The 144,179-nt window shown below is 36.2% G+C and overlaps 5 protein-coding genes across 5 annotated transcripts; 2 read left to right on the forward strand and 3 right to left on the reverse strand.

The window, feature by feature from the left end:
- Positions 1-622: 622 nt before the first annotated feature.
- LOC132559951 (uncharacterized) lies at positions 623-8,757 on the reverse strand. Its single transcript, XM_060224589.1, has 6 exons — positions 8,724-8,757; positions 6,049-6,612; positions 5,696-5,860; positions 1,935-2,210; positions 1,508-1,645; positions 623-795 (listed from the first exon to the last, which is right to left on the reverse strand). The coding sequence occupies exons 1-6, from the start codon at positions 8,755-8,757 to the stop codon at positions 623-625; spliced, it is 1,350 nt and encodes a 449-aa protein (XP_060080572.1).
- A 645-nt stretch (positions 8,758-9,402) lies between these two features.
- Positions 9,403-11,782, forward strand: LOC132559961 (membrane frizzled-related protein-like). Its single transcript, XM_060224602.1, has 5 exons — positions 9,403-9,493; positions 10,469-10,678; positions 10,883-11,035; positions 11,344-11,505; positions 11,619-11,782. Exons 1-5 carry the CDS (start codon positions 9,403-9,405, stop codon positions 11,780-11,782), a joined length of 780 nt encoding a protein of 259 aa, XP_060080585.1.
- A 2,486-nt stretch (positions 11,783-14,268) lies between these two features.
- Positions 14,269-72,753, reverse strand: LOC132559667 (uncharacterized). Its single transcript, XM_060224287.1, has 20 exons — positions 71,473-72,753; positions 67,525-67,698; positions 48,397-48,520; positions 46,796-46,895; positions 46,264-46,368; positions 45,061-45,177; positions 44,501-44,751; positions 44,031-44,169; positions 39,659-39,781; positions 31,046-31,240; positions 21,668-22,728; positions 21,151-21,400; positions 20,647-20,736; positions 20,090-20,233; positions 19,543-19,794; positions 19,143-19,320; positions 18,851-18,970; positions 18,366-18,563; positions 17,864-18,015; positions 14,269-17,655 (listed from the first exon to the last, which is right to left on the reverse strand). Exons 1-20 carry the CDS (start codon positions 72,608-72,610, stop codon positions 17,650-17,652), a joined length of 4,917 nt encoding a protein of 1,638 aa, XP_060080270.1. The 5' UTR covers positions 72,611-72,753; the 3' UTR covers positions 14,269-17,649.
- A 57,503-nt stretch (positions 72,754-130,256) lies between these two features.
- Positions 130,257-132,437, reverse strand: LOC132559761 (zinc finger protein 415-like). Its single transcript, XM_060224389.1, has one exon. It carries the CDS (start codon positions 132,435-132,437, stop codon positions 130,449-130,451), a length of 1,989 nt encoding a protein of 662 aa, XP_060080372.1. The 3' UTR covers positions 130,257-130,448.
- A 338-nt stretch (positions 132,438-132,775) lies between these two features.
- LOC132559677 (sorting nexin-20-like) lies at positions 132,776-138,355 on the forward strand. Its single transcript, XM_060224298.1, has 3 exons — positions 132,776-132,977; positions 133,833-133,948; positions 135,506-138,355. Exons 1-3 carry the CDS (start codon positions 132,818-132,820, stop codon positions 136,175-136,177), a joined length of 948 nt encoding a protein of 315 aa, XP_060080281.1. The 5' UTR covers positions 132,776-132,817; the 3' UTR covers positions 136,178-138,355.
- Positions 138,356-144,179: the final 5,824 nt, after the last annotated feature.

Below are 144,179 nucleotides of genomic sequence, written 5' to 3' on the forward strand. Positions count from 1 at the left end.
CAGATAAGAAAGCGAGTTAATGACGTCAACAAGGACAGACATGTAGGAATGACGTTAAATTAGAGTGCTGTAGGTAATAATGTACAATTTCACGTCAGCAATGATGAAGATCAGGGGAATCAAACATTTCACAACAGAGAACAATGGTAAGCAGCAGAAATTAAATGACCTCAAGAACATAATATTATATGGAACAAATTGAAAGGGTTTATATACAGTATCACCAAACATCCGTACGATGGTCCAATCAGGACTCAGCTTCATACAGAAAATAATTAATGTAATAGATCTACAATTTGTATCAATATGATACACGTGTATTTCCTATTCCTAGTGACCCCAGAAATCCTACAATAAATGTTTAGAATCATCACTGAGCTGCTAATCATAATATGTGACATGTTGAATCTTCTTACGTGTTGGCAAAACATTTGAATTAAATCTCTACGTCAAATATATAACTATTAATCCATATTCAGGACAAACCGGTTTTCACAAATCCAAGACACAGGTAAAAATTCTGTTTCTATGGTTACGTGGGTCATGTGATATAAATATCTAACGATGTTCTCTAAGATGGCCACCATCCCCTGACAGGAAGTGGGTCATGTGATATAAATATCTAACGATGTTCTCTAAGATGGCCACCATCCCCTGACAGGAAGTTAAGCCAACCATTGGAAAGGGCCGTACTGTCCGTATCCGGGTCTGACGTAATAGAGGGCGTGGTTTTCTTGGGAGTTTCATTTTCCACTGGGCTGATGGCATTCTTCTTCTTCCATGGAGAACCCGTGACTGTAAAATAAAAACTAAAATATAATAACATTTTGACCAGCCTCTATGTGACTTCGGTTCTACTGTCGGCTGTGTTACACAATGTGATTATAAATCGGCACTTCATTTGATTAAGTTGTGGTAGAAATATTTCTTAGTTTCATGCTCCTATTAAAGAAAAACTCTTTTTGCAACTTATCATAAATGCGCGTAGCTTAGCGCATTCGTGACAAGTTAGCAAAGAGCTTATAATTAATTCATTAAATACGCTGCAGAAACAAAAATATCACATTAATAAATGAAATTGATAATTCAGCGCAGAATTATTTCATACTTATCACTACGCATGACAGTTTACATGACATGACGTAACGTCATTCGCGCCATTTCAAGTCATTCAAAATTCCAAACGGAATCTATAGTGTATTTAAAATAACAGTCTCTCCTCGTAAATGCGTTATTTATTCATTGTTTGTGTATATTGTAAGATATTGAATTCTTTTTATGTTGTAGTTTTTTTCCATCACCGAATGACAGTAATCAAAACATCAGATGAATGTGTAAACAGCTATTCCATTCATACAAAAAAGTAGTTCCAACAGACCCGCAAGATGGCATATCAACATCGAATCCGACAATCATTATCAAGTTGGCGGAGCTAGATTTTTTTCGATCGATCTATCAAAAGAAAAAATCGTGCAAACAACGAAAAATTAATTATAGATAAACGAACCTCCTCCTCCGCCACCTCCACCTCCTCCGAACACTGTGAATGGGGGAGCGCCACCTCCGGGCGAGCTGTCCCCGGGGGAGCCATTTTCATTCTCCAACAGATGTCCTTTCCAAGCAGCCCCACCTGTGGGACCTCCGCCTATTTGAAATACAAAGATACAATGCAAACTATGGCAATACTACAAAAACACATCCCACAATCATTTACTTCAAAGTTCATGGAAATATGAACATTTTAATGAATAGACAGAGACAAGACGAAAACGCCAGGACTGTATATCGAATTAAGTTGCTTGTCTAAATGTCAAGTAGGTTGATATCAAATAAGTTTATCGTCCAGTTTCATTCAATCCTAAATCTGAACTCAAAGTTATATCTGTTTACATGAAGTATACATAGACATTATTTGTGTTTTTAATCTGACTTACTTCCGCCCCCACAGTAACAAGCACCTGCCCCACCGCCGGGACCCCCAGTTGGCGAACACACCGGACAGCACGTAGCGAAGCACGTCCCACATGAAATACAGCACGGACAGTTCCTTAGTCTCGCGCATCTCCAAGGCAACCATCCAGGTCTACAGCAGCACCAGTAGAGGACACTGAGGCCGACTATGAGACCAACAACGATGTAGAGGGGAGTAAAATCTGGGGGTGGAACAGGGGGCGCTGGGGTCGTCGTTGTTGGCTTTGGCTTTTTGGGTTCTGTAATCACATACAAGTGCGATGTATACATGTTCCCCCACACGTGATATATAACAATTTTTATTACATAACACGCCGTATTTGATCTATATGAACTTTAATCAAATACTTTCTGATATTTCCATGAAAAAAACAGAGCTCACTGTGACATCAAAAAGAACGTCACATGAAAATCCCCAGAAGACGTTGACTTCATCGTTATAATGTCATCTGGCTGCGGTAGGGGCAAGGAAGTTTGTTTTGTGTTACTAAGAGAGAATTAAAACAATTAAAACAAGATGTCTTAGTAACACATACCGGAATGTATTCAGTAAGGACTTCTAAACCATAGTTTGGCTAAACGTTATATGAAGTTCGTAAAAAAAGAAACCCTGCTGCGGCAAGTTTGTTTTAATATTTTTATGACATAAGTATGTAATAAAAGATATATATATTCACCATTATCACTATACCACGAGAGAGAATGATATATCTGTTATCATGTTAACTGGTCATGTGATAAAGAAAATCACATACAAAGCGGTCACATGATGTCACAAAATTAGAAAAAAAAGTTAACGTCATTTAAATAACCAATCATAGTATCAATCTGTCCACAAAGTTTTCCTTAAGCGTTAACAGGATTTAATTTTTTTACGTTTCATGTTGGTATAAAGAAAACCCATCGTGTAAACTGAATAAATACTATGATACTTTTATATCAAAGCTTATAATTAATTTCTTAGATAGGAGTCAAAAACAAAAATAAAACATGGCTGTATAAATTTGATAATTTACTGAGGGATTATTTTACTACAAATCACTACGCATAACAGCTGGCGTGACATGACGTGACGTCATTGACAGCTAAATCGCGCCATTAACAGTCATTTAAAACTCTTTCATAAGTGGTCCCGTCACATTCCAAAATGAAATATGACAAAGTGTAAAATAACATTTTTCCCTGATAAATCTGTTATTTATTCATCATTTGTTGTTTATTAACATTGTAAACTATATGGATACTTTATTATGTTGTGGTCCGTTGGTGACGGCGATCCACACACCCAGAGAATATAAACAGATAGTCTAATCATAAAAATGAAGATCAAATAGGCTCGCCGCAAGGTGGCGTGTTGCCATTGATTCCTCCAATCATTATCATGTAGGTACATACAATAATGGTAGAGATGTCGTTATAATCACGTGTACATGTAAGTATATACAATAATGGTAGAGATGCTATAATTACGTGTACATGTAGATATATACAATAATGGTAGAGATGTTATAATCACGTGTACATGTAGTTAATGAATACATTTACAACATTACCAACATGTTATCGTTTGATAATACCGGAGACAAATAATTGTTATTAACACGCGTTTACAACAGCTGAGTTAAGACTTCAAAGATGACGTTTAAATTACATGACGTCATGCGCATCGTAACGTCAAGATATTCGGATTATTATTTTTATTTTTTTATTTTTTTTTATTTATATTTATACTTGTCTGGTAATGATAATATGACTAACATATGTAACCGCGGTGGATTCACGTGCACATCGCATGTTATGAATACACACACGTATACCAATAAATGACAGCCATAACCATTATAATTACGATAATAAAAAAGGACGGGTTCAGATCTGTGTGAGGGCCAAGAGGAGGGACAGGGGAGGCTGTGGATGTAGTAACAGGCTTTTTGGTTTCTGTAATTATAAAATTGTGTCTTTTACCATGTGTACATATGTATATGTATTGTTACAGACTATATATACTTAAACGATAAAAATCAAAATCAGTCAGGCGCTGGTTGAACGAGATATAAGAGTGAACGGTTTGTTTTGTATTAGTTACATGTAAGGTTTACGGCAGACCACATATACTGATGCTTTCATTTTGGATTATATTCGGAAATATATATGTTATAGAGAGAACATCATTTCTGATGTAAATGGTTGGCTAAGTGATCAAATCGTGCTGCAGGAATAAATTTAGTAAATGTTTTCGGTAAAGAGTATTCTTCATAAAAAAACGTCATCTGCCATTAAATCTAGTTTTAAGAGAGGATTACATGTATAATGACAACAGTTTAAGTTCCATGTCGTAAACAATAGTTTAAGTTCCATGTCGTAAACAATAATTTAAATTCCATGTCGTAAACAATAGTTTAATTTCCATGTCGTAAAAAATAGCTGAACTTCTATGTCGTAAACAATAGTTTAACTTCCATGTCGTAAACACTAGTTTAATTTCTATGTCGTAAACAATAGCTTAACTTCCATGTCGTAAACAATAGCTTAACTTCCATGTCGTAAAACTACTACTACAAGTCCATTTGAGAGTGGACCCATTTGTCTTTTGCAGGCCATAAGAAGAGTAGATGACTTGTCGAGATTAAGACGTCCTCGCGTAACAAACCTTAAGTCTCGTCTTCTCGCGGCGAGAAGAAGAAATAACGATAATTTAGGTTTTCGGTTTTGATTCTCTTCTTTTCGCTGCACAAATCAGGCAGTTTAGTGCCAAGCGACAATGTATCGCAACTAGTCAACTCACCAACACTGTCACACCGACCAGATCGTTTGCGATAGCTGGAGTACATACATTTAATGAATAATAGTTTACCTACGAGACGTCAGTTACGTACTGACAATGAGTGAAACAGCATCGAGGCGAACATTTTTCTGACATATGTGTTTTAGAAGAATGATGACTTTTACGTTTGATCGGTTCAGGATTTGGTGGATCTACTGTGTCAGTATAACGGACATCCACTATCAAAGACATCTAATGTTCTCCATTTCTGAGGGAGCATCGTCTCGCCTGATGTCATCGTCGGAAACCCTCGAGACTCTTCACGACTTCGTGGATTTTCGTCTTTTGTAGGAACTTAATTATCACAAATAAATATCGTTCAGACATGTGAGCCTCGATTTCACTCCGGTCCCAACTGCGAACACGTGTAAGATGAACTAGACAGAAGAATTCGCAATTTTCCTGGCATCCCTACCCAACCATCTTAATACACTCTCCTAGTTATCCAATGATCTCGTGACAGAATGGAATTACCTTATAAATTATATAGAACTTAGGTTTAGAACTGTTTCAACTGTTCAATGTGGACAAACTCAATAGAAGGCTGATTTCAAAATTAGTTTTATTTATCTTACTACACGCGAAGTATTATTTTGTTTCTAATCTGAATAAAAATAAGGCGTTTTCCAAAATATTATATATTGATCATTAAAAAGCAACCTTTTTAATCAACCTGTCTATTCAACTTTGAGTTGCTTGATTATTTCAGTGTATATACAGTGGATGTGACCGAGAATATACATGTGCGCGCGTGTGATCAGATTACGGTCTACAACTAAACAATGATTGGTATATCTCCTGAACAATGATTATACTTCACTGGCGAGTTAGGGAACACTTTCTGTTACTATCTATTAACGCCAATGAGGATTTGTTGATGTAGATAAAATAAGTACTTACTTCCACAATTTCCGGGATACTTCTTGCTAACATCCGATGAATCTTTCGGGAAGAACTCGGTGAGACAGTTCTTGGAGTACCAGTAATCACATCGAAGAGAATCATCTAGACATCGCTTACTATCGTTACACATCATCACCACGCCTTCGACCGTTTCATTACATGCTGAAAAAAGTAGAATCAACATAAACAGTTTGAAATGAATTAAAATATGATATGATCATACATTATTATCATCTCTTCGACGAGGAGTGATTTTGTCGATACAATGATTAAATATTTAGCTTCACACATCACTTTTTTTGTATCATTTTCTCCACAAATATATTTCGAAACATCTAAGTTGCTTTTACCGTAACCAAAGGACGTAACGTCGAGCTTGAAGAAGACCTCAGGATAATCGAAATCGTCCACAGGCGTCGTTGCTTTTGGATCAAGCGTAGCGGAGGTGTCAGGTGGTAGTGTTGTCCCGTTGCCAAGGGCGGGGTTTCGGTAGTCAAGGTAGAAATAGAGAGTGATGTACTCCCCCTCCCACTCATAGGATGGCGCTACAGTGTCCACCCCACAGAGCGTGAAGAACTGGGTAGCGGCTGCCTTGTCTTTACCATTATACATCGTCACGTAGGCCTTCCCACAATCCTTCGCGGTCGTCGATCCGAGCCTCTTTTTCACCTTTGGGTCATGGATTAGAAATTCCCGCCAATAGATACCCATGTAGCGCTTTTCTGGTGGGAACACTCCTGGGGTCGCCGGCATACCGCGCACGATCACGGTACATTCCAACAGCTGTCCTTTGAGCTGTTCCGCGATGTTGACCTTAGGTTTGGACTTCTCATTAAAAACTAGGTCCCTGTCAAACTCAAGATATGCTCCAAAGTCAGGACCAAGCACGTGACCACAAGACTCCGTCACAAAATCTGAAGAAAATTCAAATACCCAATTTTCAACATTTTTTCACACATCTGTCCTCTTGGTTTCAGAAACAAAAAGTTAAAGATGTTTGCTGATTTTCCTACGAATATAAGAATTTTACAATCAAGCTATGCCATAGCCAAGAGTCTTAAGTCACATTGAAGTTAGATATACCACTCTCCTTGATGGTAATCATGTTATGCAAATCATTTAAACTTCAATTATTGAACTCGTTTGATAAAATCTATAGTACTATTGGCGTGACACTCTTACAGAAATTTCTGTTTTTAAAGTTGGGCTTCACTGCCCATTACAACCCTGGTAGTTCCCGTAAGTAATAACACGTATGTCATGACGCCGTACATAACACAAGTTGTTTCCTAAGTTTAACAGGGTAAATAAGCAGAAGACACTGACATTTTCGGCAAAATGATGTTATTGTGTATGTAATGTTGCTTAAATTAGTATTTAAGAAGATTTGAAGTGCGGAGATTTTTTTTTCATTTCAAAACACGCGATGGATTTGATGAGTGAAAATATTCTTTGGAATTTTGGATCAGTCAAAACGCTATCGATTTGAGTTGACTTCAATCTCCAGTGTTGTCTGAACTTCTACAAAATGAAATGAAATGAATGTACTACATTATATTTAGCATCCATAGATCCCTAGACTTTCCCAACATAGTTCAGTAAAATACTCACATCTTTCATTTCTGCCGTCACTTAATGACACCTGGAGTAGAAAGAAAAGAAAATAAGAGAGAAGGAACTCCATGTTGCTTAATAGTCCTGATCCTGTATCTGTAGAACTCTATAGTGACGTCCAGCTCGTTGTTTTTGTGTATAAAACACCTGAGTTTGGTATATATGTAGGGGGTCAAATAGGAGGGGTTTGTCAGTTTTATATAGCTTCAGTTTAAACACGTGCAATTTACCAATACGTGCCAGTACAATTGTACAATTATCCAAAAATTATCATTAACGAGTTTATTTTTCGAAACTTCTTTTCTTGAGCTTCATTCATTTTCGAATTTATTTGATTTTTCTCCTTGTGATCCCCAAATGACAGACCCCATTTCTAGATTCACAACATCACGCCGCCGTAGCGAGGCGATTCGCCTGCCCCTATCAGGAATGTGCAATAAAAGGAAATGGCACGGTATAGGAGAGTTCGACACTAGTGCATATTCTTGGGAGCGTCCACTATGTGTATACAATACTAGAAACTACTAACAGTGGTGTTGTGAATATTGTTATACATCTTTCAATATGTATAGTCTTCTTAAAATACCACAAACGGCGATACAGCTTGTTTGAAGACAACAGTGACACATTTAAATGAAGGATACCGTAAACAATCCTGCTGCTATGTCGCCGCGATCTGTTATAACCGCTGCCTTTACCCAATCCTACATTGTGTGTGGGCGGTTACTCACCTTTCATAGAGTTATTCTGTTCGTGTGACTTGTAATAAAGTATATTTTGTAGAATTTCCACTTGGTTTTAGCTTTTTCTGCGATGAAATTGCCGAATTAGTGTCTTCTTGTCCATTAGTGTGAAGTTTTAATGAAATAACGATGACATATGAATTTTTCGTTGTTTGTAGTTATTTACAATAAACATTTTAGTCACACCTGACATCAAGCTTTTTTTTAATAGTCGGTATTTCCTGTTTTTGTTATCCTTAGCAACAAGTGACGAAGATTTAAAGAGCTGTGATACAGATGGAAACGTAAATATCGATCCGTTCGTACTGGGTATTGTAAACTAAACACATATTTCGCTGATGACTGACTTAAAAGGAAGATTTTCCTCGTGTACTTACTAAGAGAAAACATTTTCTATGTTATGCTCAAAATATGAGCTGTACGGAACCAGATTATTCATGCTCGTGTTAGATACAGAATATCAACAGGCATACATATAATAATTACTTTATACAATCTGTCGCTCAATGTAAAATTTTACATTTATCTAGAGTGTCCAACCATTTAATATGGCCGTATTTGTTATAAAATGGCATAACGTCAGTAGTTGTTTTGTTAACAAGCACGTTACCATTGTTACTCATGTAAACGACAATCAGTAAGGACTGAGGGGACAGTAACTCACTCACGTCCACTACTCTGGGTGATATTTTCCAGTCTCATTTTGATTCCAGGAACAAATCGGAATGTAATGATAAAACACACAGATACATTTATATCTTCTTTAGATATATTTACATGTGTTTGCGAGAATGTTTGCTCTCCTCCAACCCCTTCGTCGCGGTTCAGGACCAGCCTGATGCGAGGTATTTGTCTGTCAACTTCTTTGGATCATGATACATACAAGTGCACAATCACTTTAAAGATAATTTGTCTAACAAGTTAGTAGATTGTTAGTTACCAGTTTATCTGGTATATATTTCTTTTGCTTGTAGTGTTTGGAACATACATTTAGTAAATAATAAATGGTTTATACAGCCAATAACCAACAAAGGACGTTCATTATTACCATCATGTCATTTATGCACACGAATGAAACGTGTACATGAATCAAAATTAAAGCCTGTACAGGGGTGTAGGGCACAATATATGATAGATCTTCGTCCTAGCCATAAAGGCGGTCACATAGTTAGTCCAAATCTCGCGTGACTTTGCATTACCGCGCATCACACCTACTCTCAAAAGACGCAGTTTTTAATAACAAAGTATGTACAGTCACATCGTTCTTGGTTTATACTCAGTCTTATCTGTTGACAAAGATAGTAGTATAGTTTATCAATCCAAAGGTACGCACATCGTAATCAAGATATGACGGTCACTTTTCTCGTCCGACTGGCCTGGATTGTCTGGTCATTCGGATTGGTCGCCGGACACAAACACGCCAAACATTGGAAATCAGGTAGCTATGTTACGAAACAAAGCATGTTTGATATGAATTATATAAAAGGACAAATACGAGATTCTATAGACGACTTGGAAATCACTTCATAAACAGGAAATCTTCATAACAAAGTAAAGTGTTCTGAAATATTTCGTCAATTGTGTTGAAAGGGAATTCAGTCTACAGACATTACCAGTGACAAACATCAAGCTTGTCAATAATAACATAATCATTTTTCGAATCACCGTATAGAGAAAAACCACTGCTAGAGCTTAACTCGTGGCAAATCCTCAGGAAGGTTTGTTTGGTCAGAGTCATATGAAACCGTCTTCACGAATAATGAGGCCACTGGTGGACGTTTTTATAGTGTCCTCACACTGAAATGCCATAACATTTATATAGCAGAATCGTTGTGTGCTTCACAAAATAGAAGCTTCATTTGAAAATGGGATTTTCCACTATTTTTTTTACACTAGTCTGCCGAATATAGTGAAGGTGTGGCGACATACAATTAAACATCTTCATCGTTGTCCATGTTGCCAGTTTCAGTGTCTGTCTTGTGACCTCAAATTCATGCAAATCTTTTTGAAAAAAGGCAAATTAACTGTTAAGATTTGAAGCTGAACTATTGTTATTGGAGCACGACTTTGTCCGCTGGAGCTGGATTATTGATATTATCTATGTCATGTCTCATTGAAAGTTCGGCCTAAATTGTTCCTGTGTCATCGAGAAAAGAAACTTTGTGATACTGACAAAATTAACGTTAATCTTACGTTGTTACAATTTAAATATGCTATTATGCATGGATCACGCAGTCAGAGTCTGTTGACAGTTTACATGCAATCTTTTACGACTAACAGACGAGCTCAAACCATAATACGTCCCGACTTTTGATTGGCATATTTGAAAGAAGCTTGAACGTCAGCCACCCCCTGGTATTTGAGACTTTGTATTATATGTAGCATGTATTATAAACCTCTCTAAATCTTACAGAGTTCCTGGAGGACCACTGCAGTCGTAAGATCAAACTACACTTGTTTCAGAGATTTGAATTGACACGTGATTTGTTCTACAAACATGGATGGCACTGTGACGTCACACTGGAGGCACCAGCCCATCACGTGGTGGCGATTGCGTTTCAGAAGTTTGATATCGGTCGCTCGAAATCGGTAGTCTGTGAAGACGCCTTACGAATATATGACGGTAAGTAGAGTGTAGACAATAAGAAATTCAGTTCTGGTATGATTTTGGTGTGAAGGTTGAATGCTAGTCATGCTTTTAACTCTCCATATAGCGTCAATAATTGGTACCGGAAATTACATTTTTCGTGTCGGAGTACGTCTCCATCTTTATAGTTACACTTAATAACATTTTATGTGTTTCTAAATGTGTACTGTTTGTTTTCAGGTGATAGTATAAGATCGTCAACAAACAAAGGCCTTTGTGGTCAGATGATACCGCAACATGTCATGTCCAGTAGTAACACACTGACCCTCAAATTCAAAAGCCGGTACATCACGACTGGTGCAGGTTTCACTATAGACGTCACAACACTTGGAGGTACAGTTCTGGGATTGAACAACAGGGTTCCGGGAACTGTGGTCAGGAAATCACTGTCCGTTCTTTTCTGATGTTAGAAAATGATACAAAACCGTCAGGGGTTTAATCAGAATGACGAATGATATAATCGACAAATGAGTTGTAATTCTAGTTGTAGTTTTTCTTATAACATGACGTTGACTTTAATTTCTTCAAAATCATTCTTTTCGTTGAGGAAGCTGAATCCGTACCTCGGAAATTAGTGAAACACTGGGCGATGAAGGAATTTTTCAGGCCAAGTTACGATTTTAAGCTGTTATCTGTTCCAGTTGCTGAAAACGATAGTGATTCCAATCCAGATTCCAGTTCATGTCCAGACAACAGTTTCCGGTGCATGGAAACGTTTTGTCTTGACCGAACTTTGGTATGTGACGGTGTACCAAACTGCCGCGACAAATCAGACGAGTCTGCAAACAGCGCAGGCTGTGCAGGTAAGCTATCGCCTAGCAATGCTCTATATCAGTTTTTGTTAATTGTGTTCAACACAACAGATTAACATAAGGAGCTGTTTGATGTGCCGAGGTATTTACTTTTTATTTTTCAGGGTTGGGAGCTAGTTGGATCGACTTGAGCGTCGGAGCGAGAGTAGCCATATTTTTTGTCGTTTCCTTTCTCCTTATCGGAATGTGTGTAATGATTATATACTGTTTGTGTTGTCCAGCGTCAGCCAAACCTGTGGCCGCTTATCTATCCTACAAAAAGATTTAGACGGAGACATATTTCATAAGTGTTTTTGGCTGTAGACAAAATTCTGACTCTGTCCTTGGACATATTATATCATCACAGTATTACCACAAAATTGGTCTGTTCTTTATATCAGAGGACTCATAACTTAAAGCAAAGTAGCCTCGAAGTGTTAATAACCCAGTAGAAATCCCTCGTCAAAATCCAATTTAGACGGTACGAGTGTTTTTTCTTGTTGAGTATTTGTGAGTTTTGAGTCATTTTGTGAGTGTATGATGTAAGATCATAGATGTACAGATTTCATTACCTACTACCTACTAACTGACTGTACATCATTCTTAATTGAACAAGTAAGGTGGGGTGGATGATAATATATTTGGAGTTCAGTTGATATATTGCATCACCGGAGACAGATAAACCTGGTTCTGCTAGAAACAAGAAGTGCTGCGTTTTTCTGACAGATTTTAATGACAAACTATGACCAGCTTCCCTCTGTCGTTGCTGGTTGTGATACTGTCTTCTTGAGAAAGGCGATGGATACAAAAGGAACATTGAATGTACGAGGATTCTAACAAAGTACTTAAATATAACTTTCATCAGCAATGACTATATGCACATTATATAAAGACGAGATAACCTCTGTCATTGTACGGATAAAGATATGACCAGATGTGTGGTAGTGGAGCAAGAAAGCGGCACCAAACAGTCCAGAACAAAGCACCAGACTCGTGTGACGATTTACCTGAATGGACACAACGGAACAGCATACCCTGTACCAAAGGCAAGACCTTTTATCACCATTCGAATTAAATTTTAATGACAAGGCTCTAGCAGAATTTGGATTTTTTTGTAGTCCATGTTTAGAATTACCGCCTCATGTTCCTGCCAAAAGGACCAGAGTCAAGTCATTATTAAGCGTCCTTACAGGTTGACTTATCCACATCCTTAATACTCTTTGTTTACATCTCGTCAAAATATAACTACGTCTTCCTGCTTGTCTTTGTCTTATTTCTTTCAATAAAAAAATGTTGGAATAATTCTGAAGCATTCTTTTGATTAATTCGCCAAAAAAAGCGAAATAGTAAGTTAAGATGCTTGTGATAGGAAATCATCGTCAAGACCTGTGTCCCTTCTTATCAGAGCGTATATCTCGGACGCCCGAGCCTAGCTCTTTTAATACTAGGTATAGGAGTAAAATCAGAGACTTGACATAATTACCTCCCTTTCAATATGTGTTGCCTTTATTTTTGATGGTCCGAAAACCGGAAGCAGTAATCCATGGAAAAATTATTTCAGAGCAAGTGGAGAAACCGCGGCGAAATAGAGTATTGGTTTGATTATCTAAATCTGAAGTTTTAGTTTTCAATTATATTTTGTAATGAGGAAAACAGTTTTTAAAAATAAAGTCAAAATGCATCCTTATCAGAGTGAGAAAAGTATAACTTGCCCGTCCGGACGCCTGTACCCAGATATTTGTATAACCAAACTGATATCAGCATACATCTTACAAAGTTTGCTCTGTTCAAACGTAAATTATTCTTTAAATTAACACTAAACACATTCTTGTATCACTGAAGACACGATATTTCGACGCAGTTAAACAAAATAGAGAAACCGGTCGCATCACCAGCATGATAAATACAATATAAAAAAGCATTCGTCTATACTACATGTATATTGTAATATATAAAATTATCACCGTCTTGAACGCTGGAAGTTTTTATGTTTGCTACTTATCCTAAACACTTGTAGAGAGTAGATTACAAATATATGTTTTTTCTATTCAATTAAGGAAGTGTATCTCTCGGTTCCGTGTTAGGAACCGCTCTGCTATAAACATCCTGATCATCGTTGTCGAGCACTAAAGCTTCATTAAAATCCCCAGAAAAAGTCCAAGTTTATCAAGAACAACATAACAACTGAAGGTGTCACCACATGTTACATCCCATCTTATATTTAGAACGTCAATCAACAGATACACATTGTAGTCTACTAAAGGATTTAACGTAATGAGTATCCTGACCGTGAGTATAGGAACAAGACACGGTAAGACACGAACATCCTACATATGTCAATGAATGAAGCAAGGAAGTTCTAAAAATCACTCAGGAGAGATGTTGATAGAAAAAAGACAAAGTAGTGAAGATCGTTATCACCAGGAATCTTTACAGTGTTTTCTAACTACTTGGTAACAATTTGACATGTTTATAGAGGTTTGGTAAAAACGTCTACACTGTAATTTGTTATGTCACTCAAATTTTCACAGAACGTCTGTGATGGGTTAAGACTGTGTCTTCCTGAAGTGGAACTCCATAGCTAAAGGTGATTGTTTACAAAGGCAGAAACGGCTATGTCATAAAAATGTGTAGGACATTTAAGTTCTTACTCCTGACTTCCATATGGACAATATTCACTACATACTGTATAGAACATATTCTCCATCATAACTGTACAATATGTTGGAGTATATAATGCTAACATCACAGAACAAAATAGACACAACAATCAAGTGGTACTTTTGAATTCTTTATTACAGAAAATTAATTTACATGTTTAATCTTATCAATTTAAGCATCAACAAATAGCTAGCACTAAGAGATTGTGTTTTATGTACAAAATGTTATCAAAATATCACATAATATACACCAGCATTCTGGACAGGACAGAATTAATGGATTCTCCAACATTCTGTCATCGACTATTTTTCTCTGTTCCCTTATTAATGCTGACATTCCTTGGAGACCACAGAAGCACCAGACTAAAATTCTACCAGTTTGGTTTCCTTATAATCAACTCCCTAATGTGATGTTCCTACTGTACAATCCCTGGATCGTCATTGTATTGCTCGGTAGAGAGAAATACAAACACTATGGTCTGGTAAAGATAATTCAACATAAATTGTAGATAAATCATAAATTATAATAGCGGCAAAATACATTGTTACCATGGTGATAGAAATTTCACCATCAAGAGAACAGTATTACTACTAAAGTGTGGAACACAGATATAACATGACAACAAAGACTGTTACCATGGTGATGAAATCATTGTAATTGAGGTGAATTTGATAGTAATACACTTGTGATTTATCATGGTCATGATAATGTTACTATGGTGACTGAAAGTGTTACCATGGTGATGGACACAGAGCTGATGGCCAGGTAGAATTACCAGTATTATTGCACTTTGTTGATAATAATGATGAAGGGAGAAGTGATTCATTTTCTGTACAGTAAGGATATGTTGTCTGTACACCAAACATCATCAGTTATTACCAAATGTTCAGATGAAAACACAAAAATGACAGAATATCTTATTCCTCAGTCCTACTCGCTTGAAACAATCTACCAAATATATTAAGCCTTTTGAACAGAAATAAATAATTGTTTTAAATTTCTAGCCTCTTATTCCTGAGTAAGGAAAACTTGTCTAGAAACTGAGAATTTAGCTTTTTCTGGAATATCAATATGAGTTAAAACTTAAGCCATATCAATCTGTATACCTCTGTAATACCAATATGTACACCGGTTTAACAACAGGTATGGCAAGTACTGTATAGTAGATAAAACTACACCGTAAGGAATTGTCCCCTAGGAAGGGTTCTCATGTCCGAGTTGGAAATTTCACTCCAGACACAAAATTTCATCCTTGTTAAAGCGTTTGTGCACAGAGTCTATACTATAAACTTAGATGAAACAAATACAATATTATTTTAATATCAACAACTTAATCATGATGTTGGCACTTGGATGGAAGCGGGGAATCACTCCTGTTTATTATTGTGACATGGAAGACTGAATATTAACTGTTTAACCTCTTCATTCATCTTACTTTAAAGAATTTGTGACGAAGGGGTTCCAAAACAAAATCTCAAAATACTGATTGAAAAACCTTGAAACAGTAAAACAATTTCACATTGATTAAAGGGCAGCCGAGTAAAATATCAACATCAGGGGAAGACAGTATATATACATACTTCTGTTATAAATAACATATTAATATATAGGTAAATTAAACCAGGGATGCATGGTCACGGAAAAAAAATCTAGACTATTCCAAAACCAAATTCAATACACCCGTTACATGTATTGTAAAATTTTAGTGTTGTATCAGCTATTTTTTTGTAGTACACTACTGACTAGATATTCTGACAGAATGACTACGCTGGACTGAGTCAGATAAAACCGTTATCTTAGTCAACTTCCTTTTATGGCTTTGTGGTATCTTGGTTTGATATGAACAATTTAGCGAAACAAGTCTTTGGTAAAACTGATACTGTGTTAAATGTGTGATGGGGAATGATATGAGTTACTATGTTTCTATACATGTAGTATCCATAACAACACAGAGAATAAATAGTATGTTATTATCATAAACATTGTACACGTTGTGATGTTGTCATACAAATAAATACAACAAAAAGGTAAACATACAAATAAATAAAGAAATAAAAACTGAATTATGACTTTTTGTATTTGTTGTTCAAGCCTCAATGACTCACTGTTAAACTTGGATTATGAAGTGTGATTAGATCTACCCTAGAACTATTCCTTCTACAGAATCCAGAAGGAATATCAAAGTAGATAATACCAATCATTTTACTCCAATGGTTGTGAGTAAATCCCAACCAAATCTACCCTCTTTGTGACTCTTTACTTATCGAAAGTCAAATACTGAACGGTACAAGCTATGTACAACATACATCAACATGCAACTTGGTAAAACACTTGGATTATCTCCCCTCATTACACTTTTCTTTAGTAAACTGTTTAGAGTAATACTTTTAGAGAGATCTTACATCCATTGCATCTTAAACCAGGAAGCAAGTCCTTTTGATGAACTTCATTTCAGATTTTTTAATTATACTAAATTTAAATATAATGTAAATGTAACACTATCAGTGTCAAGTTAAAACTGATCACCCATTTATCTCAACAAACTTACTTGCTGTGTTAAAGTTCACAAATGGAGATAATCTAAACGTTTCTACTGTGACTACATATTGACATAATCGAAAAATAAGTAAACATTCACAGTTCAGATATCTATTACTGCAATAAAGGTAGAATCATTTTTCTATCTCTTTGGTAAAAAAAAAACAAGTGGTCTCACACATGGCTAATTTATCTGTGTGAATCACAAACTGAGAAAGCAAAAAGTATCTTTTGTTGATCAACAACTGAGAAAGCAAAACGTATCTTCATTGATCAACAACAATACAACCTGTCAATAAATTTTTAAAATCAGATCTATTTGTTGTGTTGAATCGTTTGGCATCAGAGTTGTCTCCACTTCCATAACTAAATCTGTTGTCCAATTGATCTGTGACCACCAGGGGTAATGTGTAGTTGTTGATCCTAATGTAAGTTAACGGAAGAATGACCCCTTGACCTCAGATCTTGCTCTGTGTTTCTTTTTCAACAAAATCCTCTGACCTCTGTTGATTCATAATCATATACATTTGATCCCAGATATTGATGAGCTTTGATCAGCTGATCAGTATGACTTCAGTGTTGCAACGTTAAGCCTGTTGTTTCTGAAATGACAAACTGTAATCTCGCAAATCAAGAGTGACTGTTGATGAGCAGTAGCCATTCTGTTTCTGAAAGGACCGACCATGATCTCGCAGATCAGAGTCGAAGCAGATGAGCAATGGCAGTCCTGATGTCTTCTGGAAGGGGTGACTTCGATCAGGAAGATTAGAGTCGAAGCAAACGAGCAATGAATGTCCTGATGTCTTCTGGAAGGGGTGACTTCGATCAGGAAGATTAGAGTACGAAGCGGACAAGCAGTGGCCATACTGATGTCTTCAAAAAGGGCTGACTTTGATCCAGCTCAAGATGAAAGACAATCAGGTAGTATGTAAATATAGCAATGTCCTTACACTTGTGTCATACCTGTAACAAAGAAAGTAAACAACTTATTAAAGTGAAAATAGAGACATAATAACATCACCTTAACTAATTAAAAATTATCCTTATAAGGAAATCCCATTATGATTTTATGTTTGAATTGATTAAAATGTTAAGCTGGCCTATGTTAGTGAAATTATTCTCATTTCAAATGGAAAATCATGTTTAGTGTTCTATCAAATGTGATACATACATCAGTGCTGACAGGTTCGTTGCTATTGGACAGAATAAGTTTAGATTGTGGATGGTGAATGTACTGTCTGCCATTTGACCCCTGTCTGGAGATGTCTAGAGTACCCTGACGATCATTCTCTGAACCAGACATGTCTGTACCTATTCCACTTTCTACAATATAAAACATTATAGAAATTATTAGTTTTTAAAATTCATTTTTACATGGTGACATTTAGGAATATCATCAGTATATAAAAACAGTGACAATAGGAGCTGCACATAGAGTTTGTTCCTGATTGGTTTCAAACACACAAACTGGATATTTAAATTTCCAATAAAATAAAAAAGAGAGAGAAAAAAATCCTTGATTCTAACATTCATGAAATGTAAAGATGTGATGTCTTGTCATTGAGCTTAACTGCCATAAATAAATATAAGATATATATATATTTGAGTAAAACTGAAAAATCTAAGGTTGCTTTACCAATAAATAAAATCTAATATATATACATGACACTCACCATTTGACATACAGGCAATAGACTGACGGCTGCGTGGACTGTCAATCATGTCAAAGTTGGGTCCGAGGATGCTGACCATACCCGAGTGACTACTACTGGATGATGAAGTACTACTGACAGAGATAATGGAATGAGGACGCTTATTTCCCTGGCGAAGGTGTTCAAAAGATGTCACAGCCACAGAGTTTCTAGTACGAGCTACAAAAAATAAAATCATATTTTCTTAGGCTTTTTCCAGGATGTTTTATTGTCAACAGAAAAACAAAGGAAAAACATCCATTGTATTGCATTTGTTGTTCTTCGTTGTTTTTCAAAATTATGAAAAAAATCCTGAAACATCTGTGTATGATATATTGAGCAATTCTTCTTACTATTCTGATAGCAAATGATAGAGTGTCTTACTGACGTAAGTCTAATTCAAGAATAAACATCCAGACAGAGCACAACCTAAATACTCTAAGGATGATACTGGTACAATGACTTACCTCCCCTGTTACCAATGGCGTAGTTCAGCAGCCTATCCTGAATGTTGTTAGCACTTGGTTTAATGTCCAGACAGGGTTTGTTTCCGACACCCATGGACAACATCTCGGTCATGTGGTTCTCTGTAAGACACACAAATACAATGAGTTATAAATTCATAGCTATTTTTTTCAATTGATAAACTGCAGATAAAATATCCCACTATATCATAATTATATCACAAGACCATATACTGTAATATATATTTATCATTCAGGGTCTATAATTACTGTTTTGTGATCCCAGGCTATTTACCTCGGTTTTTAAGTGCCTGGTTCCACAGGACACGGGAGATTTCCTTCGTCCACTGGTGACGTACGTCAGAGCTAGGAGCCTGAAGGATGTAGTTCTCCCCTAGGGAACGTCTTCGGAACCAAATCTCAAACTTGTACCCACTACCCTCGTAAGCCTCTGTCAATCCAACATCTGCCATCTGTAATGCATGGGAATAATCAAAAGTCAATCAAATACATTTCATGTTTATTTTGAAAAAATGGTAATGTGTCTAATGAAAGTGTTTTCTCACTGAAATGATTTGTTATCAATATCAATGACATTTAAGCTGTAGAGAAGTAAAAGACACTTGGTTTCGAGCTCGGAGACACTGCATTCTCTGTATTTATAATAACCCTACTTGACTAAGACTTCCCCGTACCTTGAAGCTGAACTTGTAGTGGTAAGTGTCCGGACTCCCATTACGTCCCCGCTGTGTTTTACTAAACAGTATTAAGTCCTCAAACAGAAAGACATGCCGCATGGATTTCCGTCGTCCCTGCCACACAAGGAATTCATCCTGCCGCAACAGACGACCTTGTTCTTGGAGGTTCACATCACAGTCCCGCAGTGAATCCATAGCTAACAGGTCATTGCCATGACGGAGCTGAAACTTTACCATCTCCTCTGCAGCCTACAAACAGATGTCAGGTAGAAAAGAGATTAAGGATTACTACATGAAATCTATTTGCTCATGTGAAGTTTACCATAAAAAAATGTAGATATAACTGAATGGAATACATTGTCCATACCACACCACTTATAACAAAGCCAATGGTCAGTGCTGTAATGTATTGTCTATATATTATCTATAAAATCCCTCTTTTCTGTTGACAGGTCTGTTGTAAATTCCTTTACCAAGTCTTCACATAGAAAACAGTATTTGACGTTGGTGACCTTGACACCTCACTGTGACCTTTTATACTGACCTTGAGATCCTGGTATTCCTGTTCCGTGTGGGGACAAGCCTTCATTATCTGTTTGATGAGGAGAGCATATTTGCCCATCCTCTGTACTGGCTTGAGAAGGTAGGATGACAGATCCATCTTGTCTCCCAACTGTAACTGTTTTTCCTGTGGGTACAAGGTAAGCCACAAGGTTAAAGTGGTTGAATTATGACAGTTACTGTGAAATCATCAATTTTCACAGGATTTTTATTTTCGTTGATTCCATGGGTACTCTTAATCTACAAATTCATATGTCCATAGAATATTAAAATTAGTATAGATTTATTGAGCCATAACTATCCACAAAATAAAGTGTCCACCAAGCATTAATTTTTGACAAACCATGTAAAAGAAATTATAGTTGGTAGGTTTTTATACAGGATCAAGCCACCAAAATGTTCATTACCAGCTTATAAACAGCTTGTATTGGTTCCTAGGATATTGCTAACACAGAAGTATTGTTACCTCACCGTTAATTTCTGTTTTAGTGGGCAAGATACAGGGTAACATTTAACATAATGATTAAGTTTGAAACTTACTCTGAAGAAATATTTCCCATATTCTGCCATAAGGCTGTCTGACTTTGGTTTGTTCTTGTTATAGATAGCGTACAGGTAGAACTGACTGGCCTGTTAAAACAAAAGACAAATATCATCACAACCTGCATTACAAATTCTTTCAAAACTCGCCATGGTTATACTGTTATCTAATTACAGCTGATGTGTGGATGAAACTTAGAATCATAAGGCAAAGTCAAACTTAATACCCTGTGCTACCATGAGAAATATATATTGTTAATTACTTCGTTTTTAGTGAAAGCTTTAATTCACAAACTTCCCTCTTCAGATGTATCCATTAATACACCATTTATTAATGGTGATCTAAAAATTAATCACACCTTAGGAACTCACACCCGTTGAAAATTTTCCCTGTTTTCGACTTGAAACAATGTGTAAAAACTGAAGCCAACTACCTAAAATTATCTCTTTAATTATGATTAATCACTCTGTATTTCTCCGGCTAGATATCTTTAGAAGACTTACGTGCATGAGGAAGTACTGTGCTATCTGGAATGGGTTATTCTCACAAATTTCAACTTCTCGGAGAAACATCTGACGATGAAAATGGTAGATTTTTTCCAAATTCCCAAATATGACATTCCTCTTGCCTCTAAGGGCCTGTGGCACATCGTCTCGTTCTAGCTCAGGGACATATTGCTCAATGATGAATTGGAGCGAGCAGACATAATCACGCTCGGTTTGTATCATTTCACGCATCACATGGGCCAGCGTCCTGATTGGTAGAAAGAAGTCACATGTTAATTTGATCAAATTAAAAATATAACCTAATCTACTATGTAATATGACTATCTTAGCAATTTAACAGGGTGATATCTGTCAACAAAACCTGGTTCCCTTATTGATCATCCTATGTATTTATTATGCATTGTGAGATGAATAAAGTTGTTGTACTCTGGAATGAGTCTTCTGATTTACTTCTTTGTGCCTCAGTGTTTTTATCTTATTTTCCTTCTTTCTGTCTGAGGGTTTTAAATCTTACCGTTTGATTTTCTCTGTGCCTGAGAGTTTCAGATCTGCCAGTGAGCCTGTAGGAATGCTTCCATTTTGTGAGATAAGATGAGAGTTAACAGGGACTGGGGTGAAACTCTTTGCAGCAGGGACAGAGACTTCACAATTCTCTGTCTCCTCTTCCTCAGGCATACTGGACAGACTATCTGTACTACTGGTAATCATACTGACTGTCCGACCATCGTCCTGTCTGCCTGACCTTCTCTCCGACCTGTGAGTCTGTGGGTCCTCTTCCTCAATGATAGCCCCACCTGTAAATGGTGGTGCCGTTGAGGTTCTCCGAAGCATTTTCTTCAGGGGTCTACTGTGAGAGGTTAGACTACCCGGTCCCTGGTCATGCGAGTCCTGAAGTGTAGGAGCACTGCGAATGCTTCCCTGGGAGGAGTGATCACTAGGACTTGTCAGGTCCTCCCTTGATGACCGCATTGTGGAGTTATTTAATATCTTTGGTATAGAGGCCACCACTCTGTCCGACATGTCTTCTGTGATAAAGGACGAATCACCCTCTCCAAGGAACACCATGTCCTGTGGTGTTAAGTTTGTGGGAGGTAGGATCGGACTTGTCCCACTGCTGCAGAAGGATGGAGTACGTTCCGAGCCTGAAGACGGAGTACTGGCTGAACAAGGTTGCCATACAGCATTATCACCATTTACACTAGGGTGTCTTAACTCTGGAGAACTTATAACACTAAACTGACCACTACAATGCTGGTCAATTTTCGTTGGAGAGGGCTTGGTCTCTAGCACCATTTTGTCTTTGGCCTCTTGCAGTGCTGACTGCCGGGCAGTTAGAAGGCTATGAGTCTCTTCACAACGAGCTCTAGCAACACGACACTGTTCCATCAACTTTTCATTGCGGAGTTTCTTTGCCAGATCCATCATGCTAATAAATGTTTCCTCTTTCATCATAGGATGGTCACGGAGGTAGACCTGGAGGCTTCGCAACAACTTGTCCAGGCCCTCCACGGTACTACAGTGTTCCATCTTCATACTTGCCACGTACTTCATGGCGTCCAGAGCCCATTCATAAGTCTGCAAACACAAAAATGTAACATCAGTATTCACTCAACAAGAACAGAACACATTCATGTGTCTTAAAAAACAAACTGCCATTTCTTTGATTTCAAAATGACCAGACATTCCTCAAAATGGAAAATCCATGGACTTATAGAATGGATATTTCTGTAAGATCCTCTATGGAGAAAAGCAATGTCCAGATCTATCTTATCATCAAACATACATGAAAGGTCATAACTCGGCATTTAGCTGGACTCAAATAGACAATACCTGTATACAACACTTTGTCTTAAAGGTAAATGAGCATGTCAAGTTGACTGGATGTACCAGGTCTGTGAAATATGCAGAAAGTTATGCGGGACAAACATTTCCAGCCAAGTTAAACATCCATAACATATAGCATGCTGTTATAACAAGGTTAGTGAAAGTAAAGATACAGGGTTATAACAAGGTTAGCGAAAGTAAAGATACAGGGTTATAACAAGGTTAGGGTAAGTAGTGAGACAAGGTTATAACAAGGTTAGGGTAAGTAGTGAGACAAGGTTATAACAAGGTTAGGGTAAGTAGTGAGACAAAGTTTTAACAAAGTTAGGGTAAGTAGTGAGACAAGGTTATAACAAGGTTAGGGAAAGTAGTGAGACAAGGTTAGGGTAAATAGAGAGAGAATGTTATAACATGGTTAGGGTTTGTAAATAAAAAAAAAAGGTTATAACAAGGTTAGTATTTGTAGAGAAACAAGGTTAAAGTAAGGTTGACACTCAAGTTATGCTATTAGAGTTGAAAAGTCAATGTTGATAGAAATGAACATCAAGATGTAGACCAATATAGGTAGTTGCCTCAGAAACACTAACATGTAAACTAATATAGGTAGTCGACTCACAAACATCAAGATATAGACTTCTATTGGTAGTTGTCAGGCAAACAAGATGTAGACTAGCTTCTATAAGTAGTAGTGAGACATATGTTGTGATATCACACTATCAGTTTATACAGAGACTGTGTGAAGAATGACACCAATGTGAGGGATACGAGTAGATCTCTTCAGACATCTTACATCTGACCAATATATCCAGACAAATCAATGAAATAGGCAACCAACCTAAAAACCGACTCAAATACCAAACCGCCTTTAATATTTTCTCTGAAGCAAGGGATCGTGTACACCACCCCTAAATCTTTAATTTCAGTCTCCATACTGGTAAACAGTGTGTCATGTTATATCACCATTTTAAAAACCTAGAGGTAATACTGCATCACACTACATCTAACATCATAAACTCTCAGATATCTTGGTAGCTTCAAACATTTTAATATTGATTTCCTTCTCTAAAATGTTTATACAAGATGTATATATTTTTAACAAATTTTTAAAAATGACAAAGAGACATTACAGATGTAATCTCAATATACCAAGCTTCTAATAAACATACTGTTCAACATCTATGTATCATTTCAACATACTTCAAATACACAATGATTTTGCACTGAAGATAACTTTGTGTTCTCAAAACTGAAAAAGAAATCCTTGATAAAACAAAGTTGAATACTTAACAGAAAACTTACGAGCTAGCAGGAGGACAGTGTTTTCCAGTATGAAGGGCGATACCGCTTTAACTAGCATTACATTACATAGACTTTCTGAGTGAGGGACAAGTGCCCACCCTACCACAACAGGAAGTGACCACTACATGTGATTGACAAAAAATATGGTCTATACCAGCCGTTGGTGGTCTCTTACTTGGACAGAAAGAATTGTTTGGTGCAACAAAGGTTCAATGTGGACAATTTGCAAACTACGTAGTTACAGTCAACCTCTCTTCCATATATATATATATATACATATAAGTAAAGATTTAGAGGGATGCTTGCTCCATCATCAACACACGCTACTGACTGTGTTCTTTGTTCTGTCTACTTATAGTGATTCTGCGGTGACACTTTAACCCAGACGTGACATTGTTACGTGTCTCCACCAACAATGTCCACACGAATATAGCCACAACACTTATCGGAAAAACAGTGGCATATTCTACACAAAGAAACCACATGGTTATCTTGAGATACCGTTGAAAAGTAATCCATTTTATTAGTATCCATATAAGGATTTATACTGATAATATAAGTAAATGTCGTACGTATGACACACGTTTCGTTATTTATAACATTTTGACGCACGTAGAAGATGCATTTAATCTAATAATGACAGACGTACATCAAGCATTTTCCAATACTTTTTGTTTGATATGTGACTTCTTGAAACGAAAGATTTTTATCATTTTAGTCAGCCTTTGGTGAGATAAAATAAACAATTCGTCACAAGTTTCATCAAATATCCAATAGAAACAAATCTAACAACATTTTTATCACATGAGCGGTTTTTTTTAACAAAATATGGTAGAGAATGGGCATTACTTCGTTAAGCTTTGAAGACATTTTGGCTGTCAATTCTAAGGTCGCCATTGCTATGTCACAATTAATTCAATCATTGAATGTGTGTCATCATTTCATTTTCTGAAGTGACATCATAATAAACTATATCATACATGTTACATTTATCATCCTCTTTATCCACACACATACATGCTACATTTATCATCCTCTATATTAACACACATACATGTTACATTTATCATCCTCTTTATTGACACACATACATGTTACATTTATCATCCTCTTTATCAACACACATACATGTTACATTTATCATCCTCTATATCAACACACATACATGTTACATTTATCATCCTATTTATCCACACACATACATGTTACATTTATCATCCTCTTTATCCACACACATACATGTTACATTTATCATCCTCTTTATCCACACACATACATGTTACATTTATCATGATATGTAAACATAATATTGTAGCATGATGACACAGGTAACAGTAGTAAATATATCTGATACATGTTCATGTTTTAGCTGTTTATGATACTAAGACAAAATCATATATACTTAAAATGATAAAATACAATCACCATGACAACATGTCATAATGATAAAGACTCTCACAGACATATCCTACTCATCATGTAATGAAAAATACCAATCTGACAACACATAAAACTTATCTCATTTTTCTTTGATGGACGTGTGAAGAATGGGAGCGACATTTTAGTCATCATCAACTTGGTGAGACTTAGGACCACCATGACGGACAGCATCAGTATCAACAGAAAGATAAACAACACCACCACCATGTTTACTTCCTATGATACCAAAGCAGATATTCCAGCATCTATCAGCAACAGCAACACCGATTCCATTTCTGGGTTAAGCAACTCTCCCTTTGGCAAATTAATCCTGCAGTTTTACACAGAATTCTTTCCGATAATCTCAAAATCCTATCCATAGTAATTTGTTTCTATACTTTGTTTTAATGAAGAATCCAAGTTAATTCCAATACTGTCTCTATTTTACAGACTACAACCATAACTGATACATCTTGCAGTTGAACAGTTTTCATCAATTCCATAACCACATCTGTTTTTTTCCTGCAGTTTTCACACAACTATCCACAAACAGAAATTTCACTACATATATAACAATGCAAATGGTTTTCTATAACAAGCTTCTGTTTCCTTATAGAATCAAGAAAAATAATCCATCACACATAACGATCCAGGTTTAATCAGCACATTGTTTCCAACGCTAAGATTAGTTCTTTTAAATAGTCCATGAGCATTGCTCCTCAGCACTCTGACATGAGTGGTGACTGCGACAAGGCAGCTTGGACTGTTCCAAAGACCTGGAGAAACAGCCAACATCTGCACTAGACCAGGCAATCGTCAATCACCACTACAAAACCTATACCAGCGCGATAATTCCTGAAAATGCAGGAAACACACTAATCCTATGCCAGTTGAATCATTAAGCATTCTTACTGAGATACAAGGAAATTCCACAGGATTTTACCATGGCTGTTCAATTTTTCATCAACTTAACACTAACTCAAAGAAAATGCTATCTCAGTAAGGCTTGATTGATATAGAAACAAGAAACCAAATCTACCCATGTAAGGGTAAAATTACTACACTTCAAAAAAAAAAGAATAAAGGAAAATATTGATCATTTTGAAATTTTGTAAGGGAGTTGGTAATACCGATATGAAGCATGTATATATCAAATCAGTAGGCTGATTATACACCAGCCGCAGATTTCAGGTAAATGTCGATCTCAACCTTTATGGAATTGGAGAGTGGAACAAAGGCACTAATTAAGCCGGATTGCCTTGGATGTTGATTTTGCTGTCTGAAGAGGTGTATTGAACCTCGGGAGATATCTGGATTCCCCTCTCCGATGATGTCGATCTGGTTGTCATGCAATGTATTGAACAATCTTTCAGCATTAAAAACCTCACAGCTATCATACCATCTCACCCTTCAAAACACAGGCCCCACAATGGCCGTCTGGGAAACATCCCCCTAACACACAATAGCTTCTCAATTATTACACGTCAAAACAGAGGCACACTTTATAGACAAGAGTCTGTGATAAGTGGGTTCAACATGGTACTCAACCTTTATTTTGTTATATTTAATCATGTAAAATTTTTACATAGTGATAACAAAACCATAGAAAAGATGATCTAGATATGTAGTGGCCACGTTTTAATTAAAGCCTTGAATAAACTCTACACATAAAATACAACAATAGCGAAGATGACCTTGACATGTACTGACTATATATGAGATGACCTTGAGATATACTGACCATAAGATGACCTTGAGATATACTGACCATAAGATGACCTTGACATGTACTGACTATATATAAGATGACCTTGAGATAAACTGACCATAAGATTACCTTGACATATATGGACTATAAGACAATCTTGAGATAAAGTGATTATATCTGAAATAGCTTTCAATATCCTATAGACATGTAATATTGAAATAAAGAAAATAATCTTGAAATATACAGTCTTCAAGATGACTTTGAAATATACAAACCATAAGATGACCTTGAGATATATAAACTATAAGATGACCTTGAGATATATAAACCATCAGATGACCTTGAGATATATAAACCATAAGATGACCTTGAGATATATAAACTATAAGATGACCTTGAGATATATAAACTATAAGATGACCTTGAGATATATAAACCATAAGATGACCTTGAGATATACTGACTATGGTTTAATTAGTCTTCAATAAATCTTTTAATACAACCATGAGAAGGTGACCTTGAAGTAATATACAAATTACATACTCTAGTAGTTTTGTTAAACTCAAACATCATGGATTTTCCAAACAACTTAGAGCCCTTGGCATCATGATGTTGTCACAAAATCAAATACCAAAAATCCATGTCAAATTGTAACACCTGCTTTTAATTAATTGTTAACCATACAAATTTGTGAACTGAGCTTCCTTTCACAATGTTAATGATTCTACAATACTGTTAAATCATTATAAAGTATCATCTGTAAGTGTCATAGCTTTAGGTTTTCAGAGAGCACCTCATCTTTCTTTTTTTAAAAAATATGAAGACTATGACAGTAGATTTGAACTATGATGAAATCTGATTTTATTCAAATTAGATTGATATTATTGATAAGTTAATACTTTACCCTTCAGGTTAAAGATATTAGGAATAAAATTGTTTTATTCCATACTTTTGATACAAAAGTCATTCTAGTTTAGACCTTGGCTTCCAGAAACTATGTTACAATCAGAAATCTCATTCAATACTCTGACAAGATTTCCTGAATCTTCACATAAAAAGGGTGATCATGTTGATCACATCACCACAACTGACAGAAATATGTGTGTCGACAGGCAACTTCCTTGTACAGCCATGTAGAACTCATTTTTACCACCTAAAGCTCTGTCTGATGTTATTTATAAATAACTCATCACTGAAAACAGCACTCCTGGAGAATTGACTTTTTTTCTTTACCTTTTCCTGTCTAATAATTTGTTTTAGAGAATAAACCAGACACATCTATATAAATGTATTTAACTTTTTCGAGCTTTGAGTGGCGAGGGTTAAGGGCAGGTTTTATTATGAAACTGACAGAGTGTTTTTCCTGATTTCTCTGTAAAATGAAGTCTTTCAAGTAGAGAATAAGGCTGTAAAGCATTGGACGTGATGCCATTTTCTGCCTGATAGTGTACGAGTTAAAAGTCACATATATCAAGGATTCATTAGGATGGTCTTCAACCTAACTGAAATCATTGTAAAGAGAATATGAACTTTGCAGTAATTCTATGTTAAAATCTCTCTCATCTAAAATTGCAGAGTTTTTTTGTAAATAGTTCAATAAATGAAAAACAACTTTTATAAATATTTGCTAAAGCTTCGTAAGTTATTTAATAAAAGTATCAATCAACCTGATGAATGCTCCTGGAAACAACTTTATTTGACACAAATTTTTAACAGAGAGCAATAATCCTGTAAACAAGGGGTTTCAGGCCAGGTACACTCTACATCCTCTTTGTATGATCAACGTACAACCAAGTTTCATTATCATAGATATGAACTGGACACATAATTTTAACAAGTGACAATAGCTCTGTAACTGAAGGGTCAAGGACCCTGAATGTGGTACACTACTCATTGCCTCAACATGATCAATGTATACATCATGTTTAATGATTCTTGTGTAACTACGGGCAAAGTTATGCTTCGTATATAAAAGGACAGACAGAAGGTGGATGGGTGGACGGACAAAGTGGACACTATATCCTCCCCTGCAAATAATTGGTTTGGAGAGCAGGATAAAATATAAAGATTTGTAACATTCACATCCTTTGGAATTGGGCAATATTTGAATTAACAAGAACAGGAAAATACAACATAATCATATTATCATCATCACATTCTTAACGGCCCATCAACACATAAAAGGACATTAGAGCCATCAACCGGTGAAAGACACAGCGATCCAAAAGTAAAATAACATCAAACAAACTAAAAGGTAAAAGACAAGTGCTGAAAATCTTAAATGGTTATATTAACATAAAACGTTAAAATGGTGAGTCACCTACACATAACATATATATATCCGAAAAATAGAATCAGGATTTGGTACGTAGGAAGTTGGCAGTGTGATTTACATCCATGTCGGATTGTTAGAAAGACTGAAGTATTGATGTATCTATGAGACATATTGGCGAGCAAATCTAGATGTTCGTATGAAAACAATCAATCCTTAAAATGAATGCTAACTATAACATGTCAGCTCCATCATCAGATACACAGGAACCAATCACCATAACCTGACATTAAAACTCAAACACAATTACTACTGCCCAAGATAAATAGAAATCAACAGGAACAGTTGAAATCTTTACCAACCATTGTATCATCAGTTATCTAATGTCCTAACATAAAACAGAAGTACTTCTATACTCATTAAGATCATCAGATGTACGATCTATCTGAGGTAAAGGAACTATTGGAATATTTGTTATTTTCCAGGTCAATAATTCTATCCAAATTTTATAAAAGTCATCTAAAACATTACATTTCTGAGAATGCCAACATCAACTACTGTAAAATATCACATTTTTGTGGTGTTAAATTTTCATGGTTATACAAATTATGAAGAATTCACCAAACAAAAAAGAAAAGCTCCTCAAAGGATTATCATCTAGATGAATATTTGCAGTCTGAATTGTCCATACCTCCTTATGATAATCAGCAGCTATCAGAATTAAGATTCTACAATGCAGGATTCCCTGTCGAGTACCAATATATTCCATGGCAAAACTGAAGGTTGATGAGGCACCAGCTACACGTGTGTGTAATTACCTGGACCAGAAGGCCCTCTACGACTCATTAGTAAAATGTCAGACATATCCAGCCCCACATCAGGTGCAACTTATATTTCTGTAAAATCTGACTCAGTAAAATGTGACCAGGTAACACAGTCAGTGATGACAGGAGCCAGACAAAGACCAGCTTTCCTCACCTGTCAGAAGCAGGGATAAAACTGGTCTCTACATGACAGGTGTACACTATACCAATATAAAACCTAAATAATGCTTCCATACCTGTTTGATTTCCTACCTTGTGAATATAGGTCATGACCTTGAAATACAGAAATAACCATAATCTAGGTTGAATTCCAGTTAATAAACAGAGTGTGTTTATTGTAACACTGGGAGGTCCAGCTTGTATAAGGTACTGTATTAGTTAAGTTGGAAGATGTCACTGACACACCTGCATCAGATTTACCGAAACAAAGTCCACTGGAGAAGTCTTAAGTCTTGATTAACTGAAATGCCTGGGTCTCTTCCCATGACCCCTAAACCTTCTAACCTATGACCTCTGATCAGAATTGGTTGACTTTAAATCTCTTACCTTGTCAAGAAGACTGTAACATCTAGTGGTGGATTCGATGCGTTCACGTGTCTCCTCCAGTCTGCCTGTGAACAGTTGCAGATGTTTCTTCAGGGTGCGGGCCAGTTCTTTGTAGCCAGTCACCTCGTCAAAGTTGCCAGACTGGGCGAGCATACTCGCCTCGTCCAAGAGGTCATTCCCCTTCTCTATATGGGTCTGTAACATACAAAAATGTAAAATTCATAAACTCATGAACCTAGAATGTCAACTAGAATGCTGCAGTTTCGTCAGTACTATATGTACAGTATATCTGGGTAGTGGTGGGATGGGGTAATAGGGGTGAGTGGGTTCAAAGTTCAAAATATATTGTCACAGCAATAGTGTGACTTTGTGAGGAGAAGGAAAAGTAATGTTAACAAAAATGAGGGTTAGTTTACCAGTTCATGCTGTAAGAGAAATGTATTGAATCTGTAGTTTATAACAGTGATATAAAGCATACATATACAGACTTCCTATAATATCAACTCGCAGTCAGTCATCATATGAAATTGAATCTTCAGAAATCTAGATGTATATAACAAAACGGTAAAATAAATTTTACCACACTGATATACCACAGCCTGGACTGTAACCAGCAATGAGTAACAGACACATTATAAGTACGATATGGAAGGTGTCAAACACCCTATAAAACAAATAGACAAATTACAAGTATGTTGTGTATGGTAGCTACATGCCCTTAAGTCTATCAGCAGTATGTAAGTATGACGTACAGGTAGCATATTTAGTCATAAGGTGATAAGGGGTAAGGTAGGATACACCCTTAACTTTAACACAAATCACATAAATAATACATATAAAGCTGCATACACCCTTAACAAGTTGTAGATATGTGTTTAGTTGGCTAGGTCCTTCATTCTAAAACAAATCTAGATATAACATGAAAATTATAAGGTAGCATGTATCCTTAATCTAAAGTATCTGATCATGTTGACAAAGTCTTGGTTCCGACCTGATGTCTGTAAATCCCCTAAATCTTTGAGGATATCACTGCCTGCCAATGAGATCACGACAAGCAAAATACTCCAACCTATCATTTTATCTCAATAACAGTGATGTGTATATATATATATATAAATGAGTCATAAAATGCCTTATGTTTTATCCTCAACACAGAGTTGTGTGCCAGTTAGATGGTCTCTGTGATATACTCGAGAAATAAAAGTGACATTCTAAAGGGTTCACATACTTCATGTTGGAAACTAGGTAATTTGATTATCCAACCAATCCCCATTGGTAAATAAGAAACGTTTTCTGTACAAAGGTGCAGGTGAAAACCTGGTACATGTAGGTTCAAGCTCAGTAGGCTTTTAATCTTTTATGATCTACAAGTGCCATTCAGCATCTCAGTGTTCATGGTGTACCTTCTCCTTTTATCTTAAATCAATTGACATAAATCTTACAAAGGGACTAGATATATCTGACATTAAAAACTGGTCACATCCAAATGAGCCAAATTCTGCACACGCTTGACAGCTAACATTCAAATCTTACATAGTTACCATAAAAGAAGTGGAAATATCAACGTCATGTAAAAAAAAAAAACAAAAAACCAGATGTTATAGAACCTAAGGAATTGATCAGCTAGGATGTTTCAAATTCTTGACCAAGGGACATAACTGTTGTTCAGTTATAAACTAGAAAATGTCACCTTAAAACAAGCTACTGTAAAATCTAAGTTCACAGAGGATTTGTTTTTTTATTGATTTCCTAGGTATTCTTACTCCATGCATTCATGTGTCCACAAATTGTTAACATCAGTTTATCTAAGTAGATTTGCTGTGCTTTATTTATCCACAGTCAGTGTCCACAATTATAGATATATCACAAGAAACCACGAAAATTTAGCACCATGAAAAAGATATCATTTTACAGGAAGTTGCTTTACTGAGTAAAAATTCTAATGCAGCAGGCCAAGTTCATACCTAGAAGACTGAAAATCAGACACACAGACAGACATATATAGAAAACTGATAATCAGACACACAGACAGACATATCTAGCATACTGACAATAAGACACACAGACAAACATAGAACTGATAATCAGACACACAGACAGACATACCTAGAAGACTGATAATCAGACACACAGACAGACATAGAACTGATAATCAGACACACAGACAGACATACCTAGCATACTGACAATAAGACACACAGACAAACATAGAACTGATAATCAGACACACAGACAGACATACCTAGAAGACTGATAATCAGACACACAGACAGACATAGCTAGAAGACTGATCATCACATAGACAGTTAGACATTCGCAAGATTACAGCTTTTTTTTCAGTTTGTGAAATTTAGAGAAGAGTGGAATTTCTTAATGTTTCTTTACATTTTCAGTTTTTATGCAACCAGTAATAACCCCTATACATTTTAGCTTCTTTTAGATTTCTAAGTTTTTGAAAGTTTTGCTTTCAACTCTTTGTTTAACTTAGACGCCTGCCTTTTTCTTCTTGGTATGATGTAGTTACACAAAATCTTAACACATGGTTTTAGAATCATTTGATAAAAATCAACTTTGATGATATATAGACTATTGTGAAAGTTGTATTCAAATACAAAGTTATATCAATAGAGAAGAGTCATGTTTCTGCGGAAAAGTTAAATTCTCTCTACATGTAGAACTGATATCAATACCTACCCACCTCAACAGTTCTGTTACAACTTTCCTGGAAGTGACTTGACACCTCACCTTCAATATCAGTGGAGTATAGGCAACCTTAAATTGACATCAAATAATCCATTGTCCTTCACATCATCCTGTTTCTATTAGAATGTCAAAGGTTCATAATGGTCACTCACGTAGAATAATACCATTCTTCAACCAGATCTCATCAGTGGTCACTTCACATCAGAACTATTTAGAAACCGTGCTGATTGGTCATTCAATACATGGTCAGTCTCTCTGGCCACATCTCCTTAACACTGGACCCGAGGACATTTACCCCCATATTGATTTTTTAACATAAAACACTAATTGATTTCCATAGCAACCCAGCTAATGTACAGTGTGGAGCAGTGTCTGTCACCATAAAGTGATGAAAATAGACCATTACTTCTAAGGACTTGATTAAGACAAACATTTGGTTCCTGTCACTAATTTGTTACCTATAGGGAGCTTCATTGTGCCAGACTTTCTGTCATCAATGCTTTACAATTAAAATTGTCCAAGACATAATTCTTTACTTAAAGTCAAAATGAGGAGATAAACATTTCAGAAACCTTTCAATGCTGTCCCTATGAAGTTATACACTGAATATACAGAAATAAGTAAATTGCTACCAAAGATTTGAAAGTTATGGTACAACTGTAGACAAAGAAACATCTATATATATCTTTTTGACCACCCATAAAGAGTTTGATGACCTTCAATGTAAGGTTACTTGTTACAGAGCTGTATATACTACATGCTTGTTTTAAGGGTTAGAGTAGATTTCATCTATCCCTGATTACCTCCCCTGGAGTGATGGGTAATATGTATGAACCATACACACACCAGGAAAATATAACAAGGTTATTACTACAGAGACACCAGCTGGCCTGGAGTCTTTGATAGATATTCTGATCCCTGGTGTGTTGGTAGACAAGTAGTGTTCGACCTTAAAAACATTAGGTATCCCATTTATAACTACTGCAGACTAAGGCCAGTCAGATATACTTGATATATGTTGATGTAATAACAGGAAAGTTTCAGTGATTAGTCAATCATTTATGCCAATCACCACCTGACTAAAAAAAAAAGTTTTCCTAATGCAGTAAAAAATGAAAGTGGCATTACAGATAATATTCTTAATCTGGACAGAAATCACAACTACAATATGAGATAACAGTCAACAGGAAGCCTCAGCTATATTATCATGTTTATTGCTCCAAACCAGCTAGATGAATCAAATGGAAACTGCAATACACAGAAAATGCTACAGAGCAGAAAAGCCTCCAACATACAGCTTGTTGATAATATAATGAAATCGATACCATTTTATCAGTTATTTTTCTGTATATCATTCAGTTAGGAAATGATATTCCCCTTTCATACTTCTGATCAATAAATGTACTGATGCATATCCCTTGCTAATGGAAAATGTGAATTTTCTATTTTCCAAGATTTCTTATCTTCTTTTTTAATTTCTAAATTTATATCTGAACATTAAAGTACATCATATAAGGTCAACAGCAGACTATAGTGACCTAAATCCTCTGTTTAAGATTAGGTCAGTCTGCCATGGGTTTTCACAACAACTGAATATTGACAAACAGTCAAATGTTCTTCCTTTACCCAAATATGACATTAGATCTATCGTAAATAATTCAACAGTTACAAAATACTTCTTGTAGTTTCTGTGAGAAGATATTTGTATATGTTTACTGTTTCTAAAATATTCCAGGAGAAATTATTCTGAAAAAGAAGACTTCCAGCAGGTCAACATGAAAAACGGCTGATTACAGAAAGTCAGTGACTTACTCAAAGATCATAGAGAGGTCACTACATTCAAATGCATGCTGCTTTACGGAAATCACAAGTAATCTTATAGCTCTCAAGAAATGGAAGTATAGTCTGTAGATCACATATCAGGGTCATCTTCTGGTCATTCAGTGGTCATTGATCAGATGTATTAAACTGAGTATAATAGTTTCACACATCAAATTTTCACACAGGGTTTTGTTAGAAATTCTGAAGTTTTGAATAACTATTCACTGAAGATAATTTCTGGTTCAAGTTATTCTTAAAAGAACAAAGATTAATCTGTTACCTCATTTGTCATGATACTGTGATAATAAGTCTGGGTACATATGTCCACCATTCCACAAACACACAGTACTTATAACAAGTTTTACAAACTAACACTGACTGTTGACACGACAGGTGTAAAGCATTTGACCACACCTTCCATGTAACATGCCTCCTGAAGAATTTCTGTTACTGATAACAGGAGATCTGGATCATGGAGTCTCATATAAATATAATATCTATTTATATACAACGGTTTACCCCAGACTTCTATCTTAGTAAACATAGTTTGGATATTTCAGTAATGACTTCAAACATAACATGAGACAGTTATATCTGTTGAGTTATAGAACATGGGGGGAGTAAGGAAACACCAAAGTTCTTTATGGCATAATCATATGTTTTTTTAATATCATTAAAGAATCAACAGCTAAATATTCACTGTATTCCTTTTCACATGACTGTGAGTGTAAATTGTGGTAAATATTGAACATGGGTTTTATATCAATAAATAAGTCATAAACATGTTTCAAATTTAATTTATTGGAAAGATAAAGCATTCCAAGTACTTAAAGAGATACCAAATAATTTATTAGACAAGTCAACAGAACCTGAATCTGACACGCTATCTGAATGCTCATTTCCAGTATTTAAAAGCATTGCCAGTTAAATGTTTGGGCTTATAAACTGAAAGCATATCAGCTCAATATTATAGCCATGAACTTTAAAGTGTGATCAGCTTAATGTTTCGGCCACGAGGCTGAAAGTACAATCAACTAATGTTTGGGTCAAGATACTTGCAGCCTGATAGCTGATCAGTGAAATGTTTGGGTGAAGAAGTTTGAATCATGATCAGTGAAATGTTTGGGTGAAGAAGTTTGAATCATGATCAGTGAAATGTTTGGGTGAAGAAGTTTGAATCATGATCAGCTAAATGTTTGGGTGAAGAAGTTTGAATCATGATCAGTGAAATGTTTGGGTGAAGAAGTTTGAATCATGATCAGTAAAATGTTTGGCCAAGAAGTTAAAAGCATGATCAGCTAAATTTTTGGGGCAAGAAGTTTAAAGCATATTGGTCAATTTAATGATTTAGCCAATTAATTCAAAGCCAGCTCAACTTGAATTCAATATAAATTTGAGTCATCTTAATTTCAAAAATCCTTAACAAGAAAAACAAATATCCAAATTAATAGGGTTTCAGAAAATTTGAAAATTAATTATTTCAAGTAAATGAACTGATCATAGCAAATATTAGACAAGCTCAGAAAATTACATTACTATGAACCAGAAGCTTAAGGTAAAATTTCAAATTCTCTTTTTCATCAAAAAAAATTCACAATAAATGCAAGCATTGGCATCTGAGCTATCTTGGAACGAGCGAAAACAGAACTTCTCATAAATTTTAACCTGGTACAGCTGTCTTGAAAAAATGAGAAAACATTCCGCTATGGATCGAAATTTTGAACATGAGAGACCTGGAATTGGAGAGCTACAGGTTTACAGTGCTACACAGCACTGATGTAATTTGTACTTGTTTCATGAATAAGACCTGGATATTTAACAGCTGCAGCTTTAAACTTGTATTGGTATTATATTGATATTGACAGAATGTATTGGACGTTTATGTCTGTAATTATGACTTGCCTTATTGTGCTAGGAAACATAAATGGTGGAGGTTTCTACAAATCAAATATGCATCTGTAATGAATTGGACCTTCTCAGCTAAAACCATCCGTGTTCTATAACGCTGAATAAAATTTGTGTGGTGCTAAATCTAATAATGGTGTAAGTGAGGAGATTGGATCGTGGAGATGAAGTTCTCTCGTGATCACATCAGAACAGAAGGAATTGGACTGATGTTCAATTCACCTGCTGCAAAATGATTTGACAAAGCCTCTACACAATTTCATGTGTCTGAACATTTAGGTTCTCTTTTTAAAACCTTTAACACAATCACATGTGTCTACATCCTTTGGCAACTGTGACAAATCTCATTACAATTAAATGTGTCTACATAGTTTGGTGTCTGTGACAAATCACACCACAATGACAGGTGTATACACACTAACTGGTAACTGTGACAAACCCACAACACAATTACACGTGTCACCAAGTACATTAAGATTCCTGTGACAACCCCTCAACACAATTACATGTGTCACCAAGTACATTAAGATTCCTGTGACAACCCCTCAACACAATTACATGTGTCACCAAGTACATTAAGATTCCTGTGACAAACCCTCAACACAATTACATGTGTCACCAAGTACAAACCCTCAACACAATTACATGTGTCACCAAGTACATTTAGATTCCTGTGACAAACCCTCAACACAATTACATGTGTCACCAAGTACATTAAGATTCCTGTGACAAACCCTCAACACAATTACATGTGTCACCAAGTACATTAAGATTCCTGTGACAAACCATCAACACAATTACATGTGTCACCAAGTACATTAAGATTCCTGTAACAAATCCTGAACACAATTACATGTGTCACCAAGTACATTAAGATTCCTGTGACAAACCCTCAACACAATTACACATGTCATTAAGATTCCTGTGACAACCCCTCAACACAATTCCTGTGACAAACCCTCAACACAATTACATGTTACATTAAGATTCCTGTGACAGTGTCACCAAGTACATTAAGATTCCTGTGACAAACCCTCAACACAATTACACAGATTCCTGTGTCACCAAGTACATTAAGATTCATTACAAGATTCCTGTGACAACCCCTCAACACAATTACATGTGTCACCAAGTACATTTAGATTCCTGTGACAAACCCTCAACACAATTACATGTGTCACCAAGTACATTTAGATTCCTGTAACAAATCCTGAACACAATTACACATGTCACCAAGTACATTAAGATTCCTGTGACAACCCCTCAACACAATTACATGTGTCACCAAGTACATTAAGATTCCTGTAACAAATCCTGAACACAATTACATGTGTCACCAAGTACATTAAGATTCCTGTGACAAACCCTCAACACAATTACATGTGTCACCAAGTACATTAAGATTCCTGTGACAAACCCTCAACACAATTACATGTGTCACCAAGTACATTTAGATTCCTGTAACAAATCCTGAACACAATTACACATGTCACCAAGTACATTAAGATTCCTGTTACAAATCCTGAACACAATTACATGTGTCACCAAGTACATTAAGATTCCTGTAACAAATCCTGAACACAATTACACATGTCATCAAGTACATTAAGATTCCTGTGACAACCCCTCAACACAATTACATGTGTCACCAAGTACATTAAGATTCCTGTGACAACCCCTCAACACAATTACACATGTCACCAAGTACATTAAGATTCCTGTGACAAATCCTCAACACAATTACACATGTCACCAAGTACATTAAGATTCCTGTGACAAATCCTGAACACAATTACATGTGTCACCAAGTACATTAAGATTCCTGTGACAACCCCTCAACACAATTACACATGACAACCCCTCAACACAATGTCACCAAGTACATTCCTGTGACAAACCCTCAACACAATTACATGATCACCAAGTACATTAAGATTCCTGTGACAAATCCTGAACACAATTACATGTGTCACCAAGTACATTAAGATTCCTGTGACAACCCCTCAACACAATTACATGTATCTATATGTGTAATTAGATCCCTAAATGCCATGTAATTACGTGTCCTTATGTTTTCCAAAATAAATACATTTTCAGAATCAAATGATACATCTAAACTCCCGACTCTCTAAGTTATATGGAGAAGGGAGGTTGAAATTACTAAGATTGTAATGTAATACATACCATGGCAGAATAGTAGAACTTCTCAAATTCTTTTTGCTGGGCTCGGATTGCTTTTAAATTATCAGCAAGGTTAACATAGCGCTGGAAGAAATCTTCACCACTGCCTGACACCCAGGAAAGCACCTGTAATAGACAATAAATGGTCACTCTCTGGGCACAGTTTGAGGTCACTCTAACTGCAACAGTCAATGCTTGTGTATAGGTCCTGGTCACTCTGATGGTAATGGTCAATCCCTGTAAATAGGTCCTCATCACTTTTTCAAGGACACATACTGCCCAGGCATATTTCAATGTTAAAGTGTTTGTTACCACACTTTGTAAAACGGTCAACACAATTAAAAGTTTTGGGCACAACCATTCGATGACAGTAGACCACATGCCCATCCAAACTCCTGTCACCATCTCTGCCACAGTATCACCTACATTTTAAAACTTTTGAAAACATCACAATTTTCGTCTATGACAAAGTTCCTTGATGGAAAATGGAAAAATAAATAAATGGTGGGTGGATTCATCTGATAGTTTCAAAAAGATGACAATGTTTCCTCAAAGAAATGGCATCCTGAAATGGCTGATATAATTCACAATGGTTTTCTAGTTCCAGAAAATATCACTGGTGAAAGATAAATTTTTGTAACACTGTCTGTTCGATGCATATTTCACAACGTTTCAGTAAAGTACAATTTACACTTGAAACCAAGTCTTCACAGAGTATGCATATATCTGTCTATAAATCATTATGGCCACCGTACTGCAGACTTAAGTTGCTCCACTTTACAGTAAATTAGCAAACAACCTGAGGTGGTGTATCAACCCTGCTACCTTGTGAGGTAACTCCTGAATTATAAACACTAGGTCTATACGAGATGTAATGTCTGACCTATGAATTTTCTTCTCTACCTTCCTCCTGAGGTGTCAATTATCATCATGAGAGAACAAACCTCTCACTAACATAAGTCCATGTTTACCTATTCACAGATTTAACCCCATCTGTCTTAGGTATCGAGTTACCAAGGATACACCAGACCCCTGTGGAAATCTGATTGGTCTAATGAGATTCGTACTTTTGGCATTACAGAGATTAATGTTCCTATCCCTAAGTATCAAAGGCTATACCACACATCTGTCTAAGTAGGGACCTCTGTTGATTTCAAACATGGATGTACCTTTACTTGAACAATCAACACCATTACTGAGCGCTGTAAGGATCATTTAGTAAAAACACACATGCCCTAATTTAAAACTTTGATGCTAAAATATCATTCAACTCCTGTTAGAAATCTTTGCAATCTTTTTAAATATTTGTTCACAACAAATATCCAAATCAACATGAAAAGAAACCCAGAGCAAAAATTAAAAAATATCTTCAAACCATAATTTTCACACAAAAAAAAATACCTTCAAAACATTATTTTTACACAAAAACAAATCTTCAAAACATTATTTTTACACACACATAAAAAATACATATCTTTAAACCATTATTTTCACACAAAGGCAAAATATATTTTTTTATTATTATGTTAAGCTTTGCCAAAACAACAAATTATACAAGCATTTACAACCACTTGTATATAAATAGAAAATATACCAAGACAAAGATTTACAGGATCTTACTAAGGTTCTGTGACGGTAAGGATATCAGACTACCACTGGGTATAATTGTCTCAGTCTCATCTCCTATTAGGGAAACCCTTCGTCTGATCTTAATACAGATCTGGCAATTGTACCTCATTATAAGCTGTATTAAATTTTATCAAAAGAAATTACTTAATTCAAATCTGTAGTAGTGTTAATGTATACCCCAGACAGTTGATAAGTACTGGCAAAATATACAGTAACCAGACTTTAGAGGTGGGTGGGTTGGGGTGAGGGGGTGGGGCTCTCCTCAAAATAACTTATGGATGTATCTCAAAGAAACCTAATTTGAAACAATTACACTGACTAATTTCCTCTTTTTGTTTAACAATGTTGGTTAATATATTGATTAAGAACAGATTCCAGGAATCAATTAAGGTCTGATGTTAATTAGTTTTCTTCATTTTAGTTACATATAGATGTTGCATTCAATGTGAAATCAAATTTCATTAAAAAAGAAAAATGAAAGATGAATAAAAAACTTGAAATATCAAATTAATTACAAAATGATGAAGAGATCAAATGGGCAAAATTATTATCAAGGGCCTAATTGAGGAACAATATACGCCCATCACCAGTCTTTGATGGAGAAGCAGTATTTGACTGAATGACTAAGTTGTCTTGGAATAATCTGAATATCATTTGGGGAAGTTTTAGCATGTCATACCACCATTTGCTAATATAGTATATATACTAACAAGGAGATTTTACGAAAAAAATCAACTAAGAGGGAATAACTCAGAAACTATGCATGCGAGGTGGGCACTTTTTATACGCATCACTCCGGCATCTCTAGACATACATGTGTACAAATTATGGTGACCAGAGAGCAAGGAGTTACAAAAATATGGCCCGGAAAAGGGAAGTTTACGAAAAATCAACTAAGGGGGAATAACTCAGAAACTATACATGTAAGGCGGGCAATGTTTATACACGACACTCCGTCAACTTGAGATATATATGTGTACAAAGTATGGTGACAATAGACCATGGACTCACAAAGTTATGGCCTGGACAATTATTGTTATTACATTCTTCACGGCCCGTCAACACATAAAAGGTCATTAGGCCTGGACAAAGAAAGTTTATGACAGACGGACGGACGGACGGATGGACGGACAGACAATGCCATACCATTTTACGTCTCGTCATACGGCGGGCGTATAAAAAGATAAAGTGGACAAAATGCTAAAAAAATCAATTGGATGAAATGTGAAAAAAAGAAGACAAAATTGTGTAAAAAGAGAAAAAAGGAGAAGAGATCAAATGTGGTAAATGAGAAAAAGATATAGTTTGTCTGTTTAAGCAAATGAAGTCAATGACATTTCCAAATAAATGAATTATCATCAACCAAGCTGTTAGGAACTTTTCAAGAAAATCCACAAAAATACACCCTTAAGCCTATATAATCCCTCTGGAATAAGTGTAGAAGTATACATGTGTAGAAAGCATTACTTAATTATCTGATGTAGACAGCTGGCAAGGCTCCACATTAACATTACTGTCAATATACGTAAAGATTTCAACAGACAGTTCCAGCTTTTTCTCTTACTAGACGTAGCGTCACCATAAAAGGATGAAGTTTACCCTAAATGGAAAAAGAACTAGAAAGACAGGTTTATTTGTTGTAATGCCCAAGGGACAGACTACCTAAAGTGACCGCCTGAAGACATTGTTCAGGGTGACAGTCTGTGGTGGAGTGTTGAGGAATAGTTGTACAATCATCTACAACCAGACAAGAGGAAATTGCCTAGACAATCCCTATATCAGTGTTATTATTTCTGTAGTTTGATATTAGTGCTACAGTCTGAAATATTGATCACCATACTTTACATACTGGGTGTCATCCTATTCTGATAACAAATGGTGAATGTATACATAGTGTCTTTTACTGAAAGACAACACTCTCGGACTTAATCAGCCCTAACTAACATCACAAAGCAGTTAAAAGTTATATTTCTTAAACATCTGTTTCGACTCAGGTTTCCTATGTCAGAGGCCGTAATCCTGATAAAACAAAATTTATTTCTAGTTACAGGTACCCTCTTTATTTTGTTTGTATACATACTCTCTTCCTAGATTTTCTATACTCTCAATACTTTATAACAGTTACTACAGGGTTATAAAAAATTTAGTATTCATTTTTCTCTTCTCTAAAATGGGAGAATGTTTGTTGTACAGTCTATATTTGTATTCTTAGCTATGGAGATTTTGACCAAATGACAGCCAAAATTCCTAATTATTTCTTGATCATTTATAAATAATGAATCCCTAACTGTACAGATTCTAATGACAACTGCCGCCTCAAAACTGATCCACATCCAACAAAAGCCTCACACTCAGTCAAGTCAGAAATTCACATTTACAATATCATCTTGCATGTTTCATTTTACCTATAGGGACAAATGTGACAGTTCTTTCTATTGTTTTTGGATATCATACATGGAAACAGCATGAACAATTAGAGTAGTTTAGTGATATGTGGGTCTACCATCTTGTACTTGGACACTTGCCATGGACACAATACGAAACGTATTATGAGAGTTTTATGTTATTTCAACTGATACTCTATACCACCTCATACTGCATGTTGTGTATTGTTAATGACATTAAATATATTAACTTTTTAAAAAAATATATCAGTTCATAAACAAGGAAAAGAAAAGAAGAATGTCATACTAAAGAAAGATTTCTTTTCATGTCTGACACTTTTAAGGAAAACAGAGTAGTCTACCTTGGAACACTCTTCTTCAAACTCCCTCAGCTGAAGACACTGTTCAAGCTTGCACAGTCGACTATCAGACAGACGGACAAGTCTGACAATGGTTGTCTGAAGATTGTCGTACAACTTGTTCATGCTCATCATGCTGTCCCTTGAAAAAAAAAAGATAAACCTAAATGTTATAACTAAACTATATGGTAACAACAGCAATGAACACTTTTTTCTCTGATTTGAAAAACAACACATGTTTTTGTCCATGAATTTCAACAATTAACATCTTAAGCTTTACGAATTACCGACCAGCCCTAGAAGGACAAAACACCGGTATGATGCAGTTTAAATTCATTATTTGTCTACATCTTATTTTATATGGAAATGATATATTAACATACTGTTTTCTTTGGTGTATGATATACAATATTTCAACTGAGACTGACTACAAGGTGAGGAATGAGGAATGACACTATAGAAACTGGACCTACCTATAGTCCTGAGAGTGAGATAGATGGACAGCCTCTCTCTGGAGACAGTTAATCACCCCCTCACCATCGGTCTGTACTGAGATGAGGCGATGATCGTCGAACACAGACTTGATGAGTTGTTCGTGATGTTCTATCAAATGATTTGCCTCCTTTGTCGTCCTGGGAACACCTCCAGTTTCTGTTAGGTCCTGCATGATACACACCAAATATTTGGCAGCAGACTGTAACTTTGAAACAAATGGGTCCAGCTTCTGAAAACAGCAAAATCATCAAATGTTTTAAGACATGTCAACCTGAACTCTGTTTCACACAAATCAGTTTCATAAAAAATTAAGGAACATCTTTTAGGTTTCATTGATTTGACAATTTTCTTCTGGAAATTTCATTGATATCTGATGAATTTATGGAACACAAATGATTCTCTTAAATTCAGATGGCACATAATTTGATTTTTCCCTCCAATGTAAGACGTATTTATATGAATATTCATAAATTTCTACAAAGGAACCCTGATTATCCAGACAGATCCATACTATATCAGTATTCTGTCTTATATTTACCATTTGGAAGCGGATCCAGTCCTCGTGGCTATACGTAAAGTGACCATCCAATGCTGCTGGGATGTTTTCTGGTGCTATGTACTGGTGTAAGGTAGCCATGGACACAAAGACTTCTAACTGCAGATCAGAATATTGACATTAGCTCTGATAACAAGATAATGTTTGTGAGATATACACATGCTCCCATGCAAAGTAGTGCAATTGTTAAGAAAGTTATATAAATAGTACCAGTGACCTTCACCTTACATTTGTTCGTCATTCATGATCATCAGTTGTGGTTTAATCAAAATTTATTTATAAAATTACATGTACAACACACCAAAAGTGACTGGTCAGGGAAGAGGCTGTTTCACAAATGTAACCCATCAATCCGATTGATTTGGATAAATCATGAGTGTTCTAATTATCTCAGCAATTAATTTCAAATTAAACAGAAAAGATAGATTAAATGTAAGCTGATTGTTTATGTATTAAGAATGTGATCATTTATACTTGAAGACAAATGAGGTGAGATGTTTGTGTGTTAGCAGCAAGAAAGCAGTGACTGATACTGATACTTCTGAATGGATGAAGTGAGGAAATTATGTGTCATTTTTGGAAATACAAGGAATGTTTTTAAATCTACCTGAATACACCTAAAAGACAAACAAAAGTCTAACAAATCAAATAAACAAACATGCACACACAAAACAAAATCTGTTTTATTTTAATTAGTTCCCTATCGATGAGATGTTAATTGTATTTAAAACATTTAACAATTTCTATTTCAAGAATTTAATAGGCCCATACTATAACAATAATGCAGTATTTGTTCAAAGGAAGGAATCATTCCAAATACAAGTTCAGTAGACTATAATCCTGCTAGAGTTACTCCCCTTGTATCAGTTATATGTGATTGTTATGTTGATAAGAAGTTGAAGTAGATTATTTGTATAACAATAATGTCGCATTTATCAAAGGAATGAATCATTCATAAAATGAGTTCAGCAGACTATAGTGCTGCTAGAGTTACTCCCCTTGTATCTATAACAAGTGATAGTTATGTTGATTACAAGTTGAAATGGATTATTTGTATCACATTGTGTTTAAACTGGAAACTTTATACAATATTGTTGGAAATGTGTAAGTTGTCTAAAAATACAGTTAAATATCACAGTCTGTGAATGGTCACTCAGCTTCCAATGGTCAGTTAATCATACATACCCTGAATGTGGCCAATGGGTCATACACAGGAGATTTCTTCACAAGGGATTCTGACATTTCATTGGCTAACATATAAACTGCTGACAATGCTCCTGGACAGTTACCCTGGAAACAGAGACACACATTAAATACAGCTTAGTGTTTCACTGTCGTTCTGGGTACAGGATGAATATTACATGATCAGGCAGTCTCACTAGGCAGAGTGTTACCAATACCTAACTATTAGTGGAGGTGACAATGAACAGCTTGGAATACCAAAAAGACAGAACACAGCATTCAACTCGGTCTCCAGTGTGACAACCTTTACATGAAATATTAAATGTGTTTTCACAAAGGTGTCCCATCTATAGTCCTTCAGTAATCCAATCTAACACACAGAATATAGGTGCACATAAAACATTAATTTGATGCTATGAATTAAATGAAGTCAACATTACATACAGGTCAAATGACTCTCAGATGAAGGTTGAAACAAGCCAAGATATCAACACCTGATGTTAGACCTGTGATCAGGACCCCTGATGAGTATTACCTGCAGTAGATACATAGTCTCCAGCAGTGTGTTGACCGTGGATATAGATGCTCCCTGAATATCTGCTACAATCTTCAGACCTTTTTTCTGAACATCATCCCTGTAAGCAAAGCATTTTCATTCAAATTATATATTTTCATGTCCTGTCCAGTTAGATATGGTAAAAAATAAACAATAAGTTTTTTTTAGATAGATAACATATTGCTTGAATTATATTTCAACAAATCATCAACTAGATAAAATGTTTCCTCAGGTAAAGGGTTCATAGAACTGGGAAATGCCATGGAGAATTGAGATACCTCGACTAACTTGAGGACTGAGAAATCTACGGTACCTTGGGACTGAGAGGCCTATACTTATCTGTGGACTGAGAGACTTAGACAAAGACAACTTAGAGACAGGTAACACATAATGAGCCAGTTGTAAGGATTACCTGTGGACTGAGAGACTTAGACAAAGATGAACCAGAGACAGGTAACACATTATGAGCCAGTTGTAAGGATTACCTGTGGACTGAGAGACTTAGACAAAGATGAACCAGAGACAGGTAACACATAATGAGCCAGTTGTAAGGATTACCTGTGGACTGAGAGACTTAGACAAAGATGAACCAGAGACAGGTAACACATTATGAGCCAGTTATAAGGATTATCTGTGGACTGAGAGACTTAGACAAAGACAACTTAGTGACAGGTAACACATTATGAGCCAGTTATAAGGATTATCTGTGGACTGAGAGACTTAGACAAAGACAACTTAGAGACAGGTAACACATTATGAGCCAGTTGTAAGGATTACCTGTGGACTGAGAGACTTAGACAAAGACAACTTAGTGACAGGTAACACATTATGAGCCAGTTATAAGGATTATCTGTGGACTGAGAGACTTAGACAAAGACAACTTAGTGACAGGTAACACATTATGAGCCAGTTATAAGGATTATCTGTGGACTGAGAGACTTAGACAAAGACAACTTAGTGACAGGTAACACATTATGAGCCAGTTATAAGGATTATCTGTGGACTGAGAGACTTAGACAAAGACAACTTAGAGACAGGTAACACATTATGAGCCAGTTATAAGGATTATCTGTGGACTGAGAGACTTAGACAAAGACAACTTAGAGACAGGTAACACATTATGAGCCAGTTATAAGGATTATCTGTGGACTGAGAGACTTAACAAAGACACTTAGAGACAGGTAACACATTATGAGCCAGTTATAAGGATTATCTGTGGACTGAGAGACTTAGACAAAGACAACTTAGAGACAGGTAACACATTATGAGCCAGTTATAAGGATTATCTGAGAGTGACAAAGACAACTTAGAGACAGGTAACACATTATGAGCCAGTTATAAGGATTATCTGTGGACTGAGAGACTTAGACGAAGACGACTTAGAGACAGGTAACACATAATAAGCCAGTTGTAAGGATTACCTGGGGACTGAGAGACTTAGACAAAGACGACTTAGAGACAGGTAACACATAATAAGCCAGTTGTAAGGATTACCTGGGGACTGAGAGGCCTTACAGACTTTCCGGTGACTAAGAGGCCATTAACCTTACTGGTGGACTATAGACCTGTTATAGACTTACCTTGGGACTGACCGATAGTACATTAACGTACGGGCCAGTTCCACACTGGACACCTTCTGTAGTTGCCACAGGGAACTCCTGGTGAAGATGAACACAACAGCACAACCTTCAACATCTCGAGATCCTGTTAAAAAGAGAACTGATGTGTAAGAGATGTGTACCATTGGAAAAAGAATAATAAGGTAGTCTGCGTGCGTACATGGACATATTGCGAGTTTTATTGCCATATGGATGGAACATGAAGCATTATGATTATAGTGAGGATGTAAAGCAAGACCTGAGATACAATGCTGCAGTAGCTGTCTTATACAGCAATGAGACAGATTTATGACCAGAAACTTCATGTTACTGTCACACATAACCAAATCAGAGAAAACACCGAGGGGAAAACATCAGCCTTCTAGGCTATATACTTTTGCAAGCACAAGAGACAAAACATCTATACACCTTTCAGTTCATGACTTAACAGACAAACTTGATGCTGAGAGCTCAACAGGCAATAATTTGCTTTCATTATGGTACATCATTTCCATGTGTATGCAATACCCAAGGTGGGTGTTGAACTTGTGATCAGCACTATGAAAGTTTCGCTATAGTCAAGGCCACCTGTAAATCATCGCCTCAGTCTATACAGGCACTCTTAGAGAATGCCATCTAGTTTATAGGGAATGCTGTCTGGTTTTATTGATAGGAAATACAGTCTTATTTATAGGGAATACTGTCTTATTTATAGGGAATCCTGTCTTATTGAATCCTGTCTTATTTATAGGGAATACTGTCTTATTTATAGGGAATACTGTCTTATTTATAGGGAATCCTGTCTTATTTATAGGGAATACTGTCTTATTTATAGGGAATCCTGTCTTATTTATAGGGAATACTGTCTTATTTATAGGGAATCCTGTCTTATTCCCTGTCTTATTGAATCCTGTCCTATTTATAGGGAATACTGTCTTATTTATAGGGAATCCTGTCTTATTTATAGGGAATACTGTCTTATTTATAGTGAATACTGTCTTATTTAGGGAATAATGTCTTATTTAGGGAATACTGTCTTAATTAGGGAATACTGTCTTATAGTGAATACTGTCTTATTTAGGGAATAATGTCTTAGTTAGGGAATACTGTCTTATTTAGGGAATAATGTCTTATTTAGGGAATACTGTCTTATAGTGAATACTGTCTTATAGTGAATACTGTCTTATTTAGGGAATAATGTCTTATTTAGGGAATACTGTCTTATAGTGAATACTGTCTTATAGTGAATACTGTCTTATAGTGAATACTGTCTTATTTAGGGAATACTGTCTTATAGTGAATACTGTCTTATAGTGAATAATGTCTTATTTAGGGAATAATGTCTTATATAGGGAATACTGTCTTATTTATAGGGAATAGGATTTAGTTTGTATGGAATCTTTTTGAAGGATAAACAGTCAATTACCCTAAAATGTCAGTTTAAACCAATTGAAGCAGGAAGTCATTAGGGAGATCAGGTAAATTACTAACAGAAGGAAGAGACAGTTAAACCTTCACCAGACTAATCTCATGTCATTAGCTTACAATCAGAAATAACCAATTAGGTACTGCTGCCTCATTATCTGTTTTAATTGCACTCTCAGAGGTGTATATCAGAGACACACACAAGTACGATATATTTGTATACACCTTAGCAGATATTTTCTCTGAAAGAATTTAAGATGGAGTCAATGGATTCTTTCTTTAAGGATCCATTACCTCTGCATTGTTTATACATAATCATTTAATTGTGATCCGCACCCATGTGAAGATGTGTCAAAATGAAATATCAATACCTTTTGAGACAACCCTTCATTCAGTGACTAGGTTTTGACACCACCCCTCAGAGAAAGACAGATTGATGATACTGTTGGTGATGATGATTATGATGGTCGGTAATGGCAGTACAGATAGCCAGGTGTTAATTGTGGTACACACTCCTGATACATCATGTTTTAGACCCCAGACTTACAAACATTCATTAGATTCAGATCATACAAACATGTTCAGGACTCAGAACAAACAAACATGTGCAAGACTCAGATCAAAGAAAATCACAGTTAATTTTTCAAAAACGTCTAAAAGTCGGCTACTAGAGTTATGGTCATACCAAAAGCACATATTATATATCAACTTGTTAGCTCCCATCTTTGCCCTGTGGATCCATAGAAGAGAAGCAGATCAAAGCTATCCCGGTCTTAAAATGTCAGGACAACTTACATCAGAAATATCTATAAACAAATCTGCTCAGCTTCCCCATCTGAGTGACAACTTTATAAGGTTTAATACCCTGAACACCAACATAACACCTGGATATAAAGAAATAGGGTCCCCTCAATTACTGACCCACTGACCAGGAAATCAACATGAACAGTATTTATTATGTGGTCACACATTGTACCTGTCCATCAACTGTACTAAGTATACATGTATACCAGGCCAGGGTCTGTGTTTACTGTCAGTTTATTATCTGATCATTATCACCACAGATATTGCTTTGATCTGTAGCCTCCACCCAAACATTCAGGTCAGACAAACAGTTTATCACCAACAATACATATATATATTAGTTTTCACCTTTCATAAAAGGAAAGTCATATTTTTATTATCATTAAAAGATCCTCATGGTTTTTTCTTTCCTTTACAAACATAATGTTACTTTTTGTTGAATGTTTGATTTGGTTTCTATACATTATATCTTATCAACAGTCATTTAAGCATTGCCTCTGATGTATGCGAGATAGTTACAATTGTTGCGTGGGTGTTTTTGGGAGGCTGCAATATGTTTATTTAAGCCTTTGTAAGATGGTACAGAACTGAAGCCAAATTTCTAGTGCTACTTCCCTGAAGTATACTACTGAACGCTCAACCACACACCAAAAAGTGATGGCAGAGAGACATTAGCAAGGAGAACGACCTTTAGAATTAAGTTAACATCATGCTTTTTATAAATGACTTTGTCAAACTTTAGCTTTATATAAATCCTATTTAGATTAATGACAAAGATCGTAACATTTTTCAAAAGAAAATTTACCAGGTGATATTTTATCGTTTAATGAAATTGTCTAATATTTATTAAATGACAATCATTGTCAAACTTAGGCTGAGTGAGATATAATCATACTTAAGTTGATTGAGAAATAATATCACACATTCAGAAAACAACAGATATTCACAAACATTCTTCTAAATGAAACAGTGTCATAGCTTTGTTTTTCACATGAATGAAAAAGTCAAAATTGGACAAGGAATTTTATTCTGTTGTAACCCATTTGATTAGCATGGCCAGCTGTCCACAGGTCAAAGATGCTGCTGGGGAAAGAGATGAGAATTGATTATGTGTTAATTTGAGGTTTGTCCCTAGAGAGCACTGAATTAAAGTGGACCAGTGGCCATCCACTGTGCCAGCTGGTCAATCAATCTGACCATTAGTGAATGACTGGGAGAGACAAGATGACCATTTAGTGTTTAATTCTCTTTTATTGATTAGTAAGCCACTGTGATTTGTGTCAGTAACACAAAGACATGGCTGCTGGTCACTTCTGTGTATTGGACATGTTTAAGGACAAATTGGTTGATGGGCAACAGAACTAGACATGATACACACACTTAATTGGTCTCTTGACCTCAAAGATGTCCTCTAGTTTTCAGTTAATATAAGAAAAGGTCTGAGTTGTTGAAAATCTTCGATAAATCCACTAGATTTTTAAAAGTATTTATCTTCATTCTTTTATATCACATACTTCATGAGCTGCTAGTCTATTTCAAAATATTTCCTTCTTTGACCATCATTTAGTACATCAATCTCATTTGCCACATTCTTCTTTAGAGAAAAACTGTGTATTTTATTCCTTAGAGAAAATAAAAAATACTCATCTGGAAAAAAATCTTAAAATCTAAATCCGAAACACAGCTATCAGGATCATCAATCTATATATAACAACCTTTCTTTGTCCGTTCTAACAAGACTGAGACCACAGCTGGATAGGGTTACTGGTCAATCAATGGTCAAGCGGTTTTTGGACCATGCACACAATGATAAAAGATGTCTCAGCTGTGTTCATTCCAGCATGATGACACTGCAGGCCGTAACTACTGCAGTACAATGACAATGGTTTCTACTCAACAGATTCACACAGCCTACAGCAAAATACTGTCGAATGCTGGCATCCTAGTCATTCTTTATAGACACGCTATTCACATCGTTTGCATATCTGAGTGTGTGAAAATCAGTGTATAAAGGGGAAAGGGATTAATTATCGATTGGTCCTTCTATATTGTCTACTAGTTACAGTGGAAGGCTGATACAAGTCATCCCCTGTGATTAGTTCAAACAAAAGCTGAATATTGGAAGGAAGGAAGGGGTTGCTGCTGAAGGGGACAGTAAAAGGGAAGCTAGGGAGATTAGACAAAGGAAAGGGGCTAAAGGATTGAAGGTGTCCTATCGGACCTCTGATCCAATAGATTTTTTATGTCCGCTTAAATAGTATCCTTAGTATCAGACATAACAAGTAGGAACTCTTTATCTCTTTTAAGACCTCACAGCTTTCTTACAATATAGACTATGATAATTTTGAAACTTTACAGTTATCTAAAATCAGTCCAATTTAAATAAAATCTAAGATACTTTAAAACTATCATGCAGATTTTCTCACCAAGGTTGAAATAAATAAAGCTGTACTTTATCATTTACTTTCAGTCAAGGCTGAAATAATTTAGTACTTAAGGTGTTGTGAAAAATAATCCATAACTTTTTTGTCAATTTGTATGGCATGGCCTCTCTCCTCATATCATAGATTAAATGCCCCTCCCTGACACGTCAGCTGACCAGAAGTGACTCAGAAGGTAAACTAACTTTAAACTAACTTTAGACTTCAGAGTGGTGTGAACTGTTTACAAGCAATGTCAATAAAGAATGACCAGCTCTGAACTATTGATTATCTGAGGTGATAGCCGAATTCCGACCTCAAAGGTACTGAGATAAAACAAACACATTAAAATCAATAAGAATTTGTGCACATAAGAACCCAGGTGTTAGCTGAAATAAACATAAAATGCCTTCATTCACTGAAAGTCCTAAAACTGTGTTAGCTCGAGTTATATAGCTTTTACCTCCTCACTAACACAGAGATACCTCAGAAGAATTTGTTCTGTGATCTAACATACTGTAGTACAGGACCATCAGAAGTTCACACTGTATTCCAGACAGATGATAAAACAATATCACTTTGTCAAATGTCTGTTCAAGAATTTTTTAGGAAATGCTATTGACAAAGATAGAATGATTTTAATGTTCAGAAATAATGCATCCTGTATTACTTAAGGCAAAAAATACTGGAATCCATGGCGATAGGATTCAATGATGTCTACGGTATAATGCATGTATATATTGATCATCATTGACCTGCGGCAGACAGACCAGTCTGCCTCATAAAATGTGCATGTGACAGTGCCTCACAAGCATGTCAGCATCACTACAGTACTGTTCTATCGTCACAGACCCAGCACACACGGTCATTTGGATCTAGTGTTGTGTAAAATCAAGAAAAACACTTAATTTCACATTTCTTTATCCATCAAGTTATTTCTTCCCCACTGACAACGATCACACTCCAGATCAGGGCTGTAGAAATCAATAGCCCTATTGTGTAAGTAGCAATGTGCTGAACCACACATCGTTTGTTCACCAAACAGCTGATATTCAGTATGTGTAGTAAAGACGATAAAAAAATACAAAAAAACAAAGAACAGAGAATTCAGTCTTTCTCTGTTAACTCTGTGATTTTCATGACAAAAGGTGCCAATTTCTCATTTATTTTCGACACTGGTTTTATATTTCTGTGCATGATTTCAATAAAATATTGATTAAGTTATTATCACATTACAATAGATTTGAATTTTTCAGTTAACTGTTTTTTAACCCTTTACTCTCTGAGAACCTAGATTTACACACAACAGTCTCAATTATATCAACACAGCAGACTGGGGATGCTAAAAAATATCAAGTTTTCCAATAATAAAAAATCATTCTGTAATTAGCCTCGCTACCAGTGAAAGGGCTTGTGTAGCCTTATATAGTCTGTTTCCCAATTTTTAATGAATCAATCCGATTCAACGAATGATTTTAAATGATGTTATATGAAAGCCTCCACTAAGGATAATATGAACAGCCGGTATTACTAGAGGACGGTGCTACTTGTACGATATTAATACTGAAATCCTTCTAAACAACATGTCCTCCTATATTTTTAACACGCCTTTGCCTTGACTTTAATTGGAATAACTGTGTTAGCACTTCAGCACCCAAGTTAATTGCTCCTATGAATTATTTACCAGGATAACATTAATTGGCATTACGTGTTTCAGAACCAGAAAATAACTACAAAAAAGGTATGAAATTTTAGTCCTCCAGGCTGTCCGATGTTTTAACAGCTATAACCAGAGTGTACTCTAAGTCTCGAAGAATAACTCCTGATACTTGTACTGATTGAATTGTAAAAACTAAATTAATTTTTATGTTGGAGAAACTTCTCTGTATGGTTTGTCAGAACTCTTCATTTGAGTTTTTTTCTTTATGACGGAGACAATTCCAGTTAAAAGACATAAAAATCAAATAACTAACAATCACTTCATTCTATAACATGTTATAAAAGGACATAAAATAATCAATTCTATTTCCTTGGGTATATTTACAAATAAGATATCTTATTTTCTTATTTATTATCTTAAAATAAAAATCTCTTTGAAAAACCACATTTTAATGAAAGCATTTCCATCAATTTATCAATTTTTGGTACATAACATCCTAGGTATAATAAAGGTGATACTGTTGCACCATCACAACATTATTACAGAACTAAGCCTGAACAAGATCTGGATTTCCCTTGTATCCCTGCCCCACCTAACAAATCTCAAATCTATTTACTAATATGATATAGGATCTACCAACCTCTTGTATAATATATTTATTTTTAAATGCTGATGATTTGTGAACAGATATCCCCTCAAGTTGACCTCTGGCCATTCTCTATTTACCAGTTCATGGTCTGTTCCACATAAACATAACTGTTATTAACACTACCCTTTCAGAGGAGAACTATGTATACATTGTTTTTATTTAACACTGATTTAATCAAAACAATAGCATACTTGTCCTAACAAGTTCAGGGGTCAATAATCTCTGACCAGGGACAAACATACACCTTTACCAGGCCTATTGTCTAGGTGTAAACACACCCAATAACCCCGAAGAGAGGCTTCATGAGTATTACATAAATATTATGGTTGACTTTGAAATATACTACAGGCTAATCCACTGACCAAACCTTAGATGATTTTAGTCAAAGTCAGCACTGATTCTAATGCATATGTCATTCATTAAACATCCCTAGCTTACTTTCCCATTTTCTATTTATTTCTGACTGACTTTTGACTTTGCAAGGTATTTTGGAATTAAATGTGAAATAGAATCCTGCTTGTTTATATATACATGTAGATATTGTCTAGTGATGTTGTACTTAAAATGTCATAAGGTTTAATTTTTGTGCAAACCGTATTTTACCAAAATTCTAATGATGAGTGTGAACACATGTACTCCTATTTCTGGTATCAGTCTACCTGTAGGTAGGTACAAAAGCACTTCTCATCAAAAGTTAAGATTTTGGGGACCAAAAGAATTGTTACCTTGAGAAGGTCACAGTAACCCATCATCAACCCAAGATACAAAATAGTCTAAAGTACATCGGGTACAAATAGTTTTCTAATTTATCAACAATATTATTTCAAATTACATGCATCTAGATATTTCTGTAACTCCCAAATGTTAAAATAACACATTGACAGGCACTCTATAACGACAACCCCCCACCCACCCCCCACACACAGAAAACAATCATATAACTTTACTGCAGTGAAACTTATCATATCAAAGGTCAACATAGCACGGAGATTACTGTACCACAAACAGCCGCTGCAGTGCCAGGGATAACATTCCTTCAATGATTTTTATTTTTGTAAATTGTATTTTGAAGAAAATTAACATTCCATCCTGTTATTCAGGCAGTTTGATAGACCAAGTAAATATTACAACCATGATTTCAAATCAAAATATTTGTAGATTTTCCTTTGCATTGAGTTATTGATGCTGCAGTTACTAACTGTAGGTAAAACTATACTAACTTAAAAAAAAAAAAAAACATGTGCAAGTCTAGGTGAAGTGTGTCAAAATGAAGACAATGGTAGAAAATGTGTGAAGATGACTCACATCTCACATGGTGTATGTAAGTGCTTGGAGATTCCAGAATGACAAAGCAGAGAAAGGCCCACATACAGTGAGTAATGTTCTCCCAAACATGCCACCACAAATCTCAGTATCACTTTCTGCCTTACCCCAAATAAAGCCTGCAACATGCCTTCAAGTTTCCAACATCAATCTCATTCTCAATCACTGAATAGATGACACTATATATAAACTTCAATGGAATTCTGAATATCAATCAGCTTCAAACAGCACTATCTACAATAATCTAACAAAGTGATCAAAAGCAATGGTATGCATCACTATGACACTGTTGTATAACAGTGTAAGAATTATTTCTATAGCATATGATAGAAGCAAATCTGAATAGTTCACAGGTTAGAACAGAACCAGTCCTAGGACCAATTCAGTTGGTTCATAGGCAATGATAGAAACAGTTCTGCAGAGTTCACATGCAAATTGCCAATGATAGAACCAACCTGGATAGTACACAGGCAATGATAGCACCAATCTGGATAGTTCACAGGCAATGATAGCACCAATCTGTATACCCTAGTTCACAGGCAATGATAGCACCAATCTGTATAGTTCACAGGCAATGATAGCACCAACCTGGATAGTTCACAGGCAATGATAGCACCAATCTGTATAGTTCACAGGCAATGATAGCACCAATCTGGATAGTTCACAGGCAATGATAGAACCAATCTGGATAGTTCACAGGCAATGATAGCACCAATCTGGATAGTTCACAGGCAATGATAGAACCAATCTGGATAGTTCACAGGCAATGATAGCACCAATCTGGATAGTTCACAGGCAATGATAGCACCAATCTGGATAGTTCACAGGCAATGATAGCACCAATCTGGATAGTTCACAGGCCATGATAGAACCAATCTGGATAGTTCACAGGCAATGATAGAACCAATCTGGATAGTTCACAGGCAATGATAGCACCAATCTGGATACAGGCAATGATAGCACCAATCTGGATAGTTCACAGGCAATGACAGAACCAATCTGGATAGTTCACAGACAATGATAGAACCAATCTGGATAGTTCACAGGCAATGATAGAACCAATCTGGATAGTTCACAGGCCATGATAGCACCAATCTGGATAGTTCACAGGCAATGATAGCACCAATCTGTATAGTTCACAGGCCATGATAGCACCAATCTGGATAGTTCACAGGCAATGATAGCACCAATCTGGATAGTTCACAGGCAATGATAGAACCAATCTGGATAGTTCACAGGCAATGATAGAACCAATCTGGATAGTTCACAGGCAATGATAGAACCAATCTGGATAGTTCACAGGCAATGATAGAACCAATCTGGATAGTTCACAGGCAATGATAGAACCAATCTGGATAGTTCACAGGCAATGATAGAACCAATCTGGATAGTTCACAGGCAATGATAGAACCAATCTGGATAGTTCACAGGCAATGATAGCACCAATCTGGATAGTTCACAGGCAATGATAGCACCAATCTGGATAGTTCACAGGCAATGATAGAACCAATCTGGATAGTTCACAGGCAATGATAGCACCAATCTGGATAGTTCACAGGCAATGATAGCACCAATCTGGATAGTTCACAGGCAATGATAGAACCAATCTGAATAGTTCACAGGCAAAGATAGAACCAATCTGGATAGTTCACAGGCAATGACAGAACGAATCTGGATAGTTCACAGGCAATGATAGCACCAATCTGGATAGTTCACAGGCAATGATAGAACCAATCTGGATAGTTCACAGGCAATGATAGCACCAATCTGGATAGTTCACAGGCAATGATAGAACCAATCTGGATAGTTCACAGGCAATGATAGCACCAATCTGGATAGTTCACAGGCAATGATAGCACCAATCTGGATAGTTCACAGGCAATGATAGAACCACAGGCAATGATCTGGATAGTTCACAGGCAATGATAGCACCAATCTGGATAGTTCACAGGCAATGATAGCACCAATCTGGATAGTTCACAGGCAATGATAGCACCAATCTGGATAGTTCACAGGCAATGATAGAACCAATCTGGATAGTTCACAGGCAATGATAGCACCAATCTGGATAGTTCACAGGCAATGATAGAACCAATCTGGATAGTTCACAGGCAATGATAGAACCAATCTGGATAGTTCACAGGCCATGATAGAACCAATCTGGATAGTTCACAGGCAATGATAGCACCAATCTGGATAGAACCAATCTGGATAGTTCACAGGCAATGATAGCACCAATCTGGATAGTTCACAGGCAATGATAGAACCAATCTGGATAGTTCACAGGCAATGATAGCACCAATCTGGATAGTTCACAGACAATGATAGAACCAATCTGGATAAAAAAATACTTTGTCATGATAAACTTAGAACATGATAGACTGAGTCATAGTTCACAGGGAATGAATCAAATTGAAGTAGATATCAAAATAGAAAGAGATTGGATAAAACCCTTACAACTGATTGATTTTCTTTCTAGAGATAAAAAAAATACTTTGTCATACTTCAAACTTAGAACACGATAGACTGAGTCATATTCATCAGAGGAAAATCAAATTGAAGTAGATATCAAAATAGAAAGAGATTGGATAAAACCCTTACAACTGAGCATAAAGTACATAAATACAAAGAATGTAAATGCTTTACGATATTTGTGAGGTTATTATGTAGAGAATATCCAACAAAACATTACAAACAGGCACCAATTAATGAGTGGATGTTTCATCTATGTTAAAATACAAATTGCATCTTTTTAGGTTTCAGACCTACAACTGTGATTTGCCAGAATACTAAGATATAGAGAGCACTGACTGCACTAGGATATGTGTGGGTGTTAGTTTATATAGATAAACAAACTTGTTGATGTGTTACTGGTATAAACACCAGTGGAAGGAGGGTATATAGTACATTACTTAGGTGATAAAATCACTCAACCTATGGGAGGAAGCTTACCCAGTAACTACATCACCCAACCTGTGACAGCTTACTCAGTAACTACATCACCCAACCAGTGACAGCTTACTCAGTAACTACATCACCCAAACAGTGACAGCTTACCCAGTAACTACATCACCCAACCTGTGACAGCTTACTCAGTAACTACATCACCCAACCTGTGACAGCTTACTCAGTAACTACATCACCCAACCTGTGACAGCTTACTCAGTAACTACATCACCCAACCTGTGACAGCTTACCCAGTAACTACATCACCCAACCTGTGACAGCTTACTCAGTAACTACATCACCCAACCAGTGACAGCTTACCCAGTAACTACATCACCCAACCTGTGACAGCTTACTCAGTAACTACATCACCCAACCTGTGACAGCTTACTCAGTAACTACATCACCCAACCAGTGACAGCTTACTCAGTAACTACATCACCCAACCAGTGACAGCTTACTCAGTAACTACATCACCAAACCTGTGGGAGGAAGCTTACTCAGTAACTACATCACCCAACCAGTGACAGCTTACTCAGTAACTACATCACCAAACCTGTGGGAGGAAGCTTACTCTGTAACTACATCACCCAACCAGTGACAGCTTACTCAGTAACTACATCACCAAACCTGTGGGAGGAAGCTTACTCAGTAACTACATCACCAAACCTGTGGGAGGAAGCTTACTCTGTAACTACATCACCCAACCAGTGACAGCTTACTCAGTAACTACATCACCAAACCTGTGGGAGGAAGCTTACTCAGTAACTACATCACCCAACCAGTGACAGCTTACTCAGTAACTACATCACCCAACCTGTGACAGCTTACTCAGTAACTACATCACCAAACCTGTGGGAGGAAGCTTACTCTGTAACTACATCACCAAACCTGTGGGAGGAAGCTTACTCTGTAACTACATCACCCAACCAGTGACAGCTTACTCTGTAACTACATCACCAAACCTGTGGGAGGAAGCTTACTCTGTAACTACATCACCCAACCAGTGACAGCTTACTCTGTAACTACATCACCAAACCTGTGGGAGGAAGCTTACTCTGTAACTACATCACCCAACCAGTGACAGCTTACTCAGTAACTACATCACCAAACCTGTGACAGCTTACTCAGTAACTACATCACCCAACCTGTGGGAGGAAGCTTACTCTGTAACTACATCACCCAACCAGTGACAGCTTACCCAGTAACTACATCACCCAACCAGTGACAGCTTACTCTGTAACTACATCACCCAACCAGTGACAGCTTACTCAGTAACTACATCACCAAACCTGTGGGAGGAAGCTTACTCTGTAACTACATCACCAAACCTGTGGGAGGAAGCTTACTCTGTAACTACATCACCCAACCAGTGACAGCTTACTCTGTAACTATATCACCCAACCTGTGGGAGGAAGCTTACTCTGTAACTACATCACCCAACCAGTGACAGCTTACTCTGTAACTATATCACCAAACCTGTGGGAGGAAGCTTACTCTGTAACTATATCACCAAACCTGTGGGAGGAAGCTTACTCTGTAACTACATCACCCAACCAGTGACAGCTTACTCTGTAACTACATCACCAAACCTGTGGGAGGAAGCTTACTCTGTAACTACATCACCCAACCAGTGACAGCTTACTCAGTAACTACATCACCCAACCTGTGGGAGGAAGCTTACTCTGTAACTACATCACCCAACCAGTGACAGCTTACTCAGTAACTACATCACCCAACCTGTGACAGCTTACTCAGTAACTACATCACCCAACCAGTGACAGCTTACTCAGTAACTACATCACCAAACCTGTGGGAGGAAGCTTACTCAGTAACTACATCACCAAACCTGTGGGAGGAAGCTTACTCTGTAACTACATCACCAAACCTGTGACAGCTTACTCAGTAACTACATCACCCAACCAGTGACAGCTTACTCAGTAACTACATCACCAAACCTGTGGGAGGAAGCTTACTCTGTAACTACATCACCAAACCTGTGGGAGGAAGCTTACTCTGTAACTACATCACCAAACCTGTGGGAGGAAGCTTACTCTGTAACTACATCACCCAACCAGTGACAGCTTACTCAGTAACTACATCACCAAACCTGTGGGAGGAAGCTTACTCTGTAACTACATCACCAAACCTGTGGGAGGAAGCTTACTCTGTAACTACATCACCCAACCAGTGACAGCTTACTCAGTAACTACATCACCAAACCTGTGGGAGGAAGCTTACTCTGTAACTACATCACCCAACCAGTGACAGCTTACCCAGTAACTACATCACCCAACCAGTGACAGCTTACTCTGTAACTACATCACCCAACCAGTGACAGCTTACTCAGTAACTACATCACCAAACCTGTGGGAGGAAGCTTACTCTGTAACTACATCACCAAACCTGTGGGAGGAAGCTTACTCTGTAACTACATCACCCAACCAGTGACAGCTTACTCTGTAACTATATCACCCAACCTGTGGGAGGAAGCTTACTCTGTAACTACATCACCCAACCAGTGACAGCTTACTCTGTAACTATATCACCCAACCTGTGGGAGGAAGCTTACTCTGTAACTACATCACCCAACCAGTGACAGCTTACTCAGTAACTACATCACCCAACCTGTGGGAGGAAGCTTACTCTGTAACTACATCACCCAACCAGTGACAGCTTACTCTGTAACTATATCACCCAACCTGTGGGAGGAAGCTTACTCTGTAACTACATCACCCAACCAGTGACAGCTTACTCAGTAACTACATCACCCAACCTGTGGGAGGAAGCTTACTCTGTAACTACATCACCCAACCAGTGACAGCTTACTCAGTAACTACATCACCCAACCTGTGACAGCTTACTCAGTAACTACATCACCCAACCAGTGACAGCTTACTCAGTAACTACATCACCAAACCTGTGGGAGGAAGCTTACTCAGTAACTACATCACCAAACCTGTGGGAGGAAGCTTACTCTGTAACTACATCACCAAACCTGTGACAGCTTACTCAGTAACTACATCACCCAACCAGTGACAGCTTACTCAGTAACTACATCACCAAACCTGTGGGAGGAAGCTTACTCTGTAACTACATCACCAAACCTGTGACAGCTTACTCAGTAACTACATCACCAAACCTGTGGGAGGAAGCTTACTCTGTAATTGCATTTAATTTATCTAAATATTGGTGGTCTGTGTACGTCTATAAACAATAAATACTAAAGGGAGGAGTTTTCATCAGTAACTTTCTAGTTAATCCTTACATAACTAGTGTGTGTCTGGCATAAAATGGAATCCTGAAAACATATCTGAGCCTGTTATGAAAAGAAAATATTTCATTCGAGACCAACTTCACTCAACAATCTGTAAATGAGATATGGTCTTATTGTTTCATGAAGCACTAGATGGCCAGAACTGATGACAATGAAAAACAGATGAACAAATGAAACATTTCAGAAAGCTAGAAAACCAGGGATGTTCAAAACAAATGCTACAGAAAGCAAGGAAAGCTGGAGTGCCAAAGTGAAAAGGAAAGACCTTCAAACAAAAACTCTCAAAAATCCAGAAACACTGGGATGTCTAAATGAAATCTTTACAAAGATAGAACATTTGGACATCTGTATGAATTGTTTCAAATAGCTATAAAAATAAAACAAGATAACAAAGCATTACATTAACCCCTGTGCTCTGCTTTTTTAATAGGAAGACACACAATCCTAAATATATACCAATATTACAACAAGTTTAATTTCTATTTGTTATCTTTAATTTTTCAATACAATGTATTGAAACTGAGACCTTCTACTAGAGTACTAGCTTGGTGCCTGTACAAAGTGTTGAGTACTTGGTAATTACCTTGAACAGTTTAAGAGAACTGGTTTGAAAAAAACTGAACTTTGTGATTTAGTCTATCTGTTTCCATGGTAAAAGAAAAAATATTCAAATGGAGAACTTCTCCATAGCAAAAGATTCTACAAGCTTAATAAGTGTAAAAGTTTTGAGCAATTAACTTGAACGGTTTTGGAGCACTGGTCCAGAAAAAGTGAAATTTGTGATTATTTGTTTCCATGGTAACAGAAAAAATTTAACTACGACACTAACCTAATGTATATACAGAAAGTTTTGTGGAGTTGAGTTGAATGATTTCGAAGTTGTAGCCTGGAAAGGAAAGTTAACACTAATTTTGTGCTTTTTAAATATGTTTCCATGGTAACAGAAAAAATATAAAAGATGAATGTTGTCAATAGCAAAAGGTACAACTAGGGCATTAACCTAATATATACAGAAAGTTTTTTGGAGTTGAGTGGAATGGTTTTCATGTTATAGCCCAGAAAAGCCCTCGGATGGACTGATGGACACACAGAGCCCAAATTAGTATCTCCCTGCAGACATATTTCCTTGGGGAGAATTAGGGATGTCCTAATGAAATGCTTCGGAGAGTTCAAGTTCTCAGGTCATTAAAATGCAACTGTCCAGAGAGTAGAAACCAGAGAAATCTCTATAAAACCACACAAGACACCATATCTAATAACATTCTTAGACTTCAAACTTTTGAGAACCGTGGTTACCCTCAAAGACATCAGAGAACTGAGTTACACCTCTAAGAAACCCTCCAGGACACTAGAGATCTGAGGTACACTTTAGAAACCCTTCAGGACACTAGAGACAGAGATACATCTCTTAGAATCCCTTCAGGACACTAGAGAACTGAGGTTCACCCCTTAGAATGCCGAGGAAAAAGGAAGACTGAGGTACACTCCATGAGAAACTCTCTTGACAAAAGAGAACTAAGGTATGCCCTAAAAAACCTCCCAGGACACTAGAGAACTGAGGTACACTTTAGAAACCCTTCAGGACACTAGAGAGCTGAGGTATGCCCTAAGAAACCTCCCTGGACACTAGAGAACTGAGGTATGCCCTTCAAAACCTCCCAGGACACTAGAGAACTGAGGTATGCCATTAAAAACCTTCCAGGACACTAGAGAACTGATGTATGCCCTAAGAAACCTCCCTGGACACTAGAGAACTGAGGTATGCCCTAAGAAACCTCCCTGGACACTTGAGAACTGAGGTATGCCCTAAGAAACCTCCCAGGACACTCAAGATTAGAAATGTGAAAATATGAATAAGCTTTCGCCAATATTACATCACTGATACAGAGATTGATGTGTTTCTGCCATTGTCATAATGACCTGACATGATATACATTAATGCAAGTATAGAGATGGCTGTCACATGGTAAGGGACAATATATTTATATGTCAACAATTCAGCCAAACGCATGGCAAGCCTGGAGGCTTATAAAGACAGATTGCACATGAAATGGTTTATTAACTGACTGCAGTGAACAAATTTGACTTCACTGGAATGTACAAATTATTCCTTGGAGCATTAATACAAATGCTGTAACTGTGATCAAATCTTGCCACTTAAATCAATGACATGAAGTGCATTTATTTAGAGGTAATTAGAAGCCTTTCTCCACTTGATGCAGTATAAATCTTCTGATATGCCAATACTATTGCAATACTTGCCCCGGGAGCCCATTATCAGTGGCAGATTGAGTGTTACTGTACCAAAGAAGGGATCTTACAATAAAAAAAATCCAGTTACCATAAAAACAGTGCTCAGATACAAAATTACAACAAGGTTTTTAACATATTCTCTGTCAAATAATGCATTCTTCAGCTACAGAAATTTACTAGTTACATTTGTATAGTAAAATGTCTGTAAGTCAAGGTGTTCCAACAGGAAGGTTAATTTGCACCCATAGACTCATATATCTCTCATCTTTAAATGTAATTTCTAGTTTTTTTTTCTCTTTTTATAAATAGTATGTTTTTCCTTTTTCAAATTAAAACTTGTAAACGTAATACGACTGAACAGCTCAGCTTCTCCAAGTCAGGTAACCAGAACATCGTTTTTCTTATCTAGAATAGGTTTTTCTAAAACAATGAAATAAGAGATAAATCAATATCACATTATAAGTTTTAAAAGACTGACCTAAGCTAATCAATATGAAAATCAAACATCAGTTTGTATTATAATTCCCGGTTAAAATCAATTAATTTGAAAATTTCGGTTCAGACTTGAAACGCTGACAACGCAAAGAAACGAAATAACTCTCCTTTCAATGATATAATCATGTATTATTGAGGGTTGTACCAGACCCCACACTGATACGAGTTTTATATTTACAAAACATTAAACTGCACAATAAAAATCCCTTCAAACAAATTCCAATGGTGCCATCAAGAGATAGGATTTGAAGTGAAAGTAGCCAACAAAGGACAACTTATTACAGGCTATATAATGAAAGTTCAATTGTTTTTGCTGTTTTCAATTATTAATCCATCAATGATAAAATTGTTAAGTGGACAGAATGAAAGAAGTGTTATACTGTGAGCACCTCACCGTGACAGTAGATCTGACAGACTCGTCACGGTTGATTAACTAATCCACCACAGTGAGACAGTCATAAAAATGCCGTATTTATGGTGGATGTTATCCTCTTTGAAGGAAAGTGCAGTGTACCAATATCATTTATTATTAATATTTGTCAGACATATCATAAATCTTTGTATACATATTAATGCTTTGAAGGAACAGAAAGACACAAGAAAAACCAGTCAAATTTAATCTAATTGTCAGATGCAGGTACAGCACAATTTGACAAAGAAAACTCTTAATTCTACATCTCAAATATAATCTGATTACAACTTGGAACTTAAAACTTACTGGAACTTGTCACTCAAAATTAAGAAATTGATTATGCTATATGATATACCTTATCCAAATTTGAGAGATTAATGGTAGTAAAATTTCAGACACATAATTAATACATTAACACCGACCAACTTCAACAACCAAGACTAGAATCTAATTTCACAATCACAAGCAACATGCTAGATTGCATGACATAAGCCATTTATTGCTATTTCAAGATCAGATGTGGGTCAATGATAGCCCATACTGTAAACTACACTCAGGAAAAACTTCATTTATTTTGTTCTATGTTTAATGAATTTTCTCTATGATGACCCAGATAGACATATCTAGGTGAATCTTCTCTATGGATCAATAGACAAAACACCCATGTTATAAGTCGAAGGTTTTAGGATACATCTGAGGTTATGACAGATAGAAGAAAATCAGTTGTCTTGTTATGTTCTCAGCAGCAAACTGGTTAATACAATGCCAGGGTCAGTCTGAGATATCACAAAGAGATGCACAGAAAACACCTGATTCTAATAACTCTCTCCAGATACATGTCTATACCAGTCAGTGATCTAAAATTTTACAAATTAGAATTTGGCTGATTGTTGAGGATAATAATATTTCATGTATCAACAGCCATGACTAACAATACTGTGTGACATATCAACAGTCATACAGCCAATCAGACTGGAACTTTTATCTTTATACACCAATAGGTCTCGCACTGAGTGACAGTATCAGCCCCCTCATCCCTTACATCCACATCTGTGCTGCTCTGACAACACAGAGTATGTCCTATTGGATATTATATGCCTATAAATCAATTGTCTTGTTTCTTGCAGTACAGATGTTCATATGTTAGTAAAATAAGATTTCAATCTCAATCACCTTACTCACTAGCTCGATACAGATTGCTAGAAGACAATTCTATCATGGCGAGCCCCTTGTCTTCAGTGATAATCTATGAAACTTCAAAACCTTTCATTTCCTAGTTCAATACAGCCCAAAATATTAATCAAGATTGACCTCAAATACTTAACAATTTTTTATTATAAAATCCACAGTGATTCGTTCAATCTTTCAATGAATGGTTTGCATCATTAGAGGATGGACTCTGAAGTTAAATATCACTGAGTCACTTTGGTGAAGCGTCCTACTTACCTGGTAATATAGCGATGCCAGATTTAAGAAGGTCATAGTTGACGTCTAGAATGGTCTGGGGCACATCCAGTGTGCGATGATGACAGAATCCCGGGCTACGTGGACTAGTTGATTCATTACTTGTACCACTGCCCCGCTGCCCAGATCCTGGGGGAACCGCATGTGGTGATCCACCTACAGCAAATAAGTAATTTAGATAGCATAAACGTACAATACAACAAAGCCTTACTTTTTTTAAACTCAAAATGTTTTTTTACGAAAAGAATAAAAGCTATGGGTATAAAACAAGAAAATGTTGAAGAATTTGCATGTCATAAAACCCCAATTCTTAACATAATATAGCATTTCAGTGTCTAATGGATGGAGTTATGATTGTATAGGTCAAACATATTATGTATCATGACCTTTACATCATACACAAAAGGTTTATTGACCTTTAAAGGTCAGGCTTCACATTTCTATGTTTGTTACTTATTTTTGGCCTGAAAATGAAAAGAATATGAAATCTAAGTAGAAAACATTCCAAATTTTGTAATATTTCAAACCATCCAGAGCCTTGACACAATTCAACTCTTCAAACCTTAGGTTTATTCTGTATGGCCATGAATTTGATCTTATACTATCATGCTGGGCTGAGTATGATCATTTAACTCTGGATTAAATCTACATTAAGGGATATTTTCCTGTCAAAAAAAACTTCTACAACAGGTAAAAATATCTCAGGTGTACTTGTATCTTATAAAGGTAAGCTTGTGAAGTGACCCAAAACAAATAACTTTTTGTTACCACGTCTATCTCTTGAGGGATCTGTCACAATGTTCCATGGTTTTACATTAAATAAGTCTAACAAAACATGTCCTACTTTTTTTCTCTCCTTTGTGACTTATCTCTAATCAGACATTGACATCAGGTTCATATCTGTATAATTTCATAGATCACAAAGATGTATACAAAACTCCCAGTACAAAAACTGAGACTGCTTGGTGGCATAGCGTGTAGAATTAAGGTGATTCCTGTTAAAATGAATGTCTTTTGAGAAGGGAGAGGAAGGACTTAACTTGGCTCTCTGTGGGAGCTTGAACTTTTGCAAAGGCAGTATGACATGTTTCAATTTGCTCAAGTTGTGTCACAGATGCAGGAGCTTGCACATGTACAAATTAAGAGGAAATAGGATGCAAACAAGGTCACAGAACAAAAGGAATTAGAAGCACAAGGTCAGAGTCTAATGAAAGTAGGATGTACAAGGTCAGAGAACAAAGACAATTAGATGTACAAGGTCAAATTACAAAGGGAATTAGATGTACAAGGTCAAATTACAAAGGGAATTAGATGTACAAGGTCAAATTACAAAGGGAATTAGATGTACAAGGTCAGAGAACAAAGGCAATTAGCTGTACAAGGTCAAATTACAAAAGGAATTAGATGTACAAGGTCAGAGAACAAAGACAATTCGATGTACAAGGTCAGAGAACAAAGGGAATTAGATGCACAAGGTCAGAGTCTAATGAAAGTAGGATGTACAAGGTCAGAGAACAAAGACAATTAGATGTAAAAGGTCAAATTACAAAAGGAATTAGATGCACAAGGTCAGAGTCTAATGGAAGTAGGATGTACAAGGTCAGAGAACAAAGACAATTAGATGTAAAAGGTCAAATTACAAAGACAATTAGATGTACAAGGTCAGAATTTTAATGGAAGTAGGATGTACAAGGTCAAATTACACAGACAATTAGATGTACAAGGTCAAATTACACAGACAATTAGATGTACAAGGTCAGAGTCTAATGGAAGTAGGATGTACAAGGTCAGAAAACAAAGGGAATAAGATGTACAAGGTCAAATTACGAAGGGAATTAGAGGTAAAAAGTAGATGTATGAGATGAATGAGATGTAAGAGTACAGGATCCACATGTCACAGATGCAAGAAAACAAGATATGGAGTTTATTTCAGTCAATAAAAAACAACCTGTTACCTGTACAAATAGACATGCTGGTCAATTAGTAATAGAAATCACATGTTCTCCAAATGTCACACATCTTACTGTAGATTGTGTTTCTGGATGTACTGACACACATATACAAAATGATTCACACATAAGCAGGAATACCTAAGGAGAAGATCTGTCCCTTGCCTTTGTCTGTCCTTCACTTGTATCTGTCCAAAATATGTGTCTGTCCTTTATACGTGTCCCACATACCTGTGTCTGTCCTCTATCTGTGTCTCCCTTACCTGTATGTATCCCTTAATGTTTCTGTCCCTCACCAGTGTCTCCCATAACATTGTCTATCCCCTACCTTTGTCTCCCAAACCTGTGTCCCCCATAAATGTGTCTGTCCCTCACCAGTGTCTCCCATTAATGTGACTATCCCCTACCTTTGTCTCCCAAACCTCTGTGTCCCCCATAAATGTGTCTGTCCCCTACCTGTTTCTGTTCCTTACCAGTGTCTGTCTTTCACATACCTGTGTCTCTCATACCTGTTCTTTCACACATTGAGAATATATTGGTGTAAGCCAGGTAAAGTTATCAGGGATTTAAGTTCGATGCTAGGAGACATATAATGTTAGGATATATTCATTATGTGTCATTGAGACTGCTATTAAGGGCAGATTTTGATCTTAAAACCTTATTTCACTATTATGTAACTGATATTTAATTGATATTGATACCATAGGGTATACAGATTGAGATGCCATATGTACAATTGGTAAATACCATAAGCCTTGGGCTTCACCCTCTGGCTGGGAATCTCCTACTCAATATCAATCTCCTGTCACCAGTCTAGTGTTCAGGTTTTATTGTTCAAAAATTATTGACAAGTACTACAAAGGACAAATATTTTAATAAAAAAATTGAACTTGCCTCCTAACCCAGATAAAAGATTTATTGTTTTACAATAGCACAAGATATAAACCAACTAGCGATGTCTTTCCAACTTTTGAGTCAAGATGAAAAAAAATACTTTCAATTCATTTATCATGTTGTGACAAATTTTCAGTACTGTTTTGATAAATTTAAAAGAGCCAGAATTGATGGAAATGAAGATCTTAGATTTAATACCATCAATACTTTGGGCATTTACTTTACACATGCCCTATATCTGCATCTTCAATAGGAAAGTAATAAACCTATTCTTAGGGACCATACCAGCCAGCTGATGGTAGAAACATCATAAAAACATCTGTAGGAAGTGACAAGGCATGTTTTTTGATAACATATCAAAACACATCTTGACAGGGTTACTGTAGATAAGATAAGTCATGCACATCTGAAAACTTGTTAAACACATGTTTACATGGTCTATGTATATATGCCTTGTAATAACAGGCACATCAATTCACTCTCTGAATCTCTAAACTGCCTCCCAACTTCTATCCCCTTCTCCACCACCCACACACCTTCTCATCCCCTCCCTGCCACCCACACATCTTCCCACCCCCTCCGTGCCACCCACACATCCTTTAACACCCATTCTTGCCTGAATCATCATGTTTTAGTCTTGACTCCTTCTCAATCCAATCTAGGATGCAAATTTTGTTAATATTTAATAAGCATGCTAGAGATGCAGAATCATATCAGGTCTGCTTCTAACTCCCCCCCCCCCCCCCCCCCACACACACTATCTGTCCTGTTGAAGTGTGACATCTCTCTCCTACTTGTACCTATGAAGATGGGACTTGGACCAAACTTTGACTGTGTATCTACACCTCTAATATCTACAGAAGTACTACAGAGTTGACTAAATCCTACAAATACAATGTACTGTAGTGAAGGAAACAGTTTCTTTTAGGGTATGGTATCACAGTCTCCAAAAGCATAAGTACTATCTCCTTAGTCTCATTTATTTTAAGATGGGATATTTGAAGTCTTGAATATCCAATTCATATAGTTTTTAAGATTCTGGTCAAGCATGACTAAAGATTAGCTGACCACATGCATGAATACTTACAAGCATGCTTACCCAATTTAAGTGATGGTGGACGTATTCTAGCACTACCACACTTATCACTGGCTTGTGCACGAAGAACATCACAACTTTTACACCTTCCTCTATCTAACGATTTTAATTCCAAGGTACTCATTTCACATTCTGCGGATTTTAAATCCAATGTATCGATTCCACGATCCGAGAATTTTATTTCGGATGCCCCGATTTCACTGGCTGAAGTATGTATTGCACTAGTACTAAATGATTTATATTTCCCAGTTACGATTGGAACACAAAACATAGGACATTCCGACAAACTTTCCGTAAATCCCTTTAACCCTTCAGAGAATGAGGTGACACTATTGCCATCTTGGAGATCTGTTGTAATTGGTTCCATGGGGTGTTGGGGTGGTTCCATGTAAATATTGTCCTCCGATTCCAGACTTGTAGTCAGTGAGCTCCCTTGAGAAGAGTTATCTCTCCTTAGCGTGGATACACAATCACAGAAGGAATCATCTGTGCTTTGCTTGCCTTCACTATGACTGTCCAGGTGTGGGCCCCCAGACTCCTTACTGGCTGTATCATCGAGTCCAAGGGAGTCAGCCGATGTGGAAGACACTGACAAATCTGTAGAGGATGGATCTGGAGTATAATACTTGTCTAGTGAGTACAGGTCATCGTATTCATCACAACATGTGTCCAGCTTACTACTGTCATCGTCTTCATCGCAGGAATCTAAGTCTAGAGTGACCAGTCCAACAGAAGGACTGTGCAAAGTGACCACACCAGTTGGGCTGTCAATCAAAAATCTTGATTGATCAATCACAGGTGTGCAATCTTCACTTGCTATTGGGGTCACAGAGTCCTCATCCAGGTAACATTCTTGGTCTGGGGCTAAAGGACTGTGGGCCCCTGCTCTGGACAGCTCCCTATAATTACATACTTTCAATGGAGATTTTAGGCCCAGGGCACTTTCTGTCTCCTGGCTCCTTATATCACCTGTAAGATTAAGAGGGCTGGCCAATTCTGGCCCTTCATGGCATTGAGATGTTGTCCTGTTCATCAGACCAGAAGGACTGTCACCTGAATGCTGTGAACCTGAGTTTGTTCCTCTATCACCATGGAGATTAAGGTCTGAACTACCACTTCCCTCCATCATTGTATACTTTGTTTACCTGACATTGTGATGAGTGAAGTCTAAATAAACACCTATGATTAATGTCCTTGTGACTTCAGGCTGACCATTAGATAGCCATTTACTGGACATCTTTATGTAGTCAATTCACAATACTTCTATCAACAACAGGAAGTCCCTCATTGTTGCATTTCCAAACAAATTCTGTCTGGGTACCCCTACTGGTCGTAACTGTGTCATGCACAGCCAGGTAGCACCCTCACACCCTACATAAATCTAAGACTTGACCTGGCAATTAATCCAAGGAAAAACTCATCAGAGAATTAAGGTTTGTGTTAATCACTGGGTCCTGTATTAGACTCACAGTAATCCAATGTGAGTATATACAAGGCTATATATGGATGTATTACATCAGAGCTTTAGCCAGGCAGGCTGGAGTGTTTGCTCTCTGTTCTCAAGCCTTTCCGTGTGTGTTAGCTCCATGTCAATACCTCATGACTATTTTGACATACACAGCTTATTACCAATGAACATCTTCCTACAGGAAAGCGATGGCTCCATTCCAGGCTAAAACAACATAGCATCAATACCCACAGTCACTTCTAATGCTGAAAAAAAACTGCAAGAGCCAGTATCCCTCACTCGTTCATAAATGTTGATACAACCAAGCACCAATAGGCAGAGTCATTCCTAATGTCCTTAGCAGAGCTATGAAATAATGTACCTATACCATTTAAATGCCACACACTAGCATTGTATCTGTACTGGTGATGGTCCAGCCAACGGTCACACATTCACAGGTCTGGTCACAGATCAACATAAGGTTTCTATTGATTACAGACAACATCTTTATCCCGAATATTAAATCCTCTCCTCGCGTCTCCGCTCCTCAATAGCAATAATAATATGATATTCAAATAAATTCTATTTATAGATCATAGTATTTTCCAGTTGAATTGTATCGAAACTTTCTCATTGATTGGCTGCTGTGAACACAGAGATGATAACAACACCGAATGTATTAGGTACACAGTTACTATAGTGGTATGTCCCAGGTTGTATCTCTGATTAGAAATCTGTAACCTTGATATAAATCCGTCCACCTGGTCCTACATTTACTCCAGCCAGCCTTTGGAACCTCACTAGAACCTGGCCTGGGACAATGACACAATGCTGGGTTTTCCTATACATTCATCCAATCTACATTTCATTGTGCCGTTCAGGAAACTCACAAGGTTGAAACAGATTAACAGAAATTCCGCTTCCTTCATGTAAAATGTTTCCAATGCTCCATAAAATGGCAGCCTTGTTTTTCATGTAGATACTGCTGTGGAATTTCCAATAAGACTAATCAATATGTGTTCTTGGTAGCAATTTCAAGTCTAGATTTTCATGTCAGCAGCACTTCAAAGCGGCATTTGTCAGTGTATATGTTGTAGTACTTCAAGTGTAATTAATGTTTAAACAACATGTAATATCCAGTCTAGTGATATACACTCTAAGACTAGGCCATGAATACCACCATTCAGGACACTGGTCACCCCAGAAATCAAACTCTGTCCACTCCAGTTTTAACGCTATATGGACACTGTCCAATTCCACACAATTAACACAGGACACAGGAAATCTATCTAATATTTAGATATTCTGGACACTGTCCACTCCTGTATGAACAGAACTGATTCTAATTCCTTGTCAGTGTATATCCATTGCCACCAAGTCCTACAGGACAGATCACTAGGATTTGCAGATATTGTCACTGACAGTCCTGACTGTACAGATCACTATAGTCTGTAGAGAAGTCCTCTACTGGACAGTCTCAATATACAAAGCTTGGCTACAGTCCATTAGATGTATCTTCAATGATATACTGCATCAATGTGAAATGTGATCTTTATGTCTCTGAATCTATTGTCTATGTAAATGTCCTGTCATATAGTCCCAACCTCGCTCCAGGAGGATCCTTTAACTCCCTTACCACTCCTAGTAGTTTGCTGTCTGGTGACCAACCTCTAACACTCACTGTCCAGAAGTGACCCCGCTGGCTATGCTCCCTGAGATATCACTGGCCGAGGGATTGGTTACCATGCAGGGTCCCCAGCTGTTTGTGGCTTGCACTGCAGATCTACCATGTGTGAGGGAACAATACCCATCCAACAGGGGATGTGTCAAAACCAAACTCTTTATTACTCTGACATTTGCAGATGCTGACATCCCTCGGTTCTGCTTCATAGTAAATGCTGCATGTACAAGTGAACATAAATTAACTTATAAAACAGCCTTTTCCACCGAATGAGCCACTGCTGCATATCAGGTATTGATCTGGAGTATTCCCCTCACCAGGTGTAGGGACAGGGCAACATCAGAATAAGGTGAGACTTTTCACCTAACTGTGTCCTGGTGCTTTTGTCCCCTGTTAGTAGTGTGGTGACAATGCCTAGTATCCTAGTATTTAAAACCTAACTAAGTTCTAGACAAGCAATAAAGAACTTCTGAGCCTTATCAAATTTGTTCCGTCACCTTGTGTGATACAAAGTAAATCTATTGTTTTGCACTAACATTGCTGCTATAATTTTACCCATCATCTCCAGTAACATCTTCCTTTATGGCTATTGTCATTTTCCCCTCCACATCCTAGTATAATGTGGGAGGCAGACAATTTATTATATATCATACATGTATATATTGTCAAATAAGAGATGAACATTCTGCAACCAAATATACGGTCCCGTGAAGTAAAGGTCTGTAGAGCATTATAGTAACACCCATAAATCTTTAAGTTATTACATCACTAAACATAACAAATTTATCTCATCTTGAGAGATATGAACATTGTGATATCCCTGTGAACCTACTTCTTTATCAACCTTCATACCTTTGTATAAGCTGTGTGTAATATGTCACTTCGCTGGGTTATATACATAACAATTAGTTGAATGAGTAGTTCCCAGGGTTTTCTACCTTGTTTCTAGAAAAGATATTCATTTCTATACGGAGATTGGCCTTGTTTCTGGAGTTGTCTTATGTTTTGGAGTATATAAATAATTCTAATAAGGGATCTACATTTTGTGCCTGAAGCTGATCATTTACTCGTTTTTACAACAGAAAATTTCACCCTAATATTACCAAAACAAAATTTCACACCTAATATTACAAAAACAAAATTTCACACCTTATATTACAAAAACAATCTGATTTTGAAATCCAAATCATTAAATTCAGTCATCCAACAAAAATTAATAAAAAAAACCCCGGAATATTCAATTGGAAATAGACTCCCTGAAGTATAACGCAGACTCAGAACCTACAGTCTGTGATCTACTGTTGCTTCATGTATATCAACTACAGCTTTATAGAAATATTACTTCTATCATGATGTAGCAAACTCTTGCTGATGTGTTTCAATTTTTCCTCTTTTCATTGAAGATGTGGTAGTATGAATATTTCATAGTTTGACACCAAACTAACACCATGTTTTTTACCAGGAATCAGACATATAAACACATACATAAAGGAGAAAAAAACTGCTTTGAAATTTGAAAATATTTACACAGCAGTAGACAACCCAGAGAATATATAAAGAGATAGGCCCTCTCTTCCACCATTTCAGGAAAGTGAAATATATCCGATGGCTAACATCCCATTTCCCATTGTAAATGACATTGTGGACCCAGGACATGGGAAAAGACTAACACTACCAAAATCTACCTGATAAATTTCGGAGGGAGACAGGCACAACCTTTGAAGTAGCTGACATTTCAATGAACTGGAAATATCAGGTCTTTAATTTACCCGAGATATAAATAAATCCCGCTTTAGAGAGCACAAAGCTGGTCATTTATAATACATGTCCATTATGTAGTGGACAATGATAGGCTGACCACTTTTTTATCTACCCATCAACCATATCTGTCCAGACCTGGTAACACTGCTATTGTACGGTATTGTGTCATTTCCTCCAGATGTCAAGTTTTCCTCAAGATAATTTATCTATTCTCAAACATTATTTCTAATTTGAGTACCCAAATCTTCGTTAAAATTGTTTACATTGTCAAATTACATTTTAATGATTGCTATTGACCAGTTATCCCTAAAATAGTCTTCCTATGAGGTTGACTGAGCTTTTTGAGATTGGTGTCACCCGACTCTCTTTAATATACTGTCTCCCTCACGGATGAAATATGGACAGGTAAGGTATTCCCAATGAATATGACTATAGACATTTAAAGCTGGCTTTTGTTACAGGTGAGACAATTAATCCTAGGTAATAATCCAATCAATTAGCAGAGTAATGACCATTGTATATCATAGGATACCTGTAGGACAAGCCCTAACACCTCAACACCATTGGTCATATGAACAATCTTATGGACCTCTAATATAAGCAGTTTGTTAGCCTTCTATTGTACACAGAATTCCTACCCTTTCACCAGAGGGCAGCTACTGACCCAATTATTTAGCCCTCAAATTCAAGTAGAATTCCAGCCCTCCAATCAGGAAGCAGCTTCCAACAAAATTAGTTAGCCCTCTAATTTTGTCTTTTAAAAAGAAGCCCAGACCTCCTACTACAAGTTAGCACCATATCTTTGTTCTTTATTTCAGAAAGAAGCCCAGACTTCCTACTAGAAATTAGCACCATACCTTTGTTTTTTCATTTCAGAAAGAAGCCCAGACTTCCTACTAGAAATTAGCACCATACCTTTGTTTTTTTTTTACTTCAGATGGAAACCATATCTTTGTTCTTTATTTCCGATAGAAACCTAGATTTCCTACTAGAAGATAGCACCATACCTTTGTTCTTTATTTCAGAGAGATATCCAGACTTCCTACAAGAAATTAGCACCATACCCTTGTTCTTTATTTCAGAGAGATATCCAGACTTCCTACTAGAAATAAGCACCATACCTTTGTTCTTTATTTCAGAGAGATATCCAGACTTCCTACTAGAAGATAGCACCATACCCTTGTTCTTTATTTCAGAGAGATATCCAGACTTCCTACTAGAAGATAGCACCATACCCTTGTTCTTTATTTCAGAGAGATATCCAGACTTCCTACTAGAAGATAGCACCATACCCTTGTTCTTTATTTCAGAGAGATATCCAGACTTCCTACTAGAAATTACCACCAAACCTTTGTTCTTTACTTCAGTAAGACTACTAAACCTCCCACCACAGATGGTAGCAATGTACCACAGTTTGCTCTTATCAAATGCAATTCTTTTAAATTTTTCATGAGATAGAACCTGTCTGGAAATCAAATGAATGCATGTCAGTTATCAGCAGTAAACAATATAGGAAGAGATGTACAGGTAACAGAAAATCTTGTAATCAAAATCCTGGTTACTGGACTGTATAAGCAAAGAGATGCAGTAAGTAGTAATGGACTAATTCTAATAAGAAATAATACATGGATGATTAGTTGTCTTATCTTAATATAATGAGTTTAAGTCATCTTTTTCTAGGTCTAGTGATAATGACACCTTAACCTCTTGGCCATCACAGCACCTGTTCAAAGGGATCAGATAGATACATGTGGTTAAGACACAGAGATGGACCACATGGTTTTATACTCTTTATAAAAGGAGTTGAAATGTGTGATTTTACCTACCATCATAACACTGATTTTTTTTTTTTTTTAGTTCAGAACTGTGCTTTATATCAAAATGTCCTTTCTGACATTAACTTCACACAAAAGTACCCTTGTCCCTATGGACGCTTATACATTATATCATTCAATATTCTGCGGTGCTCTCAACACTACAGATAACACTGTTTTTCTGATGGAATTGATCACACTACAAACTTTGGTAGATCATGATTGTAAACCATGTAACTCCTCCCAGATTCCACAAAAAGATTGTAAAATTCACCTACTTTTTATCATTTATCTGTTCTTTCTCCAATTAAACATTATGCAATATAACCATATATCTGGAGACAACAATTTGCTACAGCAGAGTGACTGCATTTTGGGTAGTATCAATGAGGTATCATTAACTCAGTATGATGACAAGGGTTATCTCCCCTATCTGTAGCCAGTGCTGTATATATAGCTGGGTAATTTATGCCTCTAAACCTCTATGATCCACAGATATTAGGTGTTTAAATGATGTTATCGGAGGTTATTATATTTTCTGTAGCTTTCCCATTAATTTAGGATTTCCTCACACTCCTACACGACCAGATACTCCTTAAATAAGGATATATTCTGATTTTATATTAAATGAAATTTCAGTGACAGTGATCCCTGGATCCTTTACATCAATCCTTTTGATTTTTGAACTCATACTATGAACTTATAACTTACTGCTTTCTATTGATAGGATGAAATTACAAATATTTACCTGGTAACATTACAATAGTGCATCTCATCTATATTGTTGGAATTAAGCATGTCACCAACAGTTTTTTTGTTTTTTGGTTTGTAAATTAAATCATTTAACTAAATTCCATTAGCTAGGTTTAAGCTGTAAATTTAAACATTTTTTTCCAATCCTTAGCTTAGTTAGGATATGCAAATTAGATCTTATCTTAATTTCATTTTAACCTTTTGTTGGTTATGATACATAATAGATGAATATGTTTTAGATAGTTATGATATGTGAGAATAAAACATATCAATTAAATGTTGTAGTTAGTTTGACTTGTACACTTTAGAAGTGTTTCTTACAGAAAACATGAACAACCCAGCACACATGATATATAAATAATATAAAAAGCATCAGTATTATAAGAGTGAAATCAATATAATGTGATTTATCAATCTTTAACAATTACACTAGTTGTAAAACCCTCCATAACTTTTTTTCCTGTCTTTTACCTCACAGTTTCCTCCATACATTTCCCCCATATTCAAGCATTTCTTTCTCGTTATCTTTTTAATCTAGAGATCCACTTCTTCTATTCGGTGGCTGGTAACATCTGTATTGAGAAGTTTCAGCATTCTTAGGATATAACTCATACAATTTAGTGTCAGAACATCAGAGTATTTTCAACCCATTTTTCTAGTGCACTTTTTCACCAAAAACTCAAATTCTCTTCTTTTTGATTCCTTAAGAAAATGTTTACCATTGCTTGGAAGATGTGTAAAAATGTTTCACCTTGTTTGTAAACAAATATAAGCTTCATTTCTTCAGAAACTGAAGTCTTTTAGGTTGTCAGTAGGTGAAAAATAAGGTCTGCTAAGGTACACAAAGATATAGTTGCATATATGGGAAGTCATCACAGGAACTGGGAGGCATAATGACCAGGTAAAATACTTTTAAATGAGATATATTTGATGAAAACAATTTTATTATAGTTAGTGTGAGAGTTGAAGACTGGAACATTAACCTTACAATCAGATCAGTAAACATTTAAGTTAATTTTCATATCATTGGATAAGATTTGTATGGGGTAGAGTTAATATCATCAATATTCTGTCTGGACATCACCTGAACATTTCAGTGATCACAGGGTTCATATGACACACCTGTCCAAGTTTCACCTGTATTTCACCTCTAACATACATCAGTCTAGTAACTCGAGGCTGGATTTTATTGACCATAAAACATATGTTTTCTGTAAATCAATTTGATATTCAAGTGATTCTAGAAATATTACCGTATTTATCCTGTAATATACTGTAAAACCATTAATTTTCTTGAGAGTTTTAATTTCGTTGATTTCATGTTTGTTCTTATTCAACACATCCATGAATTGTTAGTAGAAGTAGATATATTGATCTATATAAATCATGTGTCCACAAAAAAGGATGTTTTTCTTTTAAAAAAAACCTTGAGAACTGACCCTCCCACTCCTACAAGTCAGGTGGATGGGTGGGTGGGGGTTATGGTTATTACATAAGAATGAAATAGCAGTACTTTTTCTTGACAGCAATACTTGGTGGACTTTTGAACAGACATTGCCTTACTTATATCAGATAATATTTCTCTACTTGACTTTTCTCCCTCTTGACCATTATATTGATTATATTTGATTTATTTGTTGTTTAGCAAGATACTGCCTCATTACAGTCACTATATAGGTTTAATGACATCATAGGATGATGGGATTAGGTCTATCAGAAACCTTACAATGAATTAATGCTACTGATTCTTACATCATGGTTATATCTAACTGATAAGGATGAGTGACGATATACAAAGCTAGAAAATCTGAAATGTCAAAACAAAAATTTGACAGCAAAAAATATACAACCATACGAAAATGGCATTATAATCAATGAGATTAAAGCAAAGATCTTTAAGAATTTGAATAAATGCTTTATTTTCTGTCATTTTGAATGCTTGTTATACAGGAGATCATAAATGGATATCTTAATGATAAATATTACTGGAAACATCTGAATTGGAAATCCGGGCCTAGAACATCTGTCAGCACACAAGATATTAGTATATACGCAGTGCAAACTAATTTACCAGCTTTTACAATTTTACAAGGCAGTTTAATTGGGCACCTTTGTTTTATAAAGTACTCATATTACTGCCTGATAAATGCCCTAAAATACGTTATGAGTCACTCTTTATTAAGGAAATGACTCAAGTATGTGCTAGCATTTAATCATCAGCACATAACATGAAATCTGATACATGTATTATGTATTAATTACCATTAATTAATGATTTCCCTGCACATACGTACATGTATATATATATATATATATATATATGTGTGTGTGTGTGTATGTTATATCAGCAATATTATGGGACTTGAGTAAGTCTACTTTACACCAGAATCAAAGATTCTGTTCATCAAAAGAAACATCATCCTTAGGATCATAACAGATTTCTACCAGTGTGACATACAGTCAAAATTTGTGTTTAGAATGCAATGTTATCAGAAATTTGCTTTCCAAAGCCAATCTGAAACAAGTTTACCAGATTGATGATGTTTCTTTCTAGTGCATAAACAAATCTTCAAAGGTGCTGACAGAAATACTTTTAGGAACAGAATGGTTGTATAGAGAGTGACAAGATAGCTAATCACAAAGGGGACATAACTCTATATTTTTCTTTTATATGACTCTTATATGCCTAATCAGCTACAGGATACATATATTCCGAGCCATCTGTATATAGAATGAGGTTAGAAACTGACCTTTTGTTAGTACATAGGACTATGAAGGCCATATTTCTGACATGTTTTATCAGTAACATCCAGATTTAATTAAGTTGAGAAGCTGTCCATTGTATCTAAGTTTGTGTGATTATGTGAACATTTTGGCATTTAGGTTTAAATCTAACTAAATACCTTACTCACCTGTCTGTGATGAATGACATTGATGACCTTGACTGCTTTGACTTTGCTGGCGCATAGCCTTCAGCTTGGCATAATGATTGGTCCAGGAGGGAGAGGAAGCCCCTCCCCCAGGGCTGTCTCTCCTGTTCTGTTGACATTTATGACACATATCTGGGGTAACATCCTTCAATACAAGCCTAGACAGGCTCTCCTCAAATCCAACAAGGTATTGTTGCAAAAGCTGGCTTAGATCATCACTTGATTTTACTTTCACTTTTAGCCAGTCCATTGTGAACACTTCCTGTAACTCGTCGTCAAGGACAACTGCTTCCTGTATGCCCACATCTGACTGATACTTGAGGATAAGGTGAATCTTCCCAGAACATGTATGTCCAATGTAAAAATAGAACTCCCCGGCGGATAAATCCTGGAGGTCAAGGTCACAAAGGTGAATTAATACACTTCCTTTATAGCTAAGAGGCCAATTGGAGTGAGATTCACATGGTTCTGGAACACTCTACAATGACAAGTTGTAACATACTCAGAAAACTGTGCAATAAAGACTTGTATACTGTGACATCTTGTCTATAGTAATATATTGTTTAAAACAGCTCCTTAAGAAAGTGGGTAACATCTAAGAGTAATCACCTCTGTTAACAAACAAAGGTAAATCACTGATGTTATTATACTTGTCCCTTACCAGATCCTGTTACTACACAGCTTACTCATTTCTAGGAATGTTGCCCTTTAGTGTTAAGGTAGAAAAAAGTAGACAATTAGTTTGCATCTGATAATGTCAATGTAACAACACCCAATACTGTAATGTTAGTAAACACAGAAAATATAAATATATCAAAAAAATTGAACTACATGAAATATATTCCTGTTACATTCGTAGGTGTAATATACCAAACCTGCCTGAAACTATGTACACCATTTGAATGCCAGTCACGATCCGACTAATGCCACTTATACCACGATATACATCACTAAAGTTCAGAAATGAAAACTCTGATTGGACAATTCACTGATTTCCAATCTCTTGTATAAAAAAAGCAGTTAAATTACAAAAAAATCTACCACATAGATGATTTCACAGATTGAAACATAATTAACAGAATTCTGTTAACCTGTCAACCTTAATTATCACTTATATCATTCCACATCACTTTATTTCCCTCTATATGGTCCTACCTGTGATAATGTAAATTATGATTCCAGAAAAACTGCAGCCTAGTTCAGATCCATCAGAAAGAAATATTGTTAAATCCTTGATAAAGCTTAGACATCAGGTCAGATTAGGAATATCAACACTGCCTTGTTATCAACTTTTAAAAATACTCCGATACCTGGTAAAGTTAGTTGATATACCTAGTACTGGTAGAGTTGATATGTTAATCAATCTATCAAGGTATCTTCTTGTTTATGAGATGTGTACATCCTCGTTAGAGTAATTAGTGATCACGTCACCTCTGTTAAAAACTAAAAGTAAGTAGCATACATCCGTGTAAGTGGAACATAGGTCCGTGTTACTGGAGGGTCTAGCTTTAAATCACCATCAAATGAAGAAATGCTAGTTCACTGATCATTCATTCTTAGACTTCTCATATTCAGCAAAATATACTTGTTGATATAAACACTTTATGGGAAATTCACTTTGGTACACTAAACCAGATGCAATCACACCATAAAAACCTGTTAAAAATTCCACTACGTGTATACAGAATGCTTGTTGTATAGGTTTGGTCTTCATTTGTGTTATAATCCTTCATAAATGTAAAATCTTCATTCAATGTAACATCCCTAATAGAGGCAGAACCCTGGTTTTTCTAAGGGCACACTTTCAATGTAACATCCCTGATAGAGGCAGAACCCTGATTTTTCTAAGGGCACACTTTCAATGTAACATCCCTGATAGAGGCAGAACCCTGGTTTTTCTAAGGGCACACTTTCAATGTAACATCCCTGATAGAGGCAGAACCCTGATTTTTCTAAGGGCACACTTTCAATGTAACATCCCTGATAGAGGCAGAACCCTGGTTTTTCTAAGGGCACACTTTCAATGTAACATCCCTGATAGAGGCAGAACCCTGGTTTTTCTAAGGGCACACTTTCAATGTAACATCCCTGATAGAGGCAGAACCCTGGTTTTTCTAAGGACACACTTTCAATGTAACATCCCTGATAGAGGCAGAACCCTGGTTTTTCTAAGGGCACACTTTCAATGTAACATCCCTAATAGAGGCAGAACCCTGGTTTTCCTTAGAGCACACTTTCAATGTAACATCCCTGATAGAGGCAGAACCCTGGTTTTCCTTAGAGCACACTTTCAATGTAACATCCCTGATAGAGGCAGAACCCTGGTTTTTCTAAGGGCACACTTTCAATGTAACATCCCTAATAGAGGCAGAACCCTGGTTTTCCTTAGGGCACACTTTCAATGTAACATCCCTGATAGAGGCAGAACCCTGGTTTTCCTTAGAGCACACACTCAGTGCAAACTCTTAAGTTATATTTGGATGTTTCCTTATTACATGTAGGATACAGGTGACACTTCTCTGGTCTGTCCGAGGGTAATAAGTGGCAGATCAAAGCATTAGTATGTATAGAAGTCATCCTATATCCATTGACTGGTTATTGTATGTCTTTAGGATCAGATATCCTACCAGCATTGTATATCAGGGCAGTCTGCCAGCCCACCGAGTGCAACTAAATACCTGTTAGTTCTGTACACCAAGCAGTGCACCTCTCCTACAACTAAATAACAACAAACATATATACGCAAGTCTGCAAAATCTTGTATGATTGCATTTTGGCTGTGTAATACACAAACTGTGCACATGAAATCTGCTTATGAATATATTATAGTGTTTGTAAGATAACAAAACTTGTTCCTGTAGTCATGTTTCAGAGTTTTATTTTAAAACGATGCTTAATATATTTTACATTTTGTAATGTTATATAGATACAGCTACACATTCTCATAAGAAAATGATACTTTCTTGAACCTGATGATAAGAAAGGTGAGTTTTGTGTGAGAGGTGGTGGGGGAGGTGTCACATTGGGAAGTAAGACGACACTGGAGGAGTTTGTCAGTGTCTTCACTATCAGTAAAAGGACATGTTCATTGTCATACCAAATTATTATTGTAATCCATCAAGTCCTGTACTTTTACCACTCAAACAGTGATAACACAATAAGGAAAAGATCAATTAGATTTAACACATTTTAAACACTTTTCTCACACTGATCAATATCAAGGTTCCTTATTATAAAATGAAAATCAATCAAAAATAAACTGCTGAAACACAAAATGCCTGTTTTTTCATATCAGATTTTGAAATCTATATCCACTGTGCTCTTGTAACAAACTTACAATATAAACATTCACTGTTTAATCCTCGAGATAAAATCTGTGTACCAGCCTCAAGTACCCTGTACCAAATTTCATGGTTTTTATGACATACCTGTAAAACTTTGCCTTGTTAGATAGAACACTCGCAGGTAAAACCATCAGACCAGGTATGCTATCATCAGGTTAATTGAATCCTTATGTTACGACCAGTTTAAAGTGTACAACATTTTCATTAATGTTCCAATGTACCTGTACAAGTTTACCTCGTTAGAATGAGGTCAGTGACAGACTGTCACATGTGAAATGATTGGTGAAGTTATAGTCCCAATAGAGACATTAACAGGTGTAACACAAGACAAACAATCCATATGTGTGTTTTCTATACAGATAAAAATATTTTTGTAGGTCACTTTATGACCTACCCAAGTGTCTATAAATACCCTTATATATACAATAAAGCTTTATCACAGAACATACTTGTACTTGTGGTGGATTATCGTACTGGGACTGGATCAACATAGAGACTCATTACAATATAAAGTACATTTAATTGTTATTATTTGTCCTACTAGCCATTCTAGATTATTACAGGAACTGAAGTGTGAGGTCCTGTAGTGAGTTTCCAGTAGAACAACGAGTAAACTTGTCCATACAAAACCCTTAATAAACCAGAGTCCTCTTGCACCCATACATAGTTGTCTCCCTTTGCAAAATATTGTTGTAATAGTCAATATAATGTCAGAGACCTACCTGTTTTATCTGATGTACTATCATGAGGTAAAGATATCACCTGTTCATTGTTATATTCCTGTACAGGTAAAATATCACCTGTTCATTGTTATATTCCTGTACAGGTAAAATATCACCTGTTCATTGTTATATTCCTGTACAGGTAGATATATCACCTGTTCATTGTTATATTCCTGTACATGTAGATATATCACCTGTTCATTGTTATATTCCTGTACAGGTAAAATATCACCTGTTCATTGTTATATTCCAGTACAGGTAAAAATATCACCTGTTCATTGTTATATTCCTGTACAGGTAAAATATCACCTGTTCATTGTTATATTCCTGTACAGGTAGATATATCACCTGTTCATTGTTATATTCCTGTACAGGTAGATATATCATCTGTTCATTGTTATATTCCTGTACCGGTAAAATATCACCTGTTCATTGTTATATTCCTGTACAGGTAAAATATCACCTGTTCATTGTTATATTCCTGTACAGGTAAAATATCACCTGTTCATTGTTATATTCCTGTACAGGTAGATATATCACCTGTTCATTGTTATATTCCTGTACAGGTAGATATATCATCTGTTCATTGTTATATTCCTGTACAGGTAAAATATCACCTGTTCATTGTTATATTCCTGTACAGGTAAAATATCACCTGTTCATTGTTATATTCCTGTACAGGTAAAATATCACCTGTTCATTGTTATATTCCTGTACAGGTAGATATATCACCTGTTCATTGTTATATTCCTGTACAGGTAAAATATCACCTGTTCATTGTTATATTCCTGTACAGGTAGATATATCACCTGTTCATTGTTATATTCCTGTACAGGTAGATATATCATCTGTTCATTGTTATATTCCTGTACAGGTAGATATATCACCTGTTCATTGTTATATTCCTGTACAGGTAAAAATATCACCTGTTCATTGTTATATTCATGTACAGGTAGATATATCACCTGTTCATTGTTATATTCCTGTACAGGTAAAGATATCACCTGTTCATTGTTATATTCCTGTACAGGTAAAAATATCACCTGTTCATTGTTATATTCCTGTACCGGTAAAATATCACCTGTTCATTGTTATATTCCAGTACAGGTAAAATATCACCTGTTCATTGTTGTATTCCAGTATCACCATTGTTTTATGACAATTTGACACCTTGATTCTTTAAGTATGTAATACAGTTGAGATTGTATTACTGCTTTTAATAAATCTATACCAAACACTTACTGATAATATCTAAAACAAGAAAAAAATGTAATGTCATATTATAAAATCTACTGACTACATACCAGTATAGTGAGTTGTTCTGACTATTCAATAATTCCACAGTAACATAATAAAGTGTTCTTCTTCACTACTCTGACAGTTTAAGTATACTCATATTTCCACAGTGTCTGTTCTGTGTTGGTGAATTGTCCCCTGTGTCCAGACCCCAGACCAAATTACAGGTATAAATGATGTGTATGGTTAGGGGATCAAAGTATTTACAAACACACCTCAAATATCCAAGTATTTACTCTGATCATTTTGACATGGTCAACATTTGGTCAGTTTTGGCAAAGCTTTAGCCCTAAAATCAATATTAGTTGTCATTATTCTGTGATCTTTGACCAATTGTGAATGTAAAAACCTCAATTGATAAACTTGTGCCCCATTGCTCTTACAAGCCAGTCACATCTTAGAGAGAAAACACCTGATACTCCAGACAATTCTTTAAATCTCTGATCAAAGGATATCATACCTACATTTTACTTACCTTGCTGTCATGACAGAAATCCTCCAGAAAGCTGCAATACTTGTATTGCAGTTGTTTAACACTATATAGCTGTTTACGTTTTAGTTTCCATAGCAACTGCTGATGTGATATTACTGATGTCATACAATGATAACAGTATCTAATGCAGTCCATTCACAAACTCAAACAAATATACCATAGGAATTGATGACACTATTTAAATACAGTGATAATACAATCTAGGTAAGTTTTCGAGCAGGTGTTATTAACACTGTGGTAAGGGATAGTGTGATAAATAACAGTAATTGTCTGTACATAAACCAGTGATATTATGTATATAATGAGATACCACTGAACAATATAGACATATCATCTGTACAGTAAAGTGATCAAACATATATAGTTATACAGATACCACCTGTATATATATAGAGAGATATCAGTGGTACAGTAAAGTGATCAAACATATATAGTTATACAGATACCACCTGTATATATATAGAGAGATATCAGTGGTACAGTAAAGTGATCAAACTTATATAGATATACAGATACCACCTGTATATATAGAGAGATATCAGTGGTACAGTAAAGTGATCAAACTTATATAGATACCACCTGTATATATATAGAGAGATATCAGTGGTACAGTAAAGTGATCAAACTTATATAGATATACAGATACCACCTGTATATATATAGAGAGATATCAGTGGTACAGTAAAGTGATCAAACTTATATAGATATACAGATACCACCTGTATATATATAGAGAGATATCAGTGGTACAGTAAAGTGATCAAACTTATATAGATATACAGCTGCCACCTGTATATATATAGAGAGATATCAGTGGTACAGTAAAGTGATCAAACTTATATAGATATACAGATACCACCTGTATATATATAGAGAGATATCAGTGGTACAGTAAAGTGATCAAACTTATATAGATATACAGATACCACCTGTATATATAGAGAGAGATATCAGTGGTACAGTAAAGTGATCAAACTTATATAGATATACAGCTGCCACCTGTATATATACTGAACAAAATAAGTTAAGGATCATAAACTTGAAACAGTGCAGTTTTACATACAAATAATAATATGATTATATTTTAAATTTTAATGACAGAACATTCATTTTAGTCTTTAATTACACAAAACAAATTCATTTGTGGTAATTGCTACCAAGAGCAGATAACCCTGAGTAACAGCACCCTTGAAATCAAAGTGTAAGAGGAAGTAGAGCAAGTTAATCATGTAGACAAGGAAAACTCATCAAACTGCAATTGGCAGTTTAATAGGCAGTATGACCTCCGTTGACATCAATAACTGCCCTGCAACGTCTGCACATGCTCCTTATATATATGCGCTGCCATTCCTCTTGCAGAGCAATCATAAGCTGTTGGCGGTTCTGTGGCGGATTAGGTCGAGCTGAAACCCGGCGTTGCAAGGTGTCCCAAGCATGCTCGATAGGGTTCAGATCAGGAGAACGACTTGGCCAGTCCATGCGAACGATTGCTTCACGTTGAAGATAGTCGTTGACCACACGAGCACGGTGAGGACGAGCATTATCATCCATCAGAATAAAATCATGGCCAACAACTCCTGCAATGGGCCTTACTATAGGGTGTAGAATCTCGTCCCTGTATCGAACAGCTGTTAAAGATCCATTGTCTATGATGTAGAGGTCTGTATGGAAGTCAACACTGATCCCTGCCCAAACCATCACTGACCCACCACCAAAGCGATCATGCTGGACAACACAGCAGTCTGCATAGCGCTCTCCTTGGGTTCTCCATACCCTCCTCCTACCGTCATGGAAGTCAACACAAAACCTAGACTCATCTGTGAACATAACATTTCTCCAATGACGTAATTGCCAATTCAAATGATGAGTGGCCCACTGATGTCTGGATTGTCGATGACCTCTGGATAAAATTGGTCGGACTGCTGGTCTTCTAGCTCGTAAATTAGAGGCATGGAGTCTCTTTCTGATTGTCTGGGATGAAATCCTTAGATTTGTAGCACGCTGAAACTGAAGATTCAAGACAGGAGCACTCAAAAACCGCTGACGTCGTGCCGTGATGCAAATGAATCTGTCCTGTCGGGCTGTCGTACAGCATGGTCGTCCAGATCTGGGGCGTTGACGGACGTTATTTGTCTGTTGATAGCGATTCCATAGCCTACTAATCACGCTCTGAGAAACATGAAGCTGTGCCGCCACATTTCGTTGAGTGTGACCAGCTTGAAGGAGCCCTATAGCTCGCGCGGCTTCCATATCATTTAAATGTCTTCGCATGATTAGTTTTTCAAGTTTTCGTTACAAATTGATTAAATGTTTCCAAATTCAACTTTTTTTAGCTTAGAAGTAACAGAATCAAAACCTGCAAGATTCCACTGTAGTAATAGACCAGTCAGTTTTTCACACCACCATAGTTAACTAGAGCGGAACGGCAAGACCTTCAGATGCACGTGCTTTCACCTTTGACATGACTTCAGGTACATATTGGAGAAACTACGAGTGCAATTACCGGCAATACATGATTTGAATTTTTAAAGATATTATGGTCACAATTTATGATCCTTAACTTATTTTGTCCAGTATATATAGAGAGATATCAGTGGTACAGTAAAGTGATCAAACTTATATAGATATACAGCTACCACCTGTATATATATAGAGAGATATCAGTGTTACAGTAAAGTGATCAAACTTATATAGATATACAGATACCACCTGTATATATATAGAGAGATATCAGTGGTACAGTAAAGTGATCAAACTTATATAGATATACAGATACCACCTGTATATATATAGAGAGATATCAGTGGTACAGTAAAGTGATCAAACTTATATAGATATACAGATACCACCTGTATATATATAGAGAGATATCAGTGGTACAGTAAAGTGATCAAACTTATATAGATACCACCTGTATATATATAGAGAGATATCAGTGGTACAGTAAAGTGATCAAACTTATATAGATATACAGATACCACCTGCATATATATAGAGAGATATCAGTGGTACAGTAAAGTGATCAAACTTATATAGATATACAGATACCACCTGTATATATATAGAGAGATATCAGTGGTACAGTAAAGTGATCAAACTTATATAGATATACAGATACCACCTGTATATATAGAGAGAGATATCAGTGGTACAGTAATGTGATCAAACTTATATAGATATACAGCTACCACCTGTATATATATAGAGAGATATCAGTGGTACAGTAAAGTGATCAAACTTATATAGATATACAGATACCACCTGTATATATATAGAGAGATATCAGTGGTACAGTAAAGTGATCAAACTTATATAGATATACAGATACCACCTGTATATATATAGAGAGATATCAGTGGTACAGTAAAGTGATCAAACTTATATAGATATACAGATACCACCTGTATATATATAGAGAGATATCAGTGGTACAGTAAAGTGATCAAACTTATATAGATATACAGATACCACCTGTTTATATATAGAGAGATATCAGTGGTACAGTAATGTGATCAAACTTATATAGATATGCAGATACCACCTGTATATATATAGTGAGATATCAGTGGTACAGTAAAGTGATTAAACTTATATAGATATGCAGATACCACCTGTATATATATAGAGAGATATCAGTGGTACAGTAAAGTGATCAAACTTGTAAAGATATACAGATACCACTTGTACTGGATGGTATGAAGATACCAAGAGGTATTAGTTATAAAATTATACAGATTCCTCCTCTATATTTGTTGATAATATTTAGCAGCAGGAATGCGTCGTATGAAATAATAAGACAGGAAACATACCTGATTAGTAAAGCAAAAGGACTTTAATGTCAAATCTACAGATGCTTTATACTCATTTTGCTACCTCTGTAGAAAATTAAAGAATACATAAATTTAAAATCTTATTAACTTTCTTTATATATACCGACACTCTGGTTTTTAGCTTTCAAACAATGTTTTCCCTGAAAGCTTGTCAAACATTGATTTACACCCAGCCACACAATTTCATTATCGGACAGAAATACAAGCCAACTTGCTCCTCTAACCCGTCTATTTATATTACATAGGAAACAAACATCTAGAGTCTCATGTTATCACGACAATTCTAACATAAAATAATAACTTGTTCAGTCTCTATTTTTAACCTTATACAGGCCTTAACTTGTACCTAGGACATACTGCTATAGACTTGCTCCTGTCTCTATAGTAACAAAATTATGAAAAAAAGAAATCAGTTTTTTAATTCTGATTTTTTGTAGATATGTCTAATTGAGATTCAGGTCCAATGTAGAAAGAGTTTGTAAAGTTGCTGAGTGGAACTGAAGATCAGCTGTCTGCTTCACTGAAAGGGAAAATACTCTATCTAGTATAGACAGTAATAACATAGGTCCTGGTTACCGGTCCGATACTGATACTCCGTCAAACGTTCTGTAGATAGAAGGAAATAAAACAAAAGTTGGATTTTCCTCCTCTCAGGGAGAGTGAGGTAGCTATACTACTTGTAACTTGTGTTTAGGATACTTTAATCCTGTATTCTGTTGGGTTTTTTTTATAGTCGTTTATCTACAGGTATTCCCATGAAACATTTTATCACCACAATGTCTCTGGGAAGACCCAATCTGAAGACAATAGACTCAATGCATCAATCTTGTCCCCAGATGAAAAAAGTTGCCTTAACAAAGCTGTCATTACAGTAGGTCTTTGGTTTAAAAAGCCTTTAATACATGTCTTCATGTTTTGCATGAAAAAAAATATAAAAAAAAACAATCTTGCTTATAACATTTGGAGATAAAACTTGGAGACTGGTATCCTCCATTTTAACACCTGATGTTTGGAGACTGGTATCCTCCATTTTAACACTTGATCTAAGCTATGATGTATAACAATAGAGATATTTATGGTCACCATACAACCTCAAACAAGGTACAGACTGTGAGTATTTTATATGTAGGTCCAGACAATAGCAAGTAAAACAGTTACCAACACATAAACATTCTATATAATGTCACAGAGAACATACAGTTTTAGTGAATTTAATATGATGTTAAACTGGCTCCTTCAAGTCTGATAGAAAAGTGTCAAGATATTTAACTCTAAAGTTAAAGGTCACTTAAAAAAATAATCAATCACAGAGAGGGAGAAAAAAGCAAGTCTGTTGTAAATAATATTTTGAGAGTTGATATTTCTGTTAGATCATACATCTTTGACGATTTTGGGGAGAATTATGAATTTATCATAGTAAGATCAACAGAAACAAAATCTAATGTATACCACAACATGCCCTCATGTTACAAAGCAGGGGGACACAAAGAATGAATTCACCAGAAATAGTGTTAAAATTACACCTAATGTAAATACATGTGTAAAGAAGGCACTATCTAACGAGTTAAAGTATAGCAGGGTTTTCTTCAGAGACAAAAATGTGTCCATCATTTCTTCTATAGTTTGTTTGTCTCTAACTTATAAAAATATCTCGGGGGGGGGGGGGGTTCTTCTGAGACAAAAATGTGTCCATCACTCCTTCTATAGTTTGTTTGTGCTTGTCTTTATCAACAGTAGTAATGAAATCCTTGCCCGTTTCCAATATTTGAGACCAATGTTACAGTTTTAAAGTTATTTTAGTTTGAATAGTTCTTGAAATAAAAGAGTTGAAATAGTTTAAACTCATCACTTGACTACCATGTGGTCATTAAGGAAGTTAACACAATTATTTTATTATAGTTGTCAATTCAACAGGTCAAATGATTACAAGATTACAGTGGTCAGTTGAGAAGGTAACATTACAGTGGTCAGTTGTGAAGGTAACATTACAGTGGTCAGTTTAGAAGGTAACATTACAGTGGTCAGTTTAGAAGGTAACATTACAGTGGTCAGTTGTGAAGGTAACATTACAGTGGTCAGTTGTGAAGGTAACATTACAGTGGTCAGTTGAGAAGGTAACATTACAGTGGTCAGTTGAGAAGGTAACATTACAGTGGTCAGTTGAGAAGGTAACATTACAGTGGTCAGTTGTGAAGGTAACATTACAGTGGTCAGTTTAGAAGGTAACATTACAGTGGTCAGTTTAGAAGGTAACATTACAGTGGTCAGTTGTGAAGGTAACATTACAGTGGTCAGTTGTGAAGGTAACATTACAGTGGTCAGTTGTGAAGGTAACATTACAGTGGTCAGTTGTGAAGGTAACATTACAGTGGTCAGTTGTGAAGGTAACATTACAGTGGTCAGTTTAACATTACAGTGGTCAGTTTAGAAGGTAACATTACAGTGGTCAGTTGAGAAGGTAACATTACAGTGGTCAGTTGTGAAGGTAACATTACAGTGGTCAGTTGTGAAGGTAACATTACAGTGGTCAGTTTAGAAGGTAACATTACAGTGGTCAGTTGTGAAGGTAACATTACAGTGGTCAGTTGTGAAGGTAACATTACAGTGGTCAGTTGAGAAGGTAACATTTCAGTGGTCAGTTGAGAAGGTAACATTACAGTGGTCAGTTTAGAAGGTAACATTTCAGTGGTCAGTTGAGAAGGTAACATTACAGTGGTCAGTTGTGAAGGTAACATTACAGTGGTCAGTTGTGAAGGTAACATTACAGTGGTCAGTTGTGAAGGTAACATTACAGTGGTCAGTTGTGAAGGTAACATTACAGTGGTCAGTTGTGAAGGTAACATTACAGTGGTCAGTTGTGAAGGTAACATTACAGTGGTCAGTTTAGAAGGTAACATTACAGTGGTCAGTTTAGAAGGTAACATTACAGTGGTCAGTTTAGAAGGTAACATTACAGTGGTCAGTTTAGAAGGTAACATTACAGTGGTCAGTTTAGAAGGTAACATTACAGTGGTCAGTTTAGAAGGTAACATTACAGTGGTCAGTTGTGAAGGTAACATTACAGTGGTCAGTTGTGAAGGTAACATTACAGTGGTCAGTTTAGAAGGTAACATTACAGTGGTCAGTTTAGAAGGTAACATTACAGTGGTCAGTTTAGAAGGTAACATTACAGTGGTCAGTTGAGAAGGTAACATTACAGTGGTCAGTTGAGAAGGTAACATTACAGTGGTCAGTTTAGAAGGTAACATTACAGTGGTCAGTTGAGAAGGTTATCAGTTTGTCAGTTGGATCAGTTACTTAATGAACATTTTTTTAACTATATCTTAGATTTGATCAGTTTAAAGAGGTAATTGATATTAAGACATAGATTCTGAATTATGTTTGCAACAACACAGAGCAAAACAAAATATCTGCCTAACTTGAATAAGAGAATTGTGTGTTACAGCTTAAATAGGAGAATTGAGTGTTACAGCTTAAATAGGAGAATTGTGTATTACAGCTTAAATAGGAGAATTGTGTGTTACAGCTTAAATAGGAGAAATGTGTGTTACAGCTTAAAAGGTCAACATGATGGATGTGTGTTACAGCTTAAATAGGAGAAATGTGTGTTACAACTCTGTCTTCCTTAATGCATTTATAATATATGAGAAAGGAAAGTGATTTGGCAACTCCGAAAATGGCACTTGATGTTCTTTTAATATAAATAGGATTTTTTACATAAGAAGATAGAGTGTTAGGATCTGAAGTACAGGCAGGGTGTGAATCATTGAACTTCCTGTCAGAATGACCTCCTAAGGGATAAGATAAATAGTTCTCTGTCCTTGCTTACTAGCCATGGAAACCACAATCTGTGTAGTGACCTTAGACCTTGGTAAAGTAAAGCTAGTTCTGTGAGCAGACCTTTTGTTGTCTCTTTCCTTAAGACCTCCCGGTTATCCCCCTCCCCCTCCCATCTCGGTTTGAGTCACCTGTAATTTTATCTGAATAGATCAAGTTCATGATCACAACCTTACAAAGAAAACAGTTTGGTGAACATTAAATGTCCAGGTACTGTTACATATCTGTTTGACATAAAAGGCCTATAAATTGTGTGTCCCAAACATTTTCACTATAAAAGAAAAGAATTTAAGTAATTACCTTTAATACTGTATGATGTTTTACCTTGGCTTGCTCTGCAGAGAGTTAATACTAAACGAGGGACTTATTACTAAGTCAGTCCTGGGTTTAACACAATGTCTTTAATTATAGAATCAATCTCTTAAGTCCCTTTGAACAACAATAAGAAATGCTATTATAGAATTACAGAGTATTTACACATTTATTATGTTACTTGTGTTAAAATGCTGTCAATGCATTATAGTTTTTACAGATGGAATAAGTACATTGGATTTACATTGACCTTGATCACAAACTGCAATGACTTAGGACAAAGTATAAGGACTAACAAGTGACCTCTTTGAACCCATTAGTATGTAGGTATACGGGGAGAACATGAATGATCCTAGATACTTCATCAACCATTGAAACATAAAGCAAAAATATTTGTAGGAGTTTGTTTTAAATCCTCTTAGCATTTAGGAGAAGAAGTCTTTTTAATCAAGATCTCCAATGTACCCTTTTCTGGACTATCACCTTCTGTCCTAGTGTTAACACCTGAACTTCATTTATCTAAATATGATTGCCATACCATAAGGATTTTCAGATCAAAACTGGTCAACTTCCAAAGATGCAATGGATGGGGTATCATTTTAAAGCAAAAACTGATTTTTTATAAATTTTATAAGCCCTGCCCCTCCTGCTGTCATTACAATGTTCAATTCATTTACTTTAGATCAAATTTGATTAAAATCTGCTGTAGTGTTTAGGAAAAGTTGTACATTAGACAAAATGGTGATATACTAATTGGTGATTGCATGTTGACAGATAAAGGATGCTCTCTCAGTGTAGGACCACTGTTTCTTTGAACTAACGTGTCTGTCATTTAAGTTCATCCTAAACATATTACCAGGTACTTTTTATGTGCAAAATGTACTTACCAGTATAAGGATAAAGCCAGTTAGGCTTGGAAAACAAGGTCAGGCATTTAAAAAAATGTAAATAATGTATGATACACAATAGTTTAACATGACTTTGTCATTGGACCAGTGAACAAACAGGTCTTTTTTTACACAGATGTGTTTGATGTCTTATACTGACATATTAGTTGACAGCAAACTTATTCTATTACTCAGCTGTACCCTCTCAGGCGAGTGTCTAATCAAACTCCCTCCCCCCAACCCCCAGCAAACCTTCATTTTTTTCATGTGAAGACATAAAAGAAATATAAAGATAACTGTTTCCATGCCAGAAAATAACTATTCTATTATATACCAAATTATGTTTACCTGATGGCTTCACATGTAACTAGTGTACAGGGGGAACCTGTTCAGTGTTAACTCTATATATCATTTTTTAACATTCTCACAGGTAAAATGTAGATAAAGAGAATTTTCCCAATCTTTGACTTAGTGTTAGTCTTCAGTAATATGTATGAAGGTCTTCACTTTAAATTCTATGGCAGTATACAAACTTTGTCACCTTCAGTAACACAAAAAGGACTAAAGGATTTACTGTACATCAACAGTATACAAACTTAGTCACCTTCAGTAACACAAAAAGGACAAAATGATTTACTGTACATCAACAGTATACAAACTTAATCACCTTCAGTTACACACAAGATAAGACCAAAGGATAACTCAGCTGCTTTCACTGTTTGGTGAAGCAAGTTATAAATATTATCAATTATTCATGTTGGCCTTGATGGAAAAAGACCAGGGGTCTTACTATGGTTGGACATTGGAGTACCCAAGGAAAATGCAAGTTGTTGGGCGAACATGTCCAATTATGGAAAGAAAACCCTTGTTGCCTAGGTAAAAGGCAAGTGTATCACCATTGTCCCTTCTGACCATTGAATCATTCCAAGATGCATATTGAGTTCATGAAATGTCTACACTTGAGTACGTATTTGTCTGGAACTGACCTGATTAATAATATGACATACGTTCCAACTATGGCTGGGAAAACAATGGGACATACCTCTTATCTAAGAAGGACAAAAATTCTGACGTTTGTTATGATAAATTATAGCAACATATTTCTTCAGCACCTTTATTTCAGACACTGTCATTTATAACTTTAGAAATTAATGCAATTTTTCCACAAAATACTTCTCACTGTATCAGTTATGGTGTCTATCTCGACAGCTGTTTCTGTTCTCTAATTAATCAGAATAGTATTTAGGCCTTAAACCTCATTAATTAGCGTGTATACAGTGGAGAGTGAAAATATTTGTTGTAGAATGTAATCTGGTTTTCTTTCTATATGAGTTATTGGTCTGATTCCTTAGTTCAAGAAAAAATCTGGTGTATAAGATTGAGCACATACATAGTTACATAAACGTTTTCTGGTGTCAGCATTGATTCTGCTAATTACCAGGAAATGAAGCATTTAGATATACATTATGAAAGGAAATAAAGTTGTAAAAACAACAAAAATTTTAAAGGTTGATAATCTCATACTCCTCTGTGTGAACTGTTTTAAGCTTTCAACAAGAGGCCTACTGGGCATGCAGTGCTCACCTGGTATATAAATACTAGTCAAATATCATACCTCTAGGCCTTTTAGTTCATCAGAAGAAGTCTTTGAAAGGTTTTAACAAATGTATCCTATGTAACCTTGAATATCAGTCAAGGTCATTTCTTTTTTTACAATTTTTGTCTGGCGTCATCAACATACCAGCCAAATATCGTGCACAGATTAATGCTTATATACACTTTCTGGCACTTCAGCTAAATAGTAAAAATTATTTATCATAATATCGACTCACTAATTAATATGTCTCAAACTTAAAATGCGCCAAAATATTTATGTCTACAACTCAAAAGATTTAAAAAAGACAACAGGGTCTGACATGTTACAGTATTTTATTGTGCTGAATCTGAACATTTTTTCAGTCCATGTAAGAACACAATTCATGACTCATTTTAGAAAAAGTACTTTCGTGTGCCAAATAGAAGTACAGGGCGGAATAAAAGTACAGTACGGAAAATTCTTTTGGAATTCATAAAAGTAAAGGGGATTAAAAGTATAGGATCTTCAAAATGAAATGAAATGTTGGTAACACACTATCAGCACGATTTTGGCTATTTAAAGACATCCCCCTCATGAGATGAAGGATGAATTTGGGAGAGTTATACACCGGAAAAATTCTTGCAGGGTTCGAACCCCAACCATGCGCCACCATTTTGTCCATACAAGTCATGTGACATCTATTTTTACCTCTGATGCTAGGCCTATCGAAAAATCCCAACATCGCAACGGATCTCTGTCGTGAAAATCAAAATTTATTCGTCAGAATCACAATGCATTACGTACAGCAAAACACAGCACCAGGACATTTCCCAGAAATTACAGCGCTCGAAAAACAAACTCAGGCCAAGGACAGATTAGGCGATTCCATTTCCGGTTATGTTCCGAGGGGATGTTCTTTGCAACAAGGTGAAAATACGATTTCGCATTTTGAAGTAAGCAGTGATAGGCAGTTGAGAATATCATCACACATCACGGGAATATCAAACAAATGTGTTTTCCATTCACGAATTTTGAGATTCCGCTTTGGTCAAACTGAAAATGCGATGCAATGTTGAGCCTAGTCGTCTTCGTTTTACCGACGGTGGACGATACCATCAGGTTACCAGTGTTACGGGGGTTCGCAATGGAGTTTTCCTTGGGACAGAACATTGATTTTTTTCAACTGTAGCACGGTAGGCGAAGCTCGCCCGCAAGCTGATTTTTTTACAAGATTTTTCAACAAATGTACAGACCAAAATAAGCATTGTACAGGGCCGATTTTTTCCCTGAAAAAAATAAATGTACATGTACGTTTATTTGGCACACAAGAGTAATTTTCAAAGTGAAATATTTTGCCTTTCACATGTAACATCTATCTATTAGTAATCATGCCTCTTTCTGTTCCAAAGTGACCTTATGAAGAAAACAGTTTTAAAAAAATCAGTTCCAATGTTATGTTTCTGGATCTTGTTAAGACGGAAATGAGAAAATCTATAAGCCAGGTTAATTCCTTGCTTTAATGAGCTCTGAGACAGGTATAAGATTCTGGCACTTCAGCCTAATAGTTAATTCTTAATACTAAGCTGTTCAAGACAAGGCCAGCTGCTGAGTATAGCAGTCAATAGCCAAAGTTCAGTAAAGCTTCTAATACCCATTCCAGCAGAATTGTTCAATTGAAACTTTTGTAGAGGTGAGATGGTTTGAAACCATTTTAGAGTTGAGAGGGTTTGAACCTTTGTAGAGGTGAGAAGGTTTGAATCTGTGTATATGTGCTAGTGGTTTGAATCTGTGTAAATGTGCGAGGGTTTGAATCTGTGTAAAGGTGGGAAAATTTAAATCTGCATAGAGGTGAGTGGGTTTGAATCTGTGTATATGTGAGAGGGTTTGAACCCTCATCAAGATATCAGACAGTTTGAATCCTGATCTAGATAACAGACAGTTTGAATCCTGATCTAGATAACAGACAGTTTAAATACATCTAGATATCACACACTTAAAATACATCTAGATATCACACAGTTTAAATACATCTAGATATCACACACTTACAATACATCTAGATATCACACAGTTTAAATACATCTAGATATCACACACTTTAAATACATCTAGATATCACACACTTTAAATACTTCTAGATATCACACAGTTTAAATACATCTAGATATCACACAGTTTAAATACATCTAGATATCATACACTTTAAATACATCTAGATATCACACAGTTTAAATACATCTAGATATCACACAGTTTAAATACATCTAGATATCACACAGTTTAAATACATCTAGATATCACACAGTTTAAATACATCTAGATATCACACAGTTTATATACATCTAGATATCACACAGTTTAAATACATCTAGATATCACACAGTTTAAATACATCTAGATTTCACACAGTTTAAATACATCTAGATATCACACAGTTTCAATACATCTAGATATCACACACTTTAAATACATCTAGATATCACACAGTTTGAATACATCTAGATATCACACACTTTAAATACATCTAGATATCACACAGTTTAAATACATCTAGATATCACACAGTTTAAATACATCTAGATATCACATAGTTTGAATACATCTAGATATCACACACTTTAAATACATCTAGATATCACACAGTTTAAATACATCTAGATATCACATAGTTTGAATACATCTAGATATCACACACTTTAAATACATCTAGATATCACACAGTTTAAATACATCTAGATATCACACAGTTTAAATACATCTAGATATCACACAGTTTAAATACATCTAGATATCACACAGTTTGAATCCTGATCTAGCAACTACACTTGCAGTGCACACAACTAATACATTTTGTTCTGTAAATAAATGTTGTGTGTATTTAGATCTGGGAGATTTACTAAATGTAAACCTGACAGACATTAGAATTGTTATGGATTTGTAAGAAATCAATCATTTAATTTATCATAGCTGTGTGGGAATGCTACCACTGGAACCAATTAAGCTAGATTTATCTAGGAACAAATTTCTGTGATAAAATCTTCCAGATTTATGTGCCCTGCTGCTGAAGGTTTCCCCTCTCAGTAAATCTATATGATACCATAGACAGGAACACTTTGTCATATCTATTTGAATAAAAAAAATTATCACCTTACCTATGATCCTTTTGAAAACAAGAAATTTTCACCACAGGTCGATGTAAATCCAAACAGGTGTGTCAAAATCTACATAGTATATCCAATACTTATAATCCTAGGTATATAGCCTTCTGTCCAACCACCCATGAACACCAGCGGTCGAAGGATTATGCTTGACCGATCATGAAGTGCCACCCTGAGTGGGTGCCGTGTCCGATTACGATGGTCCACATCGCCACTTGTCACTCAACCAACATTCACAGTGTACAGTGTAGTCACACTCAAGCGCTGCCTGTCAAATTTTTCTCAATGAAGTTAAAACTTTCTTTATGAGCTTGTCTCATCATACAGAAACTTGAGCCGATTCACCACACAAGAGTTAGCAAAGTTTCCATTATCTATGTTCAAAATTCGGTCAGTCAATCATAACGACTCACACATTTATTTAAAACTTAGCATTCTAAACTATGTCTCTCTTCACCTCATAACTTATAATGTTGAACTGAACAAAGGGGTTCTCCGTCTTAATATGTATACACAACTATTTATACAATTAAATTCCCGATGAAATGCATCCCCTACAGATCACAAAAAGATCAGGATAATATAGCTATCTTAAATTTCCAAACATCAGGTATGAAGAATATAGATAAGATTATGTATCACACTGTCCCACGAAGGTCAGTCAGGGACAGCTAGGAAGAATACAGGTAAATATATCATATTGTCCTGTTATCATCATAGAGGAACAGGTATTGTCTGTACCTGATCAGGTGTGCTAATCACTCATCAATATGTGGAAAATAATGCACCATGCTCAGGTGACATTACAGGTGAGATCGCCCATTACAGGTAAGTTATTAAGTCCATTGATGATCAATCAACATTTCAGAAACAACGACATGTTCTCAAGCACAGGTGTAAAATAAACAAGACTGATTAGACATAAGTGTAATACCTGTTTGACACAATGGTAACATTGATAATAACTGAACAGTGTATTCCACACCAGAAATTTAATAGTTACCAGGGTAGATCATACAGGTGTTACCAACACAAAAATATCACTGATTTCCTGTCACATGACCATACCTGTACAAATTATACCTGTTGACCTTGTTATCCCTAACAACTATGTGATGTAATTTACAAGCTATAAGAACAGATATACTGTAACAAGCTCTATTAGATATGTCAAAGATACCTGATATTGTGTAACACTGAGTACCCACAACAGGTATCTGTGCCTATCATTCAAATTCAAGCTTTTTTTATATAACTTTTTTTATTTATCACAACATTCATAAAATTTCTTTCATCAATTTGTGTTACCCAGAGGGGTAAGGAATAGTTTTGGGCTGCGACAGACAGTAGAATTGTATGCATTGATGTATTTAACCTGCAACATTACGCCAATAGGTCCACGAATCTTACTTTGTGTAAAAGTTAGAAGATGGAGCTATCACAGGAAATTCTACAGTATCTGTTAACTTTTACAATAATTCAATGCGTGGGTATGTGCTTACAGTCGTGTAAATGTTTAACATCTTACTTCCAAGAATTTGTTTTCTTCATTAGATTGTGTGGGGGTGTACCTAGTATGATAAGCATGGTAAAATGGCTCTACATGTAGCAAACTGTGGTAAAGAGCAGACCCAAAGACATTAGTCAACACAATTATTTTTTTATTTATCTCCATAAAATTCAAACTTTTGTGGATCCAGCTGCTGTTTTGGTATTGGATGGTTTCCTTCTTAGTGAAGTATGTATTTATATCTACAACTAGGATTCACAGAATTTACTTGTTATATGTCGATTGCTTGCCTTCAATGAGTTATGCCCCCTGGCAATTACACACCTTGCTAAGTATAAATTGAGTTCAATGGAAGTAACTGGTTTCATCAAGATAAAATAACAGTGTATTGTTATGCATGTCCATGATTGTACACAGATCAAATTACGTTCAGCAGCTACAAGACCTCATTTAATGAATCTAATGGAAACAAAATCGTTGTAAGAGAAATAGTGTTTGTCACATCAACTCTCATTTCTAAAGATTTTCTCTTGGCTGTTTTGAAGTTTTATTTCCTAACTTACTATTAATAATTTGTACAGCTATGGATGAATCAATGGAATCAATTGAAATCATAAATACTGTAAAATTTGGCCTTATTTCCTGTACATCAATTCCCATCCTCAATACTCGAGAGGTTACAGTCACTTTCGCTCTCTGCATCCCTGGGACATGAAAATTGAAGGCACAAGCGAAGTAATCTGATTGGTTCCAGAAGAAAAAAACTGACCAATCATGCGCGGATCTGCTCCTTTTGAAGATTACTAAGAAGCAATGCTCTACTTCAAAGCCATTACAACATACCGCTTTGAGACCTTGAGATTTGTTTGATGTACATCAATGAATAAAACTAGTCTTTTCAAATTGTTCACAAAGTGTCACACATGGCACCTTCAAACTTGCCATGATATGTTCCAGGGATGCAGACAGCAAAAATGATCATAACACCTAGAGCATCGAGGACGATCAATTTCAAGAGTCATTCCTATCTGTTATATCAGTTAGCCTCACTACATAATAATGGCAGTTTCAATTTCTCACAAATTAAGTATTGTCCAAGGAGTGAAGTAATTAATAGTCTTACTTTGTATTCAAAGTAATGTAATCACTGTTTGTAGTTATGGAGTTGTTTTCTGTACTTTTAAGTACCATGAGGTAGTTATTTTCAACAATTAAGACTATGAATCACCAAACTGGCCAAAACATATCAACTACATCAACCATTCACCCAAATAACAGCATCAGAAGTACACTGTTATAATGAAGCCCTTTATTCTACCTCGAGATAACTTTATTGATATAAAAACTTATAAATAATCTCATCAAAATTGTAGATCGTAGTGAAAATACCTGTAGAATATTATACACATTTGCACTCTTCGGCCCATTCATAACCCAACTAAATCAAGCCTATGATTGACCTAGATCTGCAGAGGTCTGTGTCAATATTTTTCATCATAAAATTTATATAATAAAGCTAGATTTGTCTGGTCATATTAACACAAAAAGTATTTTCACATGAAAGTCCCTTTAAAGATAGAATATAAACACAAAACAAAACAGACTTGTAAATACATAATACCATATTGGTTTTACTGACAGTGAGCACCTGTAACCTAATGCTGTGTCATTGAGATCAAAGGTTTCAACAAATCTGCCGCCAGTTTTTACTACACATCCTTGCAATAGATCACCTGCCGGACATATTTACCAGTGCTAATACCAAATATATCAACCTGTACACTCACACAAATCGGTGAACTCAAGCCTGAAGCTAAAACATTTATTTTTACTGGAAATCCAGTCACAATGATTGAAAAGTAATACACTTATTCAATTTTGCATTCCATCTCACATACGTTAAGTCCTTTATAAGTAACATAACAACCCTAAACTCCAAATCCTCTCCCTTATATAAACACATCTAAAACATCAACAGAAATATACATATAACTGTATTGCGATACTAATTTGTACTTTAAAAAAAGGCAAAGAAATTGTTTAACTGCTTATGGTTGAGGTGACAAGACAGAATCTGGAAGCCTTCCTCAAAGGGGCAGAGATCTAGCCATTCACCATTGACTAGCCACCTTGAGGACATTCCAGGTTATGAGTTGAAATGCCTCAGAAGAGATAGACCTGGCTGAAGTTGTATATTGATCACAAATTATTTAGTAAACAGCCAACCATTTTATGACCAAGAGGGCTGAGAGAATATGGCCAAGTGCATGGAGACACAGAAACCTTATGTCTAACAGAAAAAGGAGAAGCTTAGGTTTAACAAGCACTCTGATTTTTTCTTCAGACTTTACATCCTCACAACAACCAAGATGATGTGAAGAAATACCTAGAAATAGTGTCTTCAGAATAAAAGTTGAAAAGAACCATTAGTAAGAATTTCCAGACACTACAATGATTTGCTTCTCTTGGTTGCAAGGTCAACCATAATGTCGGAGACAGTCTTATAATAAGTGCAATAACCCTTTCAAAAGTCATTGAATCTAGCTGCTATGCTTAAAGAAAACAATTTCAAGTCTCATAGAGATAAACAGAAAACTGAGACTTGGGAAGACTGACACCATAACAGTTAAAAAAAGATGGCCACAATCAATGACAGCTATTGACAGTAGACTTTCAGACAATTAGTGCTAGTTGACAAAAAACAGGAAATGATCCCCGTTCGCTAAGAAATTGGAACTAACACTGGACTCAAAAATTTGAATCCTCTCTGGACTAAAGTATAAAGTCACATAGTTAGAGAACCAGAGTTAAGAAAGATTTAAGGAATTTTCTACAAGAATTAGCTCTACTTTACAGAAAGTACTGTATATATTCATTATCCCTTTAGTTTCTAGTCTGATATTGGACCCTGATGTCCAACTCTGTGGACACCACTAAAGAAGAACAAACCTCAGAACCAGACCTGAAAACCACCTCTTCTTCACAGAAACTATTGAATATATTCAATATCCTTGTAATTGCCAGTGGATACAGTAAAACCTTGTTATCTCAAAGTCGACAGGACCATGGGAGAACTTTGAGTTATCCAAGTATTCAGTTTACCTGGTGAATAAGTTTGAATATTCAGTGTGCAGTTTGGCCAGCACCAATCATACAGGGATCTTCAAGTTATACAAGTTTAAGTTAACGTGGTTCAATCGTATTGCTAAGGGAGAATAAACGTTGAGAACCAGCTCTGAAAACTAGGAAATTGAAATTAGATCCAGAGTTTTGATGAATATTAATTAATCCAACAATAAGTATTAAATCTAAGTCATTATAAAATGGCTCACAAGTCACAGACAACTTGCTACTTCAGGTGATATATCTCCCTGTATTGGTTTATACTTCCTGAGAGAAAAATTAATCACTAAGTTTTACACTGAAAGTCGTATAGGTATGTAGACATTTGGGTTGACATCAGACATGAGTGACTACGTATGTTATTGGCTGAATGAACACCATTGTGATTACCTTAATCCTGGCTTAATGTACCTCAGGTAAACATGGGGATGGGTAACATATAAAGTCATACCTGGCAAGTTTGTCACAAACATGGGGCCACGCCAGCATTAACTGTTATACATACCAATAGGGATCATTTCAATTTCACAAACAATAACACATCCATATACATGGATAAGGATAGGCTGGCACCAAGACTAATTGCTTTTTCTTCCTCATTATGTATTTGTAACTGTCAAAGTTAGTCCATGGATAGGGTGGTATGCTGGTAAGAGACCTGGGGGGTTGGAGTGAGAGTAGGGGGTGGCTGGGTTTGTACATGTGGAAATGTGGAGGAACATCAATGGTAAAAAAGACCATAGGTGAAAGGATAAGGTTGACATCAAGACATGCACTGCACTAGTGTTACTCTTTATGGTACAACTAAAGGTTATATAGACATGGAAAATCATCCAAACTTATAACAGAGCCATGACTCTTGTACTTTAGTTTTAGTCACACCAATAACAAGAAACGCTTGTTAGACATCACCTATGCTCTAGGAAACCTAACCCATCGTCAGACATCCAGTTTCATTACAAAGAAATGTTTAAGAATCACCGGCTATCCATCTCTTCAAATTACTGGATATGCTTGACCCTGGTCATATACGACAAACACCAATTCTCACAACAACAGATCAGTACCACAGTTACTCTGGAACGCAGTCTTCATCACATTATCTTCCCACCACACAGCAGGGCAACCATACAAACATGTTGATATTTACACAAGATATCACATATACTACATGTAACATATGAAAACATATCTGAAATTTCATGACCTGTTAGCAACTTCTTTTAACAATACATTAATCCTAATAATTTACAATTTTCTGAATATTTGATATGTGATAAAGTATAAAATATGATTAAACGAAAACTACTGAAATGTTGAATAAAACTTCAGCTGAGTCTTGACTATGTTTTATCAACTCAGTAGTTATGCACCATCATAAGTGACTTTCTTTTCAACTCTGAAATAGCAATAAACGTCATGAACCATATAAAATCAAGGTCAAACTGAACAGAATTATTTTCTCTAGAAGTTAGTGGTCCCACAGAGACTTCTTAAATGGATGATAATTCTACCCTAATAGTTCTTATAACAATCAAAGTTGATATCTAAGTAAACTATCTGCATTTGTATCAATTGAGCAAAATTAAAGAGCATCACTAGAGCATGGTATACTGGATAATTGATGGTGAGCTTACCGTGTACTGTGTACCACCGGTGGAAATATGAGGACAGATTTTTAACATAAGTACCTGACACTTAACCCCACACAGGTAAACTACCTGGTAATCAGTTCTCTAATCAATTCTCCTTCAGGTAACACCCATTCTTATCAACAACCCTCCACCTGGAGTATGTACATGTACTTATCTCGTCACCAGTAAAACATTATTTTGACAAAAAATTGCATTAGTACTTCATTAACAAATAAAGAAATGCGAGTGCTTATTTCACACCTACCTGTTTCTGCTGCCATGTGACACTTATGCAGGTAAAATAAATTGCATATGATAAGGATGTGAGAATATAGCTTGGTCACTAGTATCCCCGGTCCAAATCTAACCCCTGTATTGTGCTATGTGTCCAGGTCTTCATGACTCACCTGGCTCATATGTTGGTAAACAGGTGTATATACAACAACTATGTAGTAACCTGTACCTCAGGTGAAAAAAAAATTGAAAGAAACTTGTTTGCACCGACTTGCAGCGATTAACAAATCTCAGCTTCAGTGACATCTATCTCTGGTGTAACACACACAGGTAATATAGTGTACCTGTACTTACATGCAAAACTGTAACGCATACTCAACAGGTAGCAGCTATAAAACTACAGGAACAGATCAGTTACATTCAAATTAAAGTTTGATTATTCATCTGAGAAGTTTTTGACTGAAGAACTGTAGAATTCTGTGGAGTGAAGAATGGTGTCTGATTAAGCCACCAGAATACTAATGTAACCAGTCTAAAGCTGTGTATTACCTATATAAGAAACATGCCCACTGCAAGCAAGATAATAGACAGTTCAGGTACAAAACCACAAAATCTCAGGCACTATCACAACTTCCTTACTCATGATACATTCTAGCAGTAAAAGTTTCAACCAAGACTAAATTGTAACTTTTCATGAACATCTACATTTACATGAAAGATGTTGATAACTTCACACGTGTAGCATTAGTCTGACCATCACTTTGGGCTCAAGTATCACAGAGTTATCTCCCCTACAATGCTATAAGGACATATTTCAGAGTTTCATCTTTAAATTTTACTCAAGTCAATCATGTATGCTTCCTTCACTTAATAAAATGTCATCAGCATTTAAATGGAAACAGTAACATTTCTTCATTTAATAATATCTTGTATGAATTGTTCATAATTCAGGTATGTATTTTCTTAACTTATAACTGCTGCATAACGTTAATTTCAAAGGTTTCTAACAGTAAAAATAACAGTGTTTCTCTCTTTTTTTAACATACCTATTACATTAAATAAGTTAATTAACATAAAGATAGCAAATTCCTCAACACTTGGAAGGAAGAAATGTAGTGTAATTCTTCTCCTTCATTGAACTGCTGTCACTTCAAGTGGGATTAATTCGTTTTGGCCAAGATTTTTTTTATTACTCTCTATTTCAGTCTAAAATGATGCAATAATGTATGTTTTCCAAAGTATCCCTCTCTGTCTCCTCCCTCCCTCCCTTCCCCCCTCTCTCTCCCTCTCTCCACAGATGACTGCGAAAGCTTATCCCTCCCACTCCCACTTTATCTTAGTCTGGTGAACATGCACATTTTGAGGGCGAACAAGGTCATATGACATCAAAGTATTACTTCAGTGATAGCAATGTTCTGTTTACCTTATAAGATCTGCCTATGTACATCATACCTATATTCATTTGTATATGTTTAAGAAGTGAAACCTACCTATATATAAAGTGTGTTGTTCACATAATGATAAACATATATAGAATACCTATAGTTAATTGTTATTTTTAAATAGATTTTTTTCAATGTCTGAAATAGGTGTGAGCAAAAATCATAACAAGAGGTCCCAAAGGGATCTTGGTGCCCACCGTTGTCTGATCTTTACTTGCTCTTTGAAATTTGGATCATTTCCATTCTTTTCTCTTCTATGTTTTTGCTCTTAATGATAAGAAATTTGAACATTCCTTTGCAAAAATTACAATGATAATATTCAATTACCAAATCCAAGATGATTGACTGGAAGTGATTTTGTTTTTCTGGTCAGACCCAAAATCAAATAAGAACAACTGGAGACCATATGAAATTTATGAGAGAACCATTCAGTGCTTCTGAAGAAATAGGGAGAACAACTTTTACTAAGCAAAATCCAAGATCATCGTTGCCTGTCAGCCATTTTGTCTTTCTCATCTGACCCAAAATCAAATGGGCACCGCTAAGGGAACCTACATATGAAATTTGAGAGTGATCCATTCCAAAATTTTCAATAAATAGGGATAACAAACTTTTTGAAAGTCAGAATCCAAGATGGCCACCTGTCAGTCATTTTCAAATTGAAAAATCCAAGATGGCCACCTATCAGCTATTTGGTTTTTTTTCTGAACAGTTCCAAAAATAAACCAGCACAACTAGAGACCTAAGGAAACAAACATATGAAATTTGAGAGAGATCCATTTAGAACTTCTTAAGAAAATAGGGATAACAATCTTTACTATGCAAAATCCAAGATTGCTGCCTGTCGCCCATTTTGTTTTTTGGATCAGTCCCTTAATCAAACAGGCACAATTGGCCATCAAGAGAACCTATACATGAAATTTGTGAAAGATCATTGCAGTATTTCTCAAGAAATAGCAATAATGAACTTTCAAAGTCAAAATCCAAGACCAAATAGCAATAGCAAGAACTGTTTACTGATAGACAAAGGACCACAGACATAGGGCGATTTGAATAGCCCACCATCTGAGTAGCTAAATGATGTCCAGTAATAATAATTCAGGCGATGAATTGTAAACTGGCTTGACCAAGACTAGCAAAAATTATAGGCATACAGTATTTTTATGACTGCAAATTTAACTTATTTCAACTTCTATTTGTTCACTGTATATCTTTTTATTACATATAAGTGACAATGTGTAGCTGAAGACATTATCATTCTATATTAATGTGTTCATTTCACTGTACATCTTTATTTACATATAAGTGACAATGTGTAGCTGAAGACATTATCATTCTGTATTAATGTGTTCATTTCACTGTACATCTTTGTTTACATATAAGTGACAATGTGTAGTTGAAGACATTATCATTCTGTATTAATGTGTTCATTTCACTGTACATCTTTATTTACATATAAGTGACAATGTGTAGTTGAAGACATTATCATTCTATATTAATGTGTTCATTTCACTGTCCATCTTTATTTACATATAAGTGACAATGTGTAGTTGAAGACATTATCATTCTATATCAATGTGCTCATTTCACTGTACATCTTCGTTTACATATAAGTGACAATGTGTAGTTGAAGACAATATCATTCTAAATTAATTTGTTAATTCGTGATTTTCATCTTGTACTCACTTCAATGATGCGAACAGTCTTTTTCACCTTTTTCAGATTTTGTTATAAATAGAAAAATATTTTTAATTTAAACATTACGTATTTATTAAATGCAATATTCATTACATTATTCATCATTGTTAAGTCTCAAATACCCTGGGCTACCAAACTGCACACCTAACCGCATAGAAACTGTCAGTCAGAGGGGGCTAATGGTCATGAAAAGACACTCATTAGTTAATTGAATGGTGAATGCAGCAGGACGGCCAGTTTACCTGTTTTACGTTAGAAATGAACTCTCCGTTTACATTTTGATAAGTCATATAAAAATAAAATTAAAAATGTTTTTCTTTGAAAAAAAATTACTGAACTTGCTATTTTATCGTCAGTTTTATTCTTATCCCAAAATACAATATTTTGTGTTATTTTGCAACATATTTCACTATTCTTATGCTTACCAGCAAATATTATGATACATAAATAAAGTGCTATTTCAGCTTGTGGTTTGCTTTCATCATGCATTCCATAATATATTTAACTACTTTTGTGCTTGTCAGTAAACACATAGTGTATACCTGTTTTCGTTTGCTTCGTTTTTTTTTTCCATGCCTGGAAATTTTGTTTGTGTTGTTTAGAGCTTGCTATATACGTTTGCTCGTGCGCTTCAGCTCTACAAAGCAAATGTTCTTTATCTTTACATAAATGATTGTGAAAAGATAAATCTTATATCTTGTACCTCCGTGCAGGAAATACAAAACAAAAAGTCACAATCTAAAAACAAAGACTTCATCTTCAAGGGAAGTGCTAAAATTTCACAGTAATTAACACATGCTATACAAAATCATCAACTTCTACACGTGAGACAATAAATATGCAAATAAATATGAATCATATCATAAATATTTTGTGTTTTCCAATTGTTATCTTAGAACAAGGAGACTTAAATCAATAGCTACCGTATAGTCTAATATTAACGACAAAAACGTATTTGTTGCACATGTTTTCAAAGATACCTTAGGATACTCCATACATGCAGCAGGGATCGATGTATATGTATTATCCTTCCCTGCAATAAGTATTTATAATATACTATAATAAAGAACTATTTGGTCAGTTTTTAGATTAAATAATCAATGTTATCTGTTTCAGATATACACAATGGTTATGATTAAGGTTTACACTGATGGTACATCATCCACTCTCTAACTGTGCTTAGCCTTAGTATAAAAATACACAGGTAAATAACTTGTCATGTGACCAGGTGGTGACCATGGACACACACCTGTGTCCAGGTGTGTCAAGGTGTTCACCCAGGTAAATTTCTGACATGACAGCTTCAGCTGAAAATGATATGTATCTTCCAATTAACATGTTTGACAGATTTTGAAGAGTTCACCAGCTTAATTTTGTTACTTGTTAATCATCTCAGCTGTGTTAGGTTTTACGTTTTTCCATATCATTTTGTATTAAGGAATTGAAGTTTGCATAAACATTTAGGATTTTTCATTAGTTGTATAAAACCTCTTCACAACACTGTGTACAATCACTGCTGTAGTAAGACTGATTATAAAACTACTATATTATATGAGACTGCCAGTGTCACTACCATCAGGCGGAATTGGCGTCCAGGATTTTGGGTGACAAACATTTCCGAAAGCTACTAGAGAAAGTCGAACAGTGGGCAGGTATCAAACATACCTGTAGCCGAACACTCATTTTCATGCTAGTTAGGATTCAATAATTTTGCCAATGATAATATTAACCTCATTCTAAATTCTAAACGGAGTTAAAATAATCCCTTCCCTGAGGTATACATATATAATAATACAATCTATTGATAAAGCTTAGCTTGCTGTGTCTTGAAAGCTAAATATACACATTTAAATATCTTATAAAAAGTACATACCAAAGTTTGAACAATTTTATGAGACAAAACTTTGTTGCTGAAGGGACTAGAATAATTTTTGTTCAAATAAGGACGATGGCAGCTAACTCAATTAAACAGCTATTTTACACATGGCCACTTTTGATATTGTTAACAATATGGGTTGATTCTGAATGAAACCCTGCAGTATTCAGTTTCCCTCCTGATGTACCACCCAAATGTTCAGGTAATGTCTAGACAGGACAGGTGGCCATGTTACCTGATACCAGCAAATCTGTGGTCTACTAAACATCACAAAAACTTATAAAACATTTCTTGTGTATTTTACCCTGGAACTGTTGATGATGGAGACAGGTTCCTGTGTGTATTTTACCCTGGAACTGTTGATGATGGAGACAGGTTCCAGTGTGTATTTTACCCTGGAACTGTTGATGATGGAGACAGGTTCCTGTGTGTATTTTACCCTGGAACTGTTGATGATGGAGACAGGTTCCAGTGTGTATTTTACCCTGGAACTGTTGATGATGGAGACAGGTTCCAGTGTGTATTTTACCCTGGAACTGTTGATGATGGAGACAGGTTCCAGTGTGTATTTTACCCTGGAACTGTTGATGATGGAGACAGGTTCCAGTGTGTATTTTACCCTGGAACTGTTGATGATGGAGACAGGTTCCAGTGTGTATTTTACCCTGGAACTGTTGATGATGGAGACAGGTTCCAGTGTGTATTTTACCCAGGAACTGTTGATGATGGAGACAGACTAGAGTGTGTATTTTACCCTGGAACTGTTGATGATGGAGACAGGTTCCAGTGTGTATTTTACCCTGGAACTGTTGATGATGGAGACAGGTTCCAGTGTGTATTTTACCCTGGAACTGTTGATGATGGAGACAGGTTCCAGTGTGTATTTTACCCTGGAACTGTTGATGATGGAGACAGACTAGAGTCCCAGTGTGTATTTTACCCTGGAACTGTTGATGATGGAGACAGGTTCCAGTGTGTATTTTACCCTGGAACTGTTGATGATGGAGACAGGTTCCAGTGTGTATTTTACCCTGGAACTGTTGATGATGGAGACAGGTTCCAGTGTGTATTTTACCCTGGAACTGTTGATGATGGAGACAGGTTCCAGTGTGTATTTTACCCTGGAACTGTTGATGATGGAGACAGGTTCCAGTGTGTATTTTACCCTGGAACTGTTGATGATGGAGACAGGTTCCAGTGTGTATTTTACCCTGGAACTGTTGATGATGGAGACAGGTTCCAGTGTGTATTTTACCCTGGAACTGTTGATGATGGAATAAAACATTTCTTGTGTATTTTACCCTGGAACTGTTGATGATGGAGACAGGTTCCAGTGTGTATTTTACCCTCTAACTGTTGATGATGGAGACAGTGTGTATTTTACCCTGGAACTGTTGATGATGGAGACCCAGTGTGTATTTTACCCTGGAACTGTTGATGATGGAGACAGGTTCCAGTGTGTATTTTACCCTGGAACTGTTGATGATGGAGACAGGTTCCAGTGTGTATTTTACCCTGGAACTGTTGATGATGGAGACAGGTTCCAGTGTGTATTTTACCCTGGAACTGTTGATGATGGAGACAGGTTCCAGTGTGTATTTTACCCTGGAACTGTGTGATGGAGACAGGTTCCAGTGTGTATTTTACCCTGGAACTGTTGATGATGGAGACAGGTTCCAGTGTGTATTTTACCCTGGAACTGTTGATGATGGAGACAGGTTCCAGTGTGTATTTTACCCTGGAACTGTTGATGATGGAGACAGGTTCCAGTGTGTATTTTACCCTGGAACTGTTGATGATGGAGACAGGTTCCAGTGTGTATTTTACCCTGGAACTGTTGATGATGGAGACAGGTTCCAGTGTGTATTTTACCCTGGAACTGTTGATGATGGAGACAGGTTCCAGTGTGTATTTTACCCTGGAACTGTTGATGATGGAGACAGGTTCCAGTGTGTATTTTACCCTGGAACTGTTGATGATGGAGACAGGTTCCAGTGTGTATTTTACCCTGGAACTGTTGATGATGGAGACAGGTTCCAGTGTGTATTTTACCCTGGAACTGTTGATGATGGAGACAGGTTCCAGTGTGTATTTTACCCTGGAACTGTTGATGATGGAGACAGGTTCCAGTGTGTATTTTACCCTGGAACTGTTGATGATGGAGACAGGTTCCAGTGTGTATTTTACCCTGGAACTGTTGATGATGGAGACAGGTTCCAGTGTGTATTTTACCCTGGAACTGTTGATGATGGAGACAGGTTCCAGTGTGTATTTTACCCTGGAACTGTTGATGATTGAGACAGACTAGAGTCCCAGTGTGTATTTTACCCTGGAACTGTTGATGATGGAGACAGGTTCCAGTGTGTATTTTACCCTGGAACTGTTGATGATGGAGACAGGTTCCAGTGTGTATTTTACCCTGGAACTGTTGATGATGGAGACAGGTTCCAGTGTGTATTTTACCCTGGAACTGTTGATGATGGAGACAGGTTCCAGTGTGTATTTTACCCTGGAACTGTTGATGATGGAGACAGGTTCCAGTGTGTATTTTACCCTGGAACTGTTGATGATGGAGACAGGTTCCAGTGTGTATTTTACCCTGGAACTGTTGATGATGGAGACAGGTTCCAGTGTGTATTTTACCCTGGAACTGTTGATGATGGAGACAGGTTCCAGTGTGTATTTTACCCTGGAACTGTTGATGATGGAGACAGGTTCCAGTGTGTATTTTACCCTGGAACTGTTGATGATGGAGACAGGTTCCAGTGTGTATTTTACCCTGGAACTGTTGATGATGGAGACAGGTTCCAGTGTGTATTTTACCCTGGAACTGTTGATGATGGAGACAGGTTCCAGTGTGTATTTTACCCTGGAACTGTTGATGATGGAGACAGGTTCCAGTGTGTATTTTACCCTGGAACTGTTGATGATGGAGACAGGTTCCAGTGTGTATTTTACCCTGGAACTGTTGATGATGGAGACAGGTTCCAGTGTGTATTTTACCCTGGAACTGTTGATGATGGAGACAGGTTCCAGTGTGTATTTTACCCTGGAACTGTTGATGATGGAGACAGGTTCCAGTGTGTATTTTACCCTGGAACTGTTGATGATGGAGACAGGTTCCAGTGTGTATTTTACCCTGGAACTGTTGATGATGGAGATAGGTTCCAGTGTGTATTTTACCTCGGACCTGTTGATGATGGAGACAGGTTCCAATGTGTATTTTACCCTGGAACTGTTGATGATGGAGACAGGTTCCAGTGTGTATTTTACCCTGGAACTGTTGATGATGGAGACAGGTTCCAGTGTGTATTTTACCCTGGAACTGTTGATGATGGAGACAGGTTCCAGTGTGTATTTTACCCTGGAACTGTTGATGATGGAGACAGGTTCCAGTGTGTATTTTACCCTGGAACTGTTGATGATGGAGACAGGTTCCAGTGTGTATTTTACCCTGGAACTGTTGATGATGGAGACAGGTTCCAGTGTGTATTTTACCCTGGAACTGTTGATGATGGAGACAGGTTCCAGTGTGTATTTTACCCTGGAACTGTTGATGATGGAGACAGGTTCCAGTGTGTATTTTACCCTGGAACTGTTGATGATGGAGACAGGTTCCAGTGTGTATTTTACCCTGGAACTGTTGATGATGGAGACAGGTTCCAGTGTGTATTTTACCCTGGACCTGTTGATGATGGAGACAGGTTCCAGTGTGTATTTTACCCTGGAACTGTTGATGATGGAGACAGGTTCCAGTGTGTATTTTACCCTGGAACTGTTGATGATGGAGACAGGTTCCAGTGTGTATTTTACCCTGGAACTGTTGATGATGGAGACAGGTTCCAGTGTGTATTTTACCCTGGAACTGTTGATGATGGAGACAGGTTCCAGTGTGTATTTTACCCTGGAACTGTTGATGATGGAGACAGGTTCCAGTGTGTATTTTACCCTGGAACTGTTGATGATGGAGACAGGTTCCAGTGTGTATTTTACCCTGGAACTGTTGATGATGGAGACAGGTTCCAGTGTGTATTTTACCCTGGAACTGTTGATGATGGAGACAGGTTCCAGTGTGTATTTTACCCTGGAACTGTTGATGATGGAGACAGGTTCCAGTGTGTATTTTACCCTGGAACTGTTGATGATGGAGACAGGTTCCAGTGTGTATTTTACCCAGGAACTGTTGATGATGGAGACCGACTAGAGTGTGTATTTTACCCTGGAACTGTTGATGATGGAGACAGGTTCCAGTGTGTATTTTACCCTGGAACTGTTGATGATGGAGACAGGTTCCAGTGTGTATTTTACCCTGGAACTGTTGATGATGGAGACAGGTTCCAGTGTGTATTTTACCCTGGAACTGTTGATGATGGAGACAGGTTCCAGTGTGTATTTTACCCTGGAACTGTTGATGATGGAGACAGGTTCCAGTGTGTATTTTACCCTGGAACTGTTGATGATGGAGACAGGTTCCAGTGTGTATTTTACCCTGGAACTGTTGATGATGGAGACAGGTTCCAGTGTGTATTTTACCCTGGAACTGTTGATGATGGAGACAGGTACCAGTGTGTATTTTACCCTGGAACTGTTGATGATGGAGACAGGTTCCAGTGTGTATTTTACCCTGGAACTGTTGATGATGGAGACAGGTTCCAGTGTGTATTTTACCCTGGAACTGTTGATGATGGAGACAGGTTCCAGTGTGTATTTTACCCTGGAACTGTTGATGATGGAGACAGGTTCCAGTGTGTATTTTACCCTGGAACTGTTGATGATGGAGACAGGTTCCAGTGTGTATTTTACCCTGGAACTGTTGATGATGGAGACAGGTTCCAATGTGTATTTTACCCTGGAACTGTTGATGATGGAGACAGGGTTCCAGTGTGTATTTTACCCTGGAACTGTTGATGATGGAGACAGGTTCCAGTGTGTATTTTACCCTGGAACTGTTGATGATGGAGACAGGTTCCAGTGTGTATTTTACCCTGGAACTGTTGATGATGGAGACAGGTTCCAGTGTGTATTTTACCCTGGAACTGTTGATGATGGAGACAGGTTCCAGTGTGTATTTTACCCTGGAACTGTTGATGATGGAGACAGGTTCCAGTGTGTATTTTACCCTGGAACTGTTGATGATGGAGACAGGTTCCAGTGTGTATTTTACCCTGGAACTGTTGATGATGGAGACAGGTTCCAGTGTGTATTTTACCCTGGAACTGTTGATGATGGAGACAGGTTCCAGTGTGTTGATGATGGAGACAGGTTCCAGTGTGTATTTTACCCTGGAACTGTTGATGATGGAGACAGGTTCCAGTGTGTATTTTACCCTGGAACTGTTGATGATGGAGACAGGTTCCAGTGTGTATTTTACCCTGGAACTGTTGATGATGGAGACAGGTTCCAGTGTGTATTTTACCCTGGAACTGTTGATGATGGAGACAGGTTCCAGTGTGTATTTTACCCTGGAACTGTTGATGATGGAGACAGGTTCCAGTGTGTATTTTACCCTGGAACTGTTGATGATGAGATTCCAGTGTGTATTTTACCCTGGAACTGTTGATGATGGAGACAGGTTCCAGTGTGTATTTTACCCTGGAACTGTTGATGATGGAGACAGGTTCCAGTGTGTATTTTACCCTGGAACTGTTGATGATGGAGACAGGTTCCAGTGTGTATTTTACCCAGGAACTGTTGATGATGATGGAGACAGGTTCCAGTGTGTATTTTACCTCTGGAACTGTTGATGATGGAGACAGGTTCCAGTGTGTATTTTACCCTGGAACTGTTGATGATGGAGACAGGTTCCAGTGTGTATTTTACCCTGGAACTGTTGATGATGGAGACAGGTTCCAGTGTGTATTTTACCCTGGAACTGTTGATGATGGAGACAGGTTCCAGTGTGTATTTTACCCTGGAACTGTTGATGATGGAGACAGGTTCCAGTGTGTATTTTACCCCGGAATTGTTGATGATGGAGACAGGTTCCAGTGTGTATTTTACCCTGGAACTGTTGATGATGGAGACAGGTTCCAGTGTGTATTTTACCCTGGAACTGTTGATGATGGAGACAGGTTCCAGTGTGTATTTTACCCTGGAACTGTTGATGATGGAGACAGGTTCCAGTGTGTATTTTACCCTGGAACTGTTGATGATGGAGACAGGTTCCAGTGTGTATTTTACCCTGGATCTGTTGATGATGGAGACAGGTTCCAGTGTGTATTTTACCCTGGAACTGTTGATGATGGAGACAGGTTCCAGTGTGTATTTTACCCTGGAACTGTTGATGATGGAGACAGGTTCCAATGTGTATTTTACCCTGGAACTGTTGATGATGGAGACAGGTTCCAGTGTGTATTTTACCCTGGAACTGTTGAGATGATGGAGACAGGAGACCGACTAGAGTGTGTATTTTCCCCTGGAACTGTTGATGATGGAGACAGGTTCCAGTGTGTATTTCACCCTGGAACTGTTGATGATGGAGACAGGTTCCAGTGTGTATTTTACCCTGGAACTGTTGATGATGGAGACAGGTTCCAGTGTGTATTTTACCCTGGAACTGTTGATGATGGAGACAGGTTCCAGTGTGTATTTTACCCTGGAACTGTTGATGATGGAGACAGGTTCCAGTGTGTATTTTACCCTGGAACTGTTGATGATGGAGACCGACTAGAGTGTGTATTTTACCCTGGAACTGTTGATGATGGAGACAGGTTCCAGTGTGTATTTTACCCTGGAACTGTTGATGATGGAGACAGACTAGAGTGTGTATTTTACCCTGGAACTGTTGATAATGGAGACAGACTAGAGTGTGTATTTTACCCTGGAACTGTTGATAATGGAGACAGCTCTAGAGTGTGTAGTTTACAATATGTATAAAGTTGCTTTTAATCATGTAAGTCATCTAACAACTGTAAATTTCTCTCAAACTAGATTTACATATTGTAAAACAGACCATTTCAGGTGATATTTTGGTACCTGTGAGACTGATATCTGGCAGTTGTTTCAGCTGATATCCTGGTATTTCTTCAATACTGTGTTAGCTGATATATAGAAACTACCTAGGTATTGTTTCACTTCCTAACTTGTCACTTTCTGAATACTATTTCAGCTGAGGTTCTGATAGCATGATCATTAATGCATAAATACCATTTCAACAACTTGTTTATACCCCAATACCTCTGAAGGCTTCATAAAACCAATTTCATTTCAGTACTAATTACCATAACCTGAGTATGCAAATATGGTACCTGCACCCATAAAGGAAAGAGGTAAGTATTACCTCATGAAAATAGGTTTTACATTGAAAAACCTCAATTTTGTTGCTTGATTTCCCTACCATTCTAGAGGTCAGGCTATTTTCAGAATAATTTTGCAAAAGTTACAACATTTAGTGTGATGGCTTTTTAAAACATCCATAGATTGGTCAAAGTCTATAAACCATTTAAGAAAATCAGTTCTCCTGAATAACATACTATATATATTCCACAGGCTTTGACAAAAGCAAAGTATGTACTTACGTGTATGTCTGTAAGACGTGTCAGGAGAGTGACAGCAGGGTTGAGATAATGAGTGAAGAAGTTATGGAGGTTGCCATGGTAATGGTCATGAAGGGTGTGTCTTGCCTGATGGACTGCAGACAAACGCCCCTCCCCCTCTGTATACAGTGGTGATAACTTGGTCTGTAACAACAACAGTTCATCTTCCCCTGGTAATACCACACAAGTGTCTGTAGGTACATCTTCCTCGCAGTCTGTCCAAGTAATATCCTCCGACTCGCCCATAAAATCTTCATCACTTTTTGTGTCTCTATCTTCAGTTTCACTCATACTCAGTGACTCCAGTGTATCATAATACTCCGAAGATGTTTCTACACATTCCAATATTTCATCATCACTCAAGTTTTCCGGTATGAAATAATCCCCATTTTCTGACAGCTGCAACAATACAATTTCAGAAATAAAAAACTTTGCTACAAATATGCATGTATAACTTGAACTGGCCATATCTGCCAGCGAGGACCCTAAATCTGATCACAATCATTGACCATTTTCTATTTATATTACACCAATGTACATAAACTATAGAAGGGTAGATATGTGTGTAATTGGAAACAAGGTAACTTCAAACCTGGTCATGATTTAAGGAAAATTGAACAAACAGACCAAATCATGTTGCAATATTGAATTTGGTATTAAGTCAAAGCCTGATAAGTAGAATTAGCAACAATTCCTGTTTTACTGTAGTATACTGGACACAGTTAGAGATGATGTGATAACTATCTCTCCTATCTCCTGGTTCATTATGGTTGTGTATAATAAACTTTATTTATTTTACAACAATTGCAAAGCAAGTTTTTTCCAACTTATATTAATCACTCTTGTTGGCTTGGATAGAAGTGTGAGAAGGGTCTTAGTGTGGGAGGAAACCAGAGTACCCGGGGAATACCCATGTGGTCGGACAGGTGACCCCCATACCTTTTCACATCCATTCCAAGAATCGAACCCTGGACCACCAAACCACTCAACATGGTTGTGTCCCTGGACAAAGATTCCCTACCCTAAATGGTCTGGATGGCATGCAATGGACCCCCTGCATGATATTCAGTGAGGTAGCAACCAACTAACTTTTGGAGGTCCCAACCTAAAATTACCATGGCTTTTCATTGGCTAATACATTCAGGGAACAAATAATAGGGCAATTTTTTTATATAGAACAGTTAATTATCAGACTTAACATTAACAGTGTTTTATACCATCTAAATAAACACAGGTACATTTATATATCTTATCCACATTTAACATCAGAACTATATGCCTCAATTTTGGTTTGCTGCTGGGTAGAAGTTCTGGGGGACCATGCTGTCTTTTTTTTGAAACAATGAATGAATTAAAACCTTAAAACTGATGGTCCAGTATACAGACTCCTGTGTTTTTATAAGATATTTTTACATGTTTGTTTATCATGTTATTTTCAAGGGATTTCACACACTGTACATATGTAAAGTGTACATGTTATGTGAACGCTATCCACACATGATATAAACTGCTGTCGACACATCTATAGATCTATTATATATATAGTCAGTGCAGTGAGGTGTACACTAATATTTTACTGTAGCCCAGGAAAAGGACATCTGAATCTAAAAAAAACTCCTTTCTCTCCTAACCCAAACCGGACAACACTCCCCCTCCTAAACCACACTACAATCTTCTTTTTAATTAAAACATTAAAGATTACAAACAAACAATTAAGTAGCAAAACAAATATTCTAATATCACAAGGGAAGCCAGAAACGGATAAAACACAGCTATACTGGAAACTCATGACTCCACACAGGGTTTCAAGACAAACACATTATCTCTAATCACATGTAACAGCCTTCAAACACTTACACAGAATACACGTGTCTTATCTAAACCACTGTCATTATAACATGTAATACTTAAATGTGACACCGTGTAAACAGAAGTAGTTAGGACAAGCATCGATATCAACGTGAATATCTACATACCTTCACCTTTTTCTACCCAGTCGTAGTTATAAGGCTATTTTAACCATCAAATTATAACCGATAATATATATAAGTTTTACATACTCAATTAATGATGTTTACAGGGCCCAGAAGTGTCACCGACCGTCTGGCTTGCTCTTGCTGTTTGCACGTGAGCCGGAAGTATGACTACATACACAGGTAAATCCAGGTAAAGGCATGCGAATACACACAAAGATAACACACAAGCAGACAGTCGTGATTGTAGGCGTATTCAAATTTTCAGGATGCACCATACCGCTTATACGTTCATAAAACTTCGAATGTTACAATTTATTCAATTCAAGTGATATTAATTAGTTAATTTCAATGATAATTAATTGACTCTACTTAAAGAGTCAAAATGCAAAAAAATATAGTTATGAATACGTAGTTTTCTAATGTTTAGCTGTCGTTATTTGAACCCAAAAAGCAGATGAATACCTTAGCTCGAGTCAGACTTCTTGTGCTTGTTTGTTGGTATCCTGGATTTAACGTTCCCCAAACAGCTAGGGTCATTTTGCGACAACTGTATCCTTGTAGTAGCTGGAGGCTACCTCAATGAACAACATACGCGCAACCCACCGCATCCCACCAAGAGCAATTAGACTAGAGTGTCTTGCCCAAGGACACAACCAACTTAGCACAGATTAGAACGTTCCTCCTGAGTCACAAACCATCACGAGTAGAAAGCATTGTTTGGGAGTTTGACGATGGTCATAACGATTCCATTAAGAAATAACAATATTTACAGAGCGATATGAAGCCGATGGTGTTTGGCGCTATAGTATGTCTGGTGCTCTTTATCTTGTTCTCGTTTGAGAACGTGACATTACTTACTTGGATTGGCCAAGATTTACTTGGCGTGTGTCGGCGAATAAGCAGAAAACGCTTACTCTTCCGAAACACCAGGTCTTATAATACTTTTTCAGGAGTCGCTGTATAAATATTTCTTGCTTTGCCACAGCCCCGTCAATTTGTTTTTTTATTAAGATTCTGTTAACATATCAGTCTTTTCTTTGTTATTGTAAAACTGACCAGTAAGTGACCCACTGGTCTGTTTTCTTGAATGGTCATTTGGACTTCTCAGTAATCACTGTAGAGAGCAAGATGCATGGTCATGTACACATAAAGCTCTTACATGGTCATAATCGATAATAGATCATTCACGAATACATACAACCAAGAAATGGTGACGTCTAGAACGCCCTCTCAATAACTCACTTAGAATATTTTATTTAAATAATAATAAAAATCGAGAGGCGAATGTGGAAACAGAATTATTTTGTTTGGTCTTATCCAGACGCATGACATTGCATATATTTGCTGTCAAATGAAAACAGCCGCAGTCGGGATCAAACGGCCTACACTCATTCCCGTGTAAACTGGTACATGTTTGGTTGTCACATTGAAGAACCCTGTTATGTAGAGTTCGTGTAAACTGGTACATGTTTGGTTGTCACATTGAAGAACCCTGTTATGTAGAGTTCGTGTAAACTGGTACATGTTTGGTTGTCACATTGAAGAACCCTGTTATGTAGAGTTCGTGTTAATTCTATATGTTTAGTTCTCGAGTCATCCTTTCAGTCAATATTAAGTTTTTTTTTTCGAAATTGACGGCGCTCAAAACGGATGGCAGTACTCATTTGATTCCTTCGCCAAATATAACCATTTTAAGGCTATATGAAATTACGCTGAAGCAATATCATCATGTTTTCCAAAATCGCCGTTTAATATCGCATAAGTACAAAGTAGATTCGCTGAATGCCAATACTTATATCTAAATTGGTTGTACCACAATCAGTCCATGATTTGTGATAATTAACTCTGTGAAAAAGAAGCAAGCTATTATTATGTTTATGTGACGTCATTTCATTCTAACTTCACATTCACGGTGTATAACCTCGGTGAGAAATATAATATTACAACAATTACGAGTATCTATTATGGTGAATATTGGGTTACAATAACCCTCAAGAGATCATGACCTCGACTTTCGTCTCGGTTATTCTTTCATTCTCAGGTTTATGAAACCTCATATTCACCTCAACAAAAAAGACTATTTAAATTGATAAATCCATTTAATCTATATACATAAATATGGTCTGCGTTTAGTGATAAAAAGACCTGGGATCTTGTTATCAAAACGGTATTGTCTATACAGCAGAACGGAATGTTGTGGCGAGGGCACACTCCCCAAGTAGAATTTTTACACAACAATGGTGTAGGTAGGTATGCCCATAACCTAGAAATGTTATTCACTTATATATTTTTATAGCAGTGACGGCGAGTATGTCACCAAATTACCGGATAAGGCTGAATCCCGAGGGACTCCGGTTGTAATTCCTGTGACATATATTTTATGATCGAGATATACAGTCAAACTACATGTATTACGTATTTTCTGTTTACTATTTTTTATTGTTATATCAATAATTACCATCAAACGTGTGTAAAGGTGTTTTTAAAAGATTATTATCGCAAATACCTAGTAAATATTGACCTCTGATTTTAGAGTAAAAAAGATGGGATTTGTTCATTTCGCACTACTCACCAGGAGGATAAAAAATCCTAATATATCTTAACCGAAATGAAGCACCAACCAACAGTCTAAGTCATTATAGAAATTATTTATAATTTACCTGACATTGTGCTTAGACCTGTCGCTACTATAAATTGTCTTGTCATCTCTGTATATGTGTGCTTACTACTTGTGTTGACACGAACTCCATATCTACAGGAGTTCTTAGTTACTTCGCCTATTGGCAAATACCACGTGGTTGCTGATACTTTTGCCTTCATATTATGTAATTACTTAAATTCAAATGGGTGGTAAAAGCGCAGTTTTGTAACCATACACTGACCTATCTCACGACCCCTCGTCCTTTCTAGATCTGCCACTAAGTCCCTTTCTTCCCTCGCCCTCACCCGAACCCCCCCCCCCCCCTACACACACACACACACACACACACACACATTTGGATTTCCAATTTTCCCAAACCACGGTTTCCATCTTCTACATTATTGCTATTATATAATATCAATGATTATGAATAACGATAATTACCTGCACAGGTGTGAAGATTACTTGAACAGGTGTGTTATATGTGAAGTATCTTACCTCTTTCCTCCGGAAATATCCCAGGACCATATTAGCCAATCCTAAAGACAGGCCCATGAGGGTACGTTCTTTTCCTCGTAGTCCGGGGGACGACATTGCGTATCTCCCGAGAAAATTTCACCCCCTCCTAACGCCAATATGTCTCTCATCGGTCCTGCCTGTGTCGTACATTCTCAGGTGTCACACCATACACACCTGTTTGTATCACCTCACATCGGACAGAACTGTCTCCATCAAATCAATAAGACAGGTGAATCCGGGTGTCTCAAACTGTTCTTGGACATGTAACACTTCAGGAAGGTATCTACCACCGAATTGTAAACAAGAAAGTGGCCAATATTGGCTGTTATCACACTATTCTGTACACACAAGTAGTAGGAGTTTACACCAGATATTACAGGTAATATAACACTATATAGGAGACTGCATACTTATCCAACAGAGACTCGCTGACCTAAAACTGTCTTCTACCGTCCTTTATATAATTACCTATATACGATGCTTTACACAGGTAAAGTGTTTTGCATAAAAAACGTAATAATCACGCTTTCTACTTACTCCAACTCCTAGTCTCATCATCGTGGCGCGATCTCTCCCTCTCCCCGGGAGCAAACACCTGCAAATCTAGTGTGGGGTCGAGGAAATACAAAGAAAGTACAATACATATGAAATTGTCCATTAAATTGCCCTCTTTAATACGGAAAGTTCACAGTCTAGTTGGTACACTATACATAGAACAGAAATTTACACATAAATTTAACTTAGTAGTCTTCTAGGACGATGAATCAATCCGACATAATGTTCAGTACTAGCGGCCTTCTAGGACGATGAATCAATCCGACATTATGTTCAGTACTAGCGGCCTTCTAGGACGATGGATCAATCCGACATAATGTTCAGTACTAGCGGCCTTCTAGGACGATGAATCAATCCGACATAATGTTCAGTACTAGCGGCCTTCTAGGACGATGAATCAATCCGACATAATGTTCAGTACTAGCGGCCTTCTAGGACGATGAATCAATCCGACATAATGTTCAGTACGCGTAGAAAAGTTACTTAGATATGACCAATTGTTCAATTTTATTCGATTTATAAAAAAAAATAACTGGTATAAGCAGGAGTTCGTGTGCTCCTTTTGAAATGTTCCTTTGACAACGTATGCTCCCATCGGGCTTCACAGCATGACTCGTGGATTAGAAAACATCAAAGTCAGGCATCAGCTCAAGACTGCATGCCACGTTTTAATTCATTCGAATAATGACACGGTTCACAATATACACATGAAGTTGACGTTGTTATACAGATATAAATCTATGAAGATTACGAAATTCATTTAATCACGGACTTGTATATTAGATCTATATTTAAGTCCGTGATTTAATTATGGGGCTAGTTCACCTCACCATCTAGGTTTTGACTTTTCTTTCTGTCATTTTGAATTTTCGTCAGTCGCCTCCTCGGATTCCCAATTTAGGCCCTTAGCATCACTGACAAGTCCTAGAATGACGAAACAGGTACGGTGCATTTTATTCGTTGTTTGGCTCTACTGTACTCAAAATCTGTATTGAAAGTTGCTATTCACTTGTGCGTTTTATGTACAGTCTCCTGAGTACTTTTATGTTATGATATGTAATTCAATAGATTTTCATATCCACAGGTAACTGCCGATCCTGCTAAACCATTGAAATTTCCCCAGACAATCATGTAGACTTTTCTAATCACATGTACTCAATGCTGTTTGTTTCGTTCAAGAGGACGACATTCAGCAATTTTACTGAAAGAGCAGCAATGACGGTCTCCATGATAGACTTAAATGAGGACCAGAATAAACAATGCTGTGGTGCCTGCACTATTAAGAAGTAAGTACGATTAAGACAGGCGTTCTCATGTCATGGATAGCGCCCAGATTTTATGTTTTCGTCGCATCAACTTATACAGATAACAATTTTGTATAACACGGATTTCATCACGCATGACTAAGGATGCTCTTTATCTTCTCACGAGCTTGTTTATTTACTTAGGTACATAAATGTGTAGATGTGTCACTTCTAGTTAAAACCACATTTGATTCAATAGATAAAAATTTGTTACGTTTTATTTACAGATTTAAAACCAGATTTTACGATATTTAGTTTACCTAGCTCAATCGACCGTAAACTTTTGTTTGTAGAACATGGGAAAACACAGGAAAATCGCAATTTAGTAAATAAAATCAATATAGAGTTTTTAAACCTGATTATGTAAGTGCGTATGTAGTTGAAGCGTGTAACAATAAAGTATAGGTTAAATCATTTCTGTGGGCAAATCAGTAATCCCATTTCATTCCTCGAGTTAATAGTACTATGAGACTTTACAGTAGAAATTAATTCGTAGTAGAAGTGGTGGTAATGTAGACACCCATCACGCCCATACTGCAGACATCCCTAAAGTTTTTGGCATGACTAGCAGAGATGACCTTTTAAAATTCTTTCTGAAAAGATTGGCTGGAGCATGAATTTGGAACTATTCTATGGCAATGCCTCCGAGCAAGAAAGTTGCGACCATCAAGTCTGCTAAAAACTGCCAATAACCACAGGTCCCAAAAAGTCTGATCGTTTTACAGCCATGTCCGTATCCCACCGAAATAGCGACGATCCATAATTTTAAAGGTTTACGCGTTTGAAGTGAAACCTATGTATTACAAGGATTCTCGAAATAACTGACTTTTATTGGCGTTAATTTCTCTTCCCTATTACAAACTATTGCTTTGGCACATCAAGCTTTGACGGAACAAGTCTACATATCTACATACCAGATTCGTTGGCAGCTCTATCGTCTTCACTACCGTGCCTTCATCAAAGCAAAGAACAGAGATGATATGTTGGTCTTTAAGACAAATACGAGCAATGAAGGAGCCAATCGAAGGATAGGTAAGACAAAAGTATATAAAGCTATCATTCAACTGTTACATGCAGTTTGTCAGTTCAGTAACCTCCAATTCACCAACAACACTTCTCTCGAGCAGGAAACAGACAATACGACCAGAAAGGCGGAAATAACTCCGACTGAAGATCATGGGAAGTGGGACACCAAAGGTCGTCACAAGTTCTATGTCATTGTTGTTTGCCAGCAAGACAACCTAGATAGGACAGGGGAGACAACTCATTTTTAATCTGGAAACCACATCGCTATTGATTTTATGGGAAAAGGCCACGAGTCTTAACAAATTTCTTACCCCAGGGAAAAGTTTTTTAAACAAAAGAAATTCATGATATAATGCAAGAAAGACAACTCTTACTAAAGTAAAGACTCGAACAAGATTCAGCAGTACAATCTTTTAATGTATTTTTTCTCACAACTTTAAATGCAATTACATCTCAACGTAACAAACTTTCTTGCTATTAATGAGCACTCGTAAAAAAAAAAGATTACATTAATCCAGTTCATAAAAATGTTTACAGAACAATTACTGATTACTTGTTGACTGAGAGAATTTTCTGTATTACACATGTAACTCTGGTAAAATACCAGCCTCAAAAATCGTTTGGCAAGAGAGAACTTCTCTTTAGCTTGATCTGTTGAGTGTCAGAAATCCTGGGTTCTAATCCTAGCAGAAGCATTGAAATAAATAATGACCGCAGTAACACATTCTTTGAATAAACTGCACTGACTTTAAATCAGAACTCTGAAGCTATTTTCAACCCGAGGACATATTTCTCATTAGAAAGAAGCTTTCATATAAATGATATTAAGTATTTGTTATATTGGTCCTTGAAATGATTGAAAATACTTAAAGATCTCTCTGAAAGACTTTTGTACTTGATTTACAAGGCAATCCAGCTCTAAACAATAAATAAGTATAGTTCCAGATTTTCATCTGTAAGTGAAACTGTAGTTTTGTCCCCCATAAATATTTTTAACAATTTCCAACATCTTTTTAGAACAGTACATATATAGCTAATGGGATGAGAGAGGATGCAAGTTGATTCACTTCTTATTTGTAAATAAGGCATTATCTGAAATATATTTTTAGGATATATCTTCAAATTTTGTAATGTAGATATTCTCCATGTCAAAAATTGGACAGGCAGCCAAATAAATGAAAAGGATAAAACATCTATAATATTGATAAAGCCAAAACAATTACATTCCCTGTTACACAAGTGAAAACAATTTGTGTAGGAAGACATGAAACATTCTGGTCAGTATGATAACAGGATTGTCCTCAGAATATGTATTGATTTTTTACAAAAAATTATGGACAAAGTTTGGTAACAAAAATTAAAATACCGAAAAAATAATGTAATTAGTTGAGAAGAAAATTTGACATTTTGACAGTATACAATAAGCTGATAAGACGTAATAAAAATTAACATTTCACAAGGCTCAAGGTAATAAATAACGGAATTGAATTGTACATATACATCACCGTGTAACAAAGTGCAAAATATCAGTGAGAACCAACTCCGACAAAATAGAAATGTCTCCAACTGCCTTGACATAAAAATTGAGACTGGTAGCTAGTTATATACCTACACTCAGAATTGGTGGTAATGCATGTAAGTGGAATGCTCAATGCAGGCTCTTGAAGGCTTACAATAAAAATTCTAAAATGTGCTACTATTTTATAATCATGTATCACTTAATTGGAGATAGTCATAAGTACACTAAGGCTACATCTCTGATCTGGTAGTTAATTCATAATAGATATATAAATAATTCATTTTTTAATCAAACAAATCTATCTCAAATCATTACTTCTTTATCATAATATTTGATCTGGTATATAATAATGGTGCAATGATCCATCAGTATATAAATAAGAGTCACAAGAACTTATAGCAATTATCATCTTGTCAAATTTGTTATAATGTAATAACTGTCTTAGTGTAAGGGTGCTAATTTCCTTGAAAACTGACAATTTTTTGCTACTGTCATTTCCTTTTCAGTGCATGAATGCATGTGTAAATATATCTTCTACTCAACATGAGCCACCAATTGGATAGTTTGGTAACACCCAGTGTTAACTCCTTCCATACTGTCAATTCTGGTAAGCGTAATTGGAAATGGTTCTCCTGCTGGGTTTGTGATGAAGATTTGTTGCTCGCCGCTACTACTATCATCAACCTTACATTGTGCTGTGCTCATAGTGTTCTCAACATGCACAATGTTTGGTATCACTTCGCCATCACCAAGTTCCTCAAAGTTTATTGTTTCTCCTGGAACCACACTTTTTTGATAGTCATTTAATCTAAACCTCTTTTTCGGCAATTCTCCCTCTCCATGCTGTTTTAACATGTGGTCTTTGAGCTTGTCGTAGCGGGTTGTGGAGAACACACATAATTTACACTTATATTGACGTGTATTTGTGTGAAGTAACATATGTCTCTTCATATTTTTCACCAAAGAAAAACTTTGTCCACATATTTCGCACTGGTGAGGTTTTTCATGGGTATGTGTTAACATGTGATATTTCAGGTTTTGTCGCTTTGTTGCTTGAAATGTGCAACCCGGAACTTCACACTTGTATGTGTTACCAGTATGTATCAGTCTGTGTGCTTTCAGCTGGCTCTTGTGTGCTGTGGTGAACCCACAGATATCACAAAGATGGTCCTTTGTTTGACTGTGAGTAATCATGTGGTTCTTCAGTGCATGCTTCCATTTAAAGCCAGCATTACACTCTGTGCAAACAAATGGCTTATTGTCTAAGTGTTTTGGAAGATGAATATTTAGTTGAGTTTTCGTTTTGAATTTGGTTTCACAAAACTGACAAAAATATGGATATTGTCCAGAATGTTTTTCCAGATGTTCTTTCAGGATTTGTTTGTCATCAGCTTGGAAATCACAGAAACTACACTTGTTGGCCTCATGCAAATGGTTTCGATGGTGATTAGTTAGAACTTTAAGCCGAGGAGTGGTGAAGTCACATTTGTCACATTTGTATTTCGAGCTTGCATTCATATGGGATGAGCGATGTCGTCTGAAATGATACATGACTTCAGAATTGTAAGGGCAATCCTGGCATTCATAGACTTCTCTCCCAGATTTAGTTTTAGAAACATTGTAACAAACCATGGGACTGTCAACATAATTTTCAAAATATTTTGGTCGTTTGCCACGAACTCTTCGTATTGGTCGACCATCTGGTGTGCTTTCAGGTACATCTTCATCTATGTTCGTAGTTTCAAATTTGTCTTCATCATATGTCAGTATTTCTGACTGGATAGCATCTTTAAACACATCTTCCTCAGTCTCTGAATTAACTTCCTCCTTTTTATGATTTTGCTCATACACGTTCTTCAACGCTGTCCCTTCCTTCAATTCATGTTGATCAGATTCTTTTGGAATATCTAGTGGTGCGATGGCTTCCGTTTTCCTAGGTCTACCTCTTTTCCTTTTTACTAATGGTTTCGGTGGTTGTTCAAGGTTTTCATTTGTGCTGCTTGGATCGGGGTCAATATGATGGGAGTATGTCACAGTTGTCTGAGTATTTGCGTCACTTGAACTGGCTTGAGTTTCTTTTGAATTCACACTATCTTCCCCTCGCTGGAATAGATCACAGAATTCCAGGATTTTGTTCATTTGCATAATTTTGGCGATTTCCAAAACAGGAGTCAAAACATTATAGTTCAAGAGAATACTACTTGTGTACATGTAATCTACCACTCTGTGCACAGCGTCTCCGTATCCACTATCTCCATCACTACCATCAATGTGAATTTCGATGATCTGGGGATTTTTTTGGGAAAATGCCCGTGGTGAATCCTGCCCCAGCCCAAGGAAGGACGCAAAATAAGGACTTGCTGCGGCCAAAACATTTGAATGGGCAAATATTTGATCACCACATACTTTCAGGATGACATCACAAAACCTTGATTCACTTCTCTGTCCATTCAATTCACTGAGTATCGCCGAAAGCTGATTTTCATCTCCGAAGGACGCCTTCCTGTCTTCTCCTGACGCCATTTTGAAAATGACAACGGAATTTCATTGCAATTCAATTGGAGGAAAATATTTTAAGTTCTTTAAAAAATGTGTTATATACATATAGTTACTTATTTTATAAACCGAGTAGTTATTACTCATAGAATAAGTAGGAGAAATGATTTGAATTCCTTTAACTTAGGGAAATTATGTTTAGCCACATTGACCGCTCCCATTTCAATCCATTCGAATCTACTTTCGTTTTTGCGAGTTTTGGATAATAAGCCTAAAGGTGTTCCGAAAATATACTAATCGTAGAAAAGGAGTTATCCCCTGAGTTAACAAAATATAAACTTCCTGTTTCTGCTGTCAGATGAGAACAATGTTGACATTTGTTTATATTTGTACACTTTCCTAAAAGTATGGCTTCTCTTCTGAGGAAGGACCAAATGAAAAATAATTTGGAGAGGGCATGCATTCATCGAGATGATGTCCAGGATCTCGTGTTATTGGATGAAAGTGATGCTTTTCCTGAAACAAACCTCACTCTGGAAATAGAAGACAAAGAGGAAGATGCAAAAAGTGTGTGTCAAGTATAAGTTTTGGACAGCGCCAAATTTTGTGTAAATGTTGTGATATTTATTTTAACACAATCCAAAAGATTAGGTATGGAAATTTCGGAGGAATTTAATATCGCCTTAGACAGTGAAAAGCCCCCTCCTAGCACTGAGGAAGTTTGTCTAGGGCCAACGAAAAAACATGGACTAAACCTTGTGTGTGTGTTTCCCACTCATGAAAAATATCAAAGTTTAAAACTTGATGAACCATATCTTCATATTTTTATTTGTAACCTTTTTGTCACCTTTCTCAATTTTGTGCACTCTATTTCTAAGTTTTAAATAATAAATACAGTAGTGTTTACAACTATGATACGTCTTCAAACATTTCAAATTAAAGAAGTAAATACCACACCTTAAGATGCAACACAATTATTAAAGTTGACCAGCCTATACAATGCAGTATATTTTTTTTCACATTATACATTATATATTCACAAGTATACCAGAGTTGTTCCTGAATGGAACCACAATGTACTTTAGGAGCAAATTATATTTTCTTGGCAAATTACTGCTTTTTCATTAATGAAATGAATGAAATAATTAAAACAGTGAGGAAATGGCTCATATTATCAGATAAAGACCTTTTATTTCACTGCTAAACATTTAGTAAAGAGACATGTTTGATATTTAAAGACAAAAAAACTTTAATTGACGTTGAGGTGCACAATGATGCAGGGACTGGGTATGAAGATACATATGTGTAGGATCTAGCTAGTTACATATTGGTACTACAGTGATGAAATGTGTTTCATACAGTAAACAGTTCAAGAGATATATACATAGATAGACTGTTAAACATAATATTCTATTATTGTAGGCTTGGCCAGCCCTGCAGGATCAGTGTCATTTGAAGGTGATTTCCCTGGGACAGGCATGGTTAGTTTTGATGTGATATCAGCGGATAAAATCAAAGATGGGCGCTCAAGCTTTGTGGTAGGTACATGTTCTTTGAAACATATTAAAAGTTCTCATAAATATCTACACATTATTTCAAAGATGTAACCGTGGTAAAAATACTAGCCTCAATTTAAATGTAACTTTCGGCAAGAGAGAACTTGTCTTTAGCCATTCTGTTGAGTGTAAGACTATTGAATCAGATGTCCTGGGTTAGAGTCCTAGCTGAGACATTGATATAAGTTCTTTAGTGATACTCCAGTGTACTGATATATATCTAATACAGCTCCTTATATGTATTTACTTGTGTTGTGCTTAAATCTGAATCGGCTTAAAATTCAATAGTTTTTTTATCTCACCTGGTGTGAACAACCAAGGATAGGGGAAATGGAGTAAATTCTGTAAAAACCTAATCCTGCTGATTCATTCTTGGGTGAAAGGGAATTAATTTTGTGTAGATGGTGATTATTGTTCCTCTGGGGCAGGATGGGCAGCAGTAAATAGGGGAAATGGATTCAGGTGTTTTCAATACTTTTCCTCTAATTTAAATCAATCAGTTTCAGCAAACTAAACCAAGTGAGTGATACAGGCCCTATAGTCCTCTTGTTTGAGCGATACTCCATTTTTAACTGTACTAAAACTTTTCAGCTCCTTATTGATACTTCAGGTGCACTAATTCAAAATTAGATTTTCCAGTTTGTGGTACATATGTTACTCACATGTTGCTAAAATTAGATACTGATGTTCCAGGTGTGTTAAGATCTGATACAGCTCTACAAAAGTGCACATGCTAATATAGAATGCAGCTCCATACATGTTAATATCTGAGGTACCTGACATGTGGTGTTATTAAGTTTCATCATGTAAATGACCTTGACCTATTTTCATTGCCAAAGTGGTCAATATGTTGACCTAATATTTGATCAGCATATTTGATAGAGTGCTATATATTGAATTTTTCTCAAATGAATTACCTTGACCAATTTTTTAAGGCCACATGTGTCTAATATGTGAAAAAAATTTTGATGATTTTAAGTTCAAGTTTTGTCAACCCCAGCTGATTACTGCTAATTGGCCAGTTAAGAAACAAAATGTTTTTGATAAGTTTGATAAGATCAAGATACTGATGATGCCTTGTTTCTTCATATGAATGACCTTGATCTATTATAAGGCCTCTATTGCATGTGTTAAAAACTTTTAAGAATTTTATATAAGACCTAAGGTAATATTTGATGAACAGATACAATGTACCTGAGATAGAACTAACTGGTGTTGGGCCTTTTCTTAATAGATATGGTGATTTATATATAAAAGAAAAATGGAATTCAGTTTGAAGATCTTTTTATTTAAACACCTTATATGACTGTTAGGTTACTAGCTAGCTGTGGTTGGTCACTATTTCAAGTTCATTGACTGAAGTCTTCTGATTGCTATTGTTTGGTCACTGTAACATTCAGTCTTCTACTGTTTGTCCACAGTCTCCTGCTGATTCTAAAATTCAGAAAGTTGGTTCATTGATCGTAATCCAGCAAGTAAAGATTGAAATTCCTGAATTGCCTATAGCTAGTAATTGTTTGCCTTTGTTGTATTTGACAGAAGTACACAATATTGGTGAGCAGTCATAACAAGATTCAGAAGGTTCCTGGTACTGTGGAGAAAAGATACTCTGATTTTGAAAAATTGAATGTGTGTCTTCGTAAACGTTTTCCAGACCTGATGGAGGAAGTATCATTTCCAGGAAAATTGTTGATGGGTAACTTTAAAAATGAAACAATAGCTCGTCGAAGTCGTGCCTTTGAACAGTATCTTACTCACCTTTTCTCTATACATAAGGTCAGATTCTCGCCTGAATTTGTCTCATTTTTCTATGAGGAAGATCTGAGAGAGGGTTATGCTGCCATGGAGAGGGGATGTTACTCTGATGCTATTTCCATTTTGGAAAAGTGCCTGCCAGTTCAAGAGAAGTTACAAGGCGACTGGCATCCTGACGTGGTTGGGACACTTTGTAGTCTTGTGATTTGCTATCATGCCATTGACAAGATCAGCATGGCACTTAAGTATGCAGACTCTGCTCTTTTATGCCTTCAAGGCAATAGGAGTGATAAACATTATCTCCCTTTGCTGCACCTCGATATTTATTTCCACTGGATGCAGGGAAAGGACAAAGCTCATCTGGAAGCTAGTCTAGCCCAGCTCCGTAAGGATGGCATTAATACCGAAAAAGACATCAATCTGAAGGCCGTGGTACTGGACAGGTTTAAAAGTTGACATTCCGTTTGTAAGATATACCGTAAAATCAGAATGTTTTGTGAGGCTCAGTTTTGGCGGTTTTCATTAAATGACTATTTCATGGACATTTGAATTCAGTGATAGATAGAGCTCAATAAATCTGCATCTACTAGTATTAACAGTTCATAGATCCTTGTAATGTGGATGATGATGAAGCTGTGTGATTAACTGTCTTAATACATGTTAAGGATATACAGGCAATATTGTGGCTTACTGATGAAAATTGTTACTTTAAACACATTCTGAATGTTTGTTAGATTATTTTCAATTGTCAGTATCTGTCATCAGAGGAAAACCAGTGTTCTTGATTACGTCTCTGGTTGGTTGGCAGGTATATGGTCCCATGTCAGGATCTAGATCTCTTTCAAGAGCTGAATAGTATACTCCCTGGCAGGGATCATGGAAATATATAACTTAGCAAAGCAATGGTCATTTCATGAACCTGACAAAAGATTGGAATAGGTGCCAGTTATTTCATGAATTAGTTTTTCCTGCTGGTTTGAGTCACTAGAATGGTGCTTTTGCTGTGATTTTTAGCAGTATGTTAAGTTTTGTGTTCAATAATAGGAGAGTTTTACCTATTTTTCACTCCAGATCTGGAAAATTTATTGAACATTTGCTTGATAATAGTTTGCATATATGATACATGTATATATATATATATATATATATATCATTGTGTTCGATCTGTTTCTTAGTCGTGGCTGGAATTGTGAGAATTCTTGTCGTTTCGTTTCTACAGCTGTAAAATGACACAAATGATAATATATATCTGGATTAAACTAGTTACATTGTTTACATTGGTAATAAGTATGGACTCTCATTGAATCAATAAACAATTACAATGTGTATAAATATAGTCATCTGATTTGCATAATAGGGACAAGAAGCAATAATGTTGCCCAATACCTCAGAATTTTGTGCTTTAAACTAATCAATGTTTTAATTATCTGTTAATCATATATTGAGATTATAGTCAGTTTATTGTCTGGATGCAACACATGGTATACTTGGACCATTTTTATTTCCATTCTTAATAGAGAGGTTTCTGATTACAAAAAGTCGTTTTACATAGAAGTGTGTTTAGTAGGACACAATTCTGTTGTACTAAATGGATGTAATAGACATTGATAGGGATTGTAGATCTGTAAAAAAAGTCATCGAGAAGTGGAACAAGATGCGGGACTGGATTAATTGGTGTGAAAGTAAATAAACTATTTGTCCTACCCTTACTGGACATAGAGCTTGGTCGGTGTGATAGTAAATAAACTATTTGTCTTACCCTTACTGGACATAGAGCTAGATTTGTTTGATAGTAAATAAACTATTTGTCTTAGCCTTACTGGACATAGAACTTGATTTGTTTGATAGTAAATAAACTATTTGTCTTACCCTTACTGGACATAGAGCTTGATTTGTGTGATAGTAAATAAACTATTTGTCTTACCCTTACTGGACATAGAGCTTGGTCGGTGTGATAGTAAATAAACTATTTGTCTTACCCTTACTGGACAAAGAGCTAGATTTGTTTGATAGTAAATAAACTATTTGTCTTACCCTTACTGGACATAGAGCTTGATTTGTGTGATAGTAATTTAAATATTTGTCCTGACCTTCCTGGACATAGAGCTAGATTGGTGTGAAAGTAAATAAACTATTTGTCCTACCCTTACTGGACATAGAGCTAGGTTTGTGTGATAGTAATTTAAATATTTGTCCTGACCTTCCTGGACATAGAGCTAGATTGGTGTGAAAGTAAATAAATTATTTGTCCTACCCTTCCTGGACATAGAGCTTGATTGGTGTAAAAGTAAATAAATTATTTGTCCTACCCTTCCTGGACATAGAGCTTGATTGGTGTAAAAGTAAATAAACTATTTGTCCTACCCTTACTGGACATAGAGCTTGATTGGTGTGAAAGTAAATAAACTATTTGTCCTACCCTTACTGGACATAGAGCTAGGTTTGTGTGATAGTAATTTAAATATTTGTCCTGACCTTCCTGGACATAGAGCTAGATTTGTGTGAAAGTATATAAACTATTTGTCCTACCCTTACTGGACATAGAGCTAGGTTTGTGTGATAGTAATTTAAATATTTGTCCTGACCTTCCTGGACATAGAGCTAGATTTGTGTGAAAGTAAATAAACTATTTGTCCTACCTTACTGGACATATTTGTCCTACCCTTACTGGACATAGAGCTAGGTTTGTGTGATAGTAATTTACATAGAGCTAGATTTGTGTGAAAGTAAATAAAGTATTTGTCCTACCTTACTGGAGGTAGAGTTCGATATTTCATGGAATAATTAAGATAGTGAAATGACAGATTCAAAGTTTCATAATTGAGTATTGGTAACAAATCAGTTTACTTTTAGAAATAGGGAGATTATATGTTGAATTTTTAGATATTTAATGTGTACTTGTCCTTTTGTCATAACGTTTCTTACATTTCTGTTAACAAGGCATTCATAAATGTGAAGGATATATCTGTCCTACTGTAGATATAATTACTTAAACAAATACTCATTTGCTTTTTTCATGGTTTACATTACTCAGACAAATTTATTTTTTTATTTCACTATGTAAGTTATTGCCATTGATAATCAATGCTACTCTATATTAGATTGGTCAAAATTTTCACTAATTTTGAAAAAACATGGAATGATATTTCAACAGATTCAAATTTTAGTTTTAAAGGGACATCTTAAACAAACATTTTTTATTGTTTTACAGATTAAATTTTTGTGATTGCTTTAATAGTGACAGTATCAGCCCCATGAAAATAATGAACAGTATGGTATTTCAGAGATGAATCATTCTCACAAAACAAAACAAAAAACAAAAAACCCCAACACATATTTATCACTACAGCAATTTAATGTAAATCTTGTCTGATTGTTTTGAAATTATCCAGCAGTACAGTTCAGGCTGTTTACTGAATCTCTTTCGTTTTGTTAGTCGTACTATCTAGTCAATTTATGGATCAATTTATGTCTTGTTGAAATATCTCAGTTTATACATGTTGTTTTGTTTATAATTTTGGTGCCAATAATCTCAATAAGTTAAATGTATAATTTACTTTATGTATGATGCAGTTTAACCTTTGTGATAGAAAATATATTATACCTCAGTGTAAACATTGAATGATCAATTACATAGCGGTTTGGAAAAGCACACAAATGGTTTTTGACAGTGTTCACATTTAATAACATGTTTATTGTTATAATAGTAAAATAGTATCTTATTGTTTGTAATTGTTTATAAGTAAACAGATACTGAGGATGGGAGGGTAGAGGCTAAGAGACAAGTTCACCTGACAGTGATTGTACACTGTACTGTCCATTTTCTGTCCGAAAACAAATATGTAATTTCACTAGATTAATTACCAAGTGTAAACATGTTGAAACACCTGCTGTATTTATTAGATAAACTTTCTTCAACATATGACATACTATTTACAGAACCAACGAAGATGAAGTTCACAAGGTTTGTTGTTCCATTAGCACCTATATTTGTCTATATCATAGCTTATAAATTGCTTCAAAGTTCAGAAATAGCTTTAGATGTCATTTCAGCATGAAAAACATATGTCCGATACAACCTTCACAACTTGTGATAAAACCGAGTGTCACACAAACATGATTATATACAATGTAAATTTTAAGATTGTTTATGCCTCATGCTTATCAGCTGTTCCTCTAAATAGATTTCACAATTTCATGTAATGGAACTTGTCAAAATAAATGCAATGCTACTGAACAGTTTTGTGTCAAATACTACAAGTTACCTTGTCCTCTGTTATGTACACATTCCTGTGGTGATTGTGGTATATATGTATAGACACATTGATTTTGACCATTTGTACTTCATGTAACTTTGTGTATATATGTACAAATGTATTTAAATTCATATTGAAATAAAAAGTTTTATACACAATTTTTTTTATTCTGTTTTAGATTTTGATACAGAACCGAATTAATATTGGGATATCTTTCCAATTCAAGGTGTTGGTCAAACACATATTCATTTACCTCTATGTAAAGATAAAAGTCTTGCAGTAGATCTCAGAAGCATATGTTTTGAAAACTAAGTCCCATTTTAGCGGTATCTTCTATGTTTCTTTTAGAGCTTTAAATCCAGCAATTTTTATTGGAGAAAAGAAAAACATATATTCACCCGATTTGTTGTTAGTGGCTATCTTGGATTTTAGACCTTCCAGCTTTAATTCCCAAGAAATTGCTACAGGTAGGGTTCAATTCTCCCTACCTGTTGCAGTCTCTCTCTTTCAGCTGCCTTAAAAAAAAACTGCTGACCTCGTTGTGTTCCTCTGGCATGACACTTGTGCTGAATGGCATGCTATGGGTTGTCCATATGATGTTAGTCACTACTTGCAACAATTAGAGCGTGGCCTTGAAATGACCCTGGCTATTCACAGGGTGATAAACCTAACCAACAAACTTAAAAGATCTATCAAAATACATGGAATGTTGGCTTTCATCAACTCAATGTCATTTGGACCATTTATTAAGTTTTCGCCTACATTACAAACATACCTTTGATCCAGGCAGCCATCTTGAATTTTGGACAAAAAAATATCTCCAGATCATTTTCAAAATTTCAAAACTGAATCCCATCTGATGATGTTGGGCTAAAAAACCTCAGGTGAAGATCTGAGGTAAGTGGTTTGACATTACCTATATCAGTGGCTGTTCATGCGTCTCAGGAAGCTGAGAAATGAAACTAAGCTACTGTGTCTTTGAGCAAGACACGTTACCCTTATTGCAAAGAAAGGCATGAGACAGACCTCCCATATGTTGTTCTGTGAGGTATTCACCAGATACTACAAGGATAACGTCACCTGAAGTGACCTGGCAATATTACCTGGTAGCCAGATGGTCAACTTGAATACCTTTGATACCTGTTAGGTTGAAAGTAATGTCAAGGTTATAAATTTACACAAGCTCCACAGCCCTTTGTTCAAGCATTTACTACTCATCAAATATATTTATTATGCCTCTACCAATGTACATCTCTAGGTTATTGAGAAGTTAAAAAGATTTTAACCATGGCTCTAGTGACATTGAAAGTGTCCATGGGTAAACCAATCAATTCTGTTTATCTTTACATTGACAGTAGGCTGAAGTCATACACTTTTATATACATGTATAACAGAACCCTTCATCACAGCATTCAACTGAACAAATGTCATCACTCTGTGTCTCAGATGATTTATTTATGGGTTGTGAAGAAAGACAAACAACAAGAGTGTGATCTTATAAAATTGTTTATGTAGTGCATTGCATTCCCAATCAGTCCAATAGTTAACAAGTCTTACTAGTACAACAAGAGTGAGCTCCCTTGAAGAATACAATTTCCTGTATGAAGTTAAGCCTATACACATGGTACTCTGTTTTTCTATTTACAAGATGTTAAAGATATGTACAATAATGTATAAATTTCAATATATAGAATCAATATAAAAATTGTACCATAATAACAAAACAGTCAGAATGATAAAATAAAAATTTGCACTCGGAATTAGGTACACAAAAATACACTTATTCTCTGTGATGTAAAAACCTCTCACTTAAATGACACACACATGAACACGAGGGATAATATATATATAAATAACAATAATTGTACCTTGTTACCATACTGTCTATAATAAATCCACTCTTTCCTTGGTATTGTATTGTCTATAACATATCCAGCCTATGTTCTCCTATAATAAGTATCCTTATTACCGTATTATGATCAATTCAGTTTAGGTTGACTCATTTCTTGTTTATTATTCCATGAAAATATGTGTAACACAACACGTTCTTTGACTCAATCATTCAGATATTTGACTTCTGATAGATGAGCCCTGGATGTATTGAACCACTTGACTTTCAATAGACAGGTCCTGAACTGGTCCAGATATTCAAGTCATGAAACTGGTCAAGACACTCTACACTTGATACAGGAGCCTAGAACTGGTTGAGACACTAAAATTTTGATAGTAGACACTAAATACTTGATAGAGGATCATTACCAGTTTGATAAAACAAGTTCAAACACTTCAGGTTTGATAGTGGGTTTCTTAACTTGGCATAAACCACTTAAAATTTTGATAAAAGTGCCCTAAACAAGTTGAAACATGTAACTTTTGATAGAGGGAACCTGTAAAATGGTAAGGGGGGCTCTAAACTGACAGAAAAAAAAAAAAAATGATTGGCTTTGAAACTCACAAACTTTCATGGTTTAATCATAGAAATAGATGTCACTGAGACATACAACTGAACCCAAAATAATACAGAAATAATTACTGTACCTTACACAGCAAAGTATATGGTTGAAATCACATCATCTTATACAAGTATGTTCAAGTTCATTAAATATCATTCAAAAATTGCTACAGTTAAAATCACTTTGATGCACTTCTGATTTCAAACTATTGCACAGCAGCACTTTGTTAATTTATCGATCAACTGATTATGAGAAAATTCTTTAAGAAATATCGTCACTATAGTATTTTTCAACGATGAAAATAAAGATTTTGATGTTTTTTTCGTTTCAGACTGATTCAAAGAAAACAATGAAAATATGGTTTTCTTGTGATTTGCAAATACGATTTCAATGGAACATTTTTGAGGCAGTCTTATGAATCTTTCATTTGGACACACACATTAAAACATACCCTTACACCAAAGTGACCAGAGAAACATCAATCATATATCAAGTTATTTATGTCATATATTGCCTTTGCTCGTGTTTTGGTAGAGATTCATTTGCATGTCAAGTTTTAAAGAATTTTTCAAGTCACTTGAAAATGAGTCAGGAAAAATTAACCTTAAGCTAACACTGGAAAGCTTAAGAAAATTAAGTACCAACTTACCAACTAAAATAATGTACAGATACAACAGCTGTTTACCTGTTTATCAGGTGTGATGTTAATCAATCATCTTATTAGTGAAAATTTTGTTAATTATTTCAGAAATCCAAAAAAAGAGTGGATGTGTTATATGTGGTAAATTGTAGTATATTCATTGTCTTCAGCTGTCATGGATACATGACAGTGAGAATTAGAACCAGGCACATGCTATACATTTGATTCTTTATAGCGGATATTTTAGCAAAATCATCTATACAAATTAGTTTTTAGTTTCTATACAAAAGAAAAAAAATATTAACAAGCTTTTCATCAGTCAGTTCTTGATAAGTGTCAGCTAAAATTAGCAAAGTTACCTTAGCAGTCATAGGAAATCAAAATGTACGTAAAATTTTCTATAAAATATAAAGACATATCACTTTTTAATAATTCTCAACCTTTCTTCAATCAATAAACACATCATACAAAAAAAGGAACCTTTCATTCCATCAAACACATGCATCATTTTCTATACATTATATCTATACCTACACTACTTGGGTAACACAACAGTCTACAGGGCTTGGAGATCCACCTATGGATTAAGGTTGAAACACAATTTCAATGTTTCATGAACCAAAGCCTGCATAACAACTCAAAATAGATATAACGATGGATGGTGAGCTAATGAATAAAAAACAAACATGAATAGCTTTAGTAAACAAACAAAACGGTTACAAAAATCAACAATGGATGACATGACTTGATCAGCTGTAATGTAATTCTGACAAGTTCCAATTTCACTCTCAGCTGTAACTGCTTAGATTAACTGTTAAGTAGAATAGTCCTGTAATTTTGTGATATTTACACCTATAACATGGTCACTGTTACACCTGTAACCTGGCCACTGTCACACCTGTAACCTGGTCACTGTTACACCTGTAACCTGGGCACTGTTACACCTATAACCTGGGCACTGTTACACCTGTAACCTGGTCACTGTTACACCTGTAACCTGGGCACTGTTACACCTGTAACCTGGTCACTGTTACACCTGTAATCTGGTCATTGTTACACCTGTAACCTGGTCTTTGTTACACCTGAAATCTGGTCATTGTTACACCTGT

This window comes from Ylistrum balloti, unplaced genomic scaffold (assembly GCF_031769215.1).
Source record: "Ylistrum balloti isolate Yb309-2 unplaced genomic scaffold, AGI_CSIRO_Ybal_v1 Utg369664, whole genome shotgun sequence".
NCBI classification, from domain to species: Eukaryota; Metazoa; Mollusca; class Bivalvia; order Pectinida; family Pectinidae; genus Ylistrum; species Ylistrum balloti.

What these genes read in the sequence shown, in the direction of transcription:
- LOC132559677 (XM_060224298.1), top strand. Translation starts at nt 132,818, where the DNA reads ATGGCTTCTCTTCTGAGGAAGGACCAAATGAAAAATAATTTGGAGAGG. An exon ending in CAAAGAGGAAGATGCAAAAA is followed by an intron (nt 132,978 to 133,832) that starts GTGTGTGTCAAG and finishes CTATTATTGTAG; the next exon opens with GCTTGGCCAGCCCTGCAGGA. An exon ending in ATGGGCGCTCAAGCTTTGTG is followed by an intron (nt 133,949 to 135,505) that starts GTAGGTACATGT and finishes TGTATTTGACAG; the next exon opens with AAGTACACAATATTGGTGAG.
- LOC132559961 (XM_060224602.1), top strand. Translation starts at nt 9,403, where the DNA reads ATGACGGTCACTTTTCTCGTCCGACTGGCCTGGATTGTCTGGTCATTC. An exon ending in CGCCAAACATTGGAAATCAG is followed by an intron (nt 9,494 to 10,468) that starts GTAGCTATGTTA and finishes TAAATCTTACAG; the next exon opens with AGTTCCTGGAGGACCACTGC. An exon ending in CGCCTTACGAATATATGACG is followed by an intron (nt 10,679 to 10,882) that starts GTAAGTAGAGTG and finishes GTTTGTTTTCAG; the next exon opens with GTGATAGTATAAGATCGTCA.
- LOC132559667 (XM_060224287.1), bottom strand. Translation starts at nt 72,610, where the DNA reads ATGATGGAGGGAAGTGGTAGTTCAGACCTTAATCTCCATGGTGATAGA. An exon ending in AGTTCTACTATTCTGCCATG is followed by an intron (nt 31,241 to 39,658) that starts GTATGTATTACA and finishes TGTATGTTACAG; the next exon opens with ACCCATATAGAGAAGGGGAA. An exon ending in GGCACAGAGAAAATCAAACG is followed by an intron (nt 21,401 to 21,667) that starts GTAAGATTTAAA and finishes TCTACCAATCAG; the next exon opens with GACGCTGGCCCATGTGATGC.
- LOC132559951 (XM_060224589.1), bottom strand. Translation starts at nt 8,757, where the DNA reads ATGAGACTGGAAAATATCACCCAGAGTAGTGGAC. An exon ending in CGTTACGTCCTTTGGTTACG is followed by an intron (nt 5,861 to 6,048) that starts GTAAAAGCAACT and finishes TACTTTTTTCAG; the next exon opens with CATGTAATGAAACGGTCGAA. An exon ending in GTATCCCGGAAATTGTGGAA is followed by an intron (nt 2,211 to 5,695) that starts GTAAGTACTTAT and finishes ATGTGATTACAG; the next exon opens with AACCCAAAAAGCCAAAGCCA.
- LOC132559761 (XM_060224389.1), bottom strand. Translation starts at nt 132,437, where the DNA reads ATGGCGTCAGGAGAAGACAGGAAGGCGTCCTTCGGAGATGAAAATCAG.